Source organism: Homo sapiens, chromosome 1 (assembly GCF_000001405.40).
Source record: "Homo sapiens chromosome 1, GRCh38.p14 Primary Assembly".
NCBI lineage: Eukaryota > Metazoa > Chordata > Mammalia > Primates > Hominidae > Homo > Homo sapiens.
The window spans coordinates 26,406,493-26,516,977 of NC_000001.11; the positions used below are offsets into that span (position 1 = coordinate 26,406,493).

Consider the following 110,485-nt stretch of genomic DNA (forward strand, 5'->3'; position numbering starts at 1 on the left):
GTCTGCCACGGAAGAAGTGCTCAGCAAATATTTGTCAATTATTGGATGGATTGTTATTATTATTAAGACCTCTTGCAGCTCTTTTATGAAGCTATAAACCTGCGCAAAAGGAACTTAGCAAAATGCCTTAAGGAAAGGGATGTTCTTTGTGTTGATACCGGACACCCTTGTCTTCTCTAAAGAGTACATTTACCCTCCTTTTACCTAGATATTATTACTCTCAGAAACCAGTACACAAGAAACCTACAATGCTTAGCTATTTCAGTCTTGTCTTCCTAAGTAGACTATAACTTCTTGGAAGGCAGGGAATATTTTTTCTTTCCTTTTTTACTTTTGTATATCCTCATGCTACTTAGTGTGTACTACTTTTTACATGTCAGCTGGGCACGGTGGCTCACACCTGTAATCCCAGCACTTTGGGAGGCCGAGGTGGGTGGATCACGAGGTCAGAAGTTCGAGACCAGCCTGGCCAATATGGTGAAACCTTGTCTCTACTAAAAATACAAAAATTAGCCGGGCATGGTGGCAGGCACCTGTAATCCCAGATACTTGGGAGGCTGAGGCAGGAGAATGGCTTGAACCTGGGAGGCAGAGGTTGCAGTGAGCTGAGATCATGCCATTGCACACTAGCCCGGGTGACAGAGTAAGACTCCGTCTCAAAAAAAAAAAAAAAAAAAAGAAGAAGAAGAAGAAGAAGAACTAACTACATGACAGGAACTGTTTCAAAAGCTTTGCCTACATGATCTAACTTCATCCTCACAATATCTCTGAGGCCTCAGTATTCTCATTATTCCTATAGGACAGAGGAAGAAACAGAGGAATATAGAGGTTAAGGAAGAGCTGTAAATAGTAGAGCTGACATTCGAACATGGGTAATCTGACTCTAATGCCTTGTACTCCTTTAAAAAGTGGTAATAATTAAGAAAATAAGGCCGGGAGTGGTGACTCACGCCTGTAATCCCAACACTTTGGGAGGCCGAGGTGGGCGGATCACCTGAGGTCAGGAGTTCGATATCAGCCTGGCTAACATGGTAAAACCCTGTCTCTACTAAAAATACAAAAATTAGCCAGGCATGGTGGTGGGCACCTGTAATCCCAGCTACTCAGGAGGCTGAGACAGGAGAATCACTTGAACCCAGGAGGCAGAGGTTGCAGCGAGCCAAGATCGCACCACTGCACTCCAGCCTGGGCAGTAGAGTGAGAATCTATCTCAAAAAAAAAAAAAAAAAAAAAAAAAGAAAAGAAAAGAAAAAGAAAAGAAAATTAAAAACAGAGATTAGTTTTTCTTCTACTTTGGTCTTCTTTGACTCAAAAAATATTATCTCTTCTTTCCTAACCCTTTACAGCCATATTATGGGAAGTAGGTTTCCCATTTTTCTGAAGAGGAGTTTGAGATACCTGCATCTCTCTCACAAAATCATATACTACTGGGAATCTCTCTCTCTCTCTCTTTGAGACAAGGCCTGGGTGAGTCTGTCACCCACGCTGGAGTGCAATGGCACTATCTCCTCACTGCAACCTCGGCCTCCTGGGCTCAAGTGATCCTCCCACCTCAGCCTCTCAAGTAGCTGGCATGCGCCACCACATCCGGTTAATTTTTGTATTTTTTTTAGAGATGGGGTTTCGTCATGTTGCCCAGGCTGGTCTCAAACTCCTGTCCTCAAGCAATCCTCCCACCTTGACCCCCCAAAATGCTGGGATTACAGGCGTGAGCCACCACGCCCGGTCGAAAGTGCCATTTCTTTAGCATTCAAAAAAAGTATCTTAGGCCGGGTGCGGTGACTCACACCTATAATCCCAGCACTTTGGGAGGCCCAGGCGGGCGGATCACTTGAGGTCAGGAGTTCAAGACCAGCCTGGCCAACATGGTAAACCCCGTCTCTATAAAAATACAAAAATTGGACGGGCGTGGTAGCATGTGCCTGTAATCCCAGCTACTCGGGAGGCTGAGGCACGAGAATTGCTTGAACCCAGGAGGCAGACGTTGCAGTGAGCAGATATCGTGCCACTGCACTCCAGCCTGGGTAACACAGCAAGACTCCGTCCCCCAAAAAAAGTGTCTTCATTCATCTGAAATGTGTCAGTGTTACCACAGCGGGAACCGGCATTGAGGAAAATCAGGTTTTCTGGGAAAGACTTGGAGGTGGGAACTCAAGAAGTTATTCTCAAAACTGTGAGCTGGGAATCAAGACAGCGTGACTCAATTCAGCACCGTGGACAGAGCTGCTGGAGCCCTCAGGACCCTGGACAGAGAAGCAGGCCGCGCATTCCCGGGGAACCGAATTCGCATCACTTGAGAACCCACCTAGAGAAGCCAGAGCGTTCAACTCCCCTTTCCCTCCCTTTTCTTCAGCCAGACCTCAGCCACTTGCTCCTGAGTCTTAGGAACAGAGGTACACGGAGCGAATATATTTTAAGGGCGCCACTAACAGCGGGAGATAAGACTTTTGGGAGAGGAGAATTATGTAAATAAAAATGGCTTTGGCTGATGTACTAGGAGAACTCTTGATAATTCTAAATTAGAGTCCTCAGATGGGAGTGGGGCACTGCTAATAATATTTGTTAACGATATGTATTTTTTAGGCGGAGCAGCAAAGGGCCACTCTTGTCCTTTTTACCCCACGAAGTCCCACCTCCCATTCCTTACGCTCAAGTTTTCATTTCTTGGAGAGCACCCCGTACGAGAGAAAGGGAAATAACTTCTGCAGTCTCTTGCTTTCCTCCCCATCTTCCCCTTCCCTACCCCCACTCATCCGGTCTCTCTGAAATACACATGTGCCCACATCCGCACGTGCACACACACACACACACAAACACACACACAGAGCCACAGCGTGAGAATTCCAAAAGGTTCTGCACACTCGGTGGAGAAGATTGAATTCAGAGCAAGCGGATGCCCCCGAAAGCAGGCTCTGTCCCTTTAAATGGGTTGTAGTGGTGGGGGAGGGGAACTGGCCGGAGCTGGCATTGTCCAGTTTGAACTGAACACCGGAAGTGAAGGGGCAGGGCCAGGGCCGTGCACTGAGCCCCGGGCCATTGTCCATCTCCGACCAGGGCAGTAGCCACCCCCACTAGCCAGCCGTCTTTATCTCCTAGAAGGGGAGGTTACCTCTTCAAATGAGGAGGCCCCCCAGTCCTGTTCCTCCACCAGCCCCACTACGGAATGGGAGCGCATTTTAGGGTGGTTACTCTGAAACAAGGAGGGCCTAGGAATCTAAGAGTGTGAAGAGTAGAGAGGAAGTACCTCTACCCACCAGCCCACCCAGTCCCTCTCTCAGCAGTGGATGGGGATGGGGTGGGGGTAGGACGAGAAGGCAGCTGGTGGAGAAACAGCTTCAAGACTCTTTGGGTTCCTCCTGCTCTCCAGGGAGCTTACCTGGGGCTAACTTTAGACACACAGGTTTGGAGGGAGGAAAGAAGGAAGAATTCTTTACAACGAATCAATTAAGAGCACTTTCTCTTTTCTAACTGGGGGAGGCCCAGAAAAACTCTGAGTCAGAAACTCTGGGAGGCAGACATTCAGATGTAGTCAGAGGCAGACAGACTTTGGAAGGCAGCGCTTTGGTCAGGACAGATCAGCCCTGTGTGTCCCCAGCCTCTCCCCTGCTCCCCCATCCCGGGCTTCCCAGTGTCCAGAACTCCAGGTCTATCTAAGCACACGGGGGTGGGGGGTGAGAGCGGGTCAGCTCCAAGCAGCCGGGTCAGCTCAGAGGCCTGAGGGGGAAGAGAGGGGGAGGGGAGCTCAAGGGCTGGGGGAGGGGGAGGGCCCATTCATTTCTCCCTTGACAGGTGGTTTGTGTTTCTGATTGGCCAGCGCCGCCAGGCTCACACCTCCCTCCCCCAACTCTCTGGAATGTATAATTATCTGCCCGGGGGGTGGGGGTGGTGTGTGTGTGTGTGTGTGTGTGTGTGTGTGTGTGTGTGCAGTCACGTGGTTTTAAAACTACCCCCCCCACCAGGTCCCCCACCTGTATCTGCTTTGGGGACCCCTACTGAGTCCAAAGTGCAGGATCTCAAATTCCGGGGTACTCAAGTCTTCTAGGGCAGACAGACCCATCTCCAGTTGTGCGTGTGGGGAGGGGGTGTCAAACCTCAAGGTTCTGAGAAGGGACACCCCAGAGGTGTCAGAGACCGGAGTTGTGGGGGAGGGCCGGAGCTGGAGCCGGAGGGAAAGGGAGGGGAAAGGAGAGGGAGGGGAGGGGAGGGGGCTGCCCGCGGGGGGTTGGGTCATTGTCTTTTAGAATTTGGGAGCCTTTGAAAAGCCGTGGGCCCTCCCACCGCTATTGTGCGGGGGAAGATGTAGCAGCTTCTTCTCCGAACCAACCCTTTGCCTTCGGACTTCTCCGGGGCCAGCAGCCGCCCGACCAGGGGCCCGGGGCCACGGGCTCAGCCGACGACCATGGGCTCCGTGTCCAACCAGCAGTTTGCAGGTTCGAGCTCGGGACTTAGCGGGGACACTTTAGGATTCAGGGGCGGCCAGGAGCCACGTAGAAGGGAGGTGGGGAACTGAGTCCTAGGCTGCCCAAAGGACCCCAAGACGGTGCGGCCTTCTGCTTCATAGGGCCGTCTCTGGGGCCAGGAACCTTGGTGTCCCAGTGGCGTGCGCGCCAGACTACGTGGGTGGATGGAGAGGAGAGGCTTGTCCCGCCGTGAGTCTCTGGGAAACGCGTTGTGGGAAGAGGAGCAAAACTTTCGGGGCACTACTGTCCCGGTGTACGCTAGGGGAACGCGGGAGGCGACCGGGATAGGTTTCTTCTCTTCTGTTGCTTGGTAGCTGCCCCCTCCTGGCTGTCCACTTGTGGGGCTGGATACTCGGGTCTCCCTGCCTGGGGCCCGAGACGGCCCTCCGATTCCGTGCCCCCCAGCTAAGTGCCCGGCCCTCCCTCTCTCCAGGTGGCTGCGCCAAGGCGGCAGAAGAGGCGCCCGAGGAGGCGCCGGAGGACGCGGCCCGGGCGGCGGACGAGCCTCAGCTGCTGCACGGTGCGGGCATCTGTAAGTGGTTCAACGTGCGCATGGGGTTCGGCTTCCTGTCCATGACCGCCCGCGCCGGGGTCGCGCTCGACCCCCCAGTGGATGTCTTTGTGCACCAGGTGAGACTGATTCCGGTAACTTTGCCCAGGGAAGGGCGTCTAGGCGCCCATATCCACGGGTGGGCTCCGGGCTCGCAGTTGAATTGAGGGCCATCGGGAGCCCTCATTATGCATCCCTGTCTTTGCTTCGGCACCCCAATTCTGAGTCCCTGTTAACTATCTCGTGGGGGAGTAGTGGGAGGCAGCACCAATTATCAGCACCCCCGCCCCCTTCCGGGAACCCCTCCGGCTTACCACGTGTCTATTACCTCTTTCCCCTGGGAAGGGGCAGGGGGCAGGGAGGTGACCCCATGTGGCAGAAACTAAGGTTGTATTGTGCTTGCCGGTGGGGGGAGGGCGAGCAGGCCGGCCAGGGAAGCACATGCCGGGCCTAAGCCGGGAGCCCAGCTCCTCCAACGTCTGAATGGAGCTCAGAAGGCGGGAGAGAGTGAGGGCAACTGGCTACTGGACCCAAGGGGCGTAAAGCCGAGAAGTCAGCCTCATCCCCTTTTTAATGCAGACCTCACCTGGCTGGTCACTAAAAACTGGGTTTGGCAGATCCCTGAAGGATCCCTGTGGGGGCTTGAAAGCTCAGGACTGGGGTCTTTGCTGTCCAGTTCCCGTGAGGAAGGAAAACCCAAAGAGCCCAGGCCTTCCTTACATTCCTGGGCCAGGCTGGGAGGGAAGTCGGTAGGTCGCAACCCCAAGTTCTCAGTTAAAGCAGGGCAGCACAGTAGGGGGTGAAATTCAGTGTCGCAGGGCAGGGGGTGAAGGGAGGCTGGCCTCTGGTCCTATTCTCCGCTTGGCATTTATGGCCCCAGACAGCCATTGATTGCTGTCTTAACATTCCTGGCCTCAAACAAGGAGCCAGAGACTTCAGGTCTCCCTCCTCCCAGGCTTCCCCTTCCTGAATATCCTAGAGGCATTCCGGTGGTCCTGGGCCACCAGCTACCCATAAAGACCATGGAAAGGAAGTTGCTTGCTGCCTATGGCCCTTCCATCTTTGGAGGTTTGGGACTGGATCTGGAAAGAAGAAATTGCTAATCCCAGATCGTGTAGGTTGACACCCAGGCCGGGCAGGGAGGGGTTACTTAAGGGAGGTTGGCTTTAGGAGGTGTGGGGGAGGGGAAAGGAGGATGTGGGGATTAAGGGTTGGAGCCTGAAGGGATGGCATTCTTTGGGGGAGGGGTAGAGAAGGGAGATGCTGGATGGACTAGTTGGAGGCAGCAGGGACGTCTTTGAGCACAGCCTTCAGTGAGGAACAAACAAGGGAAATAGACGCAGGGAGATGGGGAGCCACCACTTACTGTTGGGGCCATGGGGTCAGTGGGCTACTTGAACATCTGCCAAGAGGACCTGCAGCAGGATACTGAGCTGCCCCTTTGCAGCACCCTTATTCCCCCAACCCCCCATTAGACAGCTAGTTTCCCACTAGTGGCTTTTCTCCCTTCTCTGTCTCATTTACATATGTGAATGATAACCCACAGGAAGTAATTGTGGGAGAAAGAAGGGAATTGGCCTTTTTAGATCTATTAAATCACTTTATTACAGGAACCAGCTTTGAATGGCCCTCCTCAGCAGGGTAGCAAGCCTCCCCCACTCTCCCATTTATCTGATCACAAAGAGATTAAAATCTTTCCTGGTCTGGGGACTGGACAGCTCCCCCAACTTTGGGAGGCTGGAATAAAAGAGTCAGACCCAACGTTTTCTCATCTCCCATCCAAAGGCTGCCAGATAGGGAGGGGCTGAGGGGAATGTATCCCCTCATCTTCTGGGTTCCTTGGTGATATACATACCCCAAGGAAGGTGTTTTCTTGTTTTGTTTGTTTGTTTGTTTGAGCAAATGGGGACTTGGGCCTCAGCAGGCTTCACCTTAGGATCTAGAGCAATTGGGAAACTATTGGATGGCATAGAGCAGGCATTGAGTCTACACCATGCTGGGTCAGATGTGCTGGCTTGGAAATACTCTGGATTTTAGGCTCTTGGAACATCCAGGAACCCATAGTTGAGTAAGTTGTCAATAGGGAGCTGAGCTGGAAGAGAATTAAGAATTTGTCTCTCTAATCCCCAGCTCTTCCCATTCTACTCACAAAGCACAATGATGGGTGGAAATTCCCTGAGCCTTTACCTGGTAGCTCTGATAATGGTAGCATGCCAGAAAGGCTTGGGTCAGGGGTCCTCCAACCCCACCTTAACCGTAAGTTAGATTAGTGATTCCAGTCTTTGCACTTGTTTTTTTGTTTGTTTGTTTGTTTGTTTGTTGCTTTTTTTTTTTTTTTTTTTGAGATGGTGTTTGGCTCTTGTTGGCCAGGCTGGAGTGCAATGGCATGATCTCCACTCACCGCAACCTCCGCCTCCCAGGTTCAAGCGATTCTCCTGCCTCAGCTTCCTGAGTAGCTGGGATTACAGGCATGTGCCACCACGCTCGGCTAATTTTTTGTATTTTTAGTAAAGACGGGGTTTCTGCACGTTGGTCAGGCTGGTCTTGAACTCCTGACCTCAGATGATCCGCCCGCCTTGGCCTCCCAAAGTGCTGGGATTACAGGCATGAGCCACCACTCTTCTGCATTTGTGAAATTAGAAATGACTCTCTGGAAATCTTATGGTAAAGGAATTTAGTAAACACAGGATAAATTGTTTACTGGGGGAGGAGGAAAGTGTTCCCGAAGCAGAGGGTAAGAAATCTTTAACAAAACTTCCCATTCTTTGGCTGCTGGGGTTGGGCACCCTGGGGTTGGGGTGGGCTGGTGAGAAGGTAATTGTCCTAAGATAGCATCTACCAGAGGGAGGGGGTCAGGGAGCCCCTTTGCAAATAAAGAGGAAGGGGGAAAGGCAATTTAAAAACATTTTCTTTTCCTTTCCAAAGTTGGGGTTATTAGGATCCCAATGCCCTGTTAACTAATGTTCTTATGCTCTCTCCCAAATGCTGTAATATCCTCTTCAAGAGTAGATGAGTGGGGGGAAAAGCCCACCCCCAGCCAAAAACTAAGCAAAACGACAACAAAACAAAAAGCAAAGAGATTTCTATAACAACTCTTTTCCTTAGGTACACATCTTTAGATCTAGAAATCTGCCTGTCTCTAGAGTTAGGGAAATAGATAGCAAGCCCTTAAATTAGAGTTTCTCGACTTCAGCACTATTGACATGTTTTGAGCAGGATAATTTGTTCTGGGGAGTCTGTCCTATGTATTATAGGATGTACAGCAGTATTCCTGGTCTCTACCCACTAGAAGCCAGTTGCATCTTAGGTATGACAACCAAAAACATCTCCATACATTGTCAAATGTCCCCTTGGAGTCAAAAATCTCATCCCTGCTTGAGAAACACAGTTATATAGGAAAGCTGGAACAAGAAAGCTAAACTGTCAACTATTTTCCTGAGATTCATCAAGAATTCAAAAATCCTCATTTTGGGCCATTTTAAGAGTTTTGGCTTAACTCATGTTTCCTGTGGCTCAATTTGCAAACTCTCAAGATTTATAGAAATTTGGAAATAAGAAAAGTTCCCTGCTTTCCCATAGCTCCTCAGGACCCAGATATGTTTCAATCTCAAATATGTTTAAATTGGCTTTCTGGCTAAAATGCTATATTAGAAGACTTGGAGTCAAAAGCCCAGATTTGACCAAGGGACCAAGTTGGGTTAGGAGAAAAGGTTTTCAATACCTAGACAACTGCTGAAATTGCCCTGTAGCCAGGTGGCCTTCTTTTTCTAAAAGCCATGAGTGAGGAGGTGGTAAGAGCAACTTTATTCAGGGTCTAGGTTAGGACTGCTGGGTTTGGTGTTAGGGTTGCGGGGGCGGGTGGGGAAATATACGGAATCTTTCCTCCTGGTTTGTAACACTGCACCTCTGATTACTCACCTCATGTCTAGTTATTGAGGTACTGGTCTTATACCCTTCTCTATGTAACCCATAAGCTCTTTGAAGGGAGGAACTTAGCTGCCTGGTTAATTTTCTAGTATGCATTTGGTGGGCTGAGGAATGAATAAGAAAAGGGGCATCTTGAGGACCTTGGTGAATCAGAAGTACACTTAGCAGTCTGGGGTCCATGTTGGCAGAGATCTTTGTTCAGAGAAAAAGACTAGAGATACTGAGGGGTGTCAATTGTAGCTGCTCGCTTTCTGGGCTGGGCACAACATAGAATATGGCCTGGGCACAACATAGCACTATGAAAGTTTGTGGAGTGAATATGGGTAGATCACCACTCGGAGCCCAGAGAGGTTCCTCTCGTTTTTGTTGACAGAGTGGAAGCCACGGATTTAGTGGTCATCCATGAGTTATTTCTGTCTTAATAAGAAAAGGCAGCTTAAAAATAAATTGACTCGATTTTTCAGAAAGTTGGTAGAGAGGTAGGAAGGTTCATGAAGACATTGTGGAATCTTCTGGGGTCCTCTTCTTTCTGAGACATGCTTCTAGACAATGTCTTTTTTTTATTTTTATTTTTATTTTTTGAGATAGAGTCTTGCTCTGTCGCCCAGGCTGGAGTGCAGTGGCACGAACTCGGCTCACTGCAACTTCTGACTTTTGGGTTCAAGCAATTCTCCTGCCTCAGCCTCCCAAGTAGCTGGGATTACAGATGTACACCACCACACCCAGCTAATTTTAGTATTTTTAGTAGAGAAGGGTTTTCGTCATGTTGTCCAGGCTGGTCTCAAACTCCTGACCTCAAGTGATCCACCTGCCTGGGACTCCCAAAGTGCTGGGATTACAGGCATGAGCCATGATGCCCGGCGACAGTGTAAAGTAAAGGCTGTGACACCATCCTGAACAAAGCTTCAAATATGGGATGTTTCTACCCTCTGGTTGTTGACACTGCTGCCTGCCTTACAAGTGGTTTTCAGTAACATTCACCAGGGCCATTTAGTTTTTTGAACATTGCTAATCACACTCTACTGGAATTCTTGTTTTTTGGAGTAACTGCCCTAGGTAAAACTATGCCTCCTGTCTTCCTGCAGGCATGAATAGCAACCACTGGCCACATAGTCAGAGTGGGAGGTCAAAGGAGTTGGGGGAGAATACACAGTTGATACAGACTTATTTAACATGATCTCACCATCGAGGTTTTTTATTTTTTTTGAGACGGAATCTCTCTCTGTTGCCCAGGCTGGAGTGCAGTGGCGCCGTCTTAGCTCACTGCAACCTCCACCTCCCAGGTTTGAGCGATTTTCCTGCCTCAGCCACCCGAGTAGCTGGGATTAGAGGCACCTGCCACCATGCCCGGCTAATGTTTTGTATTTTTAGTAGAGATGGGGTTTCACCATGTTAGCCAGGCTGGTCTCGAACTCCTGACCTCGTGGTGATCCGCCTGCCTCGGCCTCCCAAAGTGCTGGATTTACAGGCATGAGCCACCATGACTGGCCCAGCGTGGTGTTATTTAATTTAGACAGGACTTGGCTTTTCTAAGCAGTAGAATATAAGAACTGAGTTTCTGGCCTAAAAGTCTAGGAACCTTTCATTCTTATCCCTGATCAAGCCGGTGGTTGGGTGGGGGCAGGGTGGGACGGGGAGGACAAGATGACTGCCCTAAGGAGCTGTGGAGATAAATCTACCCGAACACTTGAGTTCACAGCTCAGACCAGGTAGCGGGCCACTCAGTACCTCCTGGTATAGGCGCCCTCGGGCTTACCTTTGGGCAGACAGGCTGAGCAGCGCCATCTGGTGGAGAACTCCAGGCAGGAGCTACAGGGCCTGGCTGTGGCTGAGCAGAGGGGATCAGAGGGATTGGCTGCCTGCAGCCTTCTGTTCCAGACACCCCTTTCACCAACCTCCTTGACACACACCCTCCTTGACACACACACCATCGAATAACTGCTTCTGGGAGAACCGGTTGGTTCTCCCTTACCAAATCTTACCTCCAGGAATGAAGCTAAGTTAGGGATGTGACACCACAGGACTGAATCATTAAAATTACTTTCATCAGCTGCTTTTTTAAACGTAGCTACTAGAAAGTTTTCAATTATATATGTGACTTGCATCATAATGAATTGCACTGGGGAGAGTTAGGCCAGCTGCACTCAGCTCAGCTCTTGCCTCTTATTGCGACTTTAACCAAGGTGCTTATTAACCCCTCTGCCTCCATGTCCTCAAGCTGTAAAATGAGGGTCTTCATATCACCCCACTGCACCAGTTTGATATGAGGGTTAAATGAGTTACAACACGTAAAGTGGTTAGAATGCCACTTAGCCTACAGTAAGAATCAATTAGTAACAGTTATTTTGCATAGTACTTAGACATTCAACAAATGCTTGTGCAAGCTAAGAACCTAGAATTGAGGTAGAGACCTGCACTACAGAATCTTCCGGCTGGAATGGCCCTGGAAGAAGATCTGGAATAGCCTCTTGCGGAAGAGCCAAGAACCCCAGCTTTAATCTGCACAACTGTAGCAAGTACCCTGAAATTCTGTTGCCACTTCTGGAGAAAGGACACTTAGGTTCCTTTGTGTTGTTTTTTTTTTTTCTCTTCATACTTTTTTCTTTTATAATGTTTTCTTTTGTTTTTAACTCCACATTTCCTAAGTGACCCCTAAGGCTCATTCTATCTCTAAGCTTGCAAAGGCATAAATTGAAGCTGGGATGAGGTACTTGGTGTGGGTTGGATAGGGTAAGGCAGGCAATTACTGAGGTATTAAGAAGGGATCAGAAGGCCTAAGTACTTTAACTGGAGAGATTCCTTCCCTGTTATCAAAAAAAGAAAAAGAAATGCTTGGGGTGGGCGCGGTGGCTCACGCCTGTAATCCCAGCACTTTGGGAGGCCGAGGCGGGTAGATCATGAGGTCAGGAGATCGAGACCATCCTGGCTAACGCGGTGAAACCCCGTCTCTACTAAAAATACAAAAAATTAGCCAGGAATGGTGGCAGGAGCCTGTAGTCCCAGCTACTCGGCAGGCTGAGGCAGGAGAATGGCGTGAACCCGGGAGGCGGAGCTTGCAGTGAGCCGAGATTGTGCCACTGCACTCCGGCCTGGGCAACAGAGCCAGACTTTTTAAAAAAAAAAAAAAGAAAAAGAAATGCTGTCTGTTGTCTGATGCCACATTCCCCAACACAGTAGGCCCATGTAGGCTCCCCACAGTCCTAACTTGAAGAAATTGGGAAAGGATGATATGGGTCATGCCTTCTCTCCCCCTCCCCTTTAAAATAATTTATCTGAATCAATAATTCAGGATTGGACTGAAGAGACCCAAGGGGAGGGGGTCCTGTTTGGTTCTATCCATGAAGTGGGCAGTGCGCAAGCCAGAGAAGGGAGATGGCTGCTGATGGTGACTTTGGCAAGACTGCCTGGGGAAGGAAGAATTTTCTATATCTAGTTCTCTCCCGTGACCATAACCCCAACATAGAGAGGAAGGAAGAAACAGTTGAATGTGGGGAGGAGGGAGAGGGAGATGCAAGAGGGATCTGCTCCTTGGAACTCCAGGAATCTGACCACCAGAACCAGCCAGTGTCAACTCTTTGTTTCCTGGGGCTGGGCTCTACTGGGGGAGCTCAGGCCATGCCCCTCCCCCTAAGGTCTTTTCTTTTTGGAGGGGATGGGGAAGGGGGCGGGGCCCTGCTTTGTGTGTGGTTGGGGGTGGAATGGGGGTGGTACAAGAATTTCAGGCGCTTTTCAGATGCAGGCCCTGGGAGGCTGGCTCTGTGGGGCTGCACGCTGATTACCTATCTGATAAGAGAGGAATTCAAACTATGTGTTTTAGAAAGGGGCGGGGGAGGAGGGCAGGGAGCCACCCCTGGAGACCACCAGTTTAAATCTCTTGATTACACTGAGGTACCTGCAGGGGTGGGGGTTTACTCTGTAAAAGTCTTAGACCTCAGATCCTCCAGTGATGCAGTGAGTGACCTGAGAGGACTAGTCAATTTCTTGTTGCATGTCCCCATTTATATGATCCTCTTAAAATAAACCTATGAGGTGTCCATAGAGGAAGGTGTTACTCTCCAGTCAACTGGGGCTTAGAGAGGGGATATTCTTCTAAGTTTCTATAGCTAGTTAGGATAAAACCAGATGCTTGGCACTTAGTTCTCTCTGTTAACCCACGCCACCCAGTGTGAAGAGGTTGATAATTGCCACTCCCTGAGGATTTATGTGTAGCAGGCGAAGTGCTAACTACTTTTCATGTGTAAAACCTCACAGCACTACCATAAAATTAGTATTTACTCCATTTTATAGATGATTAAAGAAAGGAGGGAACAGGCCATCAGACTCAATCAACCCTTGTTCTTAACTATTTACCTGCTGAATCACAGCTAGAACTAGGAGTGTCCCAGCCTAAGACAAGCTGGGCAAGCAAATGAAGCTGGAATTGCTTGGGTCCAGAAGGCTCTTGGTCTGGCTCCTCTAGGACCTCCCAACTCACCCACTAATTGCATCTCTTGTCCCACCCCGCTCAATAAAAAATAAGTCAAATCTAATATAATCTTTATTTTTTGAGATGGGTTCTTGCTCTCTCACCCAGGCAGGAGTGCAGTGGCGCGATCTCAGCTCACTGCAAGCTCTGCCTCCCAGATTCAAGCGATCCTTCTACCTCAGCCTCCCAAGTAGCTGGTACCACAGGCACATGCCACCATGCTGAGCTAATTTTTGTATTATTTTGTAGAGAACAGGGTTTCGCCCTGTTGCCCAGGCTGGTCTCCAACTCCTGAGCCTCAAGCTCAGAATCCACCTGCCTCAGTCACCCAAATTGCTGGGATTACAGTTGTGAGCCACCATGCCCGACCTTACAAATCTAACTTTAAACTCAGGGTGGTTACTGTGAAACAGCGAGAGAGGTATTGCACCCGGCCTGCAATATCATCTTAAAACAAAAATTTGGCCGGGCATGGTGTGTAATCCCAGCACTTTAGGAGGCATGAGGTCAGGAGTTTGAGACCAGCCTGGCCAATAAGGTGAAACCCTGTCTCTACTAGAAATACAAAAATTAGCTGGGTGTGGTGGCGTGCGCCTGTAGTCCTAGCTTAAACCCAGAAGAATCGCTTAAACCCAGGAGGCGGAGGTTGCAGTGAGCTGAGATCGTGTCACTGCACTTCAGCATGGGCGACAGAGCAAGACTTTCTCAAAAAAAAAAAAAAAAAATTAAGTGATAAGGAATCTGTGGTTCCTTCATCTTGATGAAGAGCATGTTTCATTTAAGTTCCAGTTTGGAATATTACCCCCCAGCCACCAGCATAAAATACGAATGCTACTTACTCATGTTCCCTTGAGCCAGGACTAGGTAAGTGCACAGTGATCCCTTTTGCTTCTCCATTTTCTATGACGACTACTCCTTGTTGACATATTTGACACTGTTGTTTTACTATAATAGATGAAGCTGTAATGAAGTCTATTCTGGGTAGGGTCTGAGATGCTGTCACCTCCGCTAATGTCAAGTTGGTGGTGCAGTAAGTGGCATGATAGAATGAGCTCTGAGCTTTAAATCAGGAACTCTGGGTTCATCTGACCCTGGCTTTGCTACAGAACTAGCTGTATCAACAACTACTTTTTTTTTTTTTCTTGATGGCTGCTGGCTGTTTGCTAACTGCTTTATAAATATCAGTGTCCTTAAATTTTGGTACAAACGTGCAGTGTTCTAATAGGATTATTCCATACATATTGTTCTAAATCTTGCTTTTTGTTTTTTCTTTTAACAATATTATTTGGTGATCTTTCTCAGCTGAATGATTAAAAATCTGCCTCCTGTTTCATTAATTCATTCAAAAATGTGCTAGGCATTATTTCAGGTACCAAAATGTGGCTGTGAACAAACCAAAGACTTTACGTTGTTCTTAATGGCTGCGTGGTATTCATTATTATAGATGTACCATATTTATTCAACCATTCCCCTTCAAATACACCAGTAGGTTATTTCCAATTTTTTTAAAGCAACAATGAGATACTGAGTATATGTGTCGTGCTAAGACTTCCTACTGATAATCTACTTATATTATGTTGTGTAATTCTTTTTTCTTAGTGATTTATGGTATATTTTTGTAGTTTTACCAGTCTGATTATCTGTCTTAACTTTTCAGTATTTTTCTTAACAATGAGGTGTTTAAATCCTCTGAAATGTATTTTGCATATGTATCATACAAAGTCTGTAGGAATATGACTTCCTTTCCCAATGGATTATTAATTTTTATAGCAGCATTTATTGAATTATTTTTCTTACCTATTGATTTCTCCATATATTCTCAGATCTCTGTGATTTTCCATTTTAATCCTCTGATCCATCTGCTTGGGTTATACTGTCTTTCGGTAACATTATTTTGATATAATTTCAAACTTTAAAAAGGCTGCAAGAACAATACCCAACACTCCCACATAACCTCTACCCAGATTCATTGACTCTTAACATTTTGCCCCATTTGCTTTATCATTCTCTATCTTGCTACAGATAGTTTTTTTTTTGAAACCATAAGTTGGAGACAGTAAGCACTTTTATCTCTAAATATTTCAGTGCGTATTTCCCAAGAATGGGAATATTTATCTTTTTTTTTTTTTTCTGAGACAGGGTCTCACTCTGTCACCCAGCCTGGAGCACAGTTGTGTGATCTCTGCTCACTGCAACCTCTGCCTCCTGGGCTCAAGGGATCCTCCCACCTCAGCCTCCCCAGTAGTTGGGACTACAGGTGTGTACCACTGTGCCTGGCTCATTTTTGTATTATTTTGTAGAGATGGGTTTTTGCCATATTGCCCAAGCTGGTCTCGAATTCCTGGGCTCAAGCAATCCGCCCATCTTGGCCTCCCAAAGTGCTGGGGATTATAGGCATCAGCCACTGTGCCTGGCTGGGAATATCAATCTTACATCGTTTCAGTACACTAATCATAATCAGGAAATTAAACACTGGTACATTTATCTATATACCATATGCAAATTTTGTCAATTGTCCTATTTTTTTTTTTTTTTTCCTGTTTCAAGATCCAATCTGGAATCTTGGATTTCATTGAACTGTTCAGTTCTTCAGGCTTTGTCTTTTTATGACCTTGACATTTTTGAAGTCCTGTTTTATAGGAATGTCCCTCAGTTTGGGTTTGTCTGATGTTCCCTCAAGGTTAGATTCAGGATGTGCATTTTTAAAGTCATAAGTCCTTAGTGCATCATATTAGAAGATATGTGTGTCCCATTGTAGGCAAAGCTAAACTCAAAGAACTTGACTAGGGTATTATCTGCCAGTTTTCTCCACTGTAAACTTGCTGTTTTTCCCTTTGTAGTTGCTACACTGCTGATTATATCCAATTTAAATTGTAATATCTGGTATTCTTGGCAATTTATATTTTCCCATAGCCTTTAGAATCACTCAATCTTCCAATCCAAGATCGTGGTATGTTTTTGCATTTTTTCCTTTAATATATTTGAGTTTTTTCTTCATATAGGCTTTTTACCTTGTTAAATGTATTCTGAGGGTTTTGGTGTTTTTGTTTGTTTCTGAGAGAGGGTCTTACTCTGTCGCCCAGGCTGGAATGCAGTGGCATAATCTTGGCTCACTACAACCTCCGCCTCATGGGCTCAAGTGATGCTCCCACCTCTGCTGGGATTACAGGGGTGAGCCAGACAGAGTCTCGCTCCATCACCCAGGCTGGAGTACAGTGGTGCCATCTCTGCAACCTCTGCCTCCCGGGTTCAAACAATTGCCTCAGCCTCTCGAGTAGCTGAGATTACAGGTCTGCGCACCATACCCAGCTAATTTTTGTGTTTTTTGTAGAAATGGCATTTCGTCACGTAGGCCAGGCTGGTGTTGAACTCCTGGATTCATGTGATCTGCCCACCTCAGCCTCCCCAAAGTGCTGGGATTACAGACAGGCATGAGCCACTGTGCCTGGCCTATTCTGTTTGTTTGGTTTTTTAACATGTTTTGCAGCCATTATTATGATTTCCTTTTTTTTCTTTTTCTTTTTTTTTTTTTTTTTTTTTTTGTTGTTGTTGTTGCCCAGGCTAGAGTAGAATGGCGCAATCTTGGCTCACCGCAACCTCCGCCTCCCGGGTTCAAGTGATTCTCCTACCTCAGCCTCCCAAGTAGCTGGGATTATAGATGCCCACCACCACGCCTGGCTAATTTTGTATTTTTAGTAGTAGAGACAGGGTTTCTCCATGTTGGTCAGGCTGGTCTCAAACTCCTGACCTCAGGTGATATGCCCGCCTCGGCTTCCCAAAGTGCTGGGATTACAGGCATGAGCCATTGCGCACGGCCCATTAGTATTATTTCTTAAATCATTGAGCATCTTGAGTTTGTTTTTTTGTTTGTTGGTTTGTTTGTTTTGCGACGGAGTCTTGCTCTGTCACCCAGGCTGGAGTACAGTGGCGCGATCTCAGCTCACTGCAAGCTCTGCCTCCCAGGTTCATGCCATTCTCCTGCCTCAGCCTCCGGAGTAGCTGGGACTACAGGCACCCGCCACCACGCCTGGCTAATTTTTTGTATTTTTAGTAGAGACGGGGTTTCACCGTGTTAGCCAGGATGGTCTCGATCTCCTGACCTCGTGATCCCCTGCCTTTGCCTCCCAAAGTGCTGGGATTACAGGCGTGAGGCAGCGCACCCGGCCTTTTTTTTTTTCTTTTTTAAATAAGGCATATCATATTGCTTTGATTATAAAAATACCACTTGATTTTGTATTTTTTCCAGTATTCTACTTATTTGGTCTTTTGATGATGGTATAAATACTAAGTGAGGCATTATGTGAAAAATGAATATTTCAGTGCTTCATAGCGTGACATTTTATTTTTATTTTATTTATTTATTTCTTTGAGATGGAGTCTTGCTCTGTCAACCAGGCTAGAGTACAGTGGCATGATGGCTCACTGAAACCTCTGCCTCCGGGGTTCAAGCAACTCTCCTGCCCCAACTGCCCAAGTAGCTGGGATTACAGGCGCCCACCACCACACCCGGCTAATTTTTGTATTTTTAGTAGAGACAGGGTTTCACCATGTTGGCCAGGCTGGTCTCGAACTCTGGACCTCGTGATCCACCTGCTTCAGCCTCCCAAAGTGCTGGGGTTAAAGGCGTAAGCCACCGTGTGTGGCTGAGCCACCATGCCCAGCTATTTTTACTTTTATTTTATTTATTTATTTTTGAGACGAAGTCTTGCTGTGTTGCCCAGGCTGGAGTGCAAAGGCGCCATCTTGGCTCACTGCAACCTCTATAGTGTGACACTTTAAATTTCGTAATTTTATATTTGTTGATTTCTTCCAAATGCTTGTATTTACAAATTTTTCTGTTTGTTGTTGTTTGTTTGTTTGTTTTTGAGACAAAGTCTCACTCTGTCGCCCAGGCTGGAGTGCAATAGTGTGATCTCAGCTCACTGCAACCTTTGCTTCCTGGGTTCAAGCAATTCTCCTGCCTCAGTCTCCCAAGTAGCTGGGATTACAGGTGCCCGCCACCACGCCCAGCTAATTTTTTTTATTTTTAGTAGAGACAGAGTTTCACCATGTTGGCCAAGCTGGTCTCGAACTCCTGACTTCAGGTGATCCTCCCGCCTCAGCCTCTCAAAGTGCTAGGATTATAGGTGTGAGCCACCGTACCCGGCCCTCTGTTCTATTTTATTAAGAACTTTAAACCTGAATAGCTACAAAAATGTCATGGCATCTGCTTATATAATTACGATTTTTGTTAATGTACTGGTAGACTTTGTTGTTCTTAATCGTAGTGACTCTTTGAGTCAGTTTCCTTACCAGTAAAATAGGAGTACCATCACATTTGATTCCTACCCTACAGGAATAAGAGTTCCTTGTCTTTTGGTATAATAATGGAAATTAATGTTAAAATTTACTGCATTTCCCTTCACCAGAGTAAGCTGCACATGGAAGGGTTCCGGAGCTTGAAGGAGGGTGAGGCAGTGGAGTTCACCTTTAAGAAGTCAGCCAAGGGTCTGGAATCCATCCGTGTCACCGGACCTGGTGGAGTATTCTGTATTGGGAGTGAGAGGCGGCCAAAAGGAAAGAGCATGCAGAAGCGCAGATCAAAAGGAGACAGGTATGGATTGGAAGGCAGCTTATATAGGTTGCTAAGGGCATCCCCAGTCTCCCAATCCTGTCACTTTTTGGGTCACACTGCAAAAGACAAAGGGAAGCCTGTGGTCCCTGGCAGCATCTGGAAGGCTGAGCGCCTGCAATAGGTGTGGGCAAGGGCAGTAGGTGAGGAGGCCACTGGGGGTGACTTAGTGCTACTTGGGACAAGTAAGTTTGCTCTGTGGTCTCTAAGCCTCAATTGTTAAGTGAGGCAGTGATACTAACATCCTAGGATGGTTTTAGAATTAAAGGAGATCATAGATTTGCAAATGGTGGGACAAGACAGTATTATCTATATCTGTTGCTGCTTTACCAGGTCTGCAAATGGCTGGTTTCCTTAATCTTGCTTGGGCTTAAAGCCCCTTAGCTCTGAACAGATACTATAATTTGGCTTCTTTAATTTCTCCTATATTAAGGGTATGGAAGAATCTCTCCTATCCCCCAAGTTGCAGTTCCTAGTTGGGGTCAGTAACTTATATTTCTGGTATCTTGGTATTTTCAAGTTGACATGAATCTGAAGAGATCACCTAGACAATTAGATGTGGAAAGGACTTAGAGATCATTTAGTAATAGTCCTCCTTTTGCAAGTGGGAAGTTTGGTCTCTGGGAAGGGAAGTAAGTGACAAACCTGTACCAGAGCCCAGGTGTCCTCATTCGTGGGAGGCATCTGGCCTCTTCTTGCTCCTTTCTCTTACTTTTACGATCTTGCTTTGTACTAGGTGCTACAACTGTGGAGGTCTAGATCATCATGCCAAGGAATGCAAGCTGCCACCCCAGCCCAAGAAGTGCCACTTCTGCCAGAGCATCAGCCATATGGTAGCCTCATGTCCGCTGAAGGCCCAGCAGGGCCCTAGTGCACAGGGAAAGCCAACCTACTTTCGAGAGGAAGAAGAAGAAATCCACAGCCCTACCCTGCTCCCGGAGGCACAGAATTGAGCCACAATGGGTGGGGGCTATTCTTTTGCTATCAGGAAGTTTTGAGGAGCAGGCAGAGTGGAGAAAGTGGGAATAGGGTGCATTGGGGCTAGTTGGCACTGCCATGTATCTCAGGCTTGGGTTCACACCATCACCCTTTCTTCCCTCTAGGTGGGGGGAAAGGGTGAGTCAAAGGAACTCCAACCATGCTCTGTCCAAATGCAAGTGAGGGTTCTGGGGGCAACCAGGAGGGGGGAATCACCCTACAACCTGCATACTTTGAGTCTCCATCCCCAGAATTTCCAGCTTTTGAAAGTGGCCTGGATAGGGAAGTTGTTTTCCTTTTAAAGAAGGATATATAATAATTCCCATGCCAGAGTGAAATGATTAAGTATAAGACCAGATTCATGGAGCCAAGCCACTACATTCTGTGGAAGGAGATCTCTCAGGAGTAAGCATTGTTTTTTTTTCACATCTTGTATCCTCATACCCACTTTTGGGATAGGGTGCTGGCAGCTGTCCCAAGCAATGGGTAATGATGATGGCAAAAAGGGTGTTTGGGGGAACAGCTGCAGACCTGCTGCTCTATGCTCACCCCCGCCCCATTCTGGGCCAATGTGATTTTATTTATTTGCTCCCTTGGATACTGCACCTTGGGTCCCACTTTCTCCAGGATGCCAACTGCACTAGCTGTGTGCGAATGACGTATCTTGTGCATTTTAACTTTTTTTCCTTAATATAAATATTCTGGTTTTGTATTTTTGTATATTTTAATCTAAGGCCCTCATTTCCTGCACTGTGTTCTCAGGTACATGAGCAATCTCAGGGATAGCCAGCAGCAGCTCCAGGTCTGCGCAGCAGGAATTACTTTTTGTTGTTTTTGCCACCGTGGAGAGCAACTATTTGGAGTGCACAGCCTATTGAACTACCTCATTTTTGCCAATAAGAGCTGGCTTTTCTGCCATAGTGTCCTCTTGAAACCCCCTCTGCCTTGAAAATGTTTTATGGGAGACTAGGTTTTAACTGGGTGGCCCCATGACTTGATTGCCTTCTACTGGAAGATTGGGAATTAGTCTAAACAGGAAATGGTGGTACACAGAGGCTAGGAGAGGCTGGGCCCGGTGAAAAGGCCAGAGAGCAAGCCAAGATTAGGTGAGGGTTGTCTAATCCTATGGCACAGGACGTGCTTTACATCTCCAGATCTGTTCTTCACCAGATTAGGTTAGGCCTACCATGTGCCACAGGGTGTGTGTGTGTTTGTAAAACTAGAGTTGCTAAGGATAAGTTTAAAGACCAATACCCCTGTACTTAATCCTGTGCTGTCGAGGGATGGATATATGAAGTAAGGTGAGATCCTTAACCTTTCAAAATTTTCGGGTTCCAGGGAGACACACAAGCGAGGGTTTTGTGGTGCCTGGAGCCTGTGTCCTGCCCTGCTACAGTAGTGATTAATAGTGTCATGGTAGCTAAAGGAGAAAAAGGGGGTTTCGTTTACACGCTGTGAGATCACCGCAAACCTACCTTACTGTGTTGAAACGGGACAAATGCAATAGAACGCATTGGGTGGTGTGTGTCTGATCCTGGGTTCTTGTCTCCCCTAAATGCTGCCCCCCAAGTTACTGTATTTGTCTGGGCTTTGTAGGACTTCACTACGTTGATTGCTAGGTGGCCTAGTTTGTGTAAATATAATGTATTGGTCTTTCTCCGTGTTCTTTGGGGGTTTTGTTTACAAACTTCTTTTTGTATTGAGAGAAAAATAGCCAAAGCATCTTTGACAGAAGGTTCTGCACCAGGCAAAAAGATCTGAAACATTAGTTTGGGGGGCCCTCTTCTTAAAGTGGGGATCTTGAACCATCCTTTCTTTTGTATTCCCCTTCCCCTATTACCTATTAGACCAGATCTTCTGTCCTAAAAACTTGTCTTCTACCCTGCCCTCTTTTCTGTTCACCCCCAAAAGAAAACTTACACACCCACACACATACACATTTCATGCTTGGAGTGTCTCCACAACTCTTAAATGATGTATGCAAAAATACTGAAGCTAGGAAAACCCTCCATCCCTTGTTCCCAACCTCCTAAGTCAAGACCATTACCATTTCTTTCTTTCTTTTTTTTTTTTTTTTAAAATGGAGTCTCACTGTGTCACCCAGGCTGGAGTGCAGTGGCATGATCGGCTCACTGCAGCCTCTGCCTCTTGGGTTCAAGTGATTCTCCTGCCTCAGCCTCCTGAGTAGCTGGGATTTCAGGCACCCGCCACACTCAGCTAATTTTTGTATTTTTAGTAGAGACGGGGTTTCACCATGTTGTCCAGGCTGGTCTGGAACTCCTGACCTCAGGTGATCTGCCCACCTTGGCTTCCCAAAGTGCTGGGATTACAGGCATGAGCCACCATGCTGGGCCAACCATTTCTTGGTGTATTCATGCCAAACACTTAAGACACTGCTGTAGCCCAGGCGCGGTGGCTCACACCTGTAATCCCAGCACTTTGGAAGGCTGAGGCGGGCGGATCACAAGGTCACGAGTTCAAAACTATCCTGGCCAACACAGTGAAACCCCGTCTCTACTAAAATACAAAAAAATTAGCCGGGTGTGGTGGTGCATGCCTTTAGTCCTAGCTATTCAGGAGGCTGAGGCAGGGGAATCGCTTGAACCCGAGAGGCAGAGGTTGCAGTGAGCTGAGATCGCACCACTGCACTCCAGCCTGGTTACAGAGCAAGACTCTGTCTCAAACAAAACAAAACAAAACAAAAACACACTACTGTATTTTGGATGGATCAAACCTCCTTAATTTTAATTTCTAATCCTAAAGTAAAGAGATGCAATTGGGGGCCTTCCATGTAGAAAGTGGGGTCAGGAGGCCAAGAAAGGGAATATGAATGTATATCCAAGTCACTCAGGAACTTTTATGCAGGTGCTAGAAACTTTATGTCAAAGTGGCCACAAGATTGTTTAATAGGAGACGAACGAATGTAACTCCATGTTTACTGCTAAAAACCAAAGCTTTGTGTAAAATCTTGAATTTATGGGGCGGGAGGGTAGGAAAGCCTGTACCTGTCTGTTTTTTTCCTGATCCTTTTCCCTCATTCCTGAACTGCAGGAGACTGAGCCCCTTTGGGCTTTGGTGACCCCATCACTGGGGTGTGTTTATTTGATGGTTGATTTTGCTGTACTGGGTACTTCCTTTCCCATTTTCTAATCATTTTTTAACACAAGCTGACTCTTCCCTTCCCTTCTCCTTTCCCTGGGAAAATACAATGAATAAATAAAGACTTATTGGTACGCAAACTGTCATCCCCTTGTCAGATGTTTTTGCCCTTCCGATAACTCCCACTTTCTTGGATTGGGACTCAGAAGTTTTTCTGTTCAGCCAGTTTGTTAGGAATGAATCTTGAAAGTTCAGTCCTCTTAGCACCTCATTACAGTGGATTTTTGTTTCTAGTTAAGGCCTCTTGTCCTTTCCTTGGAAGCTTCCACATTCAAGAGGGGATTAGGGGCTTGGCATGCATAAGAATGGGGTTGCCTGTGCCACTGGCTGGGATGAAAGGATGGGGCCATGGCTTGGGGCATGAGACCCTAATAATACTTTGTCCCCTACTCCTCAAAGCCTTTTACAAATCTTAATTAATTAACCGCTTGCAGCACCCCAAGGAGAGAAATGTGTTGTGGAACTGGGGAAATTGAGGCCAGAGGAGATTCACTGACTAGCTATAAATGCAACATTTTCTTTGAGCCAAAGTTTGCTAGCTTTTTAATGAACATCGAGTTTTTTTATATACATCACAAGTCATCAAGCAAGAACACTGAATTTTAAACATCTATTCCCACTAAGGGAAGGAGGATTTTAAAAAGGAAAAAAAAAAAACTTGATTGGAGGCAAACCAAGTATATTAACACCGTGCAAGGAAACAGGGAAACTGGTTTAAATCCTCAAGCCTGACATTATAAGAGTAAGGGTAAGAAGTTTCATAATCTACTCCAGGGACTTTGTGGCTCCTTAATTGTACCAAAAGTCAAAGCTGACAGTAGAACCTCATGAAGCAGCAAACTACTAGTGGACTTCATTAAATTGTCTTGCTGCAAAATGAAGTAACTTGGACTGAAATTTACTCCCCAGGCTGCAAAGCAGGAAGGATGGAAAAGCTCAACACTATTCATTTCTACTCATCTCTAGGGCTTTCTTTCATCATGTTGCTGTGTTAAAATAACCCCTTTCATTAGAAAGAGTGGAAGACATAATCAATTAGAAAGTGCCAATAAAACATCTCTTCCTTGCCTCATTTCTTTAATAATATTGTAAAATGAAATGCGACAAAAAGGTTCTTTGACAATTGTGAATTTTTATTCCACTCAAAACATAATACTACATAAAGTTGTATTATGCTTTGCAAGAAATACTGGTTGTGGCCGGGCGCGGTGGCTCACGCCTGTAATTCCAGCACTTTGGAAGGTCTAGGCAGGCAGATAACGAGGTCAAGAGATCAAAACCATCCTGGCCAAAATGGTGAAACCCTGTCTCTACTAAAAATACAAAAATTAGCCAGGCTTGGTGGCACGCGCCTGTAGTCCCAGCTACTCAGGAGGATGAAGCAGGAGAAACGCTTGAACCCGGGAGGCGGAGGCTGCAGTGAGCCGAGATCGCGCCACTGCACTCCAGCCTGGGCGACATAGCCAGACTCCGTCTCTAAATAAATAAATAAATAAATAAATAAATAAAAATAATACTGGTTGTATAAGAATCTGTAAAGAATTTTTTCCTCCTCTTTCAATTTTGAGAAAATTGAACTACAAATTTGTTTTGTGAGCCTAGAATTCTTGCAACCCTTTTTTTCGTAAAGGTTCAGTAGAGCTAATGCCCTTAACTTTTCTACCAGGGTTAATTTCTGTTATTTTCATTTATGTACTGCCAAAGCGAGCACCTTTCTGTTATTTTAGAAGTCATGCTTTTTTTTTTTTTCTTTTTTCAGACAGAGTTTCGCTCCTGTTGCCCAGGCTGGAGTGCAGTGGCCTGATCTTGGCTCACCGCAACCTCCGCCTCCCGGGTTCAAGCGATTCTCTTGCCTCACCCTCCCGAGTAACTGGGATAACAGGCGCCCGCCACCACGCCCGGCTCATTTTCTGTATTTTTAGTACAGACGGGGTTTCACGATGTTGGTCAGGCTGGTCTCAAACTCCTGACCTCAGGTGATCCGTTCGCCTCGGCCTCCCAAAGTGCTGGGATTACAGGCGTGAGCCACCGCGCCTGGCCTAGAAGTCATTCTTATGGCAGAAATCTTTCTGGCCTTACCCCTTCTCTTGAGTTCGTTGGGATAGGTCTTGGGAATCCACAAATCCTAAAATATGCGTGCCTTAAGTCGGCACAAAATAGATTAATATTCTGCGCGTCTGTAAGATTGGCTGCGGCTAGAAACTCCTTCCCAGACGATTAAATCCACTAAATAAAATACGAAACGGTAACGAGATAATTTTTAAGAGTATGCACCAGTGCTCTAATGAAGCCCGGTTCTGCGGCATTCCAAGGTAAGGACGCTGCCTTACCCAGTCTCTCAGCAGTCCTAAGCTGCCTTCGACGGCCGAGAAGCGCCTCGATTCTTGCCCCTGGCTCATTTCCCTGGCGCGTTTTCCAGACGCCTCCGCTCCCAACGCTGGGCTCAACCCTGTCTTCCCCAGCTGGTCTCCCAGCACGTGGCCTGGAGCCCAGCCTCCCGCCCCGCTCGGTCACGTGAGCCTGGCTCTCACCCGCGCCGGCTTCCACACCCCGCGGGACTGAGAACCGCCCTCCCACTAGCTCGCAGGCGCAGGCGCAGGGCAGGGTCCCCTCAGTTTGGGTGACGGAAGGGGCGTGTCGCAGCGCCCAAAGATGACGTGTTCTGCCAGCGCCACGTCATGAGGAAGTGCCGGCCCACTGAAGCCGTGGGGACGCGCCCAGCGGAGCTAATCAGGTGCCACTGAACTGAAGGGGTGAACTAGAGGAGAAGAGGGTGACTGGGCGGGGAGCAGCTGCGGGAGAAGCAAAGGGACGACTGAGGGAATAATCAGGAGACCACTGAGGCGTGAAGTACTAGGCGTGCGATAACTGAAGGAGTTAGTAACTGGGAGCACAGAGTTGGAAACAGCTTAGGGGAAGATGGAGAAGGAAGAAACGGGGAATGATCAAGATGTGGGCACCATGATGTGGCAGGAAACCGACTTAGATGTTCAGAAGAAGTCAGTGCAGATACGGAGGAAATGGGAATGGGAAGAAGTCTGCAAAGCCAGGAGAACCGAGGAAAGGCTTTTGCCTCCAGAGGTCACATTGCGTTATAAAACTCTGGGTGGTAAAAGATTATAGGCTTAGACCAGTGTCTTTGGATTCTAATGCTGGCTGCTCTCCATAGTCCATCTGATTCCCCAGAAGTCAGTTATAGCTCTTCGCAAACCTTGGTGACTTCTTATTTTCTTTCTTGTTTATCCAAGATTACCTGGCTGGTGTTTGCTTGTTCTGGAGTGATCTTCTGACTGGAAAAGAACTATGTCATGGATCAAGGAAGGAGAGCTGTCACTTTGGGAGCGGTTCTGTGCCAACATCATAAAGGTGAGCAATGGCCCAGAGCACCGGTTGGCCTTCTGGTCAGTTGGATAATCTTATATAAAAACCTGTTATTAAAGTTGATGATGTTAAGTGCAATTCATGATGTTAAGTGGAATTTAGCAAGGAAACCAAAGAGTCTTAGAATGGTAACTTCCAGGTCTACATTTCTGGTAGACTTTTGTCCTAACTCTGATATTTTCTGGAAGCCCAGGCCTCTTAATGTCACTGGGCAGCCTAGACTGCTAAGTATTCTTTATAGAGAACTGAAATTTGTTTCCCTGGAACATTGATCCATTGTTCCATGTACTGTCTTCTTGATTTAAATAGGTTAATCTTTGATATATTCTTTGATCTGTCAGTAGAGCTGGGCCCGGTCACTCACGCCTGTAATCCCAGCAATTTGGGAGGCTGAGGTGGGCAGATTGTTTGAGCTCAGGAGTTGAGACCAGCCTGGGCAACATGGCAAAACCCCGATTCTCCAAAAAATTAAAAAAATAGCAGGGCTTGGTGGTGTGCACCTGTAGTCCCAGCTACTCGGAAGGCTGAAGTGGGAGAATTTCTTGAGCCCAGGTCAAAGCTGCAGTGAGTCATGATTGTGCCACCACACTCCAGCCTGGGTGACAGAACGGGACTGTCTCAAAAAAAAGAGTTCAGAACAAGACTCTGTCTCAAAAAAAAAAAAAAAAAAAGAGTTTGGGCTCTAGACGCAGACAAACATGGGTGAAATTCCTGTTCTTTTTTTTATTTTGAGATGGAGTCTCGCTCTGTCGCCCAGGCTGGAGTGCAATGGCGCAATCTTGGCTTACTGCAACCTTCATCTGCCAAGTTCAAGCAATTCTCTTGCCTTAGCCTCCCAAGTAGCTGGGGTTACAGGCATATGCTACCACACATGGCTAATTTTTATATTTTTAGTAGAGATGGGATTCTCATATTGGCCAGGCTGGTCTCGAACTCCTGACCTCAGGTGATCCACCTATCTCAGCCTCCCAAAGTGCTGGGATTATAGGACTGAGCCACTGCACCTGGCCTGAAAGTCCAGTTCTATCATTTAGTAATCATGTGACTTTAACAACTGTAGAATTATCATGAGAATTTATGAGACATTAATATAAAGCAGTTAGCATAATGTCTAGCAGTTCTTAATTATTATTAGGATTGTCTTTCAGACATTTGAAGACTATTATCTCCTATCTTCCCCAAATCTTCCCTCAGCTTTTTCTCTAGGAATCACAGCAATATTATATCTGCCTAAGACAGGTTTGAGATTGGGGCCAGTCAGCTTGGTTTTGTTTTTCAACCACAGGCTGTCAAGCAGCAGGTAGTAATGAATTTATGAGTCAGTAACCTTTATACAAGCCCCACACATGCTCACAAACAAATGCCAAGTGATCTCAAGCAGTCCAGGAAATGGGAAGTATCTCCTTGGGGAACCACTGCAGTGGTATGTTTGGAAGAACAAGCTGCATAACTTGAATGGATTTTGGGGGCTGGAAAGGCTGTATGTGAGACAGAAGTAGAAAAAGGAGAAGTGTTGATGAGGAAGCAGTCAGGGAAGAGCCCTCCCAGGTGAGGAAAAATAGGCTAAGGAGTCCATTTGTGTTATGGGAGACAACTCAAAGCTGCTCCAAGCCAAATAAGGGTTTTGTTTTTTGTGGTTTCTTTTTTGAGATGCAGTCTTACTCTGTTGCCCAGGCTAGAGTGCAGTGGTGCAGTCTTGGCTTACTGCAACCTCTGTCTCCTGGGTTCAAGCGATTCTCCCACCTCAGCCTCCCCAAGTAGCTGGGATTATAGGCACCGGCCACCATGCCTGGCTAATTTTTTTTTTTTTTTTTTTTAGTAGAGTTGGGGTTTCACCATGTTGGCCAGGCTGGTCTCGAACTCCTGGCCTCAAGTGATCTGCCCACCTCAGCCTCCTAAAGTACTGGGATTACAGGCTTGAGCCACCACGTCCGGCCCCAAGTAAGTTTTGTTTGGCTCAAAAAAAGTCTTTTTTGTTTGCTTTGAAAAACAATTTTTTTTTTTCAGACAGAGTCTCACTCTGTCGCCCAGGCTGGAGTGCAGTGGCACAATCTCAGCTCACTGTACCCTCTGCCTCCCCGGTTCAAACAATTCTCCTGCCTCAGCCTCCCGAGTAGCTGGGATTACAGGCGCTCGCCACCACGCCCGGCTAATTTTTCTTTATTTTTAGTAGAGACAGGGTTTCACCATTTTGGCCAGGCTGGTCTTAAACTCCTGACCTCGTGATCCACCCGCCTCGGCCTCCCAAAGTGCTGGGATTACAGGCATGAGCCACTGCGCCCGGCTGAAAAGCAAAATTTTAATAAAAATCCTGATGTTTGGTTTTCTTGCAAGATCACCAGATCCAGCAATGTTGTGCCCCAGTTCCTGTGTGTCAGCAGTTGGCTAGAGGTCAGGAATTAGTGCCTTTTTTTTTTTTTTTTTTTTTTTTTGAGACAGAGTCTTACTCTGTCACCCAGGCTGGAGTGCAGTGGTGCTATCTCGGCTCACTGCAACCTCTGCCTCCCGGGTTCAAGCCATTCTCCTGCTTCAGCCTCCTAAGTAGCTGGGATTACAGGCTCCCACCACCACACCTGGCTAATTTTTGTTTTTGTTTTTTTCTTTTTTCCGAGATGGAGTCTTGCTCTGTCGCCCAGGCTGCAGTGTGGTGGCGTGATCTTGGCTCACTGCAACCTCTGCCTCCCGGGTTCAAGCAGTTCTCCTGCCTCAGCCTCCCAAGTAGCTGGTGTTACAGGCATCTGCCACCACACCTGGCTAATTTTTGTATTTTTAGTAGAGACGGGGTTTCACCATACTGGCCAGCCTGGTCTTGAATTCCTGACCTCGTGATCTGCCCGCCTTCGCCTCCCAAAGTGCTGAGATTACAGGCATGAGCCACTGTGCCCAGCCCTAATTTTCACATTTTTAGTAGAGATGGGGTTTCAACATGTTGGCCAGGCTGGTCTTGAACTCCTGACCTCAAGTGATCCACCCACCTTGGCCTCCCAAAGTGCTGGGATTACAGACGTGAGCCACTGCACCTGGCCCTATGAGTTCCTTTTTTCTGTGGAAGGTACCATCTTCATTTGACTATGCCCATCAAAATTTTTCCTGGCCAGACACGATGGTTCAAACCTGTAATCCCAGCACTTTGGGAGGCCAAATCGAGTAGATCTCTTGATCCCAGGAGTTCGAGAGCAGCCTGGCCAACATGGTGAGACCCCCGTCTCTACAAAATATAAAAAAATTAGCTGGGTGTGGTGGTGTATTCCTGTAGTCCCAGCTACTTGGGGAATTGAAGTGGGAGGACCTTTCTCCTCCCGAAAGGTGGAGGTTGCAAATGACCTGAGATAACACCACCACACTCCATCCACCTTGGGTAATAGAGTAAGACTCTGTTTTGTTTGTTTGTTTGTTTGTTTGTTTGTTTGTTTGTTTTGAGACAGAGTCCCGCTCTGTCATCCAGGCTGGAGTGCAGTGGCGCCATCTCGGCTTACTGCAAGCTCCGCCTCCCGGGTTCATGCCATTCTGCTGCCTCAGCCTGCCAAATAGCTGGGACTACAGGCGCCCACCACCACGCCCGGCTAACTTTTTGTATTTTTAGTAGAGACGGGGTTTCACCGTGTTAGCCAGGATGGGCTCGATCTCCTGACCTCGTGATCTACCCGCCTCGGCCTCCCAAAGTGCTGGGATTACAGGTATGAGCCACTGTGCCTGGCCTGAGTAAGACCCTGTTTCAAAGAAAAAAAATTTTTTCCTTTTGCTTTCTAGTTGGAGACCAACTAAACCAAGCCTGTATTTAAGAGCATATGGTTGAAAGATTAACTCTGGAAGCAGATGGACATCAGTTTGAATCCCTATTTGCCTCTTCTTAACCGCGTGACTGGGCCGGGCGTGCTGGCTCACGCCTGTAATCCCAGCACTCTGGGAGGCTGAGGCAGGCAGATCACAAGGTCAGGAGATCGCCACCATCCTGGCTAACACGGTGAAACCCCGTCTCTACTAAAAATATAAAAAATTAGCTGGGCATGGTGGCAGGTGCCTGTAGTCACAGCTACTCGGGAGGCTGAGGCAGGAGAATGGCGTGAACCCAGGAGGCAGAGGTTGCAATGAGCCGAGATCGTGCCACTGCACTCCAGCCTGGGCGACAGAGCGAGACTCCTTCTCAAAAAAAAAACAGAACAAAACTGTGTGGCTTATGCAAGTCACTAGAACTCTCTGAGCTTGTTTTTCCACCTGTAAAATGAAGATAATACTATTTACTTTACAGACTTGTATGATAAGATGAAGTATAAGAAGCCCAGCATAGTATTTGGCATGTAGTACGTGCTCAGTAAACACGTAAATAAAAATAAGTAGGCCAGCTATGGTGGCTCATGCCTTTTTTAATCCCAGCACTTCGGGAGGCTGATGAAGGAGGATTGCTTGAGCCCAGGAGTTCGAGACCTGGTTAACATAGGGAAACACACCATCTTTTTTTTTTTTTGAGACAGAGTCTCGCTGTGTCACCCAGGCTGGAGTGCAGTGGCACGATCTCAACTGACTGCAACCTCCACCTCCTGGGTTCAAGCGATTCTCCTGCCTCAGCCTCCCGAGTAGAGTAGCTGGGACTACAGGCATGTGCCATCATACCCGGCTAATTTTTGTATTTTTAGTAGAGACTGGGTTTCGCCATGTTGGCCAGGCTGGTCTCGAATGCCTGACCTCAAGTGATCTGCCCACCTCAGCCTCCCAAAGTGCTGGGATTACAGGCGTGAGCCACCATGCCCGGCCGACCCCATCTCTTAAAAAAAGAAAAAAAAAAAAAGAAAAGAAAAGAAAAAAGGATAGGTAGGTGTGGTGGCATGTGCTGGTAGCCCTGGCTACTCAGCGGGAGGCAGAGGTGGGAGGATCACTTGAGCCCAGGAGGCCAAGGCTACAGTCAGCTGTGATCATACCATTGCATTCCCACCTGGGTGACTAAGTGAGATCCTGCCTCAAAATAAAGTAAGTAACTAAGTAAGTAAACTTTAATGTCTTTTTACTGAGTTAAAAGCACAAAGTACCCAATTCCCTTCGTCAGGGTTTTCATCACATAGCCCAAACATATCACCTTGGGGTGTAGTGTCTTCCTTTATCCCTGAAGAATATGAGACCTGTTCATCATTTGTCTTCCTATTCCACAGGCAGGCCCAATGCCGAAACACATTGCATTCATAATGGACGGGAACCGTCGCTATGCCAAGAAGTGCCAGGTGGAGCGGCAGGAAGGCCACTCACAGGGCTTCAACAAGCTAGCTGAGGTGGGTGTGTATGGCAGAGCCCAAAGTGAACAGTCTGTGGAGAGGTAGATTATAGCTAGAAAACCAGGCTCTGAGTTTGCTGTGGTTGGAGAGTGTTTTTTGTATCTGTCTCTGTGTTTTATTGTTTGCTTGCTAGCTATAGATCTCATCTTGACATTGGCCAGACGTGGTTGCTTTTGCCTCTAATCCCACACTTTGGGAGGCCAAGGCAGGAGGATTGCTTGAGCCCAGGGGTTCAGGACTAGCCCGGGTAACATAGTCAGACCCTGTCTCTACAAAAAAATTTAAAAATTAGCCAGACTTGATGGTGCACACCTGTGCCCCCAGCTACTCAGGAGGCTGAGGTGGGAGGACTATCTGAGCCCAGGAAGCTTGAGGCTGCAGTGAATAGAGATTGTGCCCCTGTACTCTAGCCTGGGTGACAGAGTGACACCATCTCAAGAAAAAAAAAATGACATTAACAAAGAAGTAATCATCCAGTGAATGACCATAAAATACTGGAAATAAGAACAAAATTGCCTCTTCTTATTTTAATAAATCAATAGTTTATATTTTATGCCTCATCCAATCCTTATTGTATGCTCTACGTGACTTAACATTAATAAAATTGCATCTGTAGCTTCAGTAACCTTATTTTCACTTAACATTTTGGTTTTGTTTATTTGTTTGAGACAGTCTCACTCTGTTGCCCAGGCCAGAGTACAGTGCATGATCTCTGCTCACGGCAACCTCCGCCTCCCGGGTTCAAGTGATTTTCTGCCTCAGCCTCCTGAGTAGTTGAGATTGAACACCCGTCACCATGTCCAACTAATTTTTTTGTATTTTTAGTAGAGATGGGGTTTCACCATGTTGGCCAGGCTGGTCTCGAACTCCTGACCTCAGGTGATCCACCCCCTTCAGCCTCCCAAAGTGCTGGGATTACAGGCATGAGCCACTGCACCCGGCCAACATTTGGGGAGGCATTTTTTAAGGTGTATATATAAGCTTTCTATCTGTATCTTTCAATGACTGTAGAACATTTTATCAAGAGGATCTGATATAATTTAACTGCTCCACTATTACTTGACATTACAATAAACATTATAAATAGTACTGTTTCAGCCTGGGCAACATGGTGAGATCCTGTCTCTACAAAACAAAAAAAAAAATTAGCCAAGCATGATGGTGCATGCCTGTGGTCCCAGCTACTTACGAGACTGAGGTGGAAGGATGACTTGAACCCTGGAGGTTGAGGCTGCAGTGAGCTGTGTTCACGTCACCGCAATCCAACCTGGTGACAGAGCAAGACCTTGTCTAAAAAAAAAAAGTACTCTTTTTGGATAAATTCTTAGAAGTGACATTTCTGGACGAACATTGAGTGACTACTCATTCTGCTTTGCCAAGGCTGAGGGGTTTCTCAGGACACAGGTCTTTCAGTGCTAAAACTGGTGAAAGTCCCCGGCAAACCAGGACATCACTCTACACAGAGGTCATGAACATTTTATGGTATAATGCATGTTATAAATTGGAAGACATTAAGTTTAACAAAAGAATGGAATATGACAATCTTGGTGAAATTTTTAAGAAGAATGGAGGGCCGGGCGCGGTGGCTTACGCCTGTAATCCCAGCACTTTGGGAGGCTGAGGTGCGCGGATCATGAGGTCAGGAGATCAAGACCATCGTGGCTAACACGGTGAAACCCCATCTCTATTAAAAATACAAAAAGTTAGCCGGGCGTGGTGGCGGGCACCTGTAGTCCCAGCTACTCGGGAGGCTGAGGCAGGAGAATGGCATGAACCCAGGAGGCGGAGCTTACAGTGAGCCAAGATTGTGCCACTGCACTCCGCCTGGGCAACAGAGTGAGACTCCGTCTCAAAAAAAATAAATAAATAAAAGAATGGAAATATGGTCTGTAGTTCACAGGTCCCAGTGTCCTAGCACAGGGACACAGTTTGATGCCAGGGCCGTGATATTTTTTTCCTTGAGTGAATGGCAGTGAGGTTCTCACCAGAACCTTGTAGAAGTCTTTACGTTTGTTGACTCCAGCTTCTCTTTTGTAACTGAGAGGCAGTTTTGCCTAATGCTTAGGAGCTTGAGCTCTGGAGTCACTCAGAATTCATTGGCACCCCTGCTTTGTCACTGTCTGGCTTTGTGACCTGCAGCGAGTTATGTAGCTTCCCTTTGCCTCAGTTTCTTCATCTATAAAATGGGGTTAGCAATCTCTATCTCAGTAGATTATTTGAAGATAAATAAGATGGCACAATGAAAAGCATGTAGCACAGGCCCTGACCTAAAGGAAGTACTCAAAAAATTGAAACTTGTTATTAGCAACTGTATTGACTGATGTCAGTGGTGGGTTCCAACCCAGATGTGCCATCCACAGTGGCTGCCTTGCAAGGTCTTTAGGGCCTGAGGCTATTCAAGTGTCAGGTTCTCACTGGCAATTTTCCTAAGATGACAGTAGATTTGTTTGCTTGTATGTTTGTTAAGGGGTTAGAGAGGCAGCTCTTCAGCTTGTTTCTTCTGTTCTGTTTGAATGTCTTCTGTTGTCTACGTTTAACCTCCCGCTCTCCATCTCTCAACATTGTCCTCCACCTCTCAACATTGTTCTCCACCTTTAGTGGTACAGGATTAGAGCAGCCCCAAAGGACTAAGTTTTCTTCTTTTTTTTTTTTTTTGAGACGGAGTGTTGCTCTGTCACCCAGGCTGGGGTGCAGTGGCGCGATCTCAGTTCACTGCAACCTCCGCCTCCCAGGTTCAAGCGATTCTCCTGCCTCAGCCTCCTGAGTAACTGGGATTACAGGCCTGCGCCACCACACCCGGCTAATTTTTGCATTTTTAGTAGAGACGGGGTTTCACCACGTTGGTCAGGCTGGTCTTGAACTCCTGACCTCGTGATCCGCCTGCCTTGGCCTCCCAAAGTGCTGGGATTATAGGTGTGAGCCACCACGCCCGGCCTGTTTTTTTTTGAGTTGAAGTCTCACTCTGTAGTCTAGGCTGGAGTGCAGTGGTGAGATCTCCACTCACTGGTTCAAGCGATTCTCCTGCCTCAGCCTCCCAAGTAGCTGGGAATACAGGTGTGCGCCACCGCACCCAGCTAAGTTTCTGTATTTTTAGTAGAAATGGGGTTTCACCATGTTGGCCAGGCTGGGCTTGAACTCCCAACCTCAGGTAATCTGCCCACCTTGGCCTCCCAAAGTGCTAGGGTTATAGGAGAGACCCACCACACCCAGCCAGTTTCATTTCTTTTTGAGTTATAATTTCATATGGTGAACTGCACAGATTTTAGGTTTTGACAATTGCATTTATTTATCTAACCCATACCCCTGTCAAGATATAGGACATTTCCTGCCGGGCTCAGTAGCTCATGCCTGTAATCCCAGCACTTCGGGAGGCCAAGGCAGGCAATCACCTGAGGTCAGGAGTTCGAGACCAGCCTGGTCAGCATGGCGAAACCCCATCTCTACTAAAAATACAAAAAGTTAGCCAGATGTGGTGGCACATGCCTGTAGGCCCAGCTACTCGGGAGGCTGAGGCAGGAGAATCACTTGAACGTAGGAGGTGGAGGTTGTAGTGAGCCAAGATTGCACCACTGCACTCCAGCCTGGGTGACAGAGCAAGACTCCAGCTTAAAAAAAAAAAAAAAAAAAGATGTAGGACATTTCCATCTCTCCAAAAAAATTCCCTGGTGCCCCTTCTCAATCAACTTCTGTTCTACCTCCTCCTTTTCCTCTCTAGGCAACTACCGTTCTGATTTCTGTAACTATAAATTTGTTTTTCCCATTCTAGAACTCCATATAATGGAATCAGACAGTTGAGGATTTTTGACATATTCTTCAACTCTGAGCCTGTTTTATCATTTGTAAAGTAGGCATGAAAACAGTAGTGTCATTTTAAAGTGGTTGTTCAAAGAATCAAATGAAATTATGTGAAAACCCTTTGCAGGCTATTAAATGCTACACAGCTGTCCAGTTGTTGCTTTTTTTCTTTTAACTCAGCCTCTCAACCTACCAGAATAATGAAGTTATGCTGTGAGTAATAACACCTTGTGTTTTTATATTGTTCGTTAGCCACCTTGTAAGGGATGGATTGTGATCCCATATTACAGGTAAGGAGACTTCAACCTAGAGAAATTAAATGATTTGATTCCAGTCACATAAGTGCATGCTGGAGTCAGGGACTAGAGCCTATGTCTTTACACTCTCAGTGCAGAGTTCTTTCTTGTAGTGCACAATGCCATCAGCATTCACTAAGATCACATTTTTCAGTTTCTTCAATGGTGGTTTTCTGCTTATTTGATGCATTAATTCTGACATAAACACTGATGTTATCCTAGCTTCACCCAGCTTTGGGGAGGAGAAAAGTCTGTCTCCTATCTCCAACTCTGAGTCAGGACCAAAAAGTATCTCTTATTTCCCCTTCCCACTCTTCCTTGTATCCTAGCTCCTTGCCTTCTCCCCTCTCAGACTCTGCGGTGGTGTTTGAACCTGGGCATCCTAGAGGTGACAGTCTACGCATTCAGCATTGAGAACTTCAAACGCTCCAAGAGTGAGGTAGACGGGCTTATGGATCTGGCCCGGCAGAAGTTCAGCCGCTTGATGGAAGAAAAGTAAGATGCTATCAGAGGGGAGAGCATGTTCTTCCACCACCCCCAGCCTTATCCTAACCCTTGAAATTCTGTTATCTGAGGCTTACTTAAGGGACTTGCAACTCTTTTTAATGTTAGTTAGATATCTTGGGTGGCAAATATCAGAAATACAAGATAGTCTTTCATTCTTTATTTCTAACTTTTTAATAAAAAAGGGGGCATTTATTTGAGGATATTGAGGGGTGTCACATGATTTAAGAACAAGTACAGCCAGCCTCAAGCAAAACTGAAACCAGGAATTAAACCCACTAGGTAGAACCTCTGTATTCATTTATTTCCACCTCTCTCTGCAGACCAGTTTTCTCTTGCTTCAAAAGAGCAGCCTGGAATCAATAAAATCCCTTAATTGGGATCCCTAAATTCTATCAGATTTCTACCCCAGAGCCAATAAACTATGGCCAAGGAAGTGGAGTTAAAGAAAACATTGAGGAAGTCATTTTCTGCTGCACAGTGAACCCTAAAAAGTTACTGTACTCCCCCTGCATAGTCTTTTGGGAGGGATAGGATGATGCATAAGAGACATTTATGGGGAAGCATCAGTACCATTCTTAGCTGTCAGTAAGTTTAGGCTTAACTTAGGGAATAAAGCCAGAGAGGGGCAAAGACAAATTTCAGTGGAGACTGCTTGCTTCAAAGTATGGAGCCCTTACCAGCCAGAATTGCCCGAAAGTCTTAGTTACAACTGTTGTGTGCCCAGCTCCTACCTGTACCAGGAAGATGAGAGAACAGTGAGCCTAGAACTCCAGTGAAGATGAGCCTAGAACAATGGGTGGTAGGGAGGGTAGCCAGGCTTCCTTCTGTCTATATTAGGATGGTGAGACTCTGGGCTACAGACATTGCTCCCCGGTCCCCAGCAGAGCCTGTGTGGCTCAGAGTTTACACCTAAGGAGCCGGGGATGGAGGCATGGGGGGCATATCCCACTAATCTTACCTTTTTAAAGTGTTTACTATATGCCAGGCTTTGAGCCTAAAATATATTCTTACTCATCCTGTAATCACATTATACCATGACAAAGATATTATTAGCCAATTTTTAGAGAGAAGGAAAGTAGTTAACCAAAGAAGTTAAGGCATATATCCTGGGTCACACAGCTATCAGACAGGCAGAGCCAAGGTGCACACCTGGATCTTTTTGACTCCAGAGCTGAGCTATCATCTACTACACTGTGCTCTGAGAGACAGACCATATTACAATTCCTGCAAGATCAAAACGCATGGCAGAAGAGATGCTAATGAGATTGCGCTGATCAGTTAGTAGTAGAGAAAATGGTCTTCGTTTATCATGAAGTCCTGGCAAAAGCAAGAAGAAACTCAGAGGTGCTTTTCCATTAATGTGCCACAGAACCCCAAGGTCTGAGGAGGTGTAGAAAGAACCTAGTGGGAATGGGGTAGGGGGTGCTGAGTTGCATTTACCTATTTTATGTGTTGGGCTTCTGTGTAGAATTTGATTTGAAGAAAGGGTTCTTTGGCTAAAAGAAGGTGGGAAAACCACTGGCCTGATTCTGTTTCATCAGTTGGGAAACTAAACCCTAGTAAAGAGAAGAGGTTGAGCAAGGTGGCTCATGCCTGTAATCTCAGCACTTTGGGAAGCCAAGGAGGGTACATTGCTTGAGTCCAGGAATTTGCTTGATTCCAGCCTAGGCAACATGGCAAAACCCCATCTCTACAAAAAAATACAAAAAAATTAACTGGGGATGGTGGCACATGCCTATAATCCCAGCTATGTGGGAGGCTGAAGTGGGGGGATCACTGTGATGAGCCTGGGGAGTCTGAGGCTGCAATGAGCTGTGATCGATCCACTATGCTCCATCCTGTGCAACAGATCGAGACCCTGTCTCAGAAAAAATAATTAAAAATAAGTAAATTAAAATTTTAAAAAACAGAAGACAAGAGCTTACACATGGTCACACATCAAACTAGTGGCAGAACTATACCACAAGCTAGCAGGAGGAGCTGAATCAAGGTCTTCTAGTATACTGCCTTCAATTAATCTCCCATTTTCCAAATGTGAAGCATTCGGTTTCTTCATAGCATTTCCAGATGAGAGAAGCTGGCTGAATTCATTCTCACTGTATGCAGAGTTTGGGAGTTATTGTATGGAAGCAATATAATGTCATAATTAAGAAGACAAGCTCTGGAGGCTGACTCCCTACGTGCAAATCCTGGTTCTCCATCAGCTGTCCAAACAAATTACCTAACGTCCCTGTGCCTCAGTTTCCTCATCTGTAAAAGGGGAATAATAAGGGTATATAACTCAGAGGTTGGTGTAAGGATGGAATGTGTTGGTACATGTAAAGCACTTAGACCAATATCTGGCATTTAGTAAACATAGAATGTTAGCTGTCACCATTATCATAATATTTCACTAGAACATAACAAAAGTACCCCATAATACAGCTCCTTCCCTTGAGGAGTTTACTCACTTCTCAAATGGGACAAACTTCACAGATACATAAAATGCAACTGCCCAAAAAGGACACATGAGGTCGTGTAATGTATAGTAAAGAGTTTGGGTTCTTGCTGGACATGGTGGCTCACACCTGTAATCCTAGCACTTTGGGAGGCTCAGGCAGGAGGATCACTTGAGGCCAGGAGTTTGAGACCACCTTGGGCAACATAGTGAGACCTCATCTTTACAAAAAATACAAAAATTAGCCAGGCATGGTGGTGCATGCCTTTAGTCCCAGCTACTTGGGAGGCTGAGGCAGGAGGATCGCTTGAGCCCAGGATTTGGAAGTTAACACTGAACCATGAGTATACCACTGCACTCCAGCCTGGGTGAGAGTAAGACCCTGTCTCCAAAAAAGGGGAAAAAAAAATGTAGTTTGGGGCTGAGCGCAGTGGCTCATGCCTGTAATCTCAGCACTTGGGAGGCCGAGACAGGCAGATCACTTGAGGTCAAGGGTTCGAGACCAGCCTGGCCAACATGGTGAAACCTCATCTCTACTAAAAATATAAAAATTAGCCAGGCCTGGTGGTGGGCACCTGTAATCCCAGCTACTTGGGAGGCTGCGGTGGGAGGATCGCTTAAACCCGGGATGCGGAGGTTGCAGTGAGCTGAGATTGCGCCACTGCACTCCAGCCTGGGTGACAGAGCAAGCCTCCATCTCAAGAAAAAGAATTTGGGTTCTCAAATCAGACAAACTGGGTTTCAATCCTGACAAAGCACTTGATGGCTATATGACCCTGGGCAGTCCCTATCTGACTGTCCTGTCTGAGCCTTGGCACTGAAGTAAGTTTCTTTCAGAGTTGTTGAAGGGATGCAATGAAATAATGCATGTAGAACAGGGTCTGACACACAGGAAAGCACTCAAAAAACTGGTGGTCAGTTATTACCTGAGCACCTTGCTCTCTCCAGCTCAGCAGGGGCCCTATCCCAATGCTGCCTCTTTTCCCTGATCAGGGAGAAACTGCAGAAGCATGGGGTGTGTATCCGGGTCCTGGGCGATCTGCACTTGTTGCCCTTGGATCTCCAGGAGCTGATTGCACAAGCTGTACAGGCCACGAAGAACTACAACAAGTAAGTTCTCAGATTTCCCTATAGGGAGCTGTTTCAATCTTTGATTCCCTGCTGGCTTTAGGGAGACGTCCTGGGCTTTCCTTGGTCTGGATTGGTGCAAGGGGCAATGAGAGAGTAGGTTGAGCAGCTTAGAGACTTTCTCCGTCTGCAGGGCACACCAGACATGATTCTGCAATAACATGTTATATGTGTGTATACTGACACATACACATAGTTTCTCTTTCCTCCTTTCTCTGCCCAGCCCCCACCAAATAAGTGTGTGTGTGTGTGTGTGTGGGTGTGTTTTTACTTGACAGGGAATGGGATCGGAATACAGCAGTTCTTATCCCTGACTTTGAAGACAGATCCTTCAAGAAATTCTTGTTCTGTTCCACTCCTTTAACCTATGGATAGGATGACCTTGGGAGGTCATACAGATGTACAGGGGAATAGAGTTCAATAATCCAAACTCTGTGATGTGTAGCTTTGAAATATAACGTGTATTTTGGCAGTGGACTTGTTTTACATCAAATCTCCTTCCTATTTTCCTTTGTTTGTGCCAATATCACAGTAGAGTCTTCCTCTGAAAGCCGGTGTACAGTAGAAGGGGAGAGGGTTAGGACGGCAATAGGAGCTATTTGGTGGCTGGGCACAGTGGCTCACGCCTGTCATCCTAGGCAGGTGGATCACCTGAAGTCAGGAGTTCAAGACTAGCCTGGCCAACATGGTGAAACCCCATCTCTACTAAAAATACAAAAATTAGCCAGGTGTGGTGGTGTGCACCTGTAATCCCAGCTACTCGGGAGGCTGAGGCAGAAGAATCGCTTGAACCCAGGAGGCAGAGGTTGCAGTGAGTCGAGATCACGCCATTGCACTTCAGCCTGGGCGACAAGAGCAAAACTCTGTCTCAAAAAAAAAAGGAGCCATTTAGTATTTGTCTTATTATAAAACTAGTTACATGTTTATTCCAAGAAAACTTGGAAACCACAAAAAACTCATAATTTCACCTTTCAGAGGTATCCACAATTAACATTTGATGTGTATTTGTTTTTCTAGGGAAAGGCTGGAAGGGCTTCTCTGTAATCAGTGACTTCAATCATCAGTCCCTGTCCCCCTTTGGTAAATTATTCTCTTCTTCCCTCCTCAGGTGTTTCCTGAATGTCTGTTTTGCATACACATCCCGTCATGAGATCAGCAATGCTGTGAGAGAGATGGCCTGGGGGGTGGAGCAAGGCCTGTTGGATCCCAGGTATCCCGAGTTGTTTTGCATGGTAATTGTTAAGGAAAACAGGCCTGGGCCAGCATGGCAGCTCACGCCTGTAATCCTAGCACATTAGGAGGCCGAGGTGGGCAGTCCACTTGAGGCAGGCCAGGAGTTCAAGACCAGCCTGGCCAACATGGCAAAACTCCCTCTTTTCAACAACAACAACAAAAAAGCAGGCCTGTACCAAACCATAAAGCCCCTCTGTGCCATGTACTTGGCCAGAGGTCTAATTAGGGGAGCATGTGGAAAGATTTAAGGGGATCTCCCAAATTTAGAGATTAGGATTGGCTTATTACAACCTGCTTCAGAACTAGAGTTCACCACACACCAAGAAACCCCAGAGAAAGAGCAAAGCAGATGACAAAGCCATGTTATTATTCCTTTACAAATTATACCCTCCTGGCCCTTTGGTAGTGTTTTTCCAAGAATGACTTTTCATGAATGCAGTTTGTTGGGGCTAGAGTTCTTTAGGTCTCTCATGTTCTAGTTCCACACAAGATTCAGGTGTTTTTCTTTTCTTTTTTTTTTTTTTTTTTGGTGAGGCAAAGTCTCACTCTGTTGCCCAGGCTGGAGTTGCAACCTCCACCTCCCAGGTTCAAGCAATTCTTCCGCCTCAGCCTCCCAAGCAGCTGGGACTACAGGTGCATGCCACCATGCCCAGCTAATTTTTGTATTTTCAGTCGAGACAGGTTTCACCATATTGGCCAGGCTAGTCTCGAACTCCTGACGTCGTGATCTGCCTGCCTCAGCCTCCCAAAGTGCTGGGATTACAGGCGTGAGTCACCATGCCCAGCCGATTCAGGGATTTTTCAAAAAGAAAATTATTAATTATTGTCAACATAGTGGAATCCTAATTATTAAAGGTGGAGAGACTTTTGAAGCCATTTAAATATTTGGTCCCTCTCATGTTATTATTTATGTAACTTTTAATATATTTGTAAACTAACAGCAATAGTAAAATAATAGTAGCAAAAAATAACCCAGGAGATGTGTTGTGTTCTGTATTTCATTAAGTCATTAACCTTATGTGTGAGAGATTCAAGGCTGTTGTCCATTGTGTAGATGAGAAAACTGAGTTCAGCATTGAAGTGACTTGCCCAGGGTCACTCTACTAGTAAGTGCCAGAGCTGGGACTCATATCTAAAGCTGTTTGATTTTAGGGTTCTTATCCTTTACCTCTATTATGTGGGATCTTGGGAAGCAGGAATTTTTCTGGTTCCCTTCCCGATTCGATTGACCTAGGAAACTAGATTAAAAATCAAAAAGTTACTTGGTGAGAATAGAATTAGATAAAAAGGAGAGGAGACAGTTTTTGAGGCTATTTTATGAATGCCTCTCCTTCCTAACAGCTGGGTGACATTTCTCTGTCACATAGTTCATTCATTCAACAAATATTTTATTTTTATTTATTTATTTTTATTTTTTATTTTATTTATTTTTTTGAGATGGAGTCTCGCTCTGTCTCCAGGCTGGAGTGCAATGGCGAGATCTTGGCTCACTGCAACCTCCGCTTCCCAGGTTCCAGCAATTCTTCCACCTCAGCTTCCCAAGTAGCTGGGATTACAGGCGCCCACCACCGTGCCCAGCTAATTTTTTGTATTTTTTAGTAGAGACGGGGTTTCACCATGTTGGCGAGGCTGGTCTTGAACTCCCAACCTCAAGTGATCTGTCTGCCTCAGCCTCCCAAAGTGCTGAGATTCCAGGCATGAGCCATCACTCCTGGCCCATTTTTATTTTTATTTTGAGACAGGGACTCACTCTATCGCCCAGGCTGGCGTGCAGTGGTGTGATCTCGGCCCACTGTAGTCTGTGCCTCCCGGGCCCAAGCAGTCCTCCCACTTCAGCCTTCCAAGTAGCTGGGACTACAGGTGTGTGCCACCATGCTCAGCTAATTCTTTTTTTGGAGACAGAGTCTCACTCTTGCCCAGGCTGGAATGCAATGGTACAATCTCGGCTCACTGCAACCTCCGCCTCCTGGGCTCAAGCGATTCTTCTGCCTCAGCCTCCTGAGTAGCTGGGATTACAGGGGCATGCCACCATGCCCAGCTAATTTTTGTATTTTTAGTAGAGACGGGGTTTCACTATGTTGGCCAGGCTGGTCTCAAACTCCCCACCTCAGGTAATCCGCCCACCTCGGCCTCCCAAAGTGCTGGGATTACAGGCGTGAGCCACCGCGCCCGGCGGTTTTAGACTTACGTTACAGTGGATAGTGGTGCCCTTCACCATGCTAGGTAACCCTGAGAGAAAATCCAGTTGAAAAGGGTCAGCAGTTTGGTTTTGGATATCCTGTACATGTTGAACAGAGATGTCAGGTCAACAGTTCAGCGAGGGATTGGTATAGTCAGGTCAACAGTCAGACAGAGATGTCAGGTCAACAGTTCAGACAGGGTTTATCTCTGTCGCCAGTATGGAAGCCATCTGTGTATAGGTTAACTTGAGCAAAGAGGGGATGAGAAAGCTAAGGAGAGTCTGTCTGTCTATCTGTGTATTTATCTATTTAGAGATGGTCTCACACTGTCTCCTGGGCTGGAGTGCAGTGGGGCAATCAAAGCTCACTGAAGCTTGGAACTCCTGGTCTCAAAGGAGCCTCTCAAGTACCCAGTACTACAGACGTGCACCACCTACCCAGCTAACTTTTTATATTTATTTTTTGTAAAAACAGGGTCTGACTTTGTTGCCCAGGATGGTCTTGAACTCCTGGCCTCAAGTGGTCTTCTTGCCCTGGCCTCCCAAAATGCTGAGATTACAGGTGTGAGCCACTCAGCCCTGCCTGTTAAGGAGTGTAGAGTGAGAAGAAGAAAGAGCCTAAGATGGCATTTTTGAGGAACTCTACCCTTTACTGGCTGGGTAGAGGAGAATAAGCTTTATAAGCAAAAACACAGAAAAGCAGGAAGAAAACCAGGGCAGCCAGCATTACATAAGCCAAGAAAAGAGGGAGTTTGTTGGTGCAAGTTGGGAAGGGGTAGGGCACCCATGGAAACAATGGTGTCAAATGCTGTAGAGAGGTCAATTAAGATGTAGAGTGAAAATCAGCTGTTGTTAAAACAATTAAGAGACTGGTGGAGTTAGCAGAGGTAGAGAGCAGGCAGGAAGATGAGACAGAAAAGGGGTATAGAAATAGAAGCATGTTTTCAATAAAATTCTTAGTTTGGAGGTACTTTCGTAGTTCATTATATTTTTGTGCTTTATAATGAATATGTTTCAAATATTCTTGTATGTATGAAATAAATATTAAGGCACAAGGGTTGACACTAGAATGAAAGAAAGCCATTTGACAAGCAGATCTAATATGCATTATGCCTAGGACTCTGATCTTGACTCCTAGTCCAGCATGCTTTACCCTCATACCACATTACAGTAACCACTACCTTATCTCCTGCTTCTTGTCCAGCAAGTTTTTCCATATCCTTCTCTGTCCTGCATGGTTTAGTAACTTGCCTCTGTGGGGTTAGTTATGCAGACAGGGTGTGGGTTGGGCAGTATCACCAGGGTCAGGAGGCCAATGTCTCAACCCACCAACTCCTGAAGCTTGGTGTGCTCAGACTGGGCTAATCAGGGCCTGAGGCGTTACACTTTATATTATTCGAATTTAGACAAACCTGCATTTATAACAAAGTCAGTGCGTTAATTACAATTAGGTCCTATGCTTCTAATAGCTGGAATTTTCCTGATTTCTCACTATCACCATCCAACTCCTCATTTTTCTTTCTTCCAGGGTATGTATGTAGATGTGTGTGTGTGTGTGTGTGTGTGTGTGTGTGTGTGTGTGTGTGTGTATTTTTGTTTTTTTGTTTTTCTGAGATGGAGTCTTGCTCTGTTGCCCAGGGTGAAGTGCAGTGGCACGCTCTCAACTCACTGCAACCTCCACCTTATAGGTTCAAGCAGTTTTCGTGCTTCAGCCTCCTGAGTAGCCAGGATTATAGGTGCACACCACCACACCCGGCTATTTTTTTTTCTTTTTTTTTTTTTTTGAGACAGAGTCTCGCTCTGTCGCCCAGGCTGGAGTGCAGTGGCACAATCTCAGCTCACTACAACCTCTGCCTCCCGGGTTCACGCCATTCTCCTGCCTCAGCCTCCTGAGTAACTGGGACTACAGGCGCCTGCCACCCCGCCTGGCTAATTTTTTTATATTTTTAGTAGAGACGGGTTTCACCATGTTAGCCAGGATGGTCTCGATCTCCTGACCTCGTGATCTGCCTGCCTCGGCCTCCCAAAGTGCTGGGATCACACCCGGCTATTTTTTGTATATTTAGTAGAGATGGGATTTCACCATGTTGACCAGGCTGATCTCGAACTCCTGACCTCAAGTGATCTGCCCACCTTGGCCTCCCAAAGTCCTGGGATTATAGGTGTGAGCCATAGCACCTGGCCTGTTTCGTTTTGTTTTTGAGACAGGGTTTCACTCTGTTGCTGAGGCTGAAGTGCAGTGGTATGAACATGGCTCACTGCAGCCTAGACCTCCTGGGCTCAAGAGATCCTTCCACCTCAGCTTCCTGAGTATCTGGGACCACAGATACTGCTACCACATCTGGCTAATTTTTTGACTTTGTAGAGACAGGGTCTTGCCATGTTGTCCAGGCTGGTCTCAAACTCCTGGGCTCAAGTGATCCTCCTGCCTTGGCCTCCCAAAGTGCTGGGATTACAGGTTTGAACCACGGCACCTGACCGAGGTATATATGTATTTTTTTAGCAGTTAAATTAATAGATTGTTTTGTGAGTCTGGAAATTATAGAAGAAGGAAGTAGATTGAGACCAAAGGATAGTTAATAAATTCTATTCCACCGTGTTACCTTGAACGGGCTACTTGATTCCCTGTAGGCCTCTGTCTTTCTTATAAAACAATAGTGTTAATAGTAATTGCTAACACTTACTGAGCATTTACTCTGTTCCAAGCATTAAGTATTCCACATACATTTATCCTTAGACCCTATAAGGTAGATACTGTTTTTATGCCCATTTTAAAGATGAGAATACTGAGACATGGAGAGGAAAAGTAACTTGTGCAAGTTCACATAGTTGGCAAACCTGGGGGCCAAGATTTCAACCTGGCTTCAGAGCCTGTGTTCTCATTCACTGTGGCATATTGACTTCCTCATAGCAAAGCTGAAATGAACAATAAGGCAGTAAAAAAGAAAAAAATTAGATGGACATGGTGACTTATGCCTGTAATCCCAGGACTTTGGGAGGCTGAGGCAGGAAAATCGCTTGAGCCCTGGAGTTTGAGACCAGCCCTGGCAACACGGCAAGACCCTGTCTCTACAAAAATAAAACAGTTAGCTGGGTGTGCTGGCACACACCTGTAGCTACTTGGGAGGCTGAGTGAGGAGGATTACTTGAGCCTAGCAGGTCGAGGCTGCAATGAGCTATGGTTGCGCCATTGCTCTCTAGCCTGAACAACAGAGTGAAACCCTGTCTGAAACACACACACACACACACACACACACACACTCACTTTTGACATAAATATTTATAACACATGAAATCACATAATGAATAGTTTACACTCTGAATCATGCTTTTATCATTCAATGTTACGAGTACTTTTCATGACCCGTGTTTTTAATAATTCTTCATATCATTATTTATAATGGCTGTAAAATATATCTTGTGTTAATTTCTTTAACCAGTCTTCTATTTGTTGGGTATATAGGCAGTTTAATATTTCATTATTACAAATAATGCCACAATTAAATCTTTGACTGAACTTGCCTGCATTTTTTATTGTTTCCTCAGGATCTGAGTTTGAAAGTGCTCATTTCACCTTATTCTTGCCAAGATTTTTTAAATGTAAACTGTTCTGACCAGGTGCAGTGGCTCATACCTGTAATCCAGCACTTTAGGTGGCTGAGGCAGGTTGGATCGCTTGAGCTCATAAGTTCGAGACCAGCCTGGGCAAAATGGTAAAATCTCGTCTCTAAAAGTACAAAAATTACCTGAGTGTGGTGGCATGCACCTATAGTCACAGCTACTTGGGAGGCTGAGGTGGAAGGATGGCTTGAGCCCAGGAGGCTGAGGCTGCAGTGAGCCAAGATCACATCACTGCACTCCAGTCTGGGTAACAGCCAGATCCTGTCTCAAAAAATAAAACAAAAAAATAAACCTATTCTCATAGGTAAAAACTGATATTTTACCGTTATTTAATGTAAATCATTTCCGAAAAGTCTTCACGTAGACAGCTTTAACTCACCATTCCATTTAGTGATGGATTTTTGTTGGCCAAAGTCTACAGATGTTCCATTTTGATTTTGTCAGTTTCATCTTTCCACCCTAGAGTTAACCCCTTTTTTTTTGTTTTTGAGATGGAGTCTTGCTCTGTCACCCAGGCTGGAGTGCAGTGGTGCAATCTCGGCTCACTACAAGCTCCGCCTCCCGGGTTCACGCCATTCTCCTGCCTCAGCCTCCCGAGTAGCTGGGACTACAGGCGCCCACCACCACGCCCGGCTAATTTTTTGTATTTTTAGTAGAGACAGGGTTTCATCGTGTTAGCCAGGATGGTCTCGACCTCCTGACCTCATGATCTGCCCGCCTCGGCCTCCCAAAGTGCTGGGATTACAGGCGTGAGCCACCGCGCCTGGCCAACCCCTTTGTTTTTTTGAGACACAGTCTGCTGTATCACTCAGGCTGGAATGCACTGGCACAATATCAGCTTTTTCCATTAAGAATTCTGCCCACTGCAGAATTCTTACTGCATACCTACTGCCTAAAGTAGGTAGAAGAAACTCTTTGCAGATAAATTGTAAACTCAGAGAGACTGAGTCTCTGAAGTCACACTGCAAGTTGGTGGGACTGAAAATAATTTTTTATTATTATTCTTTATATAGCACTTTATAGTTCCCAAAGTGCACTCAAATCTATTATTTCATTTGATTTGACCCTCATGATAACCTATAAGGTGGATAGGACAAATGGGCCCTGTTTTTTTTTTTCCCTTTTAATTACATTTATTTTAATGCTGAATTTACTCCTGTGCCATAAGTTTTTGTTTCTTCAGTTTCTTTGGGATATCATTTTCTTCTGGGCAACCTCCTCTTCTGGTTTAGGAACAATCTGTTCCTTTTCAGTAAGGATCATCTCAATGTGGCAGGGAGAGCTCATGGATGGGTTAATCCAACCATGAGCTCTGTAGGTCCAGCGGCACATCTTAGGTGCTTTGTTCACTTGGATATGCTCAATGACCAGAGAATCTACATTTAAACCCTTAAGTTCAGCATTACTCTCTGCATTTTTAAGCATGTGCAGCAAAAATTCAGCACTCTTTTTGGGCCACTGACCTTGTGTCCAGCCCCACTGCTTGGCCTGGGCACACCTGCCAGCTCCACCATTGTAACGTCGGAATGGTACGCACTGTTTCTGTAAAGTGACATCTTTCAGGTACTTCATGGCTTTTCGTATATGCATACCCTTGATGGCCTGGGCAGTTTCACGAATATTCTTAAAGTAAACACGAAGATTGGAACCTCTTGATTTGCATGATATCATGAGGTTCTCCGGGTTAAGTGAATAGTGAACCATTTTCACAGATTACCTCAGGCCGCTTAGGGAAAGAGCAAATGGGCCCATTTTAAAGATAAGAGAATGAGAAATTATATGGATTGTACAGAGTCTCACATAACTTGGAGAATTAAGACCATGCTGCCAAGACAAGATTGTCAGATTACCAGAGAAATCTGAACCAGAGCCCTTCTTATTGCTCAATTATAAGTGAATACTGTTTCCTCTGTGATGATGATACGGAAAAGAAAGCTCTCTCTGTGGTTTGCCTTAAAGGACTGAGAGAGATGAGCAACTTGGCTGGGTGCAGTGGCTCACACCTGTAATCCCAGCACTTTGGGAGGCCGAGGCAGGCAGATCACTTGAGCTCAGGAATTCAAGACCAGCCTGGCCAACATGGTAAAACCCCGTCTTTACTCAAAGTACAAAAATTAGCCGGGTGTGGTGGTGGCTGCCTGTAGTCCCAGCTACTTGGGAGGCTGAGGCAAGAGAATCACTTGAACCCGAGAGGTGGAGGTTGCGGGAGCCAAGATTGCGCCACTGCACTCCAGCCTGGGTGACAGCGCAAGACTCCATCTCCAAAAAAAAGATGAATAACTTGCCTAAAGACACACAACTAGTAAGTGTAGAGTCTGGTTTTGAACACTCAGCCCAGATCTTTCTGCTTTCCTGACCATGCGTCCAGAAACATGTTCCCACCAAGAAATTTTTGTCTTCTGGACCCTTTCCAAGATGTAACTCTAACTACCTGGACATTCTGAATTCTGCTTCTGGGTAGTTGGTAGGACAGGTAAACAGCATTCTTGGAGCCAACAGACACCAGCCATGCAAATACCCTCTTTCTGTGGACAGGATAGTTTTACTTAAGATAAATGCTTCCACTCACCAGTTTTCTTCAATTCTATCTCCTTTCTGACCATCTCTGTGCTTGGGAAAGTAGCTCTTATCAAACACAGGAGAACTGATCATATTGCTGTTTATTTAAAATCCGGTGTAATGTGGAATTTTTGCAATGTTTCAGGATCCATATGACTTAAATAAGATTTTAAAAATAAATTAGCTGAGCATGGTGTTGCACACCTGTGGTCCTAGCTACTTGGGAAGCTGAGGTAGGAGGATTGCTTGAGCATGGAAGGTGGAGGTTGCAGTGAGCTGAGATCACACCACTGCACTCCAGTCTGGGCAACAGAGGGAGACCCTGTCTGGAAAAAAAATAAAATATGTTTTCTGTTTTTTTTTGTTTTGAGACAGAGCCTCGCTCTGTCACTCAGGCTGGAGTTCAGTGGCATAATCTGGGCTTACTGTAACCTCCACCTCCTGGGTTCAAGCGATTCTCCTGCTTCAGCCTCCCAAGTAGCTGGGACTACAGGCATGCGGCACCACACCCAGCTAATTTTTGTACTTTTGGTAGAGATGGGGTTTCACCTTGTTGGCCAGGCTGGTCTCAAACTCCTGATCGCAGGTGATCTGCCTGCCTCAGCCTCCCAAAGTACTGGGATTACAGGCATGAGTCACCACGCCTGGCCAAAAAAAGTTATTTACATAAATTCAAACAATAACAGAAGTACATAAAGTAAAAAGAAATAGTCTTTTCTTCCTTACTTCTTATCCAATCCACTGTTAATAGTATGATGTATCTTTTTAGACTTTGTTCTTTATGTATACTTATATGCACGTGTGAATGTTTGAATGTGTGTGTATGTTTTATACTATATATTCTCTGAAACTTGCCTTTTACATTTAACATTAGATTTTGGACATCTTTCCAAATCAGTGCATTTAGATTTATCTTTATTTTTAGAATGCAGTTGCATAGTATTTCATCAAATACTGGGCCATAGGATGTATGTATGTATTTTAAAAAACAAGATGTTTTTAGCAAAAGACAACAGATATTTTTGTGGGTGCATCTGGTTTTAGGCCTGAGGCTAAATGACTTTCAGCAAATTATTCATCTTTGAGCCTCAGTTTCCTTATCTATAAAATGAGGATAGAAATACCTTATGTATCTGCTGAGCATGGTGGCTCATGCCTGTAATCCCAGCACTTTCAGAGGCCGAGGGGGGGGCGGATCACGAGGTCAGGAGATCGAGTCCATCCTGGCTAACATGGTGAAACCCTGTCTCTACTAAAAATACAAAAAAAAAAAAAAACAAATTAGCAGGGTGTGGTGGCGGGCACCTGTAGTCCCAGCTACTCGGGAGGCTGAGGCAGAATGGCATGAACCTGGGAGGCAGAGTTTGCAGTGAGCCGAGATCGTGCCACTGCACTCCAGCCTGGGGAACAGTGTGAGACTCTATCTCAAATAAATAAATAAATAAATAAATACCTTATGTATCAGAACATGTCAAAAAAGGCAAAAAATAAAAAAGAGAAAAGAATTTTACATTGTATTCTCTAAAAAAAAAAAAAAAAAAGAAATACCTTATGTAGTTGTGAAGATTTAAATTCATTCATTAATTTAGCAAACATTTTTTGAGGGCCTTCTGTGTAGTATTGGCTAGTGTATTTGATGGTATTGTATAAACTGAGAAGCCTATATATGGAAGTTCACCATGAGAACACTACAGAAAGAGAATACTACAGGATGTGTGCCTCTCTTTGTCTCTTCTTGCTCATCTTAGTGATATCTCTGAGTCTCTGCTTGATAAGTGCCTCTATACCAACCGCTCTCCTCATCCTGACATCTTGATACGGACTTCTGGAGAAGTGCGGCTGAGTGACTTCTTGCTATGGCAGGTAGGTCATTTCCAAGTACTATTATGTTTGTGTCATGGGGAAACCAACTGTATCCACAGAATGGATCAGAGTGGTCCATCCCCACTCCCAAACAGGCTGGGGCCAGAGTACTTCTGGGGAAAGCTAAAATCTGGAGAAGCATCTCTAGGCTGTGTCTCATAATATTTGATGTCCATTCCTCATCTGTCGCTGGCTTTGCGAATCCAACTATAGTGAAAACTTCATTGTGCCGCTTTTCAAGGAATGGGACTTCTGTCTTGCATCCCTGAGCGTAAGCTCTTGCCTTGGTAACCTGCCAGGGACCCTAGCCCCTCTGGGTTGGAAGCTTGCCTTGCAGTTACTAGTCCCTCCCCTTCAGGATAAAGGGCCATACCTATGCAAGCATGGTAAACAATATGCAAACACTCAAGTCTCTATCCCCTGTTAACTTGGTCCCTGGAGAGCACATAACTAGGGGAAGTCCTTGTTCTGGGAGAGACTCCATTTGGAAGCAGCTCACATGATAAAGCTCCAGAAATTTTAATGGACCACAATCTTAAAAGTGAGCTAACGCAGGGCGTGGTGGCTCACGCCTGTAATCCTAGCACTTTGGGAGGCTGAGGCAGGCAGATCACTTGAGGTCAGGAGTTTGAGACCAGTCCAGCCAACATGGTGAACCCCTGTCTCTACTAAAAATACAGAAATTAGCCTGGCATGGTGGCAGGTGCCTGTAGTCCCAGCTACTTAGGTGAATGAGGTGGGAGAATCACTTGAACCTAGGAGGCAGAGGTTGCAGTGAGGCGAGATCGTGCCACTGCACTCCAGCCTGGGCAACAGAGTGAGACTCTGTCGCAAAAAAAAAAAAAAAAAAAGAAAAGAAATAAGTACAATGTGCACCTATTGGTTCTGTGGCCCACTGTGCTGCTCAGATCACGTTTGGGAAGTTTACTGATGGGCTGAATTTTAAGAGACTACAGAGTCAGTTACTCAGTGTACAGAATTAGTTACATTGACAAACTTGAGGACTTACTGGAAGAGGCCAAACTGGAAAGCAAGGAATCTCATGTCTTACAAAAAATGAGGAAAGGATAGTGGTCTGCAAAAGGGAAATAAGTGACAATGTATTCCCTTGGAAAAAAGTGTTGAGTTCCTTCTTTATGCTGGAAATATGGCAGTGAGTGAGTCAGAAATGATCCCTACTGTCTTGAAACTTATAGTTTGCTAGCAAAGACAAACTCTGAACAAGTCATTACAACTTTGGGAACTGATAACAGGCAGCTCTAATCTAGCCTTGAAATACTTGAAAGAATGTCACTTTGAAGAAGAAACAAACTTGTTCCAGAAAAAATACCTGGGACCTTAGTAGAAGTTGTAGGGAAGGTGACATTGGTTTAGCATAAAAAGCCAAACAGGCTATCGGACAACTAGTTATCCCCCATGAGGTACTGAATTCCTCACCACTAGAGATATCAGGCAGTGGCTGTCAAGAGTGTTCCAAAGGGGATTCTTCATCAGTGATTATTATTAAAGTACACCTGGCTCTTTGCTATGCATATGTTATCTCATTTAATCTAAACAGTACCCTGAAAATTAGGTATTCCTATTATCCAGTTTTACATTTGAGGAATCTCAGGCCAGGTGAAATTACCCCTGCTCAAATAAATGGTAAATGGTTGGAGCCAAAATTCAAAGCCAGGCAGTCTGGCTCCAGAGCTCATGCTCTCAACCACTGTGCCCTGCTGCTGGTACTTAAAAATAACAATGGCAGCTACCATTTGTTCATTGGTGACCTTTATCAGACAGTATGTCTTCCAGATGCCCTCTAAGGGCCAAGAGCCAATAACATAATCCAGATGTTATTTCATAGTCCTAAAATTGGCTCTTAGAAAAATCCTGGTGGAAATGTTGATCTAGTCTCGTTTTAGTTCTGCTTTACCACAGGCAGGTGATCTGGCTGCCTCAAGTGACGCCTCCCCCTACTAGTGAATGAATCAGGGCCAGCAGCAGCTGCAGCTACAGCTCAGGATGCCTGTAACATTGTCATCTCTGGGCTTCTGGGTCCTGCTTAGCCTGCTTTTTCCCTGGAGGACTGACCAGGGATGCGGCCCAGCAACATGTTACTAAATCATACTCTCCTCCCTACCTTTCCCAGACCTCTCACTCCTGCCTGGTGTTCCAACCCGTTCTGTGGCCAGAGTATACATTTTGGAACCTCTTCGAGGCCATCCTGCAGTTCCAGATGAACCATAGCGTGCTTCAGGTAAGAAAGAGTTCAGGGCTGGCCAGATGGGATGGGATGGAAGAAAAGATTAGCATTGATTGACAACCACCTTACTATATACCAGGCACTTCCTAATAAGATGATGATAATGATGATAGTAGCTACCACCTACTGAGTATCTACTACTTGTCAGGCACTGCGAACATTTTACATGCTGCAACTCATTTAATGTTCCCAAGAACCCAATGAGGGAAGTCTTATTAGCCCCTCCCTTATGTAAGTAAGCAAACAGAAATGATTTAGTTAAGGACACATAATCAGTAAGAGGTAGGAATAGGATTTGAGCTACAGGTCTTTTATCTTTTAAAGACTCAGGAGGAAAAGGCTTCTCAGAGAAACTGGCCATTATTCCTTTAAAGTATTACCCTAATAAAAGATCGTAGCAGTAGGGATTAAGAACTAAATAGCATTGTCTTTCCATTGTGTAAACCTATGTTGTGTCAAGACTTGAAGTTTGACTTTCAGTTTTCATCACCAAATCTTGAAACAGGTTTTATTAGCAGTCACCTGTATATGATTAGGTCTCTTTATAATAATGGTAGTGGTAGCTAACATATGAGGATCTACGAGGGCACTTAGGTGATTTCATGTAAGTTTTCTTATTTAACCTAACAACCCAGCAGTTTTGGTGTCCTCATTTTTCATATATGGAACCAGAGGGGCAGAGAGACTTAAGTAACTGTCCCAAGGAACCTGAATTTTATCTTTATTTATTTATTTATTTTGAGATGGGGTTTTGCTCTTGTTGCCCAGGCCGGAGTGCAGTGGTGCGATCTGGGCTCACTGCAACCTCCCCCTCCTGGGTTTGAACGATTCTCCTGTCTCAGCCTCCCAACTAGCTGGGATTACAGGCACACGCCACCATGCCTGGCTAATTTTTGTATTTTCAGTAGAGACAGTGTTTCACCATGTTGGCCAGGCTGGTCTTGAACTCCTGACCTCAGGTGATCCGCCCACCTTGGCCTCCCAAAGTGCTGGGATTACAGGCGTGAAGAGCCTGAATTTTAAAATCAAAGCTGGTGCTGCTTCTTCAGTCTGGAGAGATAATGCCAGGAGGAAATAATGATGTGAGTCAGGGATTCTTAATCTCCTTGGTATTGGGGTCCCTTTGAATAATCTAATGAAAGCCACAGACCATCTCCCTAGAAAAATCGCAGATCACTCAAATGTGGAATTTTGCATAGAATTGTAAACTTATCATGGAAACACATAGAATACTTTTTTTTTTTTTTTTTTTGAGACGGAGTTTCGCTCTTGCGGCCCAGGCTGGAGTGCAATGGCGCAATCTCGGCTCACCGAAACCTCCGCCTCCCGGGTTCAAGTGATTCTCCTGCCTCACCCTCCCGAGTAGCTGGGATTACAGGCATGCGCCACCAATCCCAACTAATTTTGTATTTTTAATAGAGATGGGGTTTCTCCATGTTGGTCAGGCTGGTCTTGAACTCTTTACCTCAGGTGATCCGCCCGCCTTGGCTTCCCAAAGTGATGGGATTACAGGCATGAGCCACCAAGCCCGGCCACACATAGAATACTTTAAGGGGGTTCACATAACTGCTGAAATCTGCCCCTGAATCCCAAGTCCATAACTCCTGCTATAAGTAAATCAAATCACAAAGACTTGATCATGTATTTAATTACTTAGTCTCAGAATATGAGGAAATTAAAAGAAGTTTAGAATTAGTGAAAAGAAAAACAGCAAAGGCACAATTATCCACTGTCAGTGGGGAATGAATATCAGATTTTTCCATATGACCAAAGCTCCCTCTAAAAACTAAAACTTTACCCTTTTTTGATGGAAAAATTTCTAAAATGTATCTTGTACATAATTCATTGAAATCTATATACCAGGCACTTGCTAATAATGATGATGATTAGGATAATCACGTGCTATTTTTTGTTTTTTTTTTTTTTTAGCAGGGTCTCACTCTGTTGCCCAGGCTGGAGTGCAGTTGTGCAACTTTGGCTTACTTCAGCCTCCCAAGTAGCTAGGACTATGGGCACACACCACCATGCCTGGCTGATTTTTGTTATTTTTTGTAGAGATAAGTCCTCACTATGTTGCCCAGGCTGGTCTTGAACTCTTAAGCTCAAGTGATCCTCCTGCTTCGGCCTCCCCAGGTGCTAGGATTATAGACATGAGCCACCATGCCTGGCCGTCATATTCTAATGATTATGATAATAGTAATTATCATCTTTAAACACTTCATTGTACAACAATATCCTTGAGGGGTAGGGCTGTTTGCTCTAAGTTAGATGGTCCCAGAATACCTGGGTTTGAGGTTTCATGTATATTTTTCTGTGTCCTCCCTCTTTCATTTCCTACTGCTGTCAACAGTTAATTTTGACAGTATCTCTCCTCTTCCATAGTATTTACTGTTTTAAATCAGCTATAGACAAGGAAACCAGATAGTCAAGCTTGTTGGAATTATGTATATAAAATGAGAGTGAACTGGCTCTGCATGAAGCCCAAAGGAGCTTGGTGCATGAGTTTTTGTGTTTTTACCTCTAATTGGGCTGCTCAGAAGTCTTTTATAGTAATTTCACGTTTCTCAGATACTTTGCATATGGTTGTCAGAGGAGTTAACTCAAGTTTCATTCATTCCATAAGTATTTATTGAGTAGTATGAATCAGGCACTGTATTAGGCACAGGAGAGTCAACAGGTAGCCAGAGGGACAAGATCTCTACCTTTGTGGAACTTGTATTCTTGAGGAGACAGAAATAAACAAGTAAACAAATATATAAGTTCCGATTGTAATAAGGCAGTGAAGAATACAGAGTGATGTGCTAGAAAGTAATGAAGAGAATGCAAAGAGACTGAGGTTAAAGTTTGGGTCTTGGAAGAACAAAAAAGAGGTCAATGTGCCAAGGGAGAAGGGCAGGAAATGAGGCTAGAGTCAGACCTTGGCTCATATAGAGCCTTGTAGGTCATGGTAACAAAGCTGAAGGACTTTAATCAGGGGATGACGGGATCTGAGTTGCATTTTGTAAAAATCATTCAGAATTTTCAACGGGCTGGAGTTAAAGCCAAGAGACAGAACTCCTGCAGTAGTCCAGGTGAGAGAGGATGCGCCTCGAGGTAGGGTGGTGGCAGTAGGGAAGGGGAGGAGTGAAGACGGGATAAAAACAAATGTTGAAATAGAAACAAGTGAAACTAGCTATATCAAGGTGATAATATAACTCCCCAGAGAAAGGAATTAATTCAGCTTACCTGAACACAGTTCTCTGCTATTCATCTTTAGTGGAATTTCTTTTCAGGATAATACAAACTGCAACACAAAATTAAACATTACTTAAGAGGTTTATTGTTAGTGGCAATGTTGGTAATGTAATTATGAAACTCTTGTTTCTTTTTTTTTGAAATGGAGTTTCGCTCTTGTTGCCCAGGCTGGAGTGCAATGGCGTGATCTCGGCTCACTGCAACCTCCGCCTCCCAGGTTCAAGCGATTCTCCTGCCTCAGCCTCCCAAGTGGCTGGGATTACAGGCATGTGCCACCACATCTGGCTAATTTTATATTTTTAGTAGAGATGGGGTTTCTCCATGTTGGTCAGGCTGGTCTCAAACCCCCGACCTCAGGTGATCTGCCCGCCTCGGCCTCCCAAAGTGCTGGGATTACAGGCGTGAACCACCGCGACCGGCCTGAAACTCTTGTTTCTTGTAGGCTAAAACAAATAAGTACAAATAATAATGTTATTAGGAACCAAGACACTTAGGTTGTGGCCATAGCAATTGGTTGTATAGTTCTGCTGTTTCCTGGGATGGGGTGGAAGGTGTTTGAGGTCAACTATTAAGTGTTCCATTTTTACCTATGGATCATATTTGCAAACTTTTTTTTTTTTTTTTTTTTTTTTGAGACGGAATCTCACTCTGTCGCTGGAGAACAGTGGCATGATCTCGGCTCACTGCAACCTCTGCCTCCCGGATTCAAGCAATTCTCCTGCCTCAGCCTCCCATGTAGCTGGGACTACAGGCACGTGCCACCACGCACAACTAATTTTTGTATTTTTAGTAGAGACAGGGTTTCACCATGTTGGCCAGGCTGGTCTCAAAATCCTGACCTCAGGTGATCCACCCACCTTGGCCTCCGAAAGTGCTAGGATTACAGGCATGAGCCGCTGCGCCCGGCCTATATTTGCAAACTTTTATTGAGTTCTTACCACATGTCAGGCATCCTTCCAGTATTGAGTTCTTACCACATGTCAGGCATCCTTTCAGTAAATTCTGTGAACTGCTTTAAGGCAGATACTATTATTATTGCCTCTGTTTTTAGAGCAAGGAATCCAAAGTTATAATAGAGATACTGATTATCTTGAAGCCTTCTCCAGCAGGAGCCCTTGGAGGTCCTGGCCAGGCTTTCTCTACCCCAGAAGCTTCAAAGCTCTGTTTCTAGAAATCATATCACCTTGGCAGATGCACTAAGGGGAGAATCCAGACTAACAGCATCCTCACCAGTTTGTTCTCAGACCAGAGAGGTCTTTCCAGGCTTTTCTCATGTCTCCCTTTTACAGACCCTGTATCATGGCCAAACTGGACTCTTCCCAGTTACCTGTTCCATGCCCTCCAGTTTCCTACCTGTATGTCTGTGCTCTTGCCCCATCACCCAAATTCCCATTTTAAAATCTGAGCTGCTCTGTCTCTAGGCCCTGCCCAATGTGTCCCTATTCTCTGCAGGAAGCCAGGGCAAGGGGCTAGGCTCTGGACCTAGAGTAGCTTACTGAGAGGAAGGCAGCGGGTGGATCGTAAGGGAAGCAGGGACTTGGCTACAAGTTGTGGGGAGCCAGACCTTGGTATCTGAATGGACCATGACAGTCTCCAGGTGGTCACCTAGCCAGTCTTAAAGGCTGGCAAAGGGAGATCTTGACTATGATGCAGTAGGACTTGTCAGCAAAGAGGCAGGGACAAATAGAGAATCAGGCCAGGGAGGGGGTGTGCGGCAGTGCAGAGCAGCTGATCCTCAATCACAAGTTGCATGGATGGTAGGTCCTTGAGAGGTCACTGATGGAGATGAGTAAAAAGTGTTCACCTCATCTCCAAGGATGATATTAGAGAGGGAAAAGACACATGTTCCCACGAAGCTTCCTGTAGTACATTTGTCACAATTTAAACGGGCTGGATTGAACATTATATTTCTTCTGCTCTTCAGGTTGTCACTATCTTCTCCTCAGGATAAAAGCTTGAGTTATGTATGTATGCATATATGTATGCATGTGGAAATGGGGTCTCGCCATGTTGCCCAGGCTGGTCTTGAGCAGCTGGGCTCAAGCGAGCCTCCCACCTTAGCCTAAAAGCTTGAGTTAATGTCTCAGACATTCATGACTTTGAATATTGGCACTGCCTACATAGCTATATGACTGTACAGTTACTTAACCCCTCAGAGTATCATTTTCCTCACCTGTAAAATGAGAGAAGTAGCGTTTACAGTAATACCTACCTTGCAGGTTTGTGATAGGGATTCAGTAAGCTAACACATGTCAAGTGCTGAGTGCAGTGGCTGGAACAGAGTTCATTTTCCAAGAATGGTGGCCAATATTGTTCCCCACATGTGTGTCTCTTGGCCTCTCCTCAGACTCCTCTCTGGAAAAGCACCCTGCACATCCTGTCCCCAGTACAACTCCCCAGGCAAGGAGACTCTGAGGGTGCTTCAGAACATCATGTTTCTGGTAGGAGGTGCCCTTCTCTGCCTGAGAGCAGCCCTCAGAAATGCATTCCTCATGCTGCTGACCTGGGCTGGCTGGTTGCAGCTTGGGGAAGGACTTTTCATTGGCTAATGTTTTGAAGCCAAGGACCTGCAGCCTCTCTCCAGGTGCCAACAGAGTGGTAGAGGACTTTTAGATTTAAGTACTGGAGGGACTATTACATCTTGTTCTCTGATTCTACCAAGGAGAGAATAAGAGCAGAGAGGGATAATGCCCAGGAGGAATTTAGATTCATAGGTTAGAACCACATTTCTCAAAGTGAGCTTCTTGGAGCCCTTGCACCAAGATTGGATAAGGTCTGTACAAAAAGTCTCTAAGGAAAGAATTAACGCCCTCACTTACCCTGATTGGTCATTATACAAGGATAGTAGACAAATGGTCAGGGAGAGAAAAGTTGACCTCTAGGACTTCTGTTAGCTTGGATTTCCCAAGGGTAAGTACTTGAGAAGAACTGGAAACACCTCTGAGATTGAAAGGGTAGATTCAGACCATGTGGAAGCTGGATAGACAGGTATCCAGATACAGGCCACCAGCTTTTCCACCCCTAGAAAGTAGAGCTTATACACAGGCACGAGATACACTTCACATTGTCCTCTCAAGAAGTTATCTTAGTGGAGAAGCCAAGGGAACTTCAGCCATCTCAGCCTCGCTGTCATTTTCTGTAAAATGACGAGCAGACACCCTCCCAACTCTGCTATCTGAACAATGAACTGCTAATTCCTGGCAGACAGGGGCCAGGCTCTGCCTGGGCTACAGCCCCCATTGCTGGCATGCACTCTGATGCCATCTGGAAGAAGCTTGCGCCTCATGAAGTGGCTTTAGCTAGCTCCATATTTCCTCCCTCTGTTGCTGAGCGTCCCCCATCCTTTCTGTTCTGCCAGAAACTTAGACTACTTAGCCCAGTCCACAAGTGGCGGTGATAGAACAGCTAACAGTTAATAGCCAAGCAGTAGGCTGAAAATTCATTATCTCATTTTTCCTCAAACAACCCAGTGAGGTGGGTACTCTTATCCCGGTTTTGCAGAGTAAGAGAGAGCCTTAGAGAGGTGAGGGAGGCCTTAGGAACTTCTCAAACCCCAGTGCTCCAGGTGGACTTACTCTGGCCTTAACAGGCTCTTCGGTTCCATGCATCTTTGCTCATTACTCCCACTGCCAGAATATTCTCCCTGCCCCCCACACACCTCACCTCTGTTTGAATCCTCCTCATTGGTTAAAGGGCCAGCTCAAATTCTGTCTGTCCATGAAGGTCACTGCTCCGTGATGTTCATCAGCCACACTTGCTTTCTCCTCTGAACTGCATGACCCTTACCACATCCTATTTTGCATCGTGGCACTCTGTGTGCATGGCTGTACAATCAGCCTGTAAGCACCTGGATTGCTGGGATCGTGTCCTGCGCATCTCCATATCCTCAAAAAAAATCCTGTATGTAGCACCCAGGGAGCCTCCTGACCAAGGCCTGGAAGAAGCCCTTCCAGCAAGACGGAGAGCTCTACGGCAACTGTTCAAGCCCGAAGTCCTCATAGCTCCACATGTAATTCATTGTAATAGCAGAAGAGAAGTATTCTTGAATGCCTGGGATTATTCAGGAGCCGGGGGGGACAGTCCAGAATTCTCATTTGTCATCCTTATTCATGCAGTAAACCTTTATTGCTGAGAGACAGCAAATCAGTTCCCTGCTCCATGTCTGTCTCCAGCAGAAAGTACCTCCCTCACAGCTCCATTGTGAGGGTCAAGTGAGGCAACAGATGAAGTGGTTGTGCACATGTAAGATATTCTTTAAACCATGAAGACAGAGCAGTCAAGGTGCTTACAGGCTGATTAGGACAAAAACATGTATACAAGTTTATCGTAATACAAGGTAGAATGTGGGAAGGGTCATCAGGGTATAGGATACCATAGGAAAATAGAGTTTCTCACACATGGAATAGGTTTGGCAGGAGGAGCTCTAGTGCAAAGGCTTTGCAGGTCAGTTAGACTGGCAGGAACAGAGAGGATCAGTGAGGCACAGGAAAGCCTTGGTTCTGCTCCAAAGGGATTTTCCGCTCTTCTGTATCAGGAGCATCCTCACTGCTCTCCTGGGATCACGTGGTCAGTCAGTTGAGTGTTTCACATGTACAGGGCACCCCAAGTGCTGGAGAGGAAGAAGCCCAGTCTCTGCCCTCTAGTACTTGGGATGATAACTGCTGCCAGGGAGTATGATCACCACCTGGTGTCAGAGCTGGTTGCAAGAGGCTTGAAGGCTCTCAAACTTCCAAGGGCTTATTTTCTAACAGAAAGAGTGGATTGTGAACACTAACACTTATTCTACTATGCAGAATGCAATAAGTGGCTTAAGAGAGTTGAACCTGCTTCTCAGAATGTTCATAGGGGGGTCATTTGCTGGAAGGATCAGGCTGGTCTTCATACAGGAGGCAAGTCTGGAGCTCTGAAAAATAGCCTAGGGAGTGGGGAGGATGGTACCCTCAGAGGAAAACCTGGGGAGATCAAAGGAAGTGACCCAAGGGACATGTCCCCGACAAGAATAGGACCTTTCTTGCAGCGGAGAATAGACAATAACAACTTGTAAAATTGCTGTTTCTGTCTAAGAGCCTGCTAATATCCTAGAGAGGATTTTGCATATGTTATCTCTAATCCTTAAAACCACTCTTCAAGGTAGGCACAACCCCCACTTTACAGATGAAGAAATGAGGTTAGGACAGGATTTGCCCAAAGACACAAAGCCAGTTGATGGGGGAATCAGAAGTCAGACCCACATTTGTTTGGTTCCAAGAGCATGAGAAAAACTTTAAGAAGTACAGACGCTTCCACACAAAACAAACCAAGATGGACCCAGAATTGCCACTGCCCTGCCTGTACAACATGAGCACCACCCACTGCATACCTACTCCCAAGCCTTTTCAAATCTGGTACCTACTTTCCACTGTTCCACTTCACTTGGCCCACCCTGTGCCCCACCCCCTACCTCCTCCATCCCAGTTTCACCCACTCCTAAAAATGATCTCCCCACCCCAATCCCCACTTTTCTCTAGCAGAAGGCCCGAGACATGTATGCAGAGGAGCGGAAGAGGCAGCAGCTGGAGAGGGACCAGGCTACAGTGACAGAGCAGCTGCTGCGAGAGGGGCTCCAAGCCAGTGGGGACGCCCAGCTCCGAAGGACACGCTTGCACAAACTCTCGGCCAGACGGGAAGAGCGAGTCCAAGGCTTCCTGCAGGCCTTGGAACTCAAGCGAGCTGACTGGCTGGCCCGTCTGGGCACTGCATCAGCCTGAATGAGGCTGGCCACCTGCCACTTTGCCCTGCCCTCTGCCTCCAGGGCTCCACTCCCCTTCCTTTTCTTGGTGAAAGGCACCTCCTTTCCTGATAATGAATGGTGTTCCCTTTGCTTGGCTGGGGAGCCCCCCAGGCCAGGTTTGCTGGCCATAGATACCTTTGGGCTGCCTGGGACAGGCTCCTGAGGAGGATTGAGGGTGAAAGTCTCCCACGAGTACACTAAACCTAGGTCTGGTCACCAATAGGGTTTGGAGAGCAAAGGGCCACAACTCATCAGCTGCCTGTCTCTTAGATGCACTTTCTTTTTCCACCAGCACATCCTTCAACACACAGAATTTCAGGGAAGAGTTCTCCCCAAAACCCTAGCTCTTTACCCTTCCATTTTAGCCTTCCACCCAGCTTCCACAAAAGATTTGGCTCTACCTTGGATCTGCTAGTAAATAACTAATAGGCAGGCAGTTATTTGGGTAAGGAAAAAAGGGGTGGGAGAGACAGAAAATTTGCCCATCTGCTGCTCCTCCCCCTTGGCTCTCCACCTGGGATTTGCTATTGAATCTCTACCCTCTCCCACCACACAGTACTGATTGCTCACTGAAAGACTCAGCACCCCCAATGGTGCGCGGAAGCCAGGCGGGCGATTACAATCCAATTACCTATTGTCGACTCAGCCCACACAAGCTTTTCTCCTCCTCTTGCAGGGCATGGGGCCAGGCTCCACTCCCAAATGAGACTGGCCCCCTCCATGGTTCAGGGTAACAGAAGGGCCTGTAGGCCCTGGTGAACTGAATCCAGCACAGGCCTCCCCTGTAACACAACAGGACTGAGCAGAACCAAACACTTCTTCCAACTGACTCTGCTCCCTGCCCTCACCATCTCAAACTCTGATTCCCACTCCACTCTTCGAGGTTTCTCTCAGCTTTTTGACCTGGCTCCCTAAGTAGGCCCTAGATGATTTATTCTTGGCATGGCAAAGCTTGTTCTAGGTCCTCTGCTTGTGAGGGTCAAAGCTGTGTCCTTTCCCTTACCTCCCTCTGCCAGGACTTGCTGCAGAGCTGCTGAGAGGATTAGTGCCTTTGAAGAGCTGTCTGCCTGAGCAACTCTATTTCAGGTGCCCCACACCGGCAAGTACCAGCCAGCAACACCAACCAAATGCTACTCTCTTTAAAGTCCATTTTCCTTCTTCTTTTTTTTTTTTTTTTTGGAGACAGCATCTCACCCTGTCCTGGCTGGTCTCGAACTCCTGACCTCAGGTGATCCGCCGGCCTCACCCTCCCAAAGTGCTGGGATTACAGGCATGAGCCACCATGCCAGACTTCCCATTTTACTTTCTGCAAGCTGTTTCCCTAGCAGCTCCCTCTAGGGGAGAGGTGAAATCTTGCAAGTTGTAGCAAGAGCACACAGGAAACCCCTAACTTTCCTATACCCCACCCGCCTCTTCCCCTTTCTGTCCCGGGATACCTGGCGGCAAGAGACTTCTTGGCTATTGTCCATGCTCCCAGAATCAAGCATAAATGCCAGACACGGCGATTGAGAAGCCAATCAGTGAACCCTTTGGCAAAGCCCCCATCCACACCTGGCACTCCCCTCTACCAATCCCTGGCACAGGGTTCCTGGAGAGCAGGTGCTGTACATTTTACAGCTTTACAATGGGGCTGTTGACAGCCATAATTAGGGAGGCATGAATTATGCGGCTATAATGCAGAGCCCTACAATTAAGGCGGGAATGAGGGGCTGGAGGCAGCAAACGGAATCTGCCCTATGAGCGTGGCTGTTGAGTCCTGTCTCCTGGGTCTGACTTTCCGTAATATGATTGGGGTACAGTAGAGGTGATTAATGGGGCTGGCATCTCTCTTTGGCCTGAGGTTCTGTATTCTGGGAAAGGTACACAGGGTGGAGTAGGGAGAAGCTGCCCCAGGAGGCGATGTAGTGGTGGAAAGAAGAGGCAGAGAGGTCGTCGTCGTCGCCCAGCAGCAAGGGCTGCAAAATAGTAGAACTCGTGGTTGCTTTGGACAGGTGTGATTTGTGCAAGCCAGGTTCAACCCTTGCCTCAAGAAATCAGATGGGACCAATTTAGTGTCCTTCCACCTGTGAGCCAAGCCCCCATTTGAGGACATCTATCGTATTCTTGTGTGCTGGGTCTCAAATAGAATTTTTAAAGATTCTTAGATGTAAAACTTGTTTGCTAACTGCAACGGAAGAACACCTTCTTTTGCTGCTGCAATTGCCTACCCTCCCTCAGGTGCACTTGGCTAGCTCCAAGACCCTGGCTTTGGACTAGGGGGCACCGGAAGAGCCCTTTTGCCATCACACCACCTGTTCCTCTACTTGTTTCCTAATCCCCGGGCGCTTTCCTCCACCCTCCTTTCCTCGCGCAAGTGAAAGGCAGCCAGCTTGACAGTGTGGAAGGAGGGATTTCGCCAGCTGCGGCTGCAGTGCCCAGGCTTGGTGGCCGCGTCGGGTTGGGCAGCTGGGCAAAATGTCTCCGAGAGGGGTAGAGTGTAGGGGGAAGTGAGTGCTGGTAGACCTCGACGGCCGCTCTCCACCATACTGTGGCGGGGTCTGGAGGTTTGGGAATACAGGGACCTTAAGGGAGCCACCCGAGAGGAGTTGGGGGTGGGGGCTTCGATAGCATTTGGGGAGGCGGCTGCGCAACGGGTGCTGAAAGGACAGCTCCTACCTGACCCACGGCACCCAAAAGGCACCTCTGCATGGAAAGTCTCCCCCTGAAACCCCTAGCCCACCTCGAGTGGGACCGTCTTTCAGGTGAGGTGCACGAAAGGCTTCTCCGAAGTGGCAGCTCGGAAGGATGCACGTCCGGCTGCGCCAAGCTGGTTTCCCCGCCTTTTTCCCACTTTGGCGTCAGCCTGGGCTCTGGGAACTGCAGCCTGTGCCTCCAGCCGCGCGCTTCCTCCTGCTTCCAGAGGAGCAGGGCAGTGCAGCCAGGCCTCGCAAACCCCTCTTCTGGGGCCCCCAGCGGGAGCAGGAAGGAAAGCCGCTGAGATGCGCCGTGAGTGTCGCACGGCTTGGAGAAGTGGGTTGCTGGGTTGCATAAGGTGGAAGGAACTTGCTAGTTTGCAAAAGACAGCTCTTGGCGGGAGCCGGAACCCGGAGCCCGCCGACTCGCGCACCCCTCCTCATTTACTGCCTTCGACGCGCGCCACCCCGACTGCGCCCCCACCCCCTCGGCGCGCCGCCGTCTCCGCGCACTACCCCCCCCACACACCCCCCTCCTCACTCCCTCCAGAGGAGGTGAGTTTAAACCCCGCCCACGTGACCCCAGCTGGGCCAATGAACGGCGGCGGGAGGTGAAATCCGGTTCTAACCGGTCCGGGGCTCCCAGCGCTATAAAAACTTTATAAACCCCCCGGAGCCCGAGCAGTGTGAAGAAGAGGCGAGAACGACCCCCGGACCGACCAAAGCCCGCGCGCCGCTGCATCCCGCGTCCAGCACCTACGTCCCGCTGCCGTCGCCGCCGCCACCATGCCCAAGAGAAAGGTACGTGGCGCGAGGGCCCCAGGCGCCGGGCCACCACTGCCGCCACCGCCGCCGCCGCCTCCCTGGTGCAGGGAGCGAGAATCGGCGCCGAGCAGGAGCCAGCGCAGCCTCCCCGCGCGGGGGCTGGAGACGGTGTCGGGCAGCTCGGGGCTAACCCTGAGCGGCTCGGCTGCCCGCGGGCGCCAGAGGCCATATTGGAGGAGCGGCGGCCGCGGCGGGAGGAGCCATGTTGGCGGCTGTTTATCCCGCTCTCCTCGGGCTCGCCGCCCCCGCCCCGTGCCCCCTCCCCCATCGCGAGGGCCCCTTCCCTCCCCTCCCTGCGGGCGGGCAATTCAAACCCGAAAGGGCGGGAAGGCGGCGCTCGGGGTTGGCGGGCGGGGGAAAGCGCTGCCGCCAAAAAACCGCCGCCGTGAGGGGCGGGGCTTGTGCGGTATGGCCCCGCCCCCTCGCCCACGTTCCCCGCGCACGAGACGCGCGCTGTCGCCGCCCACGAGTTCCCCGGGCTGCGCGCGCCTCCCTCTCCCGCCCTCGACGGCTGCCATAGCAACGGCGCTGGGCTCCGCCTCCGGAGGGGGTTTGTTTGCGCCATCTGCAGCTGTTGCTCCTGCCTGTCGCGGTGGTGCGGGCTCCGCTGCCCTCCCCGGCTGCGCTCCGGTCCAGCCCTCGCTTCTCGGGGTCGGCGAGCCGGAGCTCCTGCGCGCGCTTCGTTCTTATACGAACGTCGGGCTCACTCATTTATGTCCTAGAAAAGTTGTGTGGACGACTGCTTTAATTTTCATTTTTAGCACTCTAAAGTTTGGGAAGTAATTAAGAACCACCTCAAAATCTGCAGTTTTTTGTTCTTGTTTCTTATAGGCTGAAGGGGATGCTAAGGGAGATAAAGCAAAGGTGAAGGACGAAGTAAGTCATTCTCTCTTCAAGGGTCAAAGCCTTGGACTAGCAGAGGCCACTGGACTCGGTGATTAACCGTAACCTGTGTCCTGAATTTACACTCCTATAATCTAGAGCAAATTGATACCAAACTTTCAAAGCGACTTACCTGTCCTATTTCTAACTTTCTCGTTGTCTTTAATAGCCACAGAGAAGATCCGCGAGGTTGTCTGCTGTAAGTGTATGCTTTTGAATTTTCGTGCTTGTCCCTGAAACTAAAAAACATCAAAAAACAATTCCCTTTGCTTCCATGAATTATGGTTAGTGCCTGGTTTTGAATCATTGCCTCTACTTGGGACTCTTGCCCCTTTGGGTTTTGCTGGTTCTGAAATTCTGATGCCTGTAGCCAAAGTGGGACATTTGAGTGGGCTTCTGGAAATCCAACATTCTAGAAGAAAGCCAACCACAAAAACTTTTGAGGAGGAGGAGAAACTTCTCTACCCTTGGTACTTTTGGTTGGTTGTGGGTGGTTTTCTTCAGTCCATTGTACTGATGTTCACTTTTTCCTCTCTTCCTGCCAAAAAAAGAAACCTGCTCCTCCAAAGCCAGAGCCCAAGCCTAAAAAGGCCCCTGCAAAGGTAAGTGCTAACATTGGAACTGATCATTTTCACAGAATGAGGACTGTCCTTAGTGCCTTAACTTAATTAGCATAATGGTGCCTCCATTAATGGAGGTTATAAACTGTGTGGATAGCTTACCTCGTCCGTGTCATTCATAACGTTGGTTTCCTGATCAAGAATTCTGTTGTTAGTTTATAGGAAAATCTGCATTTAAATATTAAATACCCCAGGGTTTAAACTAATTTATTCTTCTGTTACTTAGGAAATTCTAAGTACTAAAGATTATAGCAAATTACAGATAATTTAGCCTAGTTTTGATCAGTTGTTCTTGTCAAATGGGTGAGGGTTTGTGTTTTATCTTGAGTAAACAATCCTACCTTGTGCAGAACTTTGCAGACCATACCTTGGTAATACGAAATGGGGAGAAACAGTTCTATTTTTTCCCCTTTTTCAGAAGGGAGAGAAGGTACCCAAAGGGAAAAAGGGAAAAGCTGATGCTGGCAAGGAGGGGAATAACCCTGCAGAAAATGGAGATGCCAAAACAGACCAGGTATAACTGCTGTTTCACCCTTTGTTAGATTTGTTCATTCAGTTAGTTGCTGATATCAAAAATTTAATTGCCCTTTTCTTGTATCACTCCAAATGTACCATTTGGTCCAGTGTGCTTGTGGCTTTCCTGTTAACTTAAATCCTGGATTCTTGAAATCTCTACTGTCAGCTGAAGGGCATTGTGTTTTATACTACATGAAGTTTTCAAGCTAGGAGTAACCTCAGGTCTCTTATTCTGGTGTTCTTCCTACCTCAATTTTACAGTGAGGCCCAGAGGAGAGGTGACTTAGCAAAGTTACCTAGTAAGTCATTCTCAGAAGAAATACTGAGTCTCAGTACCTGAAACCTGAACTTTGGCCTGGGAGCAAAGTGATGCTGTAGGTGGAATGTGAACACAGATAGTTTTGAAATCTACGCATTGCATTAATTTGTCTGTTTTCTTTTAGGCACAGAAAGCTGAAGGTGCTGGAGATGCCAAGTGAAGTGTGTGCATTTTTGATAACTGTGTACTTCTGGTGACTGTACAGTTTGAAATACTATTTTTTATCAAGTTTTATAAAAATGCAGAATTTTGTTTTACTTTTTTTTTTTTTTTAAAAGCTATGTTGTTAGCACACAGAACACTTCATTGTTGTTTTTGGGGGAAGGGGCATATGTCACTAATAGAATGTCTCCAAAGCTGGATTGATGTGGAGAAAACACCTTTCCCTTCTAGTTTTGAGAGACTTCCTCTTGGCTCCCAGGAGGAGGGATTCCCTGACTTTGACACACATGGCCACCTTGGCACAAAAGCCTTGTGGTATAGAAAAACAAATTTGTTTTTATGTCCTCTTCTCCCTTTCCATCGTTCAGCATAGACTTAACTCCCTTAAGCCCAGACATCTGTTGAGACCTGACCCCTAGTCATTGGTTACCAGTGTGTCAGGCAATCTGGACTTTCCAGTGATGCCACTGAGATGGCACCTGTCAAAAGAGCAGTGGTTCCATTTCTAGATTGTGGATCTTCAGATAAATTCTGCCATTTTCATTTCACTTCCTGAAAGTCAGGGTCGGCTTGTGAAAAGTTGTTAAACAACATGCTAAATGTGAAATGTCAACCCTCACTCTAAACTTTCCCTGTTCAGAGCATCAGATGAAGACTTCATTGGGTTTTATAGTGGCTTTCTGATTTTTGGTAGTCCATTGAAGAAGGGAGTTTGAAAGTTGTTGTATACTGTTAACGATTGTCTGCCCATGTCCTGCCTGAAATACCATGATTGTTTATGGAAAGTATCTTTAATAAAGCTGGATACAGTTTGGCTTGGAATGCTGCCTCTGATCTTTTCCCACAAGTGGGGTAACCTGGTTTATCCAAGTCTCTTGGAACAGGGTACGTTCTGCTTTGAGGTACTCCATGTACAGTCTAATGATGATCTTTCACTGATTTATAGTCAGCTTCCAAAACACACAGTGCTAGGTGCAGTTAGGAAGGATTCCAGGAGTAGACTTAGCTGATGGTGAAAGGCTGGGAGTATGGAGTGATTTCTGTACTTGGTTATGCAGCATTCCCTGCAGTGTTTGTTTTTTGCATGACTCCGAATACATGAAGTGTATTAAATGCAGATTTTTGGTAGATCTGCGGTTTTGGCTGGGTAGCTGACAGGAGCCTCTCTACTTCCATCTGCATTTGCAACTTCTATAAAATTAGCAAATTAATAGACTCATGTCAGAGAGTGTCTCTGTGAATGTGTACACAGTTGTCCATTTGTAAGGTAGATGACACTTTGCTCCTAAGTAGACCTGCAAACAAAGACAATGGGGTCTTTCCTGATTCCTTTAGTTTGGAGATGCAGAGAACCCCACGTTTCTCTAAGTGAAATGGCAAGAAGTTATTTGTTAGAATATGGAACTGGTAACAAATTCATGTTTGCACCTTGAATTTGCTTTCACAGACCTGGCTGTATTGTTGGACAGGAATAAAGTAAATTGGAGACTAATTGCTTTGTCCATTCCCTTAGTCAAAAAAGTATCGCTGTTAAGTTCTTGAGGTTTTTTGTGTATTATCTCTCAAGTGTTGAGATGTTTGTGTAATATATGTATCACACTCATGGATGAGGAATCAGGCACAGATGAAACTTGTTGAAGGTTATGTGTACATTTAATGAGCAGCAGAGTCAGGATTCAGACCCTCAACTAGACAAAAGTCATCTCTGACAGACTTTTATTCAGGATAAAATACCATTTGTCCATTTAGCCAGTTACCAGCCATTTACTTTCATTATTGCTGAAGTCATTCATTCTAGGTTGTAGACGGGTAATTTTTATTCTAAAAGCGGTGTCCTCTTCCAGAGGAAACTTAAGAGACATCTTAGAATGGTCAGGGGTAGTGGGCTGGTATTTGAGCAGAGGTTGCAGAATTTGAGAAAGTTACAGCTGAGGTTCTTTGTTAGTGGCAAGTCTGCTAAGCCCTGGGCTATGCTAACAGCTCTGCCTCATGCTCTTTAATCTTTGAGTCAGACCTATGAGATACAGGTGTAGCCCCATTTTGTAGTCGAGAGTGAGGCTCAGATGTGAAGCGACTGGCTGAGGTTAAACTTGATAGTCTGTTTTTACTTATTTTCTGGCCCTCTTCTTGTTGCCATATAATTAGGATGAGTAGGGTAAGCTTGAACTTTTTCGAGTTTTTTTCTTTTTTTCCTTCCTGGAAAATACTGATTTGACTGGCTCTGGACCATGAAAGTAGCTGGGCCTAAAACCAAACCAGACATCAAAACGTGGTAAGGACCATTCACTAAGACAGCCATGGTAGCATGCTCAGTGCCAGCCCTGTCTCCAGGCCCATTCTTAAGATCTCGGGAAAAGTCACCAGATGCTTGGGCTCTAAGTAAAAAAAAAAAAAAAGTAACATAAATGGCACAAACTAGAGGATTCATCTGATACAAGTCCCGAGGTCGGGCAGTTGTGAGGACCCAGGTGGGCTTCCTGTCTTTCTGCTCTGCCGCCCTCAACATGTTCTCCAGCCACCTCACCTTCAAGGCAGTTGCTCCAGACATCGTAATTTGCCATACCAATGGCAAGAGGCTGGAGGACTGCTCCTTTTTTCCCTGCATTTAAGAAGAATGAAATATTTCCTACAAGCACCCCAGCAGCCTGTGTTTCACTGGGCAGATCTGGATTGCCTCTCCACTCCTAAACCAATCATAGCAAGAGGAATGAAACCACAGAATCTGCCTAGACCAGTCAGAATTGTTGGAATTCAATAGAGGAGGGATGATGATAGAGGAAAATGGCTGTTGTGTGGACAGCCTGCTGCACGGTCTCTTCAGGCCTGGCCTGATTCATTGCAGCAGTTAACACTGCTGAGAATTACCCCTCCCCTTCTTTAAATTGAGAAATAATCATATACCATTAAAAGTCACCACTTTGGGGGGAGGGATAGCATTAGGAGATATACGTAATGCTAAATGACGAGTTAATGGGTGCAGCACACCAACATGGCACATGTATACGTATGTAACCTGCACGTTGTGCACATGTACCCTAAAACTTAAAGTATAATAATAATAAAATTTAAAAAATAAATATACTTAACGCTCTTGGGGAAAAAAAAAGTCACCACTATATCATTATTTTAAGAGATGGAGTCTTGTGTTGCCCAGCCTGGTATTCAACTCCTGGGCACAAAGCAGTCCTCCCACCCTGGCCTACCAAAGTGCTGGCCACCACACCCAGCCAAAATTCACAATTTTAAAGCATATACTACAGTGGTTTTAGTACATTCACAACATTGTGCAACTATTGCCACTATCTAATTCTGGAATATATACGTGTGTGTGTGTGTATATATATATATATAAATATATGTGTATATATATATAAATATATGTGTATATATATATAAATATATGTGTATATATATATATATATATATATATATATATATATATATATTTTTTTTTTTTTTGAGATGGGGGTGTCTCACTGTGTCACCCAGGCTGGATTGCAGTGGTATGATCTCAGCTTATTGCTCACCGCAGCATCTACCTCCCAGGCTCAAGCTCCCACCTCAGCCTCCCAAATAGCTAGGACTACAGGCACACACCATGCCTGGCTAATTTTTTGTGTTTTTGGTAGAGACAGGGTTTTGCCATGTTGCCCAGGCTAGAGTCTTGAACTCCTGACCTCAAGTGATCTGCCCACCTTGGCCTCCCAAAGTTCTGGGATTATAGGCATGAACTACCCTGCCCAGCCTCTGAATATTTTCATCACCCCCAAAAAGCTCCATGCCCATTAGCAGTTAACTCCCCATTTCTTCCTCCCCCATCCCTAGACAATCACTAATTACTTTCTGTCTCTCTAGACCTTTTCTGGATATTTCATCTAAATGGAATCAATCTGTGTTTTTTCACGACTGGTTTCTTTCACTTAGCATGTTTTCAAGGTTCATCCGTATCATATGTATTTGATAACTTGTACTGCCAAATAACATTCCATTGTATGGATATATCACATTGGATAAGTCACATTTTATTTACTCATCAGTTGATGTACATTTGGGTGATTTCCACTTTGGGACTATTGTGAATAATGCTGCTACAAATATCATATAGAAGTTTTTGTAGGCATATGTTTTTAGCTCATTTGGGCACATACCTAGGAATGAAATTGCTGGGTCATATGGTAACTCGTACTTTTTTCTTTCTTTCTTTCTTTTTTTGAGACGGAACTTCGCTCTCGTTGCCCAGGCTGGAGTGCAGTCACATGATCTCGGCTCACTGCAACCTCCTCCTCCCAGGTTCAAGCAATTATTCTGCCTCAGCCTCCCAAGTAGCTGGGATTACAGGCATGTGCCACCATGCATGGCTAATTTTTTGTATTTTTAGTAGAGACGGGGTTTCTCCATGTTGGTCAGGCTGGTCTTGAACTCCCGACCTCAGGTGATCACCTGCCTTGGCCTCCCAAAGTACTGGGGTTACAGGTGTGAGCCACCTTGCCCGGCCTTTTCTTTCTTTTTAAGACAGTATTGCTTTTGTCACCCAGGCTGGAGTGCAGTGGCGTGATCTCAGCTCACTGCAGCCTCCCCCTCCTGGGCGATTCTGCTGCCTCAGCCTCCCGAGTAGCTGGGATTACGTGTGCCCACCACCACACCCGGCTAATTGTTTGTATTTTTAGTAGAGACAGGGTTTCATCATGTTGGCCAGACTGGCCTCAAATTCCTGACCTCAGGTGATCTGCCCACCTTGGCCTCCCAAAGTGCTGGGGTTACAAGTGTGAGCCACCATGCCTGGCCTCATTTATTTATTTATTATTTTTTATTTTTTGAGACAGAGTCTTGCTCTGTCTCCCAGGCTGGAGTGCAGTGGTGCAATCTCTGGTCACTGCAACCTCTGCCTCCTGGATTCAAGTGATTCTCCTGCCTCAGCCTCCCGAGTAGCTGGGACTACAGGTGCCCGCCACCACACCTGGCTAATTTTTGTATTTTTAGTAGAGACAGGGTTTCACCATATTGGCCAGGCTGGTCTGGAACTCCTGACCTTGTCGTTGTGATCCGCCTGCCTTGGCCTCCCAAAGTGCTAGGATTACAGGCATGAGTGGGAGCCACCGTACTGGCTTTTTTTTTTTTTTTTTTTTTTTTTGAGACAGTCTTGCTCTCTCGCCCAGGCTGGAGTGCAATGGCGCGATCTCAGCTCACTGCAACCTCCGCCTCCCGGGTTCAAGTGATTCTCCTGCCTCAGCCTCCTGAGTAGCTGGGATTACACGCACCCAACATCATGCCCAGCTAATTTTTGTATTTTTATAGAGAGGGGTTTCACCATGTTGGCCACCAGGCTGGTCTTGAACTCCTGACCTCAGGTGATCTGCCCACCTCAGTATCCCAAAGTGCTGGGATTACAGGTGTGAGCCACTGTGCCCAGCCTGTGCATCTTTTTTTAAAGAAGTGTCTATTCACATCCTTTGCCAAGTTATAATTAGGGAGTGTGTGTGTGTGTTTAACATGCTTCTCAGGAAAGTATTCTTTGTGGGTTGTTTTTATTGTTGAAGTGTAAGAGTTCTTTTCTCTTACTTTTCTTTCTTTTTTTTTTTTTTTTTAGAGTGAGTCTTGCTCTGTCACCCAGGCTGGAGTGCAGTGGCATGATCTCAGCTCACTGCATCCTCTGCCTCCTGGGTTCAAGCAGTTCTCCCTGTCTCAGCCTCCAGAGTAGCCGGGATTACAGATGACCACAACTGTGCCCGGCTAATTTTTTTCTATTTTTAGTAGAGACGGGGATTCACCATATTGGCCAGGCTGGTCTCGAACTCCTGACCTCAGGTGATCCGCCTGCCTCGGCCTTCCAAAATGCTGGGATTACAGGCATGAGCCACCTTTTCTATTCTTTCTTTTCTTTTATTTTCAGACGGTCTCGCTGTGTCCCCCAAGCTAGAGTGCAATGGTGCAATCTCGGCTCACTGCAACCTCTGCCTCTCAGGCTCAAGAGATTCTTATGCCTCAGCCTCCCAAGTAGCTGGGATTACAGGCAATGCACAACCACGCCTGGCTAATTTTTGTATTTTTAGTAGAGACAGGGTTTTGCAATGTTGGCCAGGCTGATCTTGAACTTCTGACCTCAGATGATCCGCCCACCTCAGCCTCCCAAAGTACTGTGATTACAGGCGTGAGCCCCTGCCCCTGGCCTCAGAGTTCTTTATGTATATATATGTGTGTGTGTGTGTAGTTTTTGGTTTTTGATTTTTGAGACAGGATCTAACTGTGTCTCCCAGGCTGGAGTGTAGTTGTGCAAACACAGCTCACTGCAGTGTTGATCTGGGCTCAAACAATCCCCCCTTGTAGCCAGGACTACAGGCGCACACAGCACCATGTCCAGCTAGTTTTTTGTTTGGGCGGGGTTTTTGAGGCAGAATCTCAACTCCGTCCCCCAGGCTGGAGTGCAGTGGTGCAATCTTCATTCATTGCAAACTCCGCCTCCCGGGTTCAAGAGATTCTTATGCCTCAGTCTTCCGAGCAGTTGGGATTACAGGCGTGCGCCACCGTGCCCAGATAATTTTTTTTGAGACCAAGTCTTGCTCTGTCACCAGGCTGGAGTGTAGTAGCGGGATCTCAGCTTACTGCAACCTCCGCCTCCCAGGTTCAAGTGATTCTCCTGTTTCAGCCTTCCAAGTAGCTGGGATTACAGGCGCCTGCCACCATGCCCGGCTAATTTTTGTATTTTTAGTAGAGACCAGGGTTTCACCATGTTGGCCAGGCTGGTCTTGAACTCCTGACCTTAGGTAATCTGCCCACCTCCCAAAGTGCTGGGATTACAGCCTTGAGCTACCGAGCCTTTTTTTGGAGATGGAGTCTCCCCCGTGTCACCCAGGCTGGAGTGCAGTGGTGCGATCTCAGCTCACTGTAACCTCCGCCTCCTGGGTTCAAGCAATTATCCTGCCTCAGCCTCCCGAGTAGCTGGGATTACAGGTGTCTGCCACCACACCCAGCTAATTTTTGTATTTTTTAGTAGAGATGGGGTTTCGCCATGTTGACCAGGCTGGTCTTGAACCCCTGACTTCAGGTGATCCGCCCACCTCGGCCTCCCAAAGTGCTGGGATACAGGCATGAGCCACCAACCCTGGCCTAATTTTTGTATTTTTAGTAGAGACGGGGTTTCACCATGTTGGCCAGGCTGATCTCAAACTCCTGGCCTCAAGTGATCTGCCCTCCTTAGCCTCCCAAAGTGCTGGGGATTAGTGGCATGAGCCACCACACCAAGCCTGAGTTCTTTATATAGTTTCCATATTAGATACTTATAATATCCGTAATCCCTTCATTCTGTGTGTGTGTGTTTTGTTTTGTTTTGTTTTTGAGATAAGAGTCCGGCTCTGTCACCCAGCCTGGAGTTCAGTGGCATGAACACTGCTCACTGCAGCTTCAGTCTCTGAGCTCAGGTGATACTCCCACTTCAGCCTCCTGAATAGCTGGGATTACAGACATGTGTCATGACGCCCAGCTAATTTTTAGATTTTTTGTAGAGACGGAGTCTTAACCATGTCGCCTAGGCTGGTCTTGAACTCAAACAATCCTCCTGCCTCAGCCTCCTTAAGCGCTGGGATTACAGGAGTAGCCACTGCGCCCGGCCCTTCTTCACTTTCTTAATACTGTCCTTTGACAAACCAAGTTTTTAATTGTGATGCAGTCCTGTTTACTTATTTTTGGTTACTTGTGCTTTTAGTGTTATATCTAAGAAACCATTGCCTAGTCCACAGTCATGAAGATTTACACCCATGTTCTCCAAGAGTTTTAAATAGTTTTAGCTCTTCACTTTAGGTCTTTGATCTATTTTGAGTTAATTTTTGTATAGTGTGTGAGGTAGGAGTCCAAGCATTTCCTTTTAAAAACTTTTCTAGCCCTCTTCCTGGGCTAGAACTTCTAGTTTCTGAGACGGCATTCCTCCAGCCCCTTTGCAATCCCCTCCTCTTCAGTTTTTCCTCATGATGTCATCAAGCGACTCACATTTGCATCCCTCCCAATCTCTCTTGAGGTCAGTATTTCCATCATCCTCCTGTGTAGTCCCATCCAGATGTACCACAGGCACCCCAAACTCAACATGACCAAAATTCAACTCTCCTTGCTCTTCACAAACCACCTCCTCTAGTTCCCCTCAATCTTTTACAAGTATTACAGGAAAGAGGTCTTGATCCAGACCCCAAGAGAGGGTTCTTGGATCTCGAGCAAGAAAGAATTCAAGGCGAATCCACAGTGCAAAGCAAAAGCAAGTTTATTAAGAAAGTAAAGGAGGCTGGGTGCAGTGACTCACACCTGTAATCCCAACACTTTGGGAGGTCAAGGTGGGTGGATCACCTGAGATCAGGAGTTCAAGACTGGCCTGACCAGTATGGTGAAACCCCATTTCTACTAAAAAATACTAAAATTAGCTAGGCGTGGTGGTGGGTGCCTGTAGTCCCAGCTACTGTGGGGCTGAGACAGGAGAATTGCTTGAACCCAGGTGGCAGAGATTGCAGTGAGCCGAGATCGGTCCACTGCACTCCAGCCCGGGCAACAGAGCGAGACTGTCTCGAAAAAATAAACATTAAAAATAAAAGAAAGGAATAAAAGAATGGCTACTCCATAGACAAAGCAGCCCTAAGGTCTGCTGGTTGCCCATTTTTTTGGTTATTTTTTTGATGATATGCTAAACAAGGGGTGGGTTATTCATGCCTCCCCTTTTGAGACCTCATAGGGTAACTTCCTGACATTGCCATGGCATTTGTAAACTGTCGTGACACTGGTGGTGAGGATGACCAGAGGTCACTCTCGTTGCCATCTTGGTTTGGGTGGGATTTAGCCAGCTTCTTTACTGCAACCTGTTTTATCAGCAAGGTCTTCATGACCTGTATCTTATGCTGTCCTCCTATCTCATTCTGTGACTTAGAATGCCTTAACCATCTGGGAATGAAGTCCAGCAGGTCTCAGCCTCATTTTCCCTAGTTCCTATTTAAGATGCAGTTGCTCTGGTTCACATGCCCGTAACAAAAGCACCACCACCCATTCCACCCCTCAAGCTAGAAACCTGAAAGTTATCCCAGATTCATCTCTCACTCCCCATCATCGCATATTTTCAGTGAGTGTGTTAAGTCATGGTGACTTGACTTTGAAAAAAATGTCTATTTTTGGTCATGGAAAAATTTCAAATATGTGCAAAAGTAGGATAATACAATGAGTCCCATACTCCCACCACACAACTTCAACACTTAGTAACTTGTCGCAGTTCTTGTTTATACCACTGTCCACATTAATTTCTTAATATTATGAAATACCCAAATTTTAAAATTTCTAACTGTCCAAGTATCTTCTTTTAAAAATGCACTCATTTGCCGGGCGCAGTGGCTCACGCCTATAATCCCACCACTTTGGGAGGCCGAGGCGGGTGGATCACGAGGTCAGGAGATCGAGACCATCCTGGCTAACATGGTGAAACCCCGTCTCTACTAAAAATACAAAAAAAAATTAGCCGGGCGTGGTGGTGGGCGCCTGTAGTCCCAGCTACTCAGGAGGCTGGGGCAGAAGAATGGCATGAACCCAGGAGTTGGAGCTTGCAGTGAGCCAAGATCACGCCACTGCACTCCACCCTGGGCAACTGAGCAAGACTCCATCATCCTCTTGCCTTGGCCTCCTGAAGCCCAAGGATTACAGGCGTGAGCCACCACACCCAGCCCATTAACCTAACTCACCTTTTCTCCACCAGTCCCCTCCTGTCTTCACATACCTTCTTTGTCAGCCTAGATTCTATGGTCCAGCACGAAGAGAGTTAGACACTGAACTCCCTTCTCTATCACACTTAACCCAGCACTTAGCTGGCACCTGTACCCAAACAGCTGGACGTTGCATAAGAGTACTACACCATCGTGCTAACTAGACGCACCTTATAGTTACAACCGCAGATTTCAAATGGGCCCTCAACACTGCCAAACTCTCCAATTACTTTCCCTAATATAGGCACCTTTCCTGTCTTGGATAAACTATTTGACACCTTCACCTTATCTCCCATCGCTAACCTGCTTTCTTCACCCACATCAGCAATTTCCCTTCATACTTCATGGTGATAGAAGATGTGGTGAGAAAAGAGCTACCTCGTCTTCCCACCACCTCCTCTACTACCTACCTGCAGCACAGTGTACAGGCCGCTTGGGTCCCCTACTATTATGGGGGTAATCTCTAAAGCCAAACTTTCAACTTGTGATCGGGACCTATCCCTCTGCTCCTCTGAGGCTAAGCCCACACAGGTACCTCCTTGCTTGCCTTATCCATTTCTTCTATTGGATCATTCTTGCATCTCCCAAATAAAGTGTCAGCTTTAATTTTTTTTTTTTTTTTTTTTTTGAGACAGAGTTTCACTCTGTCGCCCAGGCTGGAGTGCAGTGGCGCGATCTCGGCTCACTGCAAGCTCCGCCTCCCGGGTTCACGCCATTCTCCTGCCTCAGCCTCCCAAGTAGCTGGGACTACAGGCGCCCACCACCACGCCCGGCTAATATTTTTGTATTTTTAGTAGAGACGGGGTTTCACCGTGTTCGTCAGGATAGTCTCGATCTCCTGACCTCGTGATCCGCCCACCTTGACCTCCCAAAGTGCTGGGATTACAGGCATGAGCCACTGGGCCCGGCCTAAATTTTTAAAACATATTTTTAGGGGGCATACATGAAGTTGCATTACATGGATACTTTGGGTAGTGTTGAAGTCTGGGCTTTTAGTGCAACCATCACCTGAAGAGTGTGCACGTGTGCACTGTATTCATCAGGTAATTTCTCTTTTTTTTTTTTTTTTTTTTTTTCTGAGACGGAGTTTCACTCCTGTTGCCCAGGCTAGAGTGCCCAGGCACAATCTCGGCTCACTGCAACCTCTGCCTCCCAGGTTCAAGCGATTCTCCTGCCTCAGCCTCCCGAGTAGCTGGGATTACAGGCATGCACCACCACACCTGGCTAATTTTGTAATTTTAGTAGAGACGGGGTTTCTCCATGTTGCTCAGGCTGGTCTCAAACTCCCGACATCAGGTGATCCACGCACCTCAGCCTCTCAAAGTGCTGGGATTAGAGGCGTGAGCCACTACGCCCACCCTCCATCAGGTAATTTCTCATCCCTCACCACCCTCCCACCTTTCCAAGTCTAGTATCAGCATTTTATCCTTTCCTCAGCCACCTCTTTCTGAAGGGCTAAGGGTAACACCAGGATGAGACACAACCTAGTCCACGCCACCATTATCTCTTGGGGACCAGTGCATCAGCATACCTGTGAACTTAGCAATGGAGTTCTTGGGCCCTGCTTCAGACTCACAGAGTCAGAATCCCTGAAGATGGGGCCTAGGACCATGGCTTTAAAAACTGTTTAGGGCCGGGCACGGTGGCTCACGCCTGTAATCCTAGCACTTTGGAGGCTGAGGCAGGTGGATCACGAGGTCAGGAGTTTGAGCCCAGCCAGTTCGAGACCAGCCTGGCCAACATTGTGAAACCCCATCTCTACTAAAAATACAAAAACTAGCTGGGCATGGTGGCACACGCCTGTAATCCCAGCTACTTGGGAGGCTGAGGCAGGAGAATTGCTTGAACCCAGGAGCAGATGTTGCAGTGAGCCAAGATTGCACTACTGCACTCCAGCTTGGGCGACAGAGTGAGACTCTATCTCAGAAAAACAAAAAACAAACAAAAACTGTTTAGGTGGCTGGTCATGGTGGCTCATGCCTGTAATCCCAGCTCTTTGGGAGGCTAAGGCAGGAGGATCACTTGAGCTCAGGAGTTTGAGACCAGCCTGGGCAACATAATGGGACCTTGTCTCTACAAAATTTTTAAAAATTAGCTGCCCGTGGTGGCATGCACCTGTAATCCCAGCTACTTGGGAGACTTAGGTGAGTGGATTGATTGAGCCCAGGAGGTGGAGGCTGCAGTGAGCCATGATCACACCACTGCACTCCAGCCTAGGCAACAGAGTGAGACCCTATCTCAAAAAAAAAAAAAAAAACTGTTTAGGTGATTGAGGTGATTGTTGTGCCCGCTGAAGTATGAGAAAGATTTTCTTGGGGGGGAAAAGTTTCTAGAGGAAAAGGATTTATTGCTGCCTCCCTGCTTGCTTCCTCCTTGAGATATTTATGAGGATCTGAAGCTTGGAGCTGCAACAACCACCTTGTGACCCTGAGGCCAAATGCCAACACACTGAGGATGGCAGAGCAGAGGAAAGCCTGAGACAGCACGGAGCTGTCAAGCCAACTTCAGAGCTCCCACCCTCCAGATACTCAGTGAAGTCAAATGCCTTTCTTTTTGTCAGGTACAGTAGTCCCCCCTAATCTGCTGTTTGCCTTTCCATGGTTTCAGTTGCCCAAGGTCTGAAAATTTTAATTGGAAAGTTCCAGAAATAATAATTTTAAATTATGTGCCATTCTGAGTAGCATGATGAAATCTTGCACCATCTCTGTCCCTCTTGCCTAAGACATTAATCATTCCTTTGTCCAGCATGTCCATACTGTCTGTGCTTCCTGCCCGTTGGTCACTTCAGAGCCATCTCGGTTATCAGATCGCTGGTTGAGGTACTGCGGTGCTTGTGTTCAGGTAGCCCTTATTTTAATAATGGCCTCAGGCTGGTCACGGGGGCTCACGCCTGGAATCCCAGCACTCTGGGAGGCCGAGGCGGGCGGATCACGAGGTCAGGAGATCGAGACCATCCTGGCTAACACGGTGAAACCCCGTCTCTACTAAAAATACAAAAAATTAGCTGGGTGTGGTGGCAGGTGCCTGTAGTCCCAGCTACTCAGGAGGCTGAGGCAGGAGAATGGCGTGAACCCTGGAGGCGGAGCTTGCAGTGAGCCGAGATTGTGCCACTGCACTCCAGTGTGGGGGACAGAGCAAGACTCCATCTTAAAAAAAAAAAAAAGAAAAAAGAAAAAAATGGCCTCAAAGCACAGGAGGAGTGATACTCATAATGTGGATATGCCAAAGAGAAGCCGCCGCAAAGTGCTTTCTTTAAGTGAAAAGGCGGAAAGTTCTCTACTTCAGGAAAAAAAAAAAAAATCAGGCCCGGCACGGTGGCTCAAACCTGTAATTCCAGCACTTTGGGAGACCGAGGAGGGTGGATCACAAGGTTGGGAGATCAAGACCAGTCTGGCCAACATGGTGAAACCCTGTATCTACTAAAAAGAATACAAAAATTAGCAGATGCGTACTTGTAATCCCAGCTACTTGGGAGGCTGAGGCAGGAGAATGGCTTGAATCCGGGAGGCAGAGGTTGCAGTGAGCTGAGATTGTGCCATTACACTCCAGCCTGGGTGACAGAGTGAGACTCGGTCTAAAAAGAAAAAAAATATATATATATATATAATATATATAATATATGTATTATATATAACATATATATAATATATATAATATATGTATTATATATAACATATATATAATATATATTATAATATCTATAATATATTATAGATAATACATATATTATATATAATACATATATAATATATATTATATATAATACATATATAATATATATTTTATATATATATATATACACTGAGGGTTGCTAAGATTACAGTAAGAATGATTCTTTTTTTTTTTTTTTTTTTTGAGAGGGAGTTTCGCTTTTGTTGCCCAGGCTGGCGTGCAGTGGCACGATCTAGGTTCACCACAACCTTCACCTCCCGGGTTCAAGCGATTCTCCTGCCTCAGCCTCCCAAGTAGCTGGGATTACAGGCATGTGTCACCAAGCCTGGCTAATTTTGTATTTTTAGTAGAGACAGAGTTTCTCCATGTTGGTCAGGCTGGTCTCGAACTCCCGACCTCAGGTGATCCCCCCACCTCAGCCTCCCAAAGTGCTGGGATTACAGGCGTGAGCCACCGTGCCTGGCCAATTTCCCATTTCTTTTTAGTTTCACATGGCTACTAGAAATCTGAAGACTGCATGTGTGCTTGCATTATATTTCTATTTGACAGTGCTGCTTTATGTGCATTGCTACTTCACACACTTGTAACATTTATTGAATAGCTTATCTGTGCCAGGCACTAGGCTAGGCATGGGGGATGCACCAGTGAACAAAATCCTTGCCCTTATAGAGCTTCCATTCTAAGTAATTTAATTTTTTAGCAACAACCTTACCAGGTAAAAACTATTGTTATCCCATTTAATTTAATTTAATTAATTTTTTTTGAGACAGGGCCTCAGTCTGCCACCCAGGCTGGAGTGCAATGGTGGGATCATAGCTCACTGCAAGTTGACCTGGGCTCAAGCAATCCCCCCACCTCTGCCTCCTGACTACAGATGAGCACCATCACATCCAGCTAATTAAAATTTTTTTTTTTTTGTAGAGACGGGGTCTTCCTATGTTGCTCAGGCTAGTCTCCAACTCCTGGGCTCAAGCAGTCCTCCAACTTCGGTCTCACAAAGTGCTAGGATTACAGGTGTGAGCCACCATGCCCAACCCCATTTTATTTTATTTTTATATTTTAATTATTTTCTTGAGACAGAGTCTTGGCTGGGCATGGTGGTTCACGCCTGTAATCCCAGCACTTAGGGAGGATTGAGGCAGGAGGATCACTTGAGCCCAGGAGTTCAAGAGCAGCCTGGCCAAGATGATGAGACCCCATCTCTAAAAAAATAAAAATAAAAAAAATAAAAAAACTTTTTTTAATTAAAAAAAAATGTTTAAAGAGACAGAGCCTTGCTCTGTCACCCAGACTGGATCATAGCTCACTGCAGCCTCCAACTCCTGGACTCAAGTGATCCTCCACCTCAGCCTCCCGAGTAGCTAGGACCACAGGCATGCACCACTATGCCTGGCTAGTTTTATTATTTCTTATAGAGACTGGGTCTTGCTATGTTGCCCAGGCTGTTTGTTATTCCCTTTTATAAATGAGGAAACCGAAATGCAGAAAAGTTAAATAATTTCCCCAAAGTCACAGAGCCAACGAGTGGTCGAGCTGGGACTTGAATTCGGGCATCTTGAGTTCATCAATTAAGTTATTAACTGCTGTGTGCCATGGATACCCATAATATGCAGTATTATAATTTGTCAAACCAGGCCTTGACTATTGGATGCTATACAGGAACCAAACAATGTTATGAGACCAAGTCACCTGTGATTGAGGGCAAATACAAGAGGCTGAAAAGAGACAAGCTTCAAGTCTGAGGTCATAAGCAGGGCCACAGGTGGGACAATGAGGGACATAAGCTGGGGGTGGGGCTTGGCTGGAAAGCATTGAAGAGACCCTAAGTAGGGGGAAGGGGAGGGCTGGTTTGTCACAGCAGCAGCGCCTGGTCGTGGTAGCCCAACAGGCTGAAGGACCTATGTGGGATAGGACTGAGGCTTGGAGAGGAGACTGCATTAAAGGTGCAGCACATGGTAGGGCCAGGCACCAAGGAGAAGCACAGCAAGAACCCCCGCGAGCCAGGCCTTGTGCTAACAAACCTCTAACATGCATTTGATCAGCCAGCCAGTCACTCAATAAATATGGACTGGGTGTCTATGGGCCACCAATCTCAAGTCAACAACCTCAGAAGAGCTCTAAGAAGAGGGTTTTTCCCCAACCATTTTACAGCTGAATAACATGGGGCTCAGGGAGGTGAAGTGACTTAGCCAAGGTAAATTAGTAAGGTAGTGGAGAGCTGAATGCAAACCTGAAGCCACCTGGTTCCAGGACCCTTACCACCCCGGGCCTGCCTTTGTGCCCCAACTTCCCCTCTCTGACCATCCCGAGTACACTGGAGACTGGGGTGGAGGTTGGGGTCTATAACTAGCTCCTAAGCCGCAGTTGCAGGTGGGCTCTGGCCCAGCACAGGAGATGGGAGGAGAGGGGGTGACCCTCATTCCTGGATTTCTGTTTTGTTTGTTTGTTTGTCTGTTTTGAGACACAGTCTCATTCTGTTGCCCAGGCTGGAGTGCAGTGGCATGATCTCAGCTCACTGCAACCTCTGCCTCCCAGGTTCAAGCAATTCTCTTGCCTCAGTCTCCCAAGTAGCTGGGATTACAAGCACCCGCCACCACACCCAGTTAATTTTTATACTTTTAGTAGAGACAGGGTTTTACCACGTTAGCCAGGTTAGCCAGGCTGGTCTCAAACTCCTGACCTCAGGTGATCCAGCCGCTTTGGCCTCCCAAAATGTTGAGATTACAGGCGTGAGCCACTGCGCCCATCTGCTTGTTCGTTTTGAGACGGGGTCTCTTTCTGTCGCCCAGGCCGGAGTGCAGTGTTGTGATCTTGGCCCACTGCAACCTCCATCTCCCTGGTTCAAGCGATTCTCCTGCTTCAGCCTCTCCAGTAGCTGGGATTAGAGGCATGCGCCACCATGCCTGGCTAATTTTTGTATTTTTAGTAGAGATAGGGTTTCACCATGTTGGCCAGGCTGGTCTCAAACTCCTGATCTCAAATGATCTGCCCACCTCGGCCTCCCAAAGTTCTGGGATTACAGGCATGAGCCGGATGCCCAGCCTCATTCTGCAGTTTCTAAGGGAGTTAGTTGTGTGCATGTCTTAGATCTGGAAGAAGAGCATTGTGGATCTCCTGGTGAAGGAAATTTTCTCAACCTGTCCACAAAGGGGTCGACAGCAACTGGGAGGCACAGTGGGAAGACCCTAGGCTCAGGGTCTGAGTAGGCTTAGGTTCTAATCCTGGCTCTGTCCCTGACTGTGTGACCTTGGGCAAGTCACTTCTCCTCTCTGAGGCCTGGCTTCCTCATCTATTGAATGAATATCATAGGAAATTATATTTCCTCTTGTCTTCAGTCCCAGGCCAGACCAAAGAAGACCCTCTACTCCTTTGTGCCCACCACTGACCACAGTCAGAGAAACAGTGGACCAGGACTGAGCAGAGAGGCTTCAGGAAGGGAAGAAATAGCACTCATATAGTGGTCTCCACATGCTCATTTAATCCCCACAATGACCCTCTCTCAGAGCTTCTGCTCCTCTTGTGCCCGGACTGTGCCTCTCCCTCCCAGGTGCGACCATGCCTCCTCTGTGGTCTCCCCTCAGCCTCTTTCCTGTCCCACCACTTTTGCAAGATGACACTTTAGTTCATTCAACAACTATTTATTGCGCCCTCTTCTGTGTGTCAGGTCCAGTCCTAGGTGCTGGGGACACAATGACAAGCAAAACAGGCAGGTTCCTTCGCTCATGAAGCCTACATTCTATGAGGGAGTCTGACATTCAGCACAGAACCCCAACAACTGCAGACTGAGGTCAGAGTTCTGCAGAAGACCAGGCGTGGCGGCTCACACCTGTAACCCCAGCATTTTGGGAGGTTGAGGCGGGCAGATCACCTTAGGTCAGGAGTTCCAGACCAGCCTGACCAACATGGAGAAACCCCATCTTTACTAAAAATACAAAATTAGCTGGGCGTGGTGGCACATGCCTGCAATCCCAGCTACTGGGGAGGCTGAGGCAGAAGAATCGCTTGAACCTGGGAGGCTGAGGTTGCCGTGAGCTGAGATAGTGCCATTGCACTCCAGCCTGGGCAACAAGAACGAAACTCTGTCTCAAAAAAAAAAAAAAAAAGAGTTCTGCAGAAAAAGAACGGGTATCAGAATTTGACTGAGGCCTCCTGAGGTCAGGACGGACAGTGGAGTGGCCAGGTTGAAAGAGTGGGGCTAGGGAAAGGGAATGTTAGGCAGAGGGAAGTGCTTGAGTGAGGAGGCCAGACTGGGGGGTGTGGTGGGAGACAGGCCAGGAAGTGGAGGGGCCCAATGACGCAGGTAAGACTCTCACCTGGTCATTCCCCTGCTCCCACACCACCTGTGGCTCCCTTTGGCTACACACTCATAGCCCTCAGAGGACCTGAAGGTCATCCTGGACTCGTCTCTCTTCCTCATCTACCATGTCCATTCCATAAGTATTTTATACAATGTCTGTGATGGCCAGGGACCATGTTAGGCTCTGGGTATGTAAACATCAGGGAATAAAATGGACATGGTGCCTGTCCTCCTGGAGGTCACAGTCTCTCTGAATCCTAAATGGCTCCTTCTAGCTTTATAGCCATGACCTTTCCAATCAACCCCATCCCTCACCTTGATCTCAGTGGCTTCCTCACTGTCTCCCACACTCCCTGCTTGTTCCTGGACAATCTCTTCTCTGCACAGCAGCAAGACGCATATTTTATTTTTATTTTTATTTTTTTGAGACAGGGTCTGGCTCTGTCGCCCAGACGGGAGTGCAGTAAGACACATATTTAAAGATGCAAATCTGCATTTTTCAAGCCTAAGTATTCCTGCCTGTTCTCATCTTGGCCCCTTATTTGTTTCCTTTGTAGCTCTCACAGTCTGTAATTATTAATCTGTGTATTGGTTTAGGCGAGAATAGAGGCTCTGCAAATTGAACATACACATCCAATTTCACTTCCTCCCAAAACTTCACTGAAACTACAGTAAAGAGATTCTTTTTAAGGCATAAACCCACTAAGATGGGGAGAATGAGGGAGGAGACAAATGCACAGCATTTGGAGGCTGGGAAGCAGATGGTCAGGTGGTCACTACACAGCAAACCCATGAAAACTGTACCCTAAACTGGATGTGGGGAAAGAGGAGAACCCACCCAGTCCAGATCACAGACTCCCCCAAAGGCTCAGGCACCTGTTTATGGGGGCGAGGAGGAATAAAATAAGGAGGAGTTGGACCCTGCTGTTTAAGGATGAAAATTATTAGGTCCCTGGGTGGCTTCCCTAATCCTGGCGGAACACTGGAGGTTTACTCTCCGAGAGGAGAAAACAGGATCACTGGAATGAGAGATCACAGGCATGGTTGAGGGCGGGGGTATCCTCCCCAAATCAGGAGACGAAGTGAACACACACACTGTGAATGCTGAGACCCCACACCAACCCTGTTTCCCAAATTGGCTCCCAGAAAGCTGGCCGCCATGGCTTTGCTCCCTAGGCAAGAGAGCAGGAAAAGTGTTGTCTAAAGGAAATCTGACCAAGCCAAGAAGAAAGACCTACTGTTAACATCTTCAGAGAGAGAAGAGAAGAGATTACATCTATGATGCAAGAAGAGGATGTTATTTTATTTATTTACTTTTTTGGGAGACAGAATCTTGCTCTGTCACCCAGGCTGGAGTACACTGGTGTGATCTTGGCTCACTGCAACATCCGCCTCCTGGGTTCAAGCAATTGTTCTGTCCCAGCCTCCCAAGTAGCTGGGATTACAGGTGCACACCACAATGCCCGGCTAATTTTTGTATTTTTTGATACAAAAATACACCGTGCCCAGCTGAAGAGGATGTTATTTTAAAAAGAAACAGTCAAGGCCGGGCACGGTGACTCACGCCTGTAATCCCCGTACTTTGGGAGGCTGAGGCAGGCAGATCACAAGGTCAGGAGTTCAAGACCAGCCTGGCCAAGATGGTGAAACCCCGTCTCTACTAAAAATACAAAAATCAGCCGGGCATGGTGGTGCACACCTGTAATCCCAGCTACTCGGGAGACTGAGAGGAGAATCACTTGAACTGGGGAGGCGAAGGTTGCAGTGAGCCAAAATCGCGCCACTGCACTCCAGCCTGGGTGACAGAGCAAGACTCTGTCTCAAAAACAAACAAACAAACAAACAAAAGAAACAGTCAACCACCACCACCAACAAAAAGTCCTTGGGATCTAAAAATTCAATGAAAGGGCTGGAAGATAAATTTGGAGAAATCTTCCAGATAGTAGAACAAAGAGAAAAAGGGATAAAAAAGGGGAAGGAAAAAGATAATTAGGGGCCTGGTCCAGGACACCCAACATTTGAATTAAAGAAATTACAGAAAGAGAAAGCATAGAAAAGAGAGGGGACTAGGGCTGGGCGTAGTGGCTCACACCTGTAATCCCAGCACTTTGGGAGGCTGAGGCTGGCGGATGGCTTGAACCCAGGAGTCCAAGAGCAGCTTGGACAACATGGTGAAACCCCATCTCTAGAAAAAAATACAAAAATTAGCCGGGAGTGGTGGCTCGAGCCTGTAGTCCCAGCTACTCAGAAGGCTGAGGTGGGAGGATGGCTTGATCCTCCTGGAGGCAGAGGCTGCAACAAGGAGATAGACCCATGGCACTCTAGCCTGAGAAAGAAAGAGACAACAGAGGGGAGGAATCAATTAAAAACTGAAAGGCCAGGCGCAGTGGCTCATGACTGTAATCCCAGCACTTTGGGAGGCCAAGGCGGGCAGATGGATTGCTTGAGCTCAGGAGTTCGAAACCAGCCTGAGCAACATGGTGAAACCTTGTCTCTACAAAAAATACAAAAATTGCCGGGCACAGTGGCTCACGCCTGTAATCCCAGCACTTTGGGAAGCTGAGGCGGGCGGATCACAAGGTCAGGAAATTGAGACCATCCTGGCTAACACGGTGAAACCCCGTCTCTACTAAAAATACAAAAAATTAGCCGGGTGTGGTGGCGCGCGCCTGTCTGTAGTCCCAGCTACTCGGGAGGCTGAGGCAGGAGAATCGTTTGAACCCAGGAGGCAGAGGTTGCAGTGAGCCGAGATCACGCCACCACACTCCAGCCTGGGTGACAGAGTGAAACTCCGTCTCAAAAAAAAAAAGAAAAAGAAAAAACACAAAAATTAGCCCAGCACTATGGTATGCATCTTTATCTCAGCTACTCAGAAGGCTGAGGAGAGCACATCAATTGAGCCCAGGAGGTCCAGGTTTCAGTGAGCAGAGATGGTGCCACTGCACTCCAGCCTGGGCGACAGAGCAAGACCCTGTCTCAATAAAAAATAATAGGCCGGGCACGGTGGCTCACACCTGTAATCCCAGCACTTCGGGAGGTCGAGGTGGGCGGATCACCTGAAGTAGAGAGTTCAAGACCAGCCTGGCCAACATGGTGAAACCCCATCTTTACTAAAAATGCAAAATACTAGCTGGGCATGGTAGTAAGCACCTGTGGTCCCAGCTACTACTAAGGAGGCTGAGGTGGGAGGATTGCTTGAGCTCAGGAGTTTGAGGCTGCAGTGAGCAGAGATCACACCACTGAGACTCGGGAGGCTGAGGCAGAAGAATCGCTTGAACCCTGGAGGCGGAGGCTGCAGTGAGCAGAGATCGTGCCACTGTACTCCAGCCTGGGTGACAGACTGAGACTCCGTCTCAAAAAAACAAAAACAAAAACAAAAAAAAGGCCAGCAGTGGCTCATGCCTGTAATCCCAGCACTTTGGGAGGCTGAGGCAGGTGGATCACCTGAGGCCTGGAGTTAGAGACCAGCCTGGCCAACATGGTGAAACCCTGTCTCTACTAAAAATATAAAAGAATTAGCCAGGCGTGGTGGCACACGCCTGTAATCCCAACTACTCGGGAGGCTGAGGCACAAGAATCGTTTGAACCCTGGAGGTGGAGGTTGCAGTGAGCCAAGATGGCGCCACTGCACTCCAGCCTGGATGACAGAGCCAGACTGTCTCTAAATAAATAAAAGGACTCAGAATGTATAAGCTTTTTTTTTTTTTTTTTTGAGACAAGGCCTCACTCTTTTGCCCAGGCTGGAATACAGTGGCGCAAACACGCCTCAATGCAGCCTTGATCTCCTGGGCTCAAGCAATCCTCCTGCCTCAACTTCCACCACACCCAGATAATTTTGGACTGAATGACTGATGGTAGAAAGTGGGGCTTGTTACGTTGCCCAGGCTGGTCTTGAACTCCTGGCCTAGATTCTCTCACTTTGGCCTCCCAAAATTCTGAGCCACCACACCATGCCTGCATAAGTTTTAGACCCTAAACAATCTGGATCTTTCCCTGCCCAGAGTGATACCTGCTCACCAGGTATAAAGGGCAAACACTCCAGACTGGAGCAGAACAGAGGACTCCAAGAAAACTTCTTCAAGAACATGAAAGTGATAGAAGATTGATGTGGTAGTCATGGAGATGAGCCTCCCAACACCCCCCACCCCGCCCGCTGTTCAAGGAAGGGCCTGCTGCCCAGCTGCAGGGAGTTTGGACAGCAGACAGCCTCCAGCTGTCAGCTCCAGGGCTGGCCTCAGATGCAGACAGCCTCCTCGCCCAAGATCACATCCTTCCACATCCTTCCTCATCCTTCCCCAGGGCGGCCCCCATCAGGTGACTGAGCCAGGCAGTGGTATAAAGGCCTGGCCATTCCAGCCAGGCTTGGCACACTCTGATGGGCAAAACTCACTCCAGAGCTCCTTGCCAGGTTGGCCTAGGCTTTGCCAGGCCTGCACTGTAGTTTGACTTCTGCCCAATCCTGCTTCCTCCCACTTCCTTTCATAGGTGTTGATCCCTAACAAACCTCTTCTTCTGTGTACCTTCCAGAGAGACCAACCTGAGGTATCTGATTTGTCTGAATATCTTTTTTTTTTTTTTTTGAGACAGAGTCTTGCTCTGTCTCCCAGGCTGGAGTGCAGTGGCGCAATCTCGGCTCAGTGCAAGCTCCGTCTCCAGGGTTCACGCCATTCTCCTGCCTCAGCCTCCCGAGTAGCTGGGACTACAGGCGCCCACCACCACGCCCAGCTAATTTTTTATATTTTTTAGTAGAGAGGGGGTTTCACCGTGTTAACCAGAATGGTCTCAATCTCCTGACCCTCTGATCCACCTGCCTCGGCCTCCCAGAGTGCTGGGATTACAGGCGTGAGCCACCACGCCCAGCCTGTCTGAACATCTTGAGAGGAGATTTAGATACCTGGTAGGGAGTGGAATACACTAAGCAAGTGGTAAAACAGGACAATTAAGAGCTGCAGGAAAACAAAAAGTTGTAGAGGAAAGGAATCATAGCGCCGTCGAATAATGTAAACAATGAGAATTGAACAAAACAAAATTATGATGGCAGTTTAGAGAGATGGGGATTATCCGTATGGCTGGTGATGGGAAGTGTTAAAACTATCGTCCTCCAGCCTGGGCAACAAAAGTGAGACCCCATCTCTACAAAAAACAGAAAAAAATATTAGCCTGGCATGGTGGTGCGCACCTATTGTCCCAGCTACTCAAGAGGCTGAGCTGAGGATCACTTGAACCAGGAAGGTCGAGGCTGCAGTGAGCCATGGATGGCACCACTGCACTCCAGCCTGGGTGACAGAGTGAGACCCTGTCTCACAAAAACCCAAAAAATAAAACTATTTTCCATGGTAGAAAAACAAGAGATAGTGCCTATAACTGAAATATCAAGAAAGAGCAAAACAAGCACATTTATTTCGAGATATGGAGATAAATATAAAATATAGTCAGTTAAAGGAGTTGAAAATGGGTGCCTCTGCTTCAGTGGAATGGGCGATGTCTTTTTGTTTTCTTAGTAGAGATGGAGGTCTCACTATGTTGCCCAGGCTGGTCTTGAACTCCTGGGCTCAAGCAATCCTCCCACCTTGGCCTCCCAAAGTGCTGGGATTATAGGTGTGATAATCATGCCCAGCCTGCTGTTTTTATAAAAACTTATCTGTTTAAACTTTGTGCATATATAACTTTGATTAGGAAAAGAAAAGAGTATAAGCTTCCCAATGACAGAGATTGCAAGAGTCTGGTTACTATAAAATCCCCAGCATTCTACATGTAGTAGGTGCTCAAGAAGTATTTGTTGTTCACGTCATTGAATAAAAGTCACCCCCCAGCTTGGAACTCTGAATGGCTTCTGACAGCACAGTATTAAGATCACAGTCTAAGCCTGGGCAACACAGGGAAACCCTGGCTCTACAAAAAATACAAAAATTAGCCAGGCATAGTGGCACACACCTGTAGTCCCAGCTGCTAGGGAGGCTGAGGTGGAAGGATTGCTTGAGCCTAGGAGGTCGATGCTGCAGTAAGCCATGGATGGCACAACTGCACTCCAGCCTGGGTGACAGAGCAAGACTGTCTCAAAAAAAAAAAAAAAAAATCACAGTCTGTGATGCGCCAGGCACTCAGGATCTGGCCTCTGCAGATTCCTCCGGTTTCTTCTTCAGGCCTCTTTCAGGTGGTCACATGCACAAGGTTTCCTCCTGTCTCAGGAACTGTTTACACGCTGTTCCTTCTCCCTAGAAAGCGCTTCACCACCATCACCTGGTTCTCGCACATAAATTGGTGAGATTTCAGCTCAAATGTCACTTCCTCCAGGAAGTCCTCCCTGTTTCTTGGTTCTCCTATCTCATTCCCTCATTCACCAGCCCAGTGGAGCCATGGTGGACCTATCTCAAGATCCCAAAGGGCCTTGCGGGCCATGTTAAGACATTTGCTCTTTGTCTGGAAGAGAACTGGGAGTCACCGAAGTGTTGCCAGCAGGGAAGGTTAAGATCAGATATGCTGATAGATCTGGGGCTCAGAAAGAATTATGAAAAGCAGCAAGCCTCCTTACTTGATACACAGACAACCTTGCTCAACCAACAGTGGCTTCATCCTACCTCCCCAGGGTACTTCCAGTAATTCCCTATGGTAGTGTTTTCCAGAATGGGACATGACTACAGCTGGGGGCCCTAGGTATTTTTTTTTTTTTTTTTTTGAGACAGTCTTGCTCTGTCGCCCAGACTGGAGTGCAGTGGCATGATATGGACTCACTGCAACCTCTGCCTCCCGGATTCAAGCAATTCTCCTGCCTCAGCCTCCCGAGTAACTGAGACTACAGGTGCGCACCACCACGCCTGGCTAATTGTTGTATTTTTAGTAGAGATGGGGTTTCACCATGTTGGCCAGGCTGGTCTTGAACTCCTGACCTCGTGATCCACCTGCCTTGGCCTCGCCTTGGCAAAACCCCGTCTCTACTAAAAATACAAAAATTAGCCAGGCGTGGTGTCTCGTGCCTGTAGTCCCAGCTACTTGGGAGGCTGAGGCAGGAGAACGGCTTGAACCTTGGAGGCGGAAGTTGCAGCGAGCCGAGATCATACTGCTTAACTCCAGCAAAAAGAAAAAAAAGAAAGCTGGGGCTGCGCGCGGGGGCTTATGCCTGTAACCCCAGCACTTTGGGAGGACAGCCTGGCCAACAGAGCGAGACCCTATCTCTATTTTTTTTTAAAAAAATAACAAAACAAAAAAAGCTGGTTGGTTGTTGGGAGGCCTGGCTGCTTTTGGGAAGGATAATCCTCGTCCACACCAAGGTGATTCAGTGAGCAGGGTGAGGGCAGATGCTGGGTGTCCACGCCCCGGCCCCACAGCAGCCAGAGGAAGATACCAGCCCGCGCACCCGTCGCCATGGCAACCTCAACCCCACTCCTGGACCCTAGCTCGGAAGGGGGCAGGGTATCGAAAGCCGATCGCCAGAGGCTCCTCGGTGCCTCGTGCGAGTCCCCGCCGTCAGCCCCGAGGAGCCTCCTGGCACCAAGCAGGCGCTGCCCCCTTCGGCCACACGGTGGCGGCGCAGAGCCGAGCTCCGCGCCCCACCTGGGAGGCGGCGCCCGCGGGATGGGGCTCCTCGGCCCAGCTCCCCAGCCTCGACAAGGATACGGCCCGACATCCAGGCCAGGAGCGTCGCTGGGGCTTAACCGCCGTTCCCCAAGGCGCCCCTCCACTCCTCCAGCGGGCTCCCGCATCCCCCATTATCCGGCGGACCCCAACCCCTGCTCACGTGACTCGCCCGCCACCCTCGAAGAACTCTCGTGGGGCCGCCCCGCCCTGCCGCAGGTCACGCGCTGCGCACCTGGAGGGCATCTGGCCAGCCGCCAGCTAGAGCCTGCCCCTGCTCAGGCTCGGCTCAACCCGGGCCCGCGCCTGCTCCGAGCCCAGGAAGAGCGTCCTGTCCAGCTCCCAAGTGCGCCGGCCCGTGGGGAAGGAGGCGGGAGTGGGCTCCAGCGGTGCGGCCCTCGCTCCTCCGACCCGGGGCCCTCTCCACCTCGGGGGAAGAAAGAGGCCTCTGCCTCCGCCTCCTTCCCTGAGCGCTGCCACCCTCACTCCGGCCCTCTGACCGCGGGTCCCGGACATTGCGCTTAGGGGTCGCCTTGCAGGGCCAGAGAAGCTGGCAGACCACGCGCGCGCACGTGCCGGGGCGGGGCGTCACCGGGGGCGGGGCCTGGAAGGGCGGGGTCGGCGGGCTCGGGTTCCCGCGGGGCGCGCGCGGGGTGACGGGAGCCGGGACTACGCGGAAGTGGGGGTAGGGGCCGCGGGACGGGGAGGGGCGTCCCCAGTACCCGCGAGTGGCTTCAGGGAGCGCAAGGCCAGCTGAGTCTGGGCGCTGGATGGGCGGCCTTGGCATTAGGTCCAGATTTGGGTCCTAAGTACTGTGCCCAACCGGCCCGAGGGGAAGGGGGAGGAGACAGGAACCGCGCCCATTTTCCGGATCAGGTTCTTGGAACCAGCCCGGAAATCCTGGGACTCAATCTGGGGGCCAGATCTGGAGGCGATGGTTTTTCTAGAGACGGGCTGATGCAGCCCCAGTATGCCGTCGCACTCATTTCCCACATTCCAGGAACGGTCCAGGTCTGCCCTTCAGCGGTTTGGGAACTCCGCGACGACTCCCTCTCTCCACAACTGCAGGGTGGGCCGCGCTCTGAAAACCTGGCAAAGCGATGGGGGTCCCTCAGAGCCCCTCCTTCATATTCAGTTTCAAAAGGATTTGGCATTGGGGAAACCTTGGGACCTCAAGCCACATGGAGAAAGAGCTCCAGGTCACAAGGGCTTGGACCTGAGGGCACCTCGGCTGGCTCCTTTCTCGTGCAGTCTTTGCAAAAGAGGACCAGGTGGTGGCCAGAAGGGCACTTTGAGGGCTGAAGAGCTCAAACTGCACAGGGATAGGACCGAGGTGCAGAGTCCTTGGGGCCCTTTTTTTTTCTGTCATATCTTGTTTTGCCATTCGGCCTGGAAATACCTGGAAATTCTTCCTGCCTGTTTTTCCCTCAGAAAAGTTTTTTTTATGTAAAAGTGGCCAGGCACAACTGTAATCCCAGCACTTTGGGAGGCCGAGGTGGGCGGATTGCTTGAGGCCAGGGGTTCGAGACCAGCCTGGGCAACATAGCAAGACCCCGTCTCTGCCAAAAATACAACAAATTAGCCAGGCGTGGAAACGCGCGCCTGTAATCCTAACTGCTGGGGAGGCTGAGGCAGGAGACTCGCTTGAACCTGGGAGGCAGAGGTTACAGTGAGCCACCAAGATCAAGATCGTGCCACTGCACTCCAGCCTGGGCGACAGAGAAAACAGAAAAGGAAAAAAAAAAAAAAGAAAGGACATCTCTGCCGGGCTCTGTGTGTGGCTCATGCCTGCAATAGCAACATTTTGGGAGCCTGAGGCAGAGGGATTGCTTGAGGCCAGGAGTTTGAGTCCAGTCTGGGCAACACTGAGAGACCCTGTCTCTACAAAATATAAACAAAATTTGCCAGGTGCTGTCATCCGCCTGTAGTCCCAGCTACTCCGGAGGCTGGGGTGGGAGGATCACTTGAGCCCAGGAGGTCGAGGCTGCAGTGAGCAGCCACTCTATCCTGGGTGACAGAGACCCTGTCTCTAAGAAATGAATGAATGAACATCTTGCTGTGAGATGTGCTGTGTAACCCCTTTGCAATGTCCTCCCGAGAACTTTGGTAAAGGCTTTTGCTTTTTTGCAGTGCTTTTTGGAGTTGGATTGGGGGTGTGTGTGTGTGTGCACGCGCGTGCAAGTAGGGAGAAAGGGATTGGTTTTATACATTTTGTTTATTTTTCCTTTTATGAGAATAGAATAGCCTCCCTAGCCTTGCTCATTCTGTGCCCTCTACCCCGAATGCACTGCGTTTCCTCCTCCCTATCCTGTAAGGGCTACCTTTCTCCATCTCATTCTCCTGTTGCCACCAGCTCTTTTCCAGTCCCTCATTATAGTCATATAAGAACAGGTGACTGGCCTTTCTACTAGTGAACTGGTAGGCCATAATGAATGGGAATTTTGCTACCACCAGAATACTTTTTTTTTTTTTTTTTTTTTTTTGAGACAGAGTCTCGCTCTTGTTGCCCAGGCTGGAGTGCCCAGGCGCAATCTTGGCTCACCCCAATCTCCGCCTCCCGGGTTCAAGCGATTCTTCTGCCTCAGCCTCCCGAGTAGCTGGAACTACAGGCATGCACCACCACACCCGGCTAATTTTTGCATTTGTAGTAGAGACAGGGTTTCACCATGTTGGCCAGGCTAGTCTCCAACTCCCGACCTCAGGTGATGCACCCACCTTGGCCTCCCAAAGTGCTGGGATTACAGGCGTGAGCCACCGCACCAGGCCCCAGAATCCTTATGATTACAAGAAACTGCTGGTTTGTTGGTTTTATAAACCTCTTGGTTAGCATGATTCTTGTTTCCCTCTTTGTTTTGGTTGGTAAGAAGCTCAGAACTTTTCTATATCTTTATTATTTTTTGTCCCAATTTTCTTTCTTTCTTTTTTTTTTTGAGATGGAGTCTTGCTCTGTCACCCAGGCTGGAGTGCAGTGGTGCAATCTGGGCTCACTGCAACCTCCACCTCCCAGGTTCAAGCAATTCTCTGGCCTTAGCCTTCTGAGTAGCTGGGGTTACAGGTGCATGCTGCCATGCCCGGCTAAATTTTATATTTTTAGTAGAAACAGGGTTTCACCATTTTGGCCAGGCTGGTCTCGAACTCCTGACCTCAAGTGATCCACCTGCCTTGGCCTCCCAAAGTGTTGGGATTACAGGCGTGAGCCACCATGCCTGGCCCCAATTCTCTTATTTACTTTTTTTTTTTTTTTTAACAGAGGAGGTCTTGCTTTGTTGCCCAGGCTAGACTCAGACTCCTGGACTCAAGCAGTACTCCCAACTCAAGCTCCCAAGTAGCTGAGACTATAGATACACACCTGGCTTGGTATAATAAAAATATTTTTTAAGGCTAAAAGTAAAGAATAAGCTCAATGCAGTGGTGCATGCCAGGAGTCCGATTATATCCTAGGAAACATAGCAAGACACTGTGTCTCAAAAGATAAAAATTTTAAAAAAAACTTTTTATTTTGGAAATTTTCAAGCATACATAAAAGTAGAGAGAATATAATAAATTACCAGGCTGGGCACGGTGGCTCATGCCTGTAATCCCAGGACTTTGGGAGGCCAAGGTGGGCAGATCATGAGGTCAGGAGTTCAAGACCAGCCTGGCCAAAATAGTGAAACCCTGTCTCTACTAAAAATACAAGAATTAGCTGGGCATGGTGGCACGTGCCTGTAGTCCCAGCTACTTGAAAGGCTGAGGCAGGAGAATCGCTTGAACCCAGGAGGTAGAGGTTGCAGTGAGCCGAGATCTCGCCACTGCACTCCAGCTTGGGTAACAGAGTGAGACTTCGTCTCAAAAAATAATAATAATAAATTATTATGTACCTACCACACACCTTCAGTAATTATCAACATTTTGCCAATCTTGTTTCATCAACCTCCCCACTTTTTCCTCTCTCTAAAGTATTATAAAGCAAATTCCAGACATCATATCAATTCACCTGAATTATTTCATTATCAATCTCAAATAAGATTTTTTCATGGGAGGCTGAGGCAGGAGAATGGCGTGAACCTGGGAGGCAGAGGTTGCAATGAGCCAAGATCTTGCCACTACACTCCAGCCTGGGCAACAGAGCGAGACTGTCTCAAAAAAAAAAAAAAAAAAAAAAAAAGATTTTTTCAAACAACTCCAATGCTACTGTCACACCTAATTGACAAAATTTATGCAAATTCCTTAAAATTATTTAATACCTAGTCCATGTTCAAATTTCTTTTTTCTTTTTCTTTTTTTTTTTTTTGAGACAGAGTCTCACTCTGTCACCCAGGCTGGAGTGCAGTGGTACGATCTCAGCTCACTGCAACCTCCGCCTCCTGGGTTCAAGCAATTCTCCTACCTCAGCCTCCCTAGTAGCTGAGATTACAGGTACCTGCCACCACACCAGGCTAATTTTTTGTATTTTTAGTAGAGACGGGGTTTCACTGTGTTGGCCAGGCTGGTCTTGAACTCCTGACCTCGTGATCCGCCCATCTAGGCCTCCCAAAGTGCTGGGATTACAGGCATGAGCCACCGCGCCCGGCCTCAAATTTCTTCAATAGTTGGTTTGTTCCAATCAGGATTCAACAAGATCCACACACTTCACTTGGTTGATGTGTCTCTTAAGTAACTTTTGATCAGTTCCACTTTTCTTTCCATTTTTTTTAATGCTATTGAGTTGTAGAAGAAACCAGAATATTTGTCCTGTAAAAGTTCCTACATTCCAGATTTGGCTGATTGCTTTCCAGTAGTGTATTTTTTTCTTTTTTGAGACAGAGTCTTGCTCTGTCGCCCAGGCTAGAGTACAGTGGTGCAATCTCGGCTCACTGCAACCTCTGCCTCCCGGCTTCAAGCAATTCTCCTGCCTCAGCCTCATGAGTAGTTGGGATTACAGGCACCCGCCACCATGCCCGGCTAATTTTTCTATTTTTTTTAGTAGAGACGGGATTTCACCATCTTGGCCAGGCTGGTCTCGAACTCCTGACCTCATGATCCACCTGCCTCAGCCTCCCAAAGTGCTGGGATTACAGGCGTGAGCCACTGTGCCTGGCCCCAGTAGTGTATTTGTTTCTAACTTTCTAATTCTCTCATTCTTTTGGCATTCATTAGCTCAGTATAAAGAACTTTTTGAGAATTTTTTTTTTGAGACAGAGTCTTGCTCTGTTGCCCAGGCTGGAGTGCAGTGGCACGATCTTGGCTCACTGCAACCTCCGCCTCCAGGTTCAAGCAATTCTCTTGCCTCAGCCTTCCGAGTAACTGGGATTACAGCCACCTGCCACTACGCCTGAGTAATTTTAGTGGAGATGTGGTTTCACCATGTTGGCCAGGCTAGTCTCAAACTCCTGACCTCAAGTGATGTACCTGCCTTGGCCTCCCAAAGTACTGGGATTACAGGTGTGAGCCACCGCACCCAGACTCAGTAGTGTATTTTACCTTGTTTTTCTGCCCCTTGTGTTTCCAGCAAACTGAAAGTTAGATCCAGAAGCTTGATTACATTTAAGAATGCCTGAATGTTTCTTTTTATTTATTTCTTTTTTTTTTTTTTTTGAAACAAGGTCTCACTCTGTCGCCCAGGCTGGAGTGCAGTGGCACAATCATGGCTCACTACAGCCTTGACCTCCTGCCTCAGCCTCCCAAGTAGCTGTGACTACAGGCACGCCATCACACCTGGCTACTTTTTTTTTGAGATGGAGTCTCACTCTGTCGCCCAGGTTGGAGTGCAGTGGCGTGATCTTGGCTCATTGCAAACTCCGCCTCCCAGGTTCAAGCAATTCTTCTGCCTTAGCCTCCCGAGTAGCTGGGACTACAGGCACCCGCCACCAAGCCTGGCTAATTTTTGTATTTTTAGTAGAGATGGGGTTTCACCATATTGGCCAGGCTGGTCTCGAAGGCCTGACTTCGTGATCCACCCACATTGGCCTCCCAAAGTGCTGGGATTACAGGCATGAGCCACCGCGCCCAGCCACACCTGGCTACTTTTTAATATTTTTGTAGAAATGAGGTCTCACTGTGGCCCAGGCTGGTCTTGAACTCCTGAGCTTGAGTGATCCTCCCACCTTGGCCTCCCAAAGTACTGATATTACAGGTGTGAGCCACTACACCTGGCCCCCTGAGTGTTTAAAGAATACCTTATTGGTAACAGTGCTGTGTACTTATTATTACATCACATCTGGAGACACATATGTCTAGTTGACGTTTTTACTGATTGATCAGTGGGTTTAATGCCCTCTTCAGTATAAAATTTCCCATCAACCTTTCACCTATTGGTTTTATTATCCACTAATGATTCAATTTTATTAGCTATTGCAAAATAATTTTCTAATTCTCTCATTCTTTTTGCATTCATTAGCTCAATGTAAAGAACATTTTCTCATTCATTATTTGATTCTTTTGAAATATAGTTTATACAAGACAGACAATATAAATGCTTAATTTTTCTTACGTATTTTTATGACTTGCCTGAACTCCTTTGTGGAACAGTGTGTTAAAAACAAAAAGGCAGGCCTAGCAGTGGAATTGAGAGAGTACAGGCCTTGGAGTCATACTTACTAGCTGTCTGACCTTGGGCAATCCTTGTGAGCCTGTTTCCTTAACTGCAAAATGGAGTTACTGACCCCAGCATCTCCCTATCTTCCAGAGAATCATATCCAGGCCTAGAACAAACAATTCCTTGTGCAAGATGTAAAAAGTGTTAATTGTGGAAAATTTAGAGAAGGCAGATAGAACAAAGAAGATGATATAAGTCTTGTGAAAAAAGTCTAGCACATGCCTAGCATATAGGAAATATTTTTTACAATCCTCTGTTGGCTTTCATGCTGCCCTACCTCAGCATCCACCTGGAAGAGAGGAAATTTAGCCAGGAATTTCTTGGGATGACTCCAGCCCCATCCCAAGAAAATCCAAGCAGGAGTGAGAGGGGGTGTCCCAGGAAGAGAGCAGGCGGTGGATTCCTCTAGTCTTATGTTAAGAGCTAGTGATTTGAACTTAGACCTGCCACAAACTTGCTGTGAGATCCTGGGAAAGTCCCATAACTCCCTGAACCAGAGTTACTCACCTGAGAGATAGAGGTTGTCCATGCTGATCTGTCGGGGTTGTTGGAGGACCACATGGGGTGTGAATGTGTATGTGCCCACCACAGTGCTGGCTATTGGGAGGTGCTCAGAAAATAGGGGTTAGCTCGGTTCTGAGTTGGGGACCTCCCTTTCTGAGCTCCCACCACATTCAAGTTCACTCATAATAGTCTATGAGGGGCCGGGCATGGTGGCTCACGTCTATAATCCCAGCACTTTGAGAGGCTGAAATGGGCAGATCACCTGAGGTCAGGAGTTTGAGACCAGCCTGGCCAACATGGCGAAACCCCATCTCTACTAAAAATACAAAAATTAGGCCGGGCACGGTGGCTCATGCCTGTAATCCCAGCACTTTGGGAGGCTGAGGCGGGTGGATCACGAGGTCAGGAGATCGAGACCATCCTGGCTAACATGGTGAAACCCTGTCTCTACTAAAAAAAATACAAAAAATTAGCTGGGCATGGTGGTGGGCGCCTGTAGTCCCAGCTACTCGAGAGGCTGAGGCAGGAGAATGGCGTGAACCTAGGAGGCGGAGCTTGCAGTGAGCCGAGATCGCGCCACTGCACTCCAGCCTGGGCGACAGAGCGAGACTCCATTTCAAAAAAAAAAAAAAAAATTAGCCAGGTGTGGTGGCATGTGCCTGTAATCCCAGCTACTTGGGAGGCTGAGGCAGGAGAATCTCGAATCCGGAAGGCGGAGGTTGCAGCGAGCTCCACTGCACTCCAGCCTGGGCGACAGACTTCATCTCAAAAAAAAAAAAAAAAAGTCGGCTGGGTGCAGTGGCTCACGCCTGTAATCCCAGCACTTTGGGAGGCCGAGGCGGGCGGATCACAAGGTCAGGAGATCGAGACCATCCTGGCTAACACAGTGAAACCCCGTCTGTACTAAAAATATAAAAAATTAGCCAGGCTTGGTGGAGGGCGCCTGTAGTCCCAGCTACTCAGGAGGCTGAGGCAGGAAAACGGCGTGAACTCGGGAGGCGGAGCTTGCAGTGAGCCGAGATCACGCCACTGCACTCCAGCCTGGGTGACAGAGCGAGACTTCGTCTCAAAAAAGAAAAAAAAAGAGTCTATGAGGACTGTGTGAGGTGAGGTTTGGAACCCAGCTTCTCACAAAACTGCTGTGTCAATTGGGAAGCCTCTCCTTCTCTGGGGCATGGATCCCTCCATTTGTGAAACGGTGAAATTAGAGGTCCAAATTCAAATGCCCATAGGAGCAGGTGGGTAACATAAGGAAGTTAAATGAGTAAGGAGTTCAGACAATGGGGACTATGGCAGTGTGACAAACTAGCCTCATCTGAAAGAGGTGGCTACTCCATTCCTGCTGATGGTTATAAAGCAGGAATGTGGGTCCGGATGCCCGTATTTTTAAAGAAGCTAGAAAGTTGTATTTTTTTTTTTTTTTTTTTTTTTTTTTTGAGACGGAGTCTCGCTCTGTCGCCCAGGCCGGACTGCGGACTGCAGTGGCGCAATCTCGGCTCACTGCAAGCTCCGCTTCCCGGGTTCACGCCATTCTCCTGCCTCAGCCTCCCGAGTAGCTGGGACTACAGGCGCCCGCCACCGCGCCCGGCTAATTTTTTGTATTTTTAGTAGAGACAGGGTTTCACCTTGTTAACCAGGATGGTCTCGATCTCCTGACCTCATGATCCACCCGCCTCGGCCTCCCAAAGTGCTGGGATTACAGGCGTGAGCCACCGCGCCCGGCCGAAAGTTGTATTTTTAAAATCTTATTTATTTATTTTGTTGTTAATTTAATTTTAAATTGGAATGATGGCAAGTAATTTGAGATATTTAACAACCTGTGCACAGCACACGAGTGTAGGCATACCTCATTTTATTGCACTTTACTTGTGCTTCATCAAATTTTTTTTTTAGATGGGGTCTTGCTCTGTCACCCAGGCAAGTGCAGTGGCATGATCACCGCTCACTGCAGCCCCAATTGCCCAGGCTCAAGTGATCCTCTAACCTCAGGCTCCTCGGTAACTACGATCACAGGTGCGAGGCACCAGGCCCAGCTGATTTTATTTTTTATTTTATTTAATTAATTTATTATTATTATTATTATTATTATTTGAGATGGAGGTTTGCTGTTATTGCCCAGGCTGGAGTGCAATGGCACAACCTCGGCTCACCGCAACATCCGCTTCCTGGGTTCAAGCGATTCTCGTGCCTCAGGCTCCGGAGTAGCTGGGATTACAGGCATGCACCACCACGCCCAGCTAATTTTGTATTTTTAGTAGAGATGAGGTTTCTCCATTTTGTCAGGCTGGTCTCAAACTCCTGACCTCAGGTGATCCGCCCACTTGGGCCTCCCAAAGTGTTAGGATTACAGGCATGAGCCACTGCACCCAGCCTATTTTTTATTTTTTATGTAGAGATGAGGTCTCCGTATGTTGCCCAGGCTGATCTTGAACTCCTGCACTCAAGCAGTCCTCCCATCTTGGCCTCCCAAAGTGCTGGGATTCTGGGCGTGAACCACCACACCCAATCGATATTTTGTTTTTAACAAATTGAAGGTTTGTGGCAACCCCGTGTGGAGCAACTACAGGCACCATTTTTCCTACAGCATGTGTTCATTTCGTGCCTGTGTCATATTTTGGTAATTCTCACAATATTTCAGATTGTTTCATTGTTATGGTATCTGTGATGGTGATCTGTGATCAGTGAGTTTTGATGTTACTATTGTGATTGTTTTGGGGCACCACAAACTGTGCCCATATAAGATGGCAAACTTAAGCTGGGCGCAGTGGCTCATGCCTGTAACCCCAGCACTTTGGGAGGCCAAGGCGGGTGGATCACAAGGTCTAGGAGTTTGAGACCAGCCTGTCCAATATGGTGACACCCTGTCTCTACTAAAAATACAAAAATTAGCCAAGCGTGGTGGCTCGCACCTGTAGTGCCAGCTACTTGGGAGGTTGAGGCAGAAGAATCGCTTGAACCCAGGAGGCAGAGGTTGCAGTGAGCTGAGATCGCACCACTGCACTCCAGCCTGGGTGACAGAGCGAGACTCCGTCTCAGTGGTGTGTGTTTTCTGACTGTTCCACCCACCGGTGCCCTTCCCTCATCTCTCTCCCTCCCCTCTGGCCTCCCTATTCCCTGAGATAAAACAATATTGAAATTAGGCCAATAAAAACCCTACAGTGCCCCAGAACTTAAAGTATAATAAAAATAATAATAAAAATAAAATCCTACAGTGGCCTCTAAGTGTTCAAGTGAAAGGAAGACTCGAATGTCTCTCATTTTTAATCAAAAGCTAGAATTAATTAAACTTAGTGAGGAAGGCCAAAAGCTAGGTCTCTTGTGTCAGCCAAGTTGTGAATGCAAAAGAAAAGTTCTTAAAGGAAATTAAAAGTGCTACTCCAGTGAACACATGAATGACAAGAATGTGGAACAGGCTGGGCACTGTGGCTCATGCCTGTAATCCCAGCTCTCTGGGAGGCCAAGGCAGGCGGATCACTTGAGTCCAGGAGTTGGAAGTCAGCTTGGGCAACATAGTGAGACCCTGTCTCTACAAAAATAAAAAGTTAGCCAGGGCTGGGTGCAGTGGCTCACACCTGTAATCCCAGAACTTTGGGAGGCTGAGGCAGGCAGATCACTTGAGGTCAGGAATGTGAGACCAGCCTGACTGACATGGTGAAACCCTGTATCTACTAAAATACAAAAAAAATTAGCTGAGTGTGGTGGTGCATGCTTGTAATCCCAGCTACTTGGGAGGCTGAGGCAGGAGAATTGCTTGAACTCACAATGTGGAGGTTGCAGTGAGCAGAGATCATGCCATTGCACTCCAGCCTGGGCGGCAGACCGAAAATTCATCTAAAAAAAAAAGTGCAAGGTGAAGCAGCAAGTGCTAATGGAGAAGCTTTAGCAAATAATCCAGAAATTTTTTTTTTTTTTTTTTTTTTTTTTTGGAGACAGAGTCTCCTTCTGTCACCCAGGCTGCAGTGTAGTGGCACGATCTTGCACTGCAACCTCCGCCTCCCGAGTTCAAGTGATTCTCTGCCTCAGCCTCCCACGTTGCCGGGAATACAGGCACCCACCACAACGCCTGGCTAATTTTTTTTTTTTTTTTTTGAGACGGAGTTTCGCTCTTGTTACCCAGGTTGGAGTGCAATGGCTTGATCTTGGCTCACTGCAACCTCCGCCTCCCGGGTTCAAGCGATTCTCCTGCCTCAGCCTCCCGAGTAGCTGGGATTACAGGCACGTGCCACCACACCAGGCTAGTTTTGTATTTTTAGTAGAGACGGGGTTTCACTATGTTGACCAGGCTGGTTTTGAACTCCTGACCTCAGGTGATCCACCCTCATCGGCCTCCCAAAGTGCTGGGATTACAGGCATTAGCCACCACGCCCAGCCTAATTTTTGTATTTTTAATAGAGATGAGGTTTCACCATGTTGGCCAGGTTGGTCTCAAACTCCTGCCCTCAAGTGATCTACCTGCCTCAGCCTCTCAAAGTGCTGGGATTACAGGAGTGAGCCACCATGCCCACCCAACATATTTTCAGTGTAGATGAAACAGACTTCAGTCCGAGCACAGTGGTTCATGCCTGTAATCCCAGCACTTTGGGAGGCTGAGGCGGGTGGATCACTTGACGTCAGGAGTTCAAGACCAGCCTAGCCAATATAGTGAAACCCTATCTCTACTAAAAATACAAAAATTGGCTGAGCATGGTGGCAAGCACCTGTAATCCCAGCTACTCGGGAGGGTGAGGCCGGAGAATCACTTGAACCCAGGAGGCAGAGGTTGGAGCTGAGCCTTAGAGGGAGCTGAGATTGCACCATTGCACTCCAGCCTGGGTAACAAGAACGAAACTCTGTCTCTCTCTCTCTCTCTCTCTCTCTCTCTCTCTCTCTCTCTCTCTCTCTCTCATACACACACACACACACAAACACACACACACACACACACACACACAAAAGAGCCTTCTATAGGAAGAAGATGCCATCTAGAACTTTCATAGCTAGAGAGAAGTCAATGCCTGGCTTCAGTGCTTCAAAGGACAGGCCGACTCTCTTGTTAGGGGCTAATGCAGTTGGCAACTTGAATTTGAAGCCAGTGCTCATTGACCATTCTGGGGAAAATCTCAAGGACTTTAAAACTTATGCCGAATCCACTCTTGCTGTCCTCTATAAATGGGAAAACACAGCCTGGATGACAACACATCTGTTTACAGCATGGTTTATGGAATACTTTAGGCCCACTGTTGAGACCTACTTCTTAGGAAAAAGATTTCTTTTAAAATATTACTGCTCATTGACAATGCACATGATCACCCAAGAGCTCTGATGGAGATGTACAAGATTAATATGATTTTCATGCCTGCTAACACAACATCCATTCTGCAGCCCATGGATCAGGGAGTAATTTTGACTTTCAAGTCTTATTATTTTAAGAAATACATTTTAGGCTGGGTGCAGTGGCTCACACCTGTAATCCAAGCACTTTGGGAGGCTGAGGCAGGTGGATCACCTGAGGTTGGGAGTTCAAGACCAGTCTGACCAACATGGAGAAACCCCATCTCTACTAAAAGTACAAAATTAGCTGGGCGTGGTGGCACGTGCCTGTAATCCCAGCTACTTGGGAGGCTGAGGCAGGAGACTCGCTTGAACCTGGGAGGTGGAGGTTGCAGTGAGCCGAGATCATGCCATTGCACTCCAGACTGGGCAAGAAGAGTGAAACTCCATCTCAAAAAAAAAAAAAAGAAAGAGATACATTTTAAGGCCGGGTGCAGCGGCTCACACCTGTAATCCCAGCACTTTGAAAGGCCGAGGCAGGTGGATTACCTGAGGTCAGGAGTTCGAGACCAGCCTGACCAATATGATGAAACCCTGTCTCAAAACAAAACAAAAAACAAAGTGTATGTCCTTGGCCAAATCACTTGGCCTCTCTGTGCCTTACTTTTCTTTTTCTTTTTTCTGAGACAGAGTCTCGCTCTGTTGCCCAGGCTGGAGTGCAGTGGCCCGATCTCGGCTCACCGCAGCCTCCACCTCCCGGGTTCAAGCAGTTCTCCTATCTCAGCCTCCCAAGTAGCTGGGACTACAGGTGCGTGCCACCACACCCGGCAATTTTTTTTTTAATTTTTAGTAGAGATGGGGTTTCACCATGTTAGCCAGGATGGTCTCGATCTCCTGACCTTGTGATCTGCCCACCTCGGCCTCCCAAAGTGCTGGGATTACCGGTGTGAGCCACCGTGCCCAGCCTGTGCTTCACGTTTCTTATCTGTAACACAGGGGTAATTATAGCACTTACTTTACAGGATTGTCGCGAGGGCTAAATAAGCAAGGTCAGGACTAGGGGGAGGTTAATGAGGTACAAAACCTCTTAAAGTACAAAATTTAAGGAGGCATCAAAAATCTCAATAATCAAGACAATAACTTTTTTTTTCATGTTTTTAAGAAAGAGGCTAGGCATGGTGGCTCACGCTTACCTGGGCACTTTGGGAGGCTGAGGAGGGCAGACAACTTGAGCCCAGGAGTTTGAGACCAGCTTGGGCAACATGGCAAACTCTGTCTCTACAAAAAATACAAAAATTACCCGGACATGGTGGTGCGTGCCTGTAGTCCCAGCTACTAGGGAGGCTGAGGTGGGAGGATTGCTTGAGCCTGGGAAGTCGAAGCTCCAGTGAGCCATGAGCATGCTACTGCACTCTAGCATGGGAGACAGAGTAACCGTGTCTCAAAAAAAAAAAAAAAAAACTCCTTGAGCCCAGGAGTTTGACACCAGCCTGGGCAACATAGCAAGACCCTGTCTCTACAAAAATAAAAATTAAGGCCAGGCATGGTGGCTCACACCTGTAATCCCAGCACTTTGGGAGGCCGAGGCGGGCAGATCACGAGATCTAGTTGTTCGAGACCAGCCTGGCCAACATGGCAAAACCCCGTCTCTACTAAAAATACAAAAAATTAGCTGAGCTGGGTGTGGTGGCACGCCCTTGTAGTCCCAGTTACTCAGGAGGCTGAGGCAGGAGAATTGCTTGAACCTGGGAGGCAGAGGTTGCAGTGAGCCGAGATCGTACCACTGCACTCTAGCCTGGGCGACAGAGTGAGACTCTGTCTCAAAAAACAAAAAGTAGTCAGATGTGGTGGTAAATGCCTGTAGTACTAGCTCCTTGGTAGGCTGAGATGGGAGAATCACTTGGGCCCAGGAGTTTGAGGCTGCAGTGAGCTCCACTGCACTTTAGCCTGGGTGACAGCGCAAGACCTGTGTCCAAAATAAATAAATAAATAAAATGATGATTATGATGGATAACATAATGATGTAAGCCACTGTGGGTCCTCTTCTGTCTTCAGGTCCATGGTGCACCTAGTATATTTGACACACAAAGAGAATCATATTTTAACCTCCATATGTCAGAATTTTTATCAATAACAATTATGAAATAAAACAAATAATCATGGTCAGAAAGTAAACACAGTGAAAATTTTATTTTTTATTTTATTTTATTTTTTTGAGACGGAATCTCGCTCTGTTGCCTGGGCTGGAGTGCACTGGTGTGATCTTGGCTCACTGCAAGCTCCACCTCCCAGGTTCATGCCATTCTCCTGCCTCAACCTCCCGAGTAGCTGGGACTACACGCACCCGCCACCACGCCCGGCTAATTTTTTGTATTTTTAGTAGAGATGGGGTTTCACCGTGTTAGTCAGGATGGTCTCGATCTCCCGGCCTCGTGATCCACCCGCCTCAGCCTCCCAAAGTGCTAGGATTACAGGCATGAGCCACCGTGCCCAGCTTTTCCCTTGTTTTTATAGTTACTGTGCTATCACTGTTGATTTCAAATTTGTTGTTTAAATGCAAGGATGTGGAGACATGAACTACTCCCAAAGTGAGCTCCCATGATTTCGACCCACTGGGAACTCTCAAACTAAAGGTGTGTAGCTGACTCCCTGTGTGCTGGGGGCCAAGCGTATAACTCAGGAGTTATCCAAATTAGCTTCCATGTAGAATATATTATTTATTAAAGTTTAGGTAATAAAAATATATGAATCTGCAGCTTACATATATTCCTAAAACTTATAGCAGTCCCAGTGCTTTGGGAGGCCGAGGTGGGAGGATCCCTTGAGCCCAGGAATTCGAGGCTGCAGTGAGCTGTGATTGTGCCATTGCCCTTCAGCCTGGCTGACAGAGGGAAACTCTGTCTCTTAAAAAAAAAAAAAACAAAAAAAGAACAAAAAACAAAAACCTCACAGCAATCACAACAATTAGTACTTTGACCAACAGAGGGATCTCTTTGGGAAGGATGATTTTATCACTGACATTATTTAGAATTGCCAAGCCATGGTGATAGTAAAAAGCAGACCTACCCAGTTTCATTGATGTTTTTATTTTATCATTTTTTTTACTTTTTTTGTAGAGGTGAGGTTTCACCATGTTGCCCAGGCTGGTCTTGAACTCCTGGGCTCAAGCAATCCACCTGTCTCAGCCTCCCAAAGTGCTGGGAGTACAGGCGTGAGCCATGGCAACTGGCCTCACTAATGTTTTTAAATTCTCTACAGACAAAGCATGCCTTATTTCTTGCACATGGCAGACTCACTACCACCCTTACCTGATTCACCTCTGCCTCAGGCTACCAGTTTCCCATCTTTGGCCAAGACAAAGGCCCCTTCCAAAGCTGACAACATTCCACTATTTTTTTTTTTTTTTGAGATGGAGTCTCGCCCTGTCACCTAGGCTGGAGTGCAATGGCGCAATCTCAGCTCACTGCAACCTCTACCTCCTGGGTTCAAGCCATTTTCCTGCCCCAGCCTCCCGAGTAGCTGGGATTGCAGGCGCGTGCCACCACGCCCCGCAAATTTTTTGTATCTTTAGTAGAGACAGGGTTTCACCATGTTGGCCAGGCTGGTCTCGAACTCCTGACCTTGTGATCCGCCCACCTCGGCCTCCCAAAGTGCTGGGATTACAGGCGTGAGCCACTGCGCCCAGCCCTTCTTCTTCTTTTTTTTTTTGAGATGGAGTGTTGCTCTGTCACTCAGGCTGGAGTGCAGTGGCGTGAATTTTTGTCTCCCGGTTTCAAGCGATTCTCCTGCCTCAGCCTCCTGAGTAGCTGGGATTATAGGCATGCACCATGACGCCCAGCTAATTTTTGGTGGGAGTTTTAGTGGAGACAGGGTTTCACCATGTTGGCCAGGCTGGTCTCAAACTCCTGACCTCAAGTGATCCATCTGCCTCGGTCTTCCAAAGTGCTGGGATTACAGGCATGAGCCACTGCGCCTGGCCAACTTTCTTTTATTAATTCTTTCTTTTTTTAAAAAGAGACAAAGACTGCCTCTAAATCCACTCTTTCTAATTTTGGCTCCACAAGCTATTTCCAGCCAATGACCCTGGGTAAGTCAGTTCATCTTTTTAAGTCTGTTTTCTCATCTGGAAATGGAAGTAACAATCCCTACCCATACCTTACCCCTGTGAGGGTTCCATGAAGCAGTGGGGGAGAAGAGTGTTTAGAAAGAGGAGGGCACCACCCAGGTGGCAGGTGTACACAGATGGCAGGCCTTGAC

The 110,485-nt window shown here is 47.0% G+C and overlaps 3 protein-coding genes, 2 long non-coding RNA genes and 1 pseudogene across 26 annotated transcripts, besides 25 other annotated features; 3 read left to right on the forward strand and 3 right to left on the reverse strand.

The window, feature by feature from the left end:
- Window positions 2,474-3,033: an enhancer, noted in NCBI's record as "H3K27ac-H3K4me1 hESC enhancer chr1:26735457-26736016 (GRCh37/hg19 assembly coordinates)". NCBI's record gives its function as "activates a minimal SCP1, AML or CMV promoter by ChIP-STARR-seq in naive and primed H9 embryonic stem cells {active_cell/tissue: H9 hESC(naive and primed)}" and the evidence as "EXISTENCE:reporter gene assay evidence [ECO:0000049][PMID:30033119]".
- Window positions 3,034-3,591: an enhancer, noted in NCBI's record as "NANOG-H3K27ac-H3K4me1 hESC enhancer chr1:26736017-26736574 (GRCh37/hg19 assembly coordinates)". NCBI's record gives its function as "activates a minimal SCP1, AML or CMV promoter by ChIP-STARR-seq in naive and primed H9 embryonic stem cells {active_cell/tissue: H9 hESC(naive and primed)}" and the evidence as "EXISTENCE:reporter gene assay evidence [ECO:0000049][PMID:30033119]".
- On the forward strand, window positions 4,325-23,236 carry LIN28A (lin-28 RNA binding posttranscriptional regulator A). 2 transcript variants are annotated; one of them, XM_011542148.3, is made up of 5 exons: window positions 4,325-4,430; window positions 4,894-5,090; window positions 18,811-18,995; window positions 19,750-19,976; window positions 20,754-23,236. In XM_011542148.3, exons 1-4 carry the CDS (start codon window positions 4,400-4,402, stop codon window positions 19,964-19,966), a joined length of 630 nt encoding a protein of 209 aa, XP_011540450.1. In that variant the 5' UTR covers window positions 4,325-4,399; the 3' UTR covers window positions 19,967-19,976; window positions 20,754-23,236. The 2 variants fall into 2 exon arrangements, with proteins under 2 accessions (XP_011540450.1, NP_078950.1); NM_024674.6 differs by having other exon boundaries at window positions 19,750-23,236.
- Window positions 12,048-12,619: an enhancer, noted in NCBI's record as "OCT4-NANOG-H3K27ac hESC enhancer chr1:26745031-26745602 (GRCh37/hg19 assembly coordinates)". NCBI's record gives its function as "activates a minimal SCP1, AML or CMV promoter by ChIP-STARR-seq in primed H9 embryonic stem cells {active_cell/tissue: H9 hESC(primed)}" and the evidence as "EXISTENCE:reporter gene assay evidence [ECO:0000049][PMID:30033119]".
- Window positions 13,764-14,334: an enhancer, noted in NCBI's record as "NANOG-H3K27ac-H3K4me1 hESC enhancer chr1:26746747-26747317 (GRCh37/hg19 assembly coordinates)". NCBI's record gives its function as "activates a minimal SCP1, AML or CMV promoter by ChIP-STARR-seq in primed H9 embryonic stem cells {active_cell/tissue: H9 hESC(primed)}" and the evidence as "EXISTENCE:reporter gene assay evidence [ECO:0000049][PMID:30033119]".
- Window positions 23,138-23,866: an enhancer, noted in NCBI's record as "OCT4-NANOG hESC enhancer chr1:26756121-26756849 (GRCh37/hg19 assembly coordinates)". NCBI's record gives its function as "activates a minimal SCP1, AML or CMV promoter by ChIP-STARR-seq in naive H9 embryonic stem cells {active_cell/tissue: H9 hESC(naive)}" and the evidence as "EXISTENCE:reporter gene assay evidence [ECO:0000049][PMID:30033119]".
- Window positions 24,263-25,745, reverse strand: LOC124903883 (uncharacterized). The gene is made up of 2 exons (XR_007065557.1): window positions 25,481-25,745; window positions 24,263-24,626 (listed from the first exon to the last, which is right to left on the reverse strand). It is a non-coding gene; the product is annotated as an uncharacterized LOC124903883 (long non-coding RNA).
- Window positions 25,048-25,584: an enhancer, noted in NCBI's record as "H3K27ac-H3K4me1 hESC enhancer chr1:26758031-26758567 (GRCh37/hg19 assembly coordinates)". NCBI's record gives its function as "activates a minimal SCP1, AML or CMV promoter by ChIP-STARR-seq in naive H9 embryonic stem cells {active_cell/tissue: H9 hESC(naive)}" and the evidence as "EXISTENCE:reporter gene assay evidence [ECO:0000049][PMID:30033119]".
- Window positions 25,369-25,428: an enhancer, noted in NCBI's record as "active region_501". NCBI's record gives its function as "activates an Ori minimal core promoter by ATAC-STARR-seq in GM12878 lymphoblastoid cells {active_cell/tissue: GM12878}" and the evidence as "EXISTENCE:reporter gene assay evidence [ECO:0000049][PMID:35858748]".
- Window positions 25,499-25,558: an enhancer, noted in NCBI's record as "active region_502". NCBI's record gives its function as "activates an Ori minimal core promoter by ATAC-STARR-seq in GM12878 lymphoblastoid cells {active_cell/tissue: GM12878}" and the evidence as "EXISTENCE:reporter gene assay evidence [ECO:0000049][PMID:35858748]".
- Window positions 25,585-26,121: an enhancer, noted in NCBI's record as "H3K27ac hESC enhancer chr1:26758568-26759104 (GRCh37/hg19 assembly coordinates)". NCBI's record gives its function as "activates a minimal SCP1, AML or CMV promoter by ChIP-STARR-seq in naive H9 embryonic stem cells {active_cell/tissue: H9 hESC(naive)}" and the evidence as "EXISTENCE:reporter gene assay evidence [ECO:0000049][PMID:30033119]".
- Window positions 25,585-26,148: a biological region, named in NCBI's record as "H3K27ac hESC enhancer GRCh37_chr1:26758568-26759104".
- Window positions 25,659-26,148: an enhancer, noted in NCBI's record as "active region_503". NCBI's record gives its function as "activates an Ori minimal core promoter by ATAC-STARR-seq in GM12878 lymphoblastoid cells {active_cell/tissue: GM12878}" and the evidence as "EXISTENCE:reporter gene assay evidence [ECO:0000049][PMID:35858748]".
- On the forward strand, window positions 25,829-64,814 carry DHDDS (dehydrodolichyl diphosphate synthase subunit). Of its 20 annotated transcripts, none has more exons than XM_047430849.1 (9): window positions 25,829-26,026; window positions 26,399-26,516; window positions 31,676-31,792; window positions 36,239-36,381; window positions 39,824-39,940; window positions 41,067-41,168; window positions 51,299-51,413; window positions 53,545-53,652; window positions 62,400-64,814. In XM_047430849.1, exons 2-9 carry the CDS (start codon window positions 26,454-26,456, stop codon window positions 62,637-62,639), a joined length of 1,005 nt encoding a protein of 334 aa, XP_047286805.1. In that variant the 5' UTR covers window positions 25,829-26,026; window positions 26,399-26,453; the 3' UTR covers window positions 62,640-64,814. The 20 variants fall into 20 exon arrangements, with proteins under 20 accessions (XP_047286805.1, XP_047286809.1, XP_047286807.1 ...); XM_047430853.1 differs by having other exon boundaries at window positions 62,403-64,814; XM_047430851.1 differs by having other exon boundaries at window positions 25,829-26,000.
- Window positions 48,104-48,715, reverse strand: RPL17P9 (ribosomal protein L17 pseudogene 9; annotated as a pseudogene).
- DHDDS-AS1 (DHDDS antisense RNA 1) lies at window positions 56,264-61,045 on the reverse strand. Of its 2 annotated transcripts, NR_125952.1 has the most exons (4): window positions 60,556-61,045; window positions 59,712-59,832; window positions 56,884-56,941; window positions 56,264-56,378 (listed from the first exon to the last, which is right to left on the reverse strand). It is a non-coding gene; the product is annotated as a DHDDS antisense RNA 1 (long non-coding RNA). The 2 variants fall into 2 exon arrangements; NR_125953.1 differs by lacking the exon at window positions 59,712-59,832.
- Window positions 64,555-65,263: an enhancer, noted in NCBI's record as "H3K4me1 hESC enhancer chr1:26797538-26798246 (GRCh37/hg19 assembly coordinates)". NCBI's record gives its function as "activates a minimal SCP1, AML or CMV promoter by ChIP-STARR-seq in naive H9 embryonic stem cells {active_cell/tissue: H9 hESC(naive)}" and the evidence as "EXISTENCE:reporter gene assay evidence [ECO:0000049][PMID:30033119]".
- Window positions 65,264-65,973: an enhancer, noted in NCBI's record as "NANOG-H3K27ac-H3K4me1 hESC enhancer chr1:26798247-26798956 (GRCh37/hg19 assembly coordinates)". NCBI's record gives its function as "activates a minimal SCP1, AML or CMV promoter by ChIP-STARR-seq in naive H9 embryonic stem cells {active_cell/tissue: H9 hESC(naive)}" and the evidence as "EXISTENCE:reporter gene assay evidence [ECO:0000049][PMID:30033119]".
- Window positions 65,343-65,758: a silencer, noted in NCBI's record as "fragment chr1:26798326-26798741 (GRCh37/hg19 assembly coordinates)". NCBI's record gives its function as "represses an EF-1alpha promoter that drives an FKBP-Casp9 reporter gene in an ReSE screen in HepG2 liver carcinoma cells {active_cell/tissue: HepG2}" and the evidence as "EXISTENCE:reporter gene assay evidence [ECO:0000049][PMID:32094911]".
- Window positions 65,643-65,912: a silencer, noted in NCBI's record as "silent region_477". NCBI's record gives its function as "represses an Ori minimal core promoter by ATAC-STARR-seq in GM12878 lymphoblastoid cells {active_cell/tissue: GM12878}" and the evidence as "EXISTENCE:reporter gene assay evidence [ECO:0000049][PMID:35858748]".
- Window positions 65,948-70,150, forward strand: HMGN2 (high mobility group nucleosomal binding domain 2). The gene is made up of 6 exons (NM_005517.4): window positions 65,948-66,135; window positions 66,991-67,035; window positions 67,211-67,240; window positions 67,593-67,643; window positions 68,080-68,175; window positions 68,621-70,150. The coding sequence occupies exons 1-6, from the start codon at window positions 66,121-66,123 to the stop codon at window positions 68,654-68,656; spliced, it is 273 nt and encodes a 90-aa protein (NP_005508.1). The 5' UTR covers window positions 65,948-66,120; the 3' UTR covers window positions 68,657-70,150.
- Window positions 66,173-66,462: a silencer, noted in NCBI's record as "silent region_478". NCBI's record gives its function as "represses an Ori minimal core promoter by ATAC-STARR-seq in GM12878 lymphoblastoid cells {active_cell/tissue: GM12878}" and the evidence as "EXISTENCE:reporter gene assay evidence [ECO:0000049][PMID:35858748]".
- Window positions 66,503-66,672: a silencer, noted in NCBI's record as "silent region_479". NCBI's record gives its function as "represses an Ori minimal core promoter by ATAC-STARR-seq in GM12878 lymphoblastoid cells {active_cell/tissue: GM12878}" and the evidence as "EXISTENCE:reporter gene assay evidence [ECO:0000049][PMID:35858748]".
- Window positions 72,452-72,652: a silencer, noted in NCBI's record as "peak134 fragment used in MPRA reporter construct". NCBI's record gives its function as "represses an SCP1 promoter by STARR-seq MPRAs in K562 erythroleukemia cells {active_cell/tissue: K562}" and the evidence as "EXISTENCE:reporter gene assay evidence [ECO:0000049][PMID:32103011]".
- Window positions 93,792-93,971: a silencer, noted in NCBI's record as "silent region_480". NCBI's record gives its function as "represses an Ori minimal core promoter by ATAC-STARR-seq in GM12878 lymphoblastoid cells {active_cell/tissue: GM12878}" and the evidence as "EXISTENCE:reporter gene assay evidence [ECO:0000049][PMID:35858748]".
- Window positions 94,182-94,671: a silencer, noted in NCBI's record as "silent region_481". NCBI's record gives its function as "represses an Ori minimal core promoter by ATAC-STARR-seq in GM12878 lymphoblastoid cells {active_cell/tissue: GM12878}" and the evidence as "EXISTENCE:reporter gene assay evidence [ECO:0000049][PMID:35858748]".
- Window positions 94,852-94,921: an enhancer, noted in NCBI's record as "active region_504". NCBI's record gives its function as "activates an Ori minimal core promoter by ATAC-STARR-seq in GM12878 lymphoblastoid cells {active_cell/tissue: GM12878}" and the evidence as "EXISTENCE:reporter gene assay evidence [ECO:0000049][PMID:35858748]".
- Window positions 94,852-95,538: a biological region, named in NCBI's record as "H3K27ac hESC enhancer GRCh37_chr1:26827864-26828521".
- Window positions 94,881-95,538: an enhancer, noted in NCBI's record as "H3K27ac hESC enhancer chr1:26827864-26828521 (GRCh37/hg19 assembly coordinates)". NCBI's record gives its function as "activates a minimal SCP1, AML or CMV promoter by ChIP-STARR-seq in naive H9 embryonic stem cells {active_cell/tissue: H9 hESC(naive)}" and the evidence as "EXISTENCE:reporter gene assay evidence [ECO:0000049][PMID:30033119]".
- Window positions 94,952-95,011: an enhancer, noted in NCBI's record as "active region_505". NCBI's record gives its function as "activates an Ori minimal core promoter by ATAC-STARR-seq in GM12878 lymphoblastoid cells {active_cell/tissue: GM12878}" and the evidence as "EXISTENCE:reporter gene assay evidence [ECO:0000049][PMID:35858748]".
- Window positions 102,084-102,304: a transcriptional cis regulatory region, noted in NCBI's record as "candidate enhancer chr1.3789 targeted for multiplex CRISPR interference". NCBI's record gives its function as "positively regulates LIN28A gene expression with high confidence in K562 cells {active_cell/tissue: K562}" and the evidence as "EXISTENCE:mutant phenotype evidence [ECO:0000015][PMID:30612741]".

Bases quoted from the DNA above. Each gene is read 5' to 3' on its own strand.
- LIN28A (NM_024674.6), top strand. From the start codon at position 4,400: ATGGGCTCCGTGTCCAACCAGCAGTTTGCAG. The intron at 4,431-4,893 runs GTTCGAGCTCGG...CCCTCTCTCCAG, and splicing joins GTCCAACCAGCAGTTTGCAG to GTGGCTGCGCCAAGGCGGCA. The intron at 5,091-18,810 runs GTGAGACTGATT...TCCCTTCACCAG, and splicing joins TGGATGTCTTTGTGCACCAG to AGTAAGCTGCACATGGAAGG.
- DHDDS (XM_047430849.1), top strand. From the start codon at position 26,454: ATGTCATGGATCAAGGAAGGAGAGCTGTCACTTTGGGAGCGGTTCTGT. The intron at 26,517-31,675 runs GTGAGCAATGGC...CCTATTCCACAG, and splicing joins TCTGTGCCAACATCATAAAG to GCAGGCCCAATGCCGAAACA. The intron at 31,793-36,238 runs GTGGGTGTGTAT...CTCCCCTCTCAG, and splicing joins GCTTCAACAAGCTAGCTGAG to ACTCTGCGGTGGTGTTTGAA.
- HMGN2 (NM_005517.4), top strand. The intron at 67,036-67,210 runs GTAAGTCATTCT...TGTCTTTAATAG, and splicing joins AAGCAAAGGTGAAGGACGAA to CCACAGAGAAGATCCGCGAG. The intron at 67,644-68,079 runs GTAAGTGCTAAC...CCCCTTTTTCAG, and splicing joins CTAAAAAGGCCCCTGCAAAG to AAGGGAGAGAAGGTACCCAA.